We start from the raw sequence: 122,477 nt of genomic DNA, 5'->3' as shown, positions 1-122,477 counted from the left end.
ATATACATATACATATACATATACATATACATATACATATACATATACATATACATATACATATACATATACATATACATATACATATACATATACATATACATATACATATACATATACATATACATATACATATACATATACATATACATATACATATACATATACATATACATATACATATACATATACATATACATATACATATACATATACATATACATATACATATACATATACATATACATATACATATACATATACATATACATATACATATACAATATACATATACATATACATATACATATACATATACATATACATATACATATACATATACATATACATATACATATACATATACATATACATATACATATACATATACATATACATATACATATACATATACATATACATATACATATACATATACATATACATATACATATACATATACATTACATATACATATACATATACATATACATATACATATACATATACATATACATATACATATACATATACATATACATATACATATACATATACATATACATATACATATACATATACATATACATATGCATATATATATATATATATATAAAGTTAAAAAACCGCAAAAAAATACTTCTACAAAATATTTTCTGCACCAAGACAATACAGCTAGCGAAATTTAAAGATTTGTAAATATAACTAGTGATATATATATATATATATATATATATATATATATATATATATATATATATATATATATATATATATATATATATATATATATATATATCGGATTTACCGCGCGGAGAGCTTGCAGCAGAGTTTCTGACATGAATATATAGGGATCATGTTCACAAATTTCTGAGAATTCAATATTCATAGGAATATATGTTTTAAGATGATGTAAGCGCCAAAGATTAAGCCATCGCGATTGGTCTGTTGTGGTAGTCAAGAGAGAAAGTCAACATACGGCCATGACGACATGTAATACTGAATGGGTTTTATTTCTCACGGAGGGGGGGGGGGGGTTGGACGTTTTAAAATGTGCTTCCGATTTTGGTTGTGGAATTTAGTCGCAGTGGTCGTGTCGGTAAAGCTCATGGTTGCTAAACCGAAAAGTCACGAGCTTGAACCCTCGGGCACTAAAATTAAGAACGAAGAAGAAAGTTGTGGGGCGTCAGATTTTGGTTGAGGAGTGTCACATTTTGGTTGTGGAGTGTCAGAATTTGGTTGTGGTTGTCAGATTTTGGTTGTGGGGTGTAGGATTTGGCTGTGGGTTGTCAGATTTTGGTTGTGGGGTGTCAGATTTTGATTGGAGCCAATCTTGTGAAGCAGAGTTATGGTTTTTGTTTTTATGGGAGCTGGAAAATGTGTTTTGGAGTTTGTAGTTTCCTTTTGGTCCGGCTTTGTGAATGTCTTTTGGTTAACGGTTTGCAAAGTCTATGGTGGAAGGGGGCGACACAACGAGAACGTCAAAAACGTGTTTCTCAACTGATGTGTCAACTCTTTAAGACCGCAATGACGCCCCAACGTCCGATTATTTCTCTATTTAATTCATTGGTGTTTTTTTTTTTGTTTTTTTTTAATTACTATTTTTAATCCTAAATCTAAGCCATGATATGGCTAGAGCGGCCATTTTTCATTGTATTTACTTCTTATAGTTTAACTGTTGGGTTGATTTCATAATTCATAGAATTTTATTTTGTAAAACCACCCGCATTTGTTTTTTACTTTGTTTTTAGCTAATGAACGTCTCAGGACAGAGCAACAAAATGTAGTGGGCGATTATTCAGATGTGGAACTTATATTTTTTAAAAGTACATTTAAGATCTGAACTTCTTTTAAAGGTTGTAATTGTATTTTAATACATTTGCGACTTCGTTATATATAATGTAATCGTAATGCATATAAGTACACACTCACACACACACGCACATATATATATATATATATATATATATATATATATATATATATATATATATATATATATATATATATATATATATATATATATATATATATATATATAAAGCTCATAGTTGATCAATTCGAACAAAGTCTCGAGTTTAACCCACTGGCAGATAAATCTCGATCCCCTTCAACACTAAAAATTAAGAACGAAGAAGAAGAAGAAGAAGATATATATATATATATATACATATATATATGTAACTGGGGTAGGCCTAACTACCAGTTACAAATGATAACGAACGAGAGGCCGAGACGCGGTGTTGGTCTGATGCAACCGATAACAGGTGGCTTATTGGGTCGGGCTGATAACAACCTCAAAGCCAACGCGTGCTATTTTGGGAAACGGTATTCAGACGGCCTGTCAACTTTGATGGATAGGACGCAGATGTTATTTTACGGTCTGTACGTTTGAACTACGCAACTGGTGGTCGGAGATCGAGTACAAGTATCGATTACGGAGGAATACAAGTACGGAGACGAGTACGGATACAAGGCATAAATAGGAGGGCACGGCAGGACTCGTGCTCTCTCTTCCCGTTTCAGCGAGCTCTCTTCCATCTTCATCGCTCGCTTAGATCAGTCAGTCTGTGTGACTATGTCAAGTCGGTTATAGAACGGGTTAGCCGTATTGTGTTAAGGAGGATTATAGACATGTGGATTCAGTTATATAAAGCCTAGTGAAGGACTGTTAGGGGTCAGTTGATTCAGACTATTATTGAGAAGCATTCCTGTTGATTTATTGTGTTATTATGAAGCATTTCTTGATTCATGTAATAAAGGATCAATAGCGAACCTGCATCTTGAGTATCTATACTGTGGTCAATGTTGTCTAGAATGAGTGGTTAAACTCGTTAACACGTGGCACTACAGGCAATTAGGTCTCATTACATGTGGCGTTGCGAGCATGGTAACTGTTGGCTCGTTACAATTGGCGTTGTCGGCAGGATAAATGTTCGCTCGTCACAATTGGCGCTGCGATCAGGATGAATTCAACTAGACTTGCCGTTTAAGGCACCTATAGTCAACCTTGTGCATAACTGTGTTTAGTGTGTGTGTGAATTCGGACATTCAGGAACTGTGAAAATTGAGGAACGAGGAAAAATTTTTCATACACACACGGTAAGAAAGAACTCTCTTTTTTTTAGTACTTAAGGAAGAAAATGTCTACTCTGGACGAGAAGCAGACCCATATAGTGGTCCTACCCAGAGAGTCCCATATTAACAAATTTTACGGGGACGGAGATCCAACTTTAACCAACAGGTTCAGTGAAGAGGTCAAAGCGGCCTGGGCCTCGAGACATATGTCACCAGAGGAAAGATTAAGACTGCTGATGGGAAGTATAGGAGAGACGGTCAGGGCAGAGGTAAAATGCCACGATAGGACCGTCCAATCAGATCCAGATAAGGTGCTAGATCTGATTATGGAGACCTTTGGGGAGAGACGGTCGGGAGTGCAACTGCTATCGGGATTCGTGGGCTTAAAGCAGAGAATGGCGGAGAGTGTGATGGAGTACTCACACAGGATGAACAGGGCCTTTGATTTGGTAAAGGGCAAATCACCGGACATTGATGTACGCCTACTGAGGGACCATTTCATCGAGGGGCTAGCAACCCCGATCTTAAGGAGAGAGTTGAAAGAGGAGGTCCACAGAGACCAGCAGTTGACCTTCCTTCAGGTCAGGAACTCAGCGATCCGCAGGTCCGAGGATGAGGACCAATCGAACTGTTCGGTGGACAAAGTCTCTGTGCCTGAACAGAGACAATCCCCACCCACAGGGGCCGACACGATGGAGACCATGATGGCTCAACTGTTGGCCCACCTAGAGAAGGTTGACCAACGTTTGGAGAGGTTGGAAAGCAGGTCAACAGCTGAGAATCAGGAAAAGAACGGGACAAAACAGGGACGGGTTGGACGGCCGCGTCCTGCCAAGCCATCACTCCAATGGACGGCAGACGGTCGACCAATTTGTTTGTCTTGTTCACAACCCGGACATATGGCACGGTACTGTCCGGTGAAACGATCGCCCTCTGTACGGCAGGTCAAGGCTACAGAGCGGCGAGGTAATGACTTAGTAAACAAAATGACAAAGAAACACAGTAAGGAGAAAAAGAAAGGCAAAACACAACTAATGAAAAAAATGAACTGTGAAATGAACTTGAATGTTGAAACGTTTCAAGTGAACAATTTGTTGGCTGAGAAAAATGATGGTAAGAAGAAAAGTGGTAGACTTAATAAAGGAATTCAAAGTCTAACCAGGAAACTGGATAGGAAAAGTTCATGCAAATTAAAAGCACAGGAGAAATGTTCATCTTTAGAGTGTCTGTTATCGGAAGAAGTAAATAACAATAGTAGACAACTGAACAGTGTTGGCAAACTAGAAACATTATCAGATATTGAAAAAGAACTTCAAATTACAGCAAGGCTGGGATCCATCGAACAGCGATGGGCAGCAGAATTGGCACTCTTTGACCTGGAGAGAAAACATCGCCCGGGGTGGTCCAATGGCAATGCGGACGCCTTGTCAAGGAATCCTTACGAGAGACCGGGTGATGAGGAAGAAACACTGACAGGAATATGTGAGGTCAGAGCGTCAACAGATATCCCTCATGGGGTACAAGTGATGCAGAACGGGCAGACCGGGGTGGAGCACATATCCACGGAACCCGAACATATGGACAATAGTGATTTTAATTGCCTTAATCACCAAAAGATAAGAGATGCCCAGAGAACGGATAGTGGCTTACAACCGCTATTGAAATACGTCCAGGAACAAAAATTCCCAGGAAGAAGGGAAAGAGAACAATTTGGTCGAGAAACAAAGAAAATACTGAGTCAGTGGGACCGTCTCAGTATAAAGGATGGTGTTCTCATGCGGAGAATTCATGACCAAATTGATGGCACAATACACCAGGTGGTGGTGCCGGGACAATTACGAGGAGAAGTGCTAAGGTTGGCACATGACAGGGCAGGACACCAGGGTCAGGACAGAACCCACAAAATATTACGACGGAGGTGTTACTGGCCCAATATGGAAATGGAGGTCAAACGCCATTGTGAGGCTTGTGTGAGGTGTCAGCATGCGAAAATGCCAGTTGTCAAAATGAGACAGCCATCAGGACACCTACTAGCGACAAAACCACTAGAGATTGTGGCTATGGACTTTACGTCGTTGGAGCAATCATCGGATGGGACGGAACATGTGTTGGTAATGACTGATGTATTCACCAAATGGACTGTGGCGGTGCCCACACGAGATCAGACTGCCAAAACAGTGGCAAAGGTCTTATTACAACATTGGTTCATCAAATATGGCATACCAAGACAATTACACTCTGACCAAGGAAGGGCTTTCGAGTCAGAAGTAATTAACCAACTGTGCAACCACTACGGGATCAACAAATCTAGAACAACCACATTTAATCCGAAAGGAAACGGACAGTGTGAACGGTTCAACCGCAGCATGCATGATTTGCTGCGTACGCTAGAACCTGAACAGAAAAAACGTTGGCCTGATTTTCTCCCAGAGTTGGTATATCTATACAACTGCACACCACATGCCACAACCGGCTTTTCGCCATACATGTTGCTGTTCGGACGAGAGGCTCGACTCCCTCTTGATTTGTTCCTAGGAAAAAGGGAGAGTATGACTGGCTCATACACCGCACTGGAATATGTGAATGAACATATGAGACGAATTAGAGAAATGTACAGGGTAGTACAGGAAAGACTAGAACATGAAGCACGGCGAAGGGAACCGCCGGTACAGACAAAGGACCCGCCACTCAAACTGAACGACAGGGTATTACTGCGTAGCCACCCGTTAGGCAGAAACAAAATCCACGATCTCTGGGGACAGGAGATATGGCAAGTCGTGGAGATGCCTAAAGTAGCAGGTGGCCCCTTTAAGATAAGACCCATCGATCACGCCAAACCGGATCGGTGGGCGAATATTGCTCAATTAAAGAAATATTGGAATAGGCAAGAAGAGCAGTTACACACAGAGAAACCCAAGACAATTAGGGAACCGGAAGTTACAACGGAAATTCACATACCCATTCCGGAACCATATCACCATCAACAGAACAACAGCGATACGCAAGGGGAGGATACCGGCAACAATGAGGATCCCGGTCCCTCCAGAAGCAGAGAGACAGTAGACCATCAGATAAGTGGTCCGCGGAGAAGTTTAAGGAACAGAAGGAATACGAAATTTTTTGTCAGCAACCATCAATTCTTTCATGGTCGCGCTGGTATGAAAACAGACTGTTCAAAGAGCTATAGAAGTGAACTGGTGAAGGCACCAAATGGAAAGGGTGGATGTGAATTCTAGAACTGTTTTGTGTCTCAGGAAGATGATGTAGACACAGTTGATATGTGAAATAGGTATAACTGTCAATCGTATACGAATGGAACGTCGTGGACAGTGAGTGGAACAATAAATTTTTTTTTACGACTGTGCGATTGACTTTGGAGGAGTGCACCTGCCAGGCGTTGTTTGTGGTTGAAAACACACAAAAAAAGCAGGGGTGGATGTAACTGGGGTAGGCCTAACTACCAGTTACAAATGATAACGAACGAGAGGCCGAGACGCGGTGTTGGTCTGATGCAACCGATAACAGGTGGCTTATTGGGTCGGGCTGATAACAACCTCAAAGCCAACGCGTGCTATTTTGGGAAACGGTATTCAGACGGCCTGTCAACTTTGATGGATAGGACGCAGATGTTATTTTACGGTCTGTACGTTTGAACTACGCAACTGGTGGTCGGAGATCGAGTACAAGTATCGATTACGGAGGAATACAAGTACGGAGACGAGTACGGATACAAGGCATAAATAGGAGGGCACGGCAGGACTCGTGCTCTCTCTTCCCGTTTCAGCGAGCTCTCTTCCATCTTCATCGCTCGCTTAGATCAGTCAGTCTGTGTGACTATGTCAAGTCGGTTATAGAACGGGTTAGCCGTATTGTGTTAAGGAGGATTATAGACATGTGGATTCAGTTATATAAAGCCTAGTGAAGGACTGTTAGGGGTCAGTTGATTCAGACTATTATTGAGAAGCATTCCTGTTGATTTATTGTGTTATTATGAAGCATTTCTTGATTCATGTAATAAAGGATCAATAGCGAACCTGCATCTTGAGTATCTATACTGTGGTCAATGTTGTCTAGAATGAGTGGTTAAACTCGTTAACACGTGGCACTACAGGCAATTAGGTCTCATTACATGTGGCGTTGCGAGCATGGTAACTGTTGGCTCGTTACAATTGGCGTTGTCGGCAGGATAAATGTTCGCTCGTCACATATATATATGGGGTGATCCATAAATGACGTCACACTTTTTTGACGATTTTTACCTCCCCCCCCCCCTCCACTCCGTCACACATGGTCACAAAAAGCCACCCCCCCCTAACATGACGTCACACCTCAGCCTACAACCCCCCCTCAAAATTGCATATGAATTTTTTTTAAAACATCGATATTTTTCCAAAATCTTTTCTGAACTCTGTAAAAATAGAGTATTTTAATAAATTCCTTTTACAATTTATTAAAACAGCTTTCTAAAACGCGAAATTACGTTTAAAATTCATTTTCTAACATTGCTTTTTTATGATGCAAAAGTGTGATGTCGCACAATCTGAACCCCCCCCCTCCCCCTCATCACACACCGTCACAAAATTCCAGACCCTCCCCCTCCCCCCTACGAGTGTGAAGTCATTTACGGACGACCCCTATATGATTATTTTAATACTTTTTTCAAGCTACCAACAGTGAAAACAACATTATATTTTTTCTTTCAATAAAAAAGGGTGGGTAGATCTATTTTCTTCAAAAAAAAACGTAATTTTTTCAAGAAAATCTTACTATTCTTAACGTCAGCCTATCAATTAGATCAGTTCGATAAGTACTAGATATATTGTCTGTGGGTTATTTTTGTCCTTAAATTCCTTAGAAAGTTTTAGCTAGTGTGTTTAAAATCCGTGGATCTATTTTCAATTTGTCTTAAGGAGCCATTTAAATTTCACGCATGCCTTTATCAGCTGAAGAGATCAACGTATGTAATGGTGTCTTTACTGGCACCCAGTGGCGTAGGCAGGGGGGGTTAGGGGGGTCATAACCCCCCCCCCATAGACCCCTCGGTATATATAAAGTATGTGGGGGTGCAAATCGAAAGTTTGAGGGGGGGGGGTGCAATTCGAAAGTCTGAGGGGGGGGGGGGGGGGGTGTGCAAATCGAAAGCTTGTCCCCGGGTAAAAATTGGAAACCCCCCCCCTTGAGACGATTCTGGCTACGCCACTGTTGGCACCTGCTTCATTTTATCTTTTCTCTTTCAATTATATTTATAATGTGATTCGGCATTCAATCACCGGCTAAATTCAACTAGATGTACACATTCATGGGCACGGGTAGTAATTAGGTATAAACATTCATGGGCACAGGTAGTAACTAGATATACACTTTGATGGGCACATGTAGTATGCACATTAAAGGGCACGGGTATTAAGTAGATGTGCACATTAAGGAGTACGGGTAGAAACTAAATAAGAACCTATGCTTTACCCTTTGCAATAACTCTGTTCTAACTCTGGATCCGAAGAGAAAATCACAAAGTCATCAGATATTAAATGAGCATGTTTATAATAGGCACGTAGCGTGAAGTAGAATTCAGTCGACAAAGCTTTACATTCTGCCAGTGCTGTTAAGAGTCAATTAATTTAATTAATAAAATTTTATTGTGGTAATGTGGCACTTTTCATTACGGTTTTACTTCCACAGTCTTTGGACATCCAAGAAAAAACTACAAGGCAGCAGATGTTTCATTTTGGAGTTGTCTCTCCGAGATAGGTTGCTGTCGCCAGCTATCGAGCCTCACCTACCTAAGGTTTCCAACTCGGGACTTTACGGTTTAACATAAACTTCACCCACCCGACCATGCCTATTAATTTTTTTTAAATGGTAGGTTGTATCTTGATGTTAAAATTAGGATGTATGCGCTGACTGTAAAAAGAAGCTATAAATCTAAACTGTGACTGATTAAAGAAGAGACCGTTCTGAAAGTATTTTTTCAGGGAAAATATTTCTAGAGTTTAATTACACAAATCTTGTAAATGGCATTTGAAACCTTTTTAAGACGATTCTTTTCTAGATGCCCCCACATACCCGGGTAGCATTACTTACAATACAACGAACTTGAATAGCTGCCACAAATCAAGAGGGATTAAAATGACTTTCCAATAAAACTGAATCAAAGGTAAATACGATTGATTTAACTCAAAGTTTATCGATGACATTGGTCGTTTATGGCGGCCAATGTGTACGGTTCGATGCTATCGGTACAGGAGAGATCGATATTTCCAGGAAAAATCTATTTTTATTCATGACAAATGGCTGTGTTTCTTCCAGACTTTTTTCTCCGGGGGGGGGGGGGGTAGACACTGGTAAAAGTATATGTTTTCTATATAAATTCCATTTCGTTCGGGGGGGGGGGGGGGTCCGCCCCCTCGAAGAAATGCCTGGAAGAAACTCTGGATAGAACAAATAGAATGCAACTAGCCGTTGGTACCCGTTACACGTGAATTATCGGGCTATATATTTTTAATGGTATACATTTTTTAGAAGAATATTTTATAAATTAGTAATTGGTCAAAACGCAAGGTTTAACGATATTACTGACAAAGCAAAGAGATAACTAAATAGCTAAAAGTCCGACACATTTAAAATAACATAGGCTACTAATACCTATTAGAAAAAATAAAACCAATATCTATACATAATTTGTCAACAATATGCCATATTAAATGCATACATTGATTAAAAGACTTAAATGACTCCGTTAAAAATCCGGCTTTTCAAAGGTATTTATGTTGTTTTTTAAGTAATTTGTATTAGTTTTGGCCGAGGAAATTGTATAAATTTCATAAATTACGCCTATAGATCTGAATCAAATTTTAATGAAATAGTTCATTTCTTCGTATTCTAAAATTGGAAGATGACGACATTGGTTTTGTGTACTTTCCGTACTTCAAACATATGACATGTGACGTCATAGATGTCGGTGTTCTTGTCCCAACTATAAACACTTTTCCTGTTGCATAATTAAAACTGTTTTTCTAAAATAAAATTGTATACATTTAAAACATCAACCATATTATTTTCAACAAAAGTCCGTATCAAGTTCCCCATGATATATCGCTAAGATTCTGATGTGATATCCTGCGAAAAAATTTTCGGACAGAGAGAGAGAGAGAAGTGCGCACATGGGCTTTTATATATTAGGATCATTGGCGTCGCTAGGTCGGGTGCCCCCCCCCCCTCCAAAGGAGAAAAACTATACAATATATATATATATATATATATATTTATACTAGCGGTGACAGCGGCTGTGACCTTTGGTTTTATATGTCCGACAGATAACGGTAGGCCTATAGCAACTTTCTCAACGGTGGAGAGTGGTCTTTTTCTTACAAGTCTCATAGAAAGTTGTTGCCCATCAATCGCCTCTCATCGTCACAGTATCATTTCATTATGCAATACTTAATACACAGCGCGTTCAAAGAAGACATTTCTACAGAGTGCATCTGAATTACACACCACAAAAAAAAAAAAAAAAACAAGAAAGACATTTCAACAAAACATCATCTTAAATTTCTTTATTTTTTTTTTTGTTGACATAGTGGAAAAGAAAAAAGTAATCAATAATGTAAGACTAAAGTAGTGCATGATGGCAGTTAAAACTACACTACAGCACAGACCAGACTTGTCCCATGTTAGTTACACAATTTAGTGTTCAACCCAAACATGAACTGTACTGAGAGCTACATCAATCTTTTAACCTTTTTAAATATAAACAACTTTAATAAAGCAGGTAGATCTATGATGTTATAAGATTGACAATAAATACAGAAACTTCATGTTCAGAAACTTGCTGTCCCTAATACCTGTTTTAAAATAAATGCTTGCAGTAATGAGAGAAAAAAGTCATAGGTTGGAAGTTCAGAGGTCATGTGAATCTTAAATTTATAAAAAACAAAACAGTATTACAATTTATTGTTACTATCTATATAACAAAACAATAGATTACAGTTGTACACATGTTAAAATATTGTTCATTAATTTCAAGAAAAAAAATTCACATCATCAGACACAGCAATCGTCAGGCAGTCATCATCTAGCTAAAGAGCAGACATCAATCACAAGTAAACAAAACAATAACAGACACATCTTCATAAAGCCATTCACAATACCAGACATCAATCACAGGTAAACAAAACAATAACAGACACATCTTCATTAAGCCATTCACAATACCAGACATCAATCACAGGTAAACAAAACAATAACAGACACATCTTCATAAAGCCATTCACAATACCAGACAACTGACAGGACAATGACCCATGCATCCACACTGCCCAAAGACATCAGGCAGAACAAAGACCTATTTGGACACTGCCTTACCCGTGTTGCACCCAGAGACCACATTAACAACAGCTTGTTCAACTTCAACATGTTCAACCTCAACACATCAACCTTATTCTATCAGAAATGCTCCAAGTGTAAAAATGCTGTCTTCTAATAAGATCTAAACAAGCACAGTAAAATGGAATCAATAAACACTGTTCAGAGCTAAACACAGCTTTGACCACTCTTACACAAAAAATATGGACTAAATGTGCCAGAACAAGTTGAGTGTAAAAATGCCAAAATAGAATTATCTACTAAAAAGTACATAAATATAAATAGAACACAAAATTAATGAATTACCAATTGAGAGAATTTAAATCATGGCTTTCTTTGATGCACCCTCTTCTCAAATAAAGTTTTAAAAAGTATGCAACTCTAAAATAAAAAGACATGAACAGAGATTGAATGGTGTAAAAGTTGCTTTTGCTAGCTCCCACCAGCAACATGATCAATGATTGACTGAGCTTCAGCATCTAACATCTGACATCTACACTTTTGGTGACCAACAAAAAAAAAAGCATTGTAAACTCGTATAATAAATGCATGCACATACATCAGTTGAACATTACATTCCCATGTTTGTTTGTCAAAATTTTAAAAATCTTTTTAATTAACTTTACAGTTTTGTTAATACATACAATTTCTTTGTCAGCTAAAAGATCTCACAACCTTGCTTTGTTTCTTATCTTTTAAAAAAAATTTTTAATGAACTAAAATAATCTGAGATCTAAAATTAAAGATTGAGATGGACATTTACACACTTAAAGTGGCCAGGAATGTTACACAAAAAATAAGATTAACTAAAAGAAAATGTACACGGATTTGTAAAAATAATGTATTAAACTTAATAAAAAAAATTCATGAAACAAAGCTATAAATGTTTATAAAATAATTGCTTTAATCCAATTGCACAAAAACTAATGCAGCTGACCTCAGAATAACAGATATCAAATAGTCTCCCCTGGTAAACAAGGAGTGAGTATTGGGCCTTGACATCTTGGTGAATGTGTGATAGAGATTTGCTGATGTCATCTCACAGCTACTTAATACAGCCGCTTTTCATAACTGAAAATTAAGAAAGCCAGCATCATAAAACCATACTTTGATACTTTTAAGTAAGTTCACAGTTAAAATCAAAACAAGTGATTTTTAGAATTATTTTGTTAAAATACAACTTTTCTGGTAAAGGTGTAAAATATTAAAAAACTGATGTAGTAGATATTGTAAAAACATGTGTTTAATGGTTTTTGAAAGGATGTCAAATTGCTGTACATAATCTTTAGTGAATGACAAGAAATTTGCAGGACAGTTCCTCTCATCAGCTCATTTTGTTTAAAACAGGTGTGTGTGTGGGGGAGAATGTGTCATGAAGAGGGAGATAACATGGAGATTATTTTGGTTTAGACTTGTTTTTGTGGGGTTGACTGTTCATGTGATGAGACTAATGATAGATTAAGGCAGACAATAAATTAAGAATGTCTTAGAGCTAGTTCATATTGACAGTAGATGCTATGGTTATGGGTAGTTGGTACTGTCTCATGAATATTTGTTGTGTATGGGGCTGCAATAAAACAACGAAGTAGATAAGAAAAAGTATGAGGTCAGTAGGAATGGATACAATAGGAGGCTTTAGTTATATGTTGATATAGTTGTGGATTAGATCAATCAATATTTTGTATTGAATTAAATTTCTTCATGCAACTTTATTGAATGCATAGAGATTTTGTGATACATATCCCATTGAGCAAGATAGACCAGTTACAGGAATTATGTTTTAGCTAGAACAAGATTAGAGAAAGAAGATAATTACAGACCAACCATCAGAGATTTAGCAGACCTTGACTAGGGGACATGAATAGATAGAGAATATAGGTACATAAAGCTGGAAAAAAAACAACTTACGAATGGAGTCCGTGTACCCCCCCTTCTATCTGAGCGGAGGTTGTTCTTCTCTCGAACTTCAGTTCTCCGCCATACATCATAGATCTAGAAGAAAAAGTATCTTAGATAAGGGTCAAGTTAAACCAGACTGCCAACACAGCGTAAGTAACTTTTTTTTAAAATCAAATTATTTTGTAAGTCGTAAAAGATTGGGCGCTATAATATTAATTATATATAATTATATAAGGGAATAATTTTAAAAAACACTAAGGCTTGTGTTGCAATACAAAAAAAAAAATATCAGGTTGAACAATCTAAACAATCTGTTGGTATAATCATAAACTAAGATGAAGTTTTTTTTTATATGTATGTATGTAAGGAAAAAAGAACCAACTTAAAGTTCTACAAACTAACAACAATGAACTTAAAAATGTGTTTATTTTTAAAAGCTGCGTGAAAACAGCAAAAAAATGTTCTGTAATCTGTAAATGGCTCAAATTTCTTACAAGTCTTAAGGTAGAAAATGTAACCATACAGTTATGTACAACAACAATCATACAATGTTAGATGTGCATAGCCCATGTCTGACATTACTCAGTCAACTATTTACACTGGTGGGAATCAGATTAGCAGTGATAATCAGCATCAATGTTTAGATTTACTATAGTATACTGGACTGTTGATTTTCTTTTAAACAAATTAAGTCTGTACAAGGATTGCATTATCTAATTTAAAGATCTAATTTAAAGAAACTGAACAAATTAAGAAAGAAACTATTTGAGTTAGGTTAGATTCTTCAAGCAAATTAACTTTAACATGCTATTAAACTGTTTTTTAAAAAGTAATGAATTAGAAAAAAAGGCAACAAGACAGATACTTGAAAATGATTTACAACAGTTTGTATTAAACATCAAGACTGTGAAGAGAAAGAGCTAGAATGGTTCAGTTTAAAATTAAAAAAATAAAAAAAAGCCAAAGAGAAGATATTGCACGGTGTTCATATAAAACTTGAGACCTAGACTTGGTGGTATCCCACTGAATCAAGAAAACCAAAGCCCAAGTTTTGATAAGTCGCTGAGACTGAGGGATTAAACTCTTCAAGCTTTTTCTCTGAGCACAGTTTTGCCAGCACTAGGAAAGAGTAATGAAAAACCCCACCTCACAGGAAACATCTTCAACCCTGCATTTGGTAGCATGCACTTTATCCTGGTTGATTCTGAGACCAGTGATAAGAAACAGTGCCTTTTATTAGTAAGGTTTTAACAACTCAAAACCTCAACCAGATATTAGAAATGTCATCAACAGTTTTTAATTTGTAAGATTTTTTTATTTTTAAGGTTTTAATAACTCAAAACCTCAACCTGATATTAGAAATGTCATGAACAGTTTTTTATTTGTAAGATGTTATATTTTTAAGGTTTTAACAACTCAAAACCTCAAACGATCATTAGTAATGTAATTAACTGTTTAATTAGTAGGATTCTAAAAATTCAAACCGCAAATGATAAATGTCGTTAACTGTAGTTAGATTAGCTATAGGAGCTACAACTACAAATGTAATTTCGTAGAATGCAAGCTAATAAAAATGGTATGACTGGTATGGAGACTCATGTCTTGCTGAAATATAGCTGTTGTACTTGCCTTAGAATGGATAAGCTCTTGGCTCCGATATCTTGACAGCCATGTTGGATGCCAGCAATGAGATAAGGCATGAACTTGTGGATTGAACCTTTGTCAACAATGGATCCTGACACACCTTGAGCCACTTTGATCTTTTCGCTCTCACTGGACACAAGAGATGGAAACAATCTAGTTACTTCATTCACACCGTTGCGCTAATGTGGTGGCAAATACTAAATCTAATCAAGTAAACTACAAAAATGACTTTTTTCCTCCAGACATTTTTTTTTTTTACATATATTACATAATGATTAATTGTGAAAAATGAAATGCAGCTAACCTAAAGTATCAAGCCTGTAAAAAAATGCCACCAACCTGAAGTATCGTGACTGTGAAGCTTTGTGTTGTTCCATGGCATCCAGTGACCCCATGCCCCGATATTTTTTCAGCCTGACACCATCAGCAAAGAAATATTCTCCCGGAGCTTCTGATGTTCCAGCCAACATGGAGCCCATCATCACTGGAGGGAAATTACAAAAACATTTGTGTTTTTTTTTTCTGACTAGACTTCTTACCATACAATAACAGGTCACTCAACATGACCATAATAAAACAACCTCACCACTTGATCCAGGCAAAAAAATACAACCATACCAAGGTAACAATCACAAACGGACACATACAAGACAAAGCTCACCAGTTGAAGCCCCTAGAGCAAGAGCTTTAATGATGTGACCAACAGAGGAGATGCCACCATCAGCTATGACTGGCACACCAAACCTGCGGGCGTACTCAGCCACTTTATAAACAGCTGTGCCTTGTGGTCGACCAACAGCCATCACTGGTACACACAAAAATATGCATACGATTATAAGTAACTTTAGGTAAATAATCATAATAATAATTATCATACAACAAAAAAAAATATTAATCCCTAGTTGACTGCATAGTCTAAAAAAATAGTATTAGTACACCATACCTAAAACATACAACAATGTAATTCTGTAAAACCACAATCTACAGAAATGCTAAAATATAGAAGTTGAAGAAACAAACTGAAAGTCAACCTTACCTTCTTGTGTGATACAAATAGATCCACTGCCCATCCCCACCCTCAAACCATCAACTCCAGCATCTATCAAGTTTTTAGCTTGAGCTGCAGTCACAACTGTAAATAAGAGGAGACTGACATCAATACATTTACTATTACTTAATGTACATTTTATTGTTAAATAAAGATCATCCTTGAATCAGTTTTATCAGATATATTTTATTGTTTAAATACAAAAAAATTTATCACAAAGTTGATATTGCTTTATATTTATCAATTAAATACCTATCACATATATGTATTCATATGCTATTAAATTCTTACAGTCCAGGCTAAGAAGCTTTTTTACTACCAGTACATCCCATTTTAAAGCATCTACATATATTACAAAACCCAGCACAAAAAAATATTAGCTATTAAAGGTGTGCCAAATAGCTTAATAATTCACAAGCAATAAAACTATATCAAACCTTCAAAATCATTTTTAAATACCTTTACAATCATTTTAATACAAAAATCATTCTAAATAATAAAAAATAGGAAAAAAATAAATTAACTTTAAATTTTTTTTAGGAAATCAAATAGAAATTGTAGGAATGAGAAAAAAGTTTAAAAAATAAAAAATAATGCAATTCCACCCAGTCACTATCTTAAATTTTACTTTAATTTGATGGCCTACATTTTCTAAGGGGATATGAATGTAATATACTTATTTCAGTAGTATTTTGGGTGCACTGGACAATACCCCATTATAAAAATATACTGCGCGCGTAGAATAGTTTGAAGACTAAAGGATAGACGTACCATTTCCACCAACAATCTGTAACTGAGGATAGTTCTGCTTGATGTATCTTATCAGATTGATTTGGTACACTGAATTTCCTTGAGATGAATCCTGAAAATAAAAATATTTCATTTATACACAACTGATATGTTAGCAAAATTTTATTTCATCAAAAACATGAATTTTATTTTTTTATTTATTCAATTATGGTAACAATTGAATTAAAATATGTGTGACTTAAGATTTATCAGGCATTTCATTAGCGCTAATACATATATTGTATCCTACATATTGTATTACTACATATAATTTATTGCTATCCAATTTTAAATGTAACTTTTAAAATGTGCAATTGGTTTATTTAGAACTCTAAAATAAAAAGACATGGTTACAGCAGATAATAAAACTAGTAATGAACTAAAGTACAAAAACTGACCAGGACAAGAAAATCTACACCAGCATTAACCAGATGTTCTATCCTCTCTCTGTCATCATCATGTGTACCAACAGCTGCACCAACGATCAACTGTTTTCTGAAAAAAAATACAAGCGGCACACATTTTTATATATTTTAAATAACTAATAGGAGATGCAATTATAAATATTAGCCAAAATAAAATCAATTTGTTTACTTTTCATCTTTTGATGCTAAAGGGAATTCTCTATTTTTCTTCATGTCTGTGCGGGCTATCAACGAAACTAATTCTCCTTTATCATTAATAATCGGCAGCTTTCCTATAAAAATAAAAAAACAAATTAACACAAATTCAACACTTTTACTTAAAATGAATTTTAATGTTGCTGAAAATGAGAACAAAAGTTATCCTCAAACCTTTTTTGCTTTTCTGTAAAATGAGATTAGCTTCTTTCAGCGTTACATTAGCCTCTGCTACAACCAGCTCTTCAAAAGGTGTCATTACCTGATGAACAATACATTTGTTATTCAAGCCTTGCAGTTTAAAAACTACCCACTAAAACTATTTCAGCTTTAAAAGAGTGCTACATACATCAGCCAGACATGTAGAATGTTCACTGTGTGCCAGGAAGTCAATGTCTCTCTGTGTCACAAGGCCAACCAGTTTCTCACCCATGTGGCCGTTAACAGTGATTGGTATGCCAGAAAATCCATACAATTTTTTGGCAGAAACAACGTCACCCACTGTGTGTTTTGGGGACATGACAATAGGGTCCAAAATAAAACCTTGTTCATATTTCTAGATCAAAAGTGGGTAAAATTAAAGACAATTCTTAGTCTTACAAAATTGTTATCTATAACAAAATGAAACATGCTCAACAGTTTATTGTCGTAAACATTTTATGACATAATATTATTTAGAAACAATATTTTATATAATTTATAAATGATTTTCATGAATGTAAGCTGTACATACCTTGACCTTTCTGACCTCATTAGCCTGGAACTCAGGTTTACAGTTGTGATGAATGACACCAACACCACCACACAACTAAGATAAACAAAATTGCAGACCATTTTTATTTGTTAAATGTATGATGGGAGGGGAGGGGCCACACAGCTGAGATAAGATTGCAGGCCACTTTAATTTTTTTACTTAGTCTATGGTGGGTTGGCACACAGCTATGATAAACACATTTTTATTATCTTATTTTAGTCTATGAGGAGGAGGGGGGTGTTAAACATTCATACTTGTTTTTTCAATTTCATCTGCAAGTATCACTATTTGATTTGGTATGCAACCAACATGCATAATTGTAGTCTTAAAGTGTATAAATTCATCAGTGTAAGCATAAAATCAATTATTTATACAAAATTATTCACTCGACTAATAGCCAAGCATGACATAAACCACATATGGGCATAATATTTATTGACCTTGCTTACAGCCCCAATGTTTTATTAATGAACAGATTCATAATGTGGACTAATACAATAACAACGTGTGGCTCAACTCAAGTCAAATATTTTACAGCAGTGTAACAGCAGCCTGATACATAAATTCTTATTTTTCGGCATCAGCAAAGACTAGCTGACATGTCCATGTAGACTCCACTTTAGTAGAAATATATTTAACCAGTCCATATACATTATTTAATTCTCACAACAACATGAACCAGCTAAAACAAATTACGGGATGGGTATATATCTTCTAAATGCTGCCTTAATAGTTGTATTGTCAAACAGAATGTATATAAATTTATAATATACTGTAAGTTTTTAATGGTTATTGTGCAAGGCTGATAGGATAAATATTTAGGCATACATGAGAAAAAAAAGGTTGGATATATGCTTAATTCCTGATTACCTGTTTACTTAGATCAAACTATAACACAAAGTTATCCTTAAAAATAAGAAAATAAATTCTTACAGCCATGCCAATAGCCATTTGGGACTCAGTTACTGTGTCCATAGGTGAAGAAACTAAAGGAGCTTTTAGGCTAATATTTTTGGTCAATGCTGATGTCAAGTCCTACAAAAAAAAAAATAGTAACGATAAGCAACATTTATTTCAAGTCAAATGCATGAAATAAAAATCAATACTTATATTTAAAGAACTTTTTAAAATAAAACAAATGTTCATACCACATCTTTTGCAGCAAAGTCTATGAAACCAGGAAGTATGAGGAAGTCACTGAAAAAAAAAATGTGTGGTAAATTATTTACCAACTCAATGCAACTCTATCCTAGTGAGGGATAAATACTAAATGATATTCTAATTATTTCTCCTTATCCCACACCAACAAAAATACTTGATTCTAGATAAGTTGCATTAAATAAAAAAAAATGTTAGAAAGGCAGTATATATGGTAAATAATGTTTTTAAAATACTTTGACAAAAACAAGTAGTACACAATAATTGTCAAAAAATAATTCAATTGAATTTTTACATCTTGTCATTTAGCAAATTACATGTAACCGAATGCCAATGTTAAAAATTACCAAAAACATTTTAATTTAAAATAAGAAATGGTGTTGGACTAATATGTTTTAAAGACAAACAACGATGAATTGATTCTTTCAATTAGCCCCTTCTCAATTAGTTCATACAGATTGTAAAGGATAACTAAAGAATTACTAGATCTATATAGAATTAAAGTTATCAAGATAAATGCAATTAAGATAAAATGTTGAGCTGCATACATAATGAAGCATTACAAAAACTAATGACCATCATTAACGCTAATGGAATGCCTGATACAGACTACCGGACAGCCTGTTGAACTTACTTATAAGTGAGGCCATCACCTGATCCAAATAGCTGAGACCCTGACATGCCATCATCTGGTACATAGCCTGTGCCTCCAGTAATTAAGTAATCAGCCATACTGAAACAAAGAAGCACTTGTGTCATTTTTTTAACAACTTTACAATTCTTAAATATTCCTATACTTTTTTAAAACAGAGGCGGTCAATGATTTTTTGTTGTTTTCACAAGCCTCCCCTTGTCAGCCAAAAGTAGGAACAGTCATACCTAAAAAGAGGAATTTGGAGCCAAAAAAAGGAACATGCGTGGACGCTACTTTACTAATTCAAAAATAAAAATAATTAATTAAAAATTAGTCTAATGACATTAGTAGGCTTCTAGCCATATATAACAAGTCTCTAGGCTACATTTAAATACTACTTAATGTCAGCTTACATTAAAATAAAGTTAACCAGTAACCTGAGACCCCCACCCCAAATAAAAACCATAGCTTTGACACTAGTCACTTCTTACTAATTACTTACTTTAACTATTTTTAAAGTTCTTCATAATAATAATAGTAGTTACTAGAGTTAAGTTACAACTTTCAAGATATGTCATGATTTTATTATATTTTTCCTCCTACATGTTATTTAAGGCATAATTAAAATCTACAATTTAATTGCAAATACTAAAAAGAACGTTCAGTGGCTAGATTGTCCACATTATCTATTAGTCTAGTCTATATATATAATTCTCTTCTGGGATCAGTTAGAAAACAAGCTGCAAGCGCCTCCTTGCAGTCCCTTCTCTTTCTCTCTATCACTATCACCCCCCCCCACACCACCCCAACATTGTCTGGTGAGCGGTGTTCACTCTAAATTTTTACAAAGCTAAATGTTTACAAATCGAAGAGCCGTAGAGTCGGGTTTCTATTAGGGGCAGATAATTTAGTTCGATTTTAAACTTACAGGAGGTAACTAAGAAATAACTAAGAGGAGGCTGCTTTCACGGGGGGGGGGGGGGGGTGTAGGGTTGGGGTTAGGGGAAAGTGGGGGTGTTAGTGTTTTAAAGCAAATATTTTCAGTGGCAGCATTGGTACTGTCGAATTTACAAATTATGAATTACTGAAAAGTAGAAAATAAAACAACTAAATAGCGGCGTATGATACGCTGCGGGTCGGCTTGTTGTAAATAATAATCATTAAAAAAGTTTTTAAAAACCCACGTTTTCTGATTGAACTAAAAAGTAGAAAATAAATGCTATAGGCCCTACATCACAATAATGCAAGCGATCACTCTACTATAAGCGATCAAAAACGTGGGGCGCCGAAGTAAAAGTTATATTACTATTGATTAGATAATACTATTGACTTTTATTAGGGAGCTTGTAGAGAGTCAACAGTATTAGAAACTGTAAGAAAATCACGGCGCCCCACGTTTTTGCTCGCTTATAGTAGAGTGATCGCTTGCATTATTGTGATGTAGGGCCTATAGCATTTATTTTCTACTTTTTAGTTCAATCAGAAAACGTGGGTTTTTAAAAACTTTTTTAATGATTATTATTTTCTACTTTTTAGTCTTTGTCTGTTTGTTTGCATTAAAATCTTGCTATCGATTTTATCTTTTCACTTTTTTTGGGTAAACGAAGACAACTCGTAAAAAGACAACTCGTAAAAAGACAACTCGTAAAAAGACAACTCGTAAAAAACACGTTGTTTGAATACGTTACTGACTAGAACACATAGATTTGAACCCGTGTCGAGTGGGATAGCAATCGTGTGCCCAACCACTCGACCATATCGTCTCCCCCTAACTGGCCTACCTCCTGTAAGTTTAAACTCGGTTCAAGCTAAATTCTCTGCCCCTAAGCCTGTGGCGACATGTGATCGTTCGCTTCACTGCGCGCGAGGTACGCGTCGCTGGTTTTTTTTTGTAATGGCTAGCAGAGGAGAATTATATATATAGATTATATAGCGGTCTAAAATGCTCAATAAAATGTTTCCATTGATCAATTTAGTAATAATAACAATTGAATATTCAATGGTCATCCAAAAGAAAGCTTCCCTGAAAATTTCAGCGCGCTAGCTAACTGGGAAGTGCCAGAAATTTCGATCGCAAGATTGGATTGGAAAGACAAACAAATAAATAAACACACAGAGAAAGCAAGTTAAAGAAAACGTGGTAATATTGTAAGTAAGTAAACTACAAAATGGAAATGTGCCAAAGGGAGATAATCGCTTCTCCCTGCCTTTTTGTCAATTTAATTTATTACTTTGCTTTAAGAATTTTTTTTTTCAAAAAAAACTTTAAAACTGAGTCAAAATCGGGATGACGGAACAATTTACTTTTTTAGGTGAAAAGCGGAACGATTCCGAACGGTAGGCATGTCTGCTAGCCTTATCCCTTGCAGCTATACTGTCAGAAAAAACCATAATCTAATACAGTGAAAGGCTGTTTTTAAAACCTGGTTGATGACACTAAATAGAAAAGTGATTCTTTAAAAAACAAGATGGTGTATAAAATGCAAATCAGGCACTGTGAAATCATTCTGTATTATGAGTATTTTAACACAAGCTACTTATGTCACATACTTGAAAAGTACCAAGATAGAGAACACTGTAGGATCTACTTTATGATCTAACAAATAAAGGTAAACATTATCTACTACTGAACTACTGTAAAAATATGGACTTATTTTTACCCTTATCCATGGATGACTAGTTTGCCCCCCCCCCCCTCCCCACCAATGTGAAGAGCCACAAAAAACAATTCACAAAACTCTGTTATGTATGTATGGAAGGAAACTCTTTAATATGACATTTTCTGTAGTTGTACACATCAGTTTTTTTTGTACACATCAGTATGGATAGGCCCTATATATATATATTTATAGGCCTATATTTTGTAGACCTATGCGGTATAAAGATTATTTTTTTTTTGTTTTTATAGCTTATTGAAGAATAAGAGCAGATTGATATATATGGGGCTTCCATGTCCATTCTGAGATAACTCCAATCAGCAATATACACAAAGAAATATTAGGAATAGTACAACAGACCTAGCCTAGATCAACATTTTTACCAATTTTATAGATCTGCATGTATCAAGTGTTTATTTGGTGGGGGAGTGGGGGGGTTGTATCTGTGAACCCCTTAAAACAAGTCGCTTTACCATAAAATAGAAAAATATATAGGCCTATTTCATTGATAGGGGTATGTATAGGTATAGAAAATGTATAGATATACTTTAATTTTTAAACCAGTGTTGTCCTACTGACCTTCTAAGTTTTATGTGCCCCCCCCCCCCCCCACTCCCACTTGGAAAAAATATCTGAGAGTCTATGTCCTATACCAGTTGATTGTCTAGTAATACCACAATAATCTTCTTAGGTGTTGGATTGCTAGTAGATCTAGTATTCTAGAATCTAGTCTTGTAGTAGATCTATATCTAGTAGTAAAATGTAAAACATGTTGGACATAGGCTAGGATTTTATTCTAAAATTGGCATAGGCCCCTATATGGCCCTATATTAAATTATTAATATGACAGAGGGCCTAATGTCAATAATCAGTATTCAATGAATATTGTGTCAACATCAACACTACTCAACACTAACTACATTTAGAATAATTTAGAATTTAGATCTAGATCTATTCTGATTCTAGCTATACCTCACATTTGCCAATCCAGACCTTTTTATTTAAGATTTTAGTTTATCAATATGAGTGGGGCCTGCTCCGCTTGAGCCCTACTCCCTCTGAATAATCAAGTAGAACTAGATCTAGAGATAGATCTAGTACATAGTAGATCTAGGCCTAGGCTAATTGTATTTTTAAAATAATTTTGACATTTTGATAAAGAAATTAAAAATCTATCGTCCAGAAATCTGGCCTATTTAGAATCTAGATCTAGTCTAGCTTACCAGATCTAGATCTAGATCTAGAATCTAGTTCTAAGTCTTAGTCTCGATCTAATAATTTTAGTAAATCTAGCCCACAAGCCTTTATGATTATAAAAAAACAAACAAAAAACAACGGCATACAATAGAAATATAGATCTAGAATCTAGTTAAAAATTGTAAGATTTGTCAGTCAGTATTTCTTGTTTCGTTTCATTGTCTGGTCACACGTGTTTTCATCGCTGCACCACAAGTGCAAAGACACGATTTAAAATATAGAAATCTAAGCATGGAATTAAAAACATTAATAGAAATCTAGATTTACACTAAAATCCTAGAGTACTTTTTAGTTTTATTTAGAAAACGTATTTGAAAACATAACACACAGAATAGATTGTATTTTAAAACGAAGTAAACAATGTAGATCTACCTCATCTGCTCGTTTCCGTTAACTAAAACTACCAGCTTGGCTTACAGTGCTCTGAATGAGGTTCACTCGTGGTAGGCCTAGGCCTACAGTACTGTTATCAACAGGGCAGCGCGATTGGCTGATTTTTTTTTTATTCAATGGCCTAGGCTTGGCGCATTCAACTTGAAATAAAACGCAAAAAGTAATAAAATTATTTATAGGCTTACATCGTCTATTTCACCTGCTAGTATAAGATCTGGAGCACTGAACGTTTTACTGCAGTAGCAAAACTAATGCCGGGATAACGGCATTTGATATAGATCTAGCAGCCTAAAAAAATGTTAAAAACACAAGGGGAAATAACCAATGAATTATTAGGCCTAACAAAGAGTATGACACAGATTGAGGTAAACAACACTGGTCGCCGAGACAGTAAAGTAAACAAATTTGGTCAATTAATTAAACATAATCTGTCAACAGGCGAGCATTATATTCGTCTCTGCAATAATTATATTTTTTTTAAAAGCATTCAGTATTTTATGTAAGGGTTGAGAGCTGTTTTTAATGTTTGATTTCTAGGTAAGAACCAGTGATACGTAAGGACAATTGTGAGGTGTGCATATTTATCAGTGAGCTGTAAGGACCAGAGTTACGTAAGGACCAGTGAGATGTAAGCACCGGTGAGATGTGTAAGGACCAATAGATGTAAGGACCAGAGATACGTAAGGACGAGTGAGGTGTAAGGATCAGTGATTTGTAAGGACCAAGAGATGTAAGTAAGGGGATTCACAGATCAAATTCGGGTTCAAGTCACATAATTCATATATGGGCCCTATATATATATATATATATATATATATATATATATATATATATATATATATATATATATATATATATATATATATATATATATATATATATATATATAATGTACTAGTCTGCTTACAGGGTAAATCATATACCTATTTTAGTTAGAAATCTACTCTTTGCGCGTAGTCTACTAGGCCCTACCTACCATTGGCATCAACGCTAGCTTGACCCAGTGGCGTAGCTATAGGGGGTGGGTGGGGCAACCCGGTCGCCAATCCCAAATTTAAAAAGCTCATTTTTAGTTGGGTATTGAAATACACACGGTCAACTAAGAAAAACGGCTACAAGGCTTTACCGCTTCTTTACACACCAACTTAACTGTTTTCAACTTCAATTGTGTGGTACCACAATAAAAACCTTTACGGGATAAGGACTGGTAAAAAGTGCCACTAACTTTTCCAGCTGTGGGGGGGGGGGGGAATAACTATATATATATATATATAGTTATTGCGCCGCAAAATTGATAGTTAGCCCCGGGAGTCGAAATGGGCGCTAGGCCTCTGCCTTGACCTTGATGCTATCATTCAACACGAGGCTATAACCCTTGACCTCGAGGCTACCACACTCCTACATGAGGCTATCATCTTCGACCTTGAGACTGCACGAAGGTTAGCACCCTGTACTTTTTATGTTCATGTTCATGTTTGCCTGTCGTCCCTACGGCCTACTGGGACATAGGCCGCTGACAAGAGCTTTCCAGACGTCTCTGTCCAGGGCTAGTCTCTCCAACTGTCCCCAGGTGTATCCAATCTTCTTGGTGTCTTCTTCCAGGTCACGTCTCCAGGTCTTTCTTGGTCTGCCTCTCTTCCTCCTGCCTTGTGGATTCCAGGTGAGGGCCTGTCTTGTTATGCTGGATACAGGCTTCCTGAGTGTGTGGCCAATCCATTTCCATTTTCTCTGGAGGATCTCTACTTCAACTGGCAGTTGATTTGTCCGTTGCCATAGAACATAATTGCTGATGGTTTTAGGCCAGCGAATTCGCAGGATCTTTCTGAGGCATGCGTTTATAAATGATTGTATTTTCTTCTTATTTATAGCAGTTATTCTCCATGTCTCGGCTCCATAGAGTAAAACAGGTTTTACTAGTGTGTTGAAGATCCTGATTTTTATTCCAAGGGTTAAATCTCCCGAACCCCAAACATTTTTTAGTTGGTTGAAGACTGCTCTTGCCTTACCCGTCCTTATTTTTATGTCTGCTTCTGTCCCACCCTGCTTATCAACAATACTTCCAAGGTAGGTGAATCTATCCACTTCTTCTAGGGTTTCTTCTGCCAGTGTTATAGGGTTGTTGTTGTTTGATGCATTGACTTTGAGAACTTTACTTTTCCCTCTGTGGATGTTCAGGCGCAGGCATGTAGAAAAATTTGCAACCCTGTTGGTTTTATCCTGCATTTGCTGTTGTGTGTGAGAAAGAAGGGCCAGGTCGTCAGCAAAGTCCAGGTCATCCAGCTGGCTCCACAGTGTCCACTGTATACCGTTTCGCGTTTTCTCTGTTGACATCTTCATAACCCAGTCTATGGCCAGTAGGAACAGGAATGGTGAAAGTAGGCAACCCTGCCTTACTCCGGTCCGTACTGGGAAGGCCTCTGTAGTCTGTTGGCCATGCACTACTCTACACTTGAGACCTTCATATGAAGACATAATAATGTTGACTATTTTCTGTGGCACCCCGTAGTGTCTCAACAATTTCCACATTGACTGCCTATCCAGGCTATCAAAGGCCTTCTCATAGTCTATGAAATTAATATAGAGAGATGAGTTCCACTCTTGGGTCCGTTAAATGATGATGCGCAGGGTAGCAATTTGGTCTATGCATGACCTTTCCTTCCTAAAGCCCGCCTGTTGATCTCGAAGCTGGGGATCTATCACTTCCTTCATTCTGTTTAATAATATTCTGTTGAAGACTTTGCCTGGGATGGACAAAAGTGTTATCCCTCTATAGTTAGAGCATGCACTAAGATCGCCTTTCTTTGGAAGCTTTATGAGTAGTCCCTCCTTCCACTCCTCTGGTATTTGTTCATCTTCCCAGATTTTCTTGAAGAGTGTGTATAGTAGTGTGGTGCTAGTTTCTATATCTGCTGTCAGTGCTTCTGCCGGTATACCATCTATTCCTGGAACCTTCCAATTTTTCAGCTGCTTTATAGCTTTATGTATCTCTTCTTTTGAAGGTGGGTTGCAGTCTATAGGGAGGTCACTTTCAGCTGGTGGTATGTCTTGCGTGCACTCTAGTGTTGGTCTATTCAGTAGTTCTTCAAAATGTTCTACCCATCTCTTCATCTGTCCTTCCGCATCAGGTATTGTCTTTCCATCTTTGGTTTTCACTGGCCTCTCTGGCTTACTGTACTTACCAGATATCTTCTTAATTGTATTGTACACGTCCCTAATATTACCATGGGACAGTGCTTCTTCCGCTTCTCTTGCCAGCAGTTCCAAATAATTCCGTTTGTCTTTCCTTATGTGTTTCTTGACATTTTTTTTACTTTTTACTTTTGACACCCACAGCTGTACAAGATACAGTTTAAAAGACGCTAAATCAACAATTGGTGTACTTGTGACAGCCAGTGGCGTCGCTAGGTTGGGTGCCACCCAGTGCGGCACTTCGTGGTGCCACCCCCCCCCCAAGAAAAAAGTATATATATATATATATATATATATATATATATATATATATATATATATATATATATATATATATATATATATATATATATATAAATCTAAAGTTTGTGGGGGGGGGGTGCAAATCGAAAATTGAAAGTTTGCCCCCGGGAAAGGGCTACGCGTCTGAGGGGTGACACCATTAAGTGCCGCACCGGGTGACACCCAACCTCGCTACGCCACTGACTGTAGGTATCTCAAGTATAGGGGAGATAACAAAAGTAGTAAATATACTAAATGCACTTAATTTATCACAGACAAATTAAGCTGATTGAATATTTTCGATAAAAAAAACTTTTTCTTAATTAAAGGCTGCGGGTTTTCCCCATTTCCCCCAGCGAGCCTATTGTTGTACGCTTGAGTGGGGTACACAGCACGCTTGGTTGAGCAAGTTTTAATTGAAGACAGTCTGGGGGCTCGCCCGGCCCATGGGGGAAAAGGATGAAAAGCACATTAAACGGATCCGGAACAAGAGGTCGGCGAAAATGTCATCACATCACGTCACCACGGCAACGCACAGCAACCGGTAGTTCCACGGGGAAGGAGACGGACGCGTTGTCATGACAACCGTTTTTTTTCTAAAAAATGCGGTATTACGCGGCGGTGTTGCGGCCATGACAGGTCCCTAATATCGCCACCAGCTGCTGCGATTGATCGTCTTGGTCGTGTCGGTGAACTTGGTCGTGTCGGTGGACTTTGTCGTGTCGCACTGGTCGTGTCGGTGGACTTGGTCGTGTCGGTGGACTTGGTCGTGTCGGTGGACTAAGGACGTCACAAACTGCTAACAAATTAATTGTCACTGATGTTTAGCTTTCAAGTGTTTTATTTTTCTGTCATGTAACTTTGTATTTGAATGATAAACACGAAGTATTTGTGTGTCAGTAAAGTCACGATGTCAGTTACATCATGATGTTAGTAACATTACGGTGTAACATCACGGTGTAAGTAACATGACGGTGGCATTAACATAATTGTGTCGGTAACATCAAAGCCAGCAATATCGCGCTGGCTGTAACATCACAATCTCACTGAGGCTAGATCTGCTGATCACACTGTTCTATTATTATAAGCCAAGGTTACAGAGAAAGATAAACACTACTTCATCTGCAGTATAGACTGTGTCTACTTTGTTTCTAAATCTGTTGTGTCTGTTATTGTTTGTACGTATATTTTGTTTGCTCTAGACCCTAAATCTATACTTTCAATCTATTAATATCAGGTCTAAGGTAGTTCCTAAATCTAACAAGTCTACTCTATTTCTTAAATTCATTATAGTTTATTTTCATAAAATATTGTATCTAATCTAGTTCCTAAATTAAATCTATCACGCCTACTGTAATTCTAAAATCTATAGTATCGACTCCATATCCTAAATTTATTGTGTCTACTCTAGTTCCTAAATCTATCTTGTCTACTTTCTAAATCTATCATGTCTACTCTTTATTCTAAATATATCTTGTCTAGTTCCGAAATCTATTGTGTCTACTCTATATCATAAATCTATTGTGTCTACTCTATATCCTAAATCTATCTTGTCTAGGCCCTAAATCTATCTTGTCTACTTTATATCCTAAATCTATCTTGTCTAGTTCCTAAATCTATCTACTCTAGGTGCTAAACCTATCTACTCTAGGTCCTAAATATATCTACTCTCCTAAATCTATCTACTCCCCTAAATCTATCTACTCTCCTAAATCTATCTACTCTCCTAAACCTATCTACTCTCCTAAACCTATCTACTTTCCTAAATCTATCTACTCTCCTAAATCTATCTACTCTCCTAAATCTATCTACTCTCCTAAATCTATCTACTCTCCTAAATCTATCTACTCTCCTAAATCTATCTACTCTCCTAAATCTATCTACTCTCCTAAATCTATCTACTCTCCTAAATCTATCTACTCTCCTAAATCTACTCTCCTAAATCTATCTACTCTCCTAAATCTATCTACTCTCCTAAATCTATCTACTCTCCTAAATCTATCTACTCTCCTAAATCTATCTACTCTCCTAAATCTATCTACTCTCCTAAATCTATCTACTCTCCTAAATCTACTCTCCTAAATCTATCTACTCTCCTAAATCTATCTACTCTCCTAAATCTATCTACTCTCCTAAATCTATCTACTCTCCTAAATCTATCTACTCTCCTAAATCTATCTACTCTCCTAAATCTATCTACTCTCCTAAATCTATCTACTCTCCTAAATCTATCTACTCTCCTAAATCTATCTACTCTCCTAAATCTATCTACTCTCCTAAATCTATCTACTCTCCTAAATCTATCTACTCTCCTAAATCTATCTACTCTCCTAAATCTACTCTCCTAAATCTATCTACTCTCCTAAATCTATCTACTCTCCTAAATCTATCTACTCTCCTAAATCTATCTACTCTCCTAAATCTATCTACTCTCCTAAATCTATCTACTCTCCTAAATCTATCTACTCTCCTAAATCTATCTACTCTCCTAAATCTATCTACTCTCCTAAATCTATCTACTCTCCTAAATCTATCTACTCTCCTAAATCTACTCTCCTAAATCTACTCTCCTAAATCTATCTACTCTCCTAGATCTATCTACTCTAGCTCCTAAACCTATCTACTCTCCTAAACCTATCTACTCTCCTAAATCTATCTACTCTCCTAAATCTACTTTCCTAAATCTATCTACTCTCCTAAATCTATCTACTCTCCTAAATCTATCTACTCTCCTAAATCTATCTACTCTCCTAAATCTATCTACTCTCCTAAATCTATCTACTCTCCTAAATCTATCTACTCTCCTAAATCTATCTACTCTCCTAAATCTATCTATTCTCCTAAATCTACTCTCCTAAATCTATCTACTCTCCTAAATCTATCTACTCTCCTAAATCTATCTACTCTCCTAAATCTATCTACTCTCCTAAATCTATCTACTCTCCTAAATCTATCTACTCTCCTAAATCTATCTACTCTCCTAAATCTACTCTCCTAAATCTATCTACTCTCCTAAATCTATCTACTCTCCTAAATCTATCTACTCTCCTAAATCTATCTACTCTCCTAAATCTATCTACTCTCCTAAATCTACTCTCCTAAATCTATCTACTCTCCTAAACCTATCTACTCTCCTAAATCTGTCTACTCTCCTAAATCTATCTACTCTCCTAAATCTATCTACTCTCCTAAATCTATCTACTCTCCTAAATCTATCTACTCTCCTAAATCTATCTACTCTCCTAAATCTATCTACTCTCCTAAATCTATCTACTCTCCTAAATCTATCTACTCTCCTAAATCTACTCTCCTAAATCTACTCTCCTAAATCTATCTACTCTCCTAAATCTATCTACTCTAGCTCCTAAACCTATCTACTCTCCTAAACCTATCTACTCTCCTAAATCTATCTACTCTCCTAAATCTATCTACTCTCCTAAATCTACTCTCCTAAATCTATCTACTCTCCTAAATCTATCTACTCTCCTAAATCTATCTACTCTCCTAAATCTATCTACTCTCCTAAATCTACTCTCCTAAATCTACTCTCCTAAATCTATCTACTCTCCTAAACCTATCCACTCTCCTAAATCTATCTACTCTCCTAAATCTATCTACTCTCCTAAATCTATCTACTCTCCTAAATCTACTCTCCTAAATCTATCTACTCTCCTAAATCTATCTACTCTCCTAAATCTATCTACTCTCCTAAATCTATCTACTCTCCTAAATCTATCTACTCTCCTAAATCTATCTACTCTCCTAAATCTACTCTCCTAAATCTACTCTCCTAAATCTATCTACTCTCCTAAACCTATCTACTCTCCTAAATCTATCTACTCTCCTAAATCTATCTACTCTCCTAAATCTATCTACTCTCCTAAATCTATCTACTCTCCTAAACCTATCTACTCTAGCTCCTAAACCTATCTACTCTCCTAAATCTATCTACTCTCCTAAATCTATCTACTCTCCTAAATCTATCTACTCTCCTAAATCTATCTACTCTCCTAAATCTATCTACTCTAGCTCCTAAACCTATCTACTCTCCTAAATCTATCTACTCTCCTAAACCTATCTCATGTACTCACCTTCTATTCTGCTGCCAAGCCATTTGTGAAGTTCCAGCGTCAGGCGGGCAACAACGTCAAAATACGGACGTGTTATGATGTGGCTTACAGCAACAACACAATACCTAGCTAAAGTCACACTTTTTTACACAGACCACCATTGTCAGTTCTCTTTCAAACAGACTTGTCACTACGTCTCTTGCTAAACAAAGGCCATTTTAAAAAATAAAAACTAAAAGATATTTTGTTGGGGAGAACATAAAACCTAGCAAAAATTAACACCGCTACGCTGCGCGAGGAAAATAATTCACGTTTTGAATTATTGAACAATATCCTCCTTTACAAACATTTATTGATTGATTCATTGCTGTGCAGCTAATATCAAAATCTCTAATAATGTAAGGAGACAGAAACCGTGTATATGTTTTCTAGGGGTATCTCCATAGTTGGACCCATTCTTGCACATGACGCTATTAACTTTTTTTAAGAGGGGGGAACATTCCGGATCAATTGGTTGCTAGCGAAATAAAAAATCAACACATTTAATAGCCTTGGCCAAACCATATTTTAAAACGTTTAGAGGAGAGGTGAAAAAAAAGATATATTTTCTGTCTTACGAATAAAATATGTATCTTTCAATTATCCTAAAATAACAATGTTTCTAAAATAATTGGAGATCCTTTGGTACACCAAATAAACGATAAGGATAGCATAGACTTAGATGTATTACGCAATAGAAACTGAACCACACCACTGGTAGGCGAGGGGGGGGAGGGAGGAGTTGTAGGAGTGGGCGAAAGGTGGTGGGGGGGGGGGGTGAGATTACGAACGCGGTGTCACAATTCAAGAGTTCAAGTGAATCAACTGAATGAAATCTTGAACTGAGTTTTTAAAAAAACGTATCAACAACCTCTTCACCCCTTCCTGCCCTACTTAAATCCTGTTTTAAAACCCCGTTCAACCTTTCTAGTTATTTAAAACTCCATTCAACCCTTCTACTACTTCTAGCTTAAATCTTCTATCCAAAACAACTTCCACTCCCCACTCTTAAATTCCACTCCGGCAAATAATACTAAACTACGAATCCATTCGCTGTTGTGTTTGCTGTTGTAGTCTTATAGTGCTGTCGTACGCTGTTCCTATTCGTTGTCTTTTCCCTAGTGTTATCAGGGAATCGAACTCGCGACCTTTAGAATAGGAGTCACTCGAGAACGTCAAACTTGTGTATATTTTGATTATCCCGCAAATAATATCCATTTTAACCGAACGATGAGCTATTACATCGTTCCAGTTTTTGCCCCAAGAATGCTACTCAATAGAAAAGCTACCAAAAATGTCCGAAGTTTTTTTTTTTATTTTCTAATGAGAATTTATTTTTTCTAGCCAGCTACAAGATGAAGAAAAAAATTAAAAGATCCTTCATGGTCAAACTGCGTTGTTAGCGTCTGGCTAATTAATTGACAGCCAACCTCATGTCTTGTGTAAGATCTTATCATGCATCAAGACAATCTACGACACCACCAAAGACATCACTACCGCATGTTTCACCACCACAGACAGCACCACCACGTGTGTCACCATAAAAAACGGTAACACGTGTGTCACCACATGTGTCACCACCACAGACACCATCACCACATGTGTCACCACCACAGACAACACCATCAAATGTATCAACACCACCGACAGCACCACCACCATCAAAAACAGAAACACCACAGACGCCATTACATGTGTCACCACCACTGACAACACCATAAAATGTGTCACCATCACATGTGTCACCATCACATGTGTCACCACCACAGACATCATTACCTGTGTCACCACCACTGACAACACCATAAAATGTGTCACCACCACATGTGTCACCACCACCGACAGCTTCACCACGGGTGTCACCACCACATGTGTCACCATCACATGTGTCACCACCACAGACATCATTACCTGTGTCACCACCACTGACAACACCATAAAATGTGTCACCACCACATGTGTCACCACCACCGACAGCTTCACCACGTGTGTCACCACCACATGTGTAACCACTACATATAGCTCCGCCCCGTGTGTCACCACCACTGACATCACCAGTACAGAAGAGGATCAACAGAGGTCTATAACCCCCGCCCACACCCTTTTCGTCGACACTAATTCCCCATTTCATGCCCAGTTGGTTTTCCATTGATAAACCGGTGACCGATTGATTTCTTCAGATCAATATCATGTAGGCAAATCAATCACGGGGAAACGACACCAGTATTCGTTTCTCTATCTTTGATCTTCAATAGATTAAAAAAAAATTGTACGATATAACACAGCTGACAGAGGGGGGGGGGGGAGTGTGAATAGATAAGAAACCGTACACACAATTTCTCGTCAACAAGAACAGAAAGACACATGTTGACGTGAAATCTTCTGCGTATGTCCCCGCCCACTGCACCTAACGTGCACTGACACAAGCCATGAACACAACGCTTGACTGACAGTCCCAGAATTCCAGACCGATAAACTAGGGTCGCCCGGTACTAGTTAGGGCTGCGTGGGCTCACTAGCTCAAAGCACCCATGTACATTTTTGCTGTTTTTTTTAATGCGTAACTTATAAGAAAGTACGTTCTTTCAAAATGACATCAAAGTAAACTCGCTAGACAGGTCCAACAAAAAGCATTTAAGAAAAATTATTCAAGCATCCTAGATTCAAGCTTATACATTTGAGATTAATTTTTTTAGATAGTTTCAAATTAGGATTTAGACTATCCAAAAAAAACGCATTTAATATTTTAACTTTAAAAATATTGTAAATTCGGCAATATTTTTTTCAGATACATCTAAGTTCTACGATGTCTATTACTACCTACCACAAATTGAAATTTGAAATAACTGTGGAAGGAGGGGGGGGGGGATTTAGAACACAGGCAAATTGAAACCTGGCGGTGGTGGTAGCTGTCAGCAAGTTTCGTGAAAATTATTTCCCAAGTGGTTGGGTCATGAGCGCACCATCACGCACCGGTACTTAATCCGTTCTATTTATAGACACGTCTTGCCACGTGTGACTTCCACTATAATCTGAACTGGGAAGAATTATTTTTAGTTAAGATTCATGCGAACTCAATGAATTATATATTTTCTCAAAATTTTGAGGATCGCACATTTTTTATTGTTTGACTACCTCATTGAATTTTTTTTTTCTCGCCTGAACATACTGTTTTTTGAAAGCACAGTCTGTAAACAAAATAAATTAACACCTATATTTAAATTTTAAATTAACTAAAACAACTTTATAACAATGATTACACCTCAAATTATTTCGCTAAATTCTTTCGTTAATTTTAAAGTTAACAAACCAGGCAATGAGTTTTCTACACGTGATTTATAATTAGACACAGAAATTTCCGACTCGATATTTTAGTTAACTCAGTAAACACAAAAAAATGTTGAGACGTCACTTGATGAAGTGAAAACTCTCCCAACTATCAACACGCAATAAACAAATTAAATTCTCCAAGCGTGGTGTAAGGAGCCTTACCACGTACACGCAATCAATTAGACTTAATTATCTGCATCGCTGGAAGCCCACCAATACAGGACTGGATTGCATGAAATTACATGTTTCAGCTGAAGTTAAATCCATACATAACATGCACGCGACAAATGGATATATGTTTTTACTAGGGGAACAACTTGAAAAAAAATAACAGGAAAGCGTTTTGTTTTGAAATAGACAAAGACTGTTTGAACTATAGGATAAAATCTTAACATTGTTAAAAAAAAGATCAATTACACGGAGTAGAATTGTTTGCGGTGTTGCTTTTATGCAACTCTCAACAAGCGAAAAGGACGGTGGGGGGGGGGGGGGCACTTTTTCCCCTCACTCGACAGAAAACCTGTTTGTCGGTACAGAACAAACATCAACTAGACGGAGAGATAGTGTCTGTTGATATAAACATGCACACATCTACTCCGACAAGATTTATCCTCTGATATTCCCAACATTTGCTGCACAACGTCACTTATCAATGTCCGGCATAACAACGTCACTTTTAAATTACCATCACGACAACGTCACTATCAACTGGCAATGAATTTCTATCACGTTCTATAAAGCTGATTAGTTATGTTGTTAAATCAACTAGATGACACCGCAACAACTTATAATTAGAATTAGTACACCACTTTTAATTAGAACCTTCAGTTGAATAGAATTAGTAAAACACGTCTAATTATAACGTTCGGCTGGATTAAACGAATTAGTACAGTAATTTTAATTAGAACCTTTAGTTGAATTAAACAAATTAGTACACCAATTTTAATCAAAATCTTCAGTTGAATCAAACAAATTAGTCCAACACTTTTAATTAGAACTTCCAGTAGAAAAAAAACAAATTAGAACACTTAAAAAGCAAAACAAGGAATTTCCGTTATGACAATTTTTTTTTTAAATCTTAAAATTGTTTCTTAGTTATTCCCGCGGTCACAGTTTTGGAATTCCATATTAAAATAAAGTCATGCATGAAGCTAATGAAGAGTGAGCACTTGGTATTCCCAGTCAGGCGGCGTCGCATCAGTCAGATGGTGAGTACACCGTGGCACGCTCATCCCTCGATATCCCAACTGTCTGGAAGTCTGGTGGCTCTGACCTATCGGTTGGTGCTAGATCGGGAAAACCACGAGATGTTCGCTGCTGTAGCGTGTCATTGCCTGGTATAAATGATTTTTTTTGTTGAATGATTTCCCTGAAGTTTTTTTCACTGTCACAGGCATTGGTTGAAACGACATGATGGTATGGGGGTGGGGGGCGAGCAATGAACTAATGGGCACAGGTAGGGTTTTATAAACCTATTGGGGGAAAAAAATGAGGTAAAGTATTTGAAAATGTTTACAGTAATTCTGTCACGTGCAGTAGGAGGGGGAGGGGGTTGTGGGAGGGATCAATAAAGGCTGGGAGTAACAGTGCTTATAAAATTGCTGTTTTATCGAATCGGATGATACGGAGGGAAAACGTTTTGCAGTGTGTGGTGTGTATGTCAGAATGTGTGTTTGATACGTGTAGTTGTACATACAGCACTCACCTCTCTCACATAGCAGGTGGGTTAAACATTTTATGAGAGCAGGGATACGGGCGCCCGCAGGAGTCGTACACAAGAGAATATCAATATTTACTCAAGTGTGTAGGTGTGTGTGTAGGTGTGTGTTAGCAGGTGTATGTATGTGTGTGTGTCAACTAAGTTTGGATTCGTTGTGTCTTATGCATAATAATATGCATGTGTACAATAACCGTCTCTTTCATGAGCCATTGAGAATGGAAGTGTTCTACAAATAAACAACTTGACAAACAGGCCACATAACTGGGTAAACTCAGCTTTAATCCAAAGTGTTTAAGTATCAAAATCAAAGGGATCCTACAGGTTGAAGAGAGCCGACTGTGAGACAGAGACACTAAGGGATCCTATAGAGACAGCTGTGAGACAGAGACACTAAGGGATCCTATAGAGACAGCTGTGAGACAGAGACACTAAGGGATCCTATAGAGACAGCTGTAAGACAGAGACATTAAGGGATCCTATAGAGACAGCTGTGAGACAGAGACACTAAGGGATCCTATAGAGACAGCTGTAAGACAGAGACACTTAGGGATCCTATAGAGACAGCTGTAAGACAGAGACACTAAGGGATCCTATAGAGACAGCTGTAAGACAGAGACATTAAGGGATCCTATAGAGACAGCTGTAAGACAGAGACACTAAGGGATCCTACACAGACGGTATGGGATACAAAAAGAGAGGGTAGGGACTACAGGAAAGTTGGAGACAACTTATTAGGCTATTGACTCAGTGTACAGTTAAGATGCTACAAAAGTAAAGTACTACTTCAAGGTCTATAAGACAGGTGGAGTAGAGTTCGTTTGATATTTGAACTATGCAGGGATTGTGTGGAAAGAATCGGTCGAGTCACAAGGCGGGGTTCAGGGGGCGGCGACACCATTTTGTGTGTGTGTGTGTGGGGGGGGGGGGGGGGTTCAGGGTGACACCATTTCAGGGATGACACCAAATCAAAAACTCGTAACATTTACTGAAATAAAACAATGTTGCATTCAGTAGGAATAATGAAATATATGTTAGGGGTGACACCAAACTAAAAATGTTAAATTGTTGGAGGAGGGTGGGGTGAAACCCTCCGTTACCACACCTGGAGACACCCGAGCTAGTGACGCCACTAGACAGAATCAAGCCTAGCAAATGTACACAGACTAGAGCTGGGTAGACATGGACTTCGGGTACAGAACCCAAACTAGGGACAAGTACAAGCATTAGCTATACCATTCGACCACACAATCCCCCAATCTGGCCAAACACCAATCAATGTAACACTAAAGTTCATGTCTAGATGTGTATTCCGTACGCAGCAAACTACTTATAAAGCGATGGCTACAGTTTGCCAAAACCCTAACCACGGGTCCAGCTTTACTACCCCGCATCACAACGTTCATCGAATTCAACAAAGTATAACTCATCCAATACCTGTAAAACCACACCGTGTTCATAAACAGCCCCCTAATCGTTTATCTCAACCGTTTTACCCCGCCCCGGGGTGATAGTTCCGGAACGGATCAATGCAGGTACGGTGAGCAGTGCGGGACAGATGGAGACAGCTCACCAGCTTACCTGGATGAGGGGTTAGGACCGGATAAATCATTCCGTGCACGGAAAATGTCAATAGCGTGATACAAAAAAAATAAGGGAGGTAATACGTGAGGTATCTTACTTAGAGAAAGTTGTCAAAGCTGTTGATTTAACTATTTGATGGTGTTTGTGTATTACACGATCACAAGTTTAGGAGTTAAATGGTGTCCACGCTTACAGATTACTTAGACACCAGGTGACCGGACTGGGTAGTGGTTGTTACACAAGAAGGGGGAGGGGTTGGGGGCGCTAGTTGGTTGACTGGCAAGCTGGTTGTCAGTGTGGTTGTCTACGTTTTTTTTTGTCTTGCTGTTTGGTTGTTACATAGTTTTGTGGTTAAGTTGTTTTGTGGTCACGTTGTTTTGTTCTGGTCTCTTCATTTTGTTGTGGTAACGTCGTTTTGTAGTCACGTCATTTTGATGTCACGTCGTATTGTTGTTAGGTTGTTTGGTTGTCACGTCGTTTTGTTGTCACGTCGTTTTGTGGTAACGTCCTGTTGTGGTCACGTCGTTTTGTTGTCACGTCGTTTTGTGGTAACGTCCTGTTGTGGTCACGTCGTTTGGTTGTCACGTCGTGTTGTGGTCACGTCGTGTTGTTGTCACGTAGTTTGGTCTGAAAGTTTAGTTCTTTTAACCCAGTAGCACTCATCTTTCCGAATCTTGAGACCATCGTACATAATTTAAACACGTCATTAATTTTTATGTTGATCTAAATCCATAAAAAAAACATATCACACTTTCCCAACAAAAAACAAAGGTATGTTGATTTAGTTCACTACTTGTTTACATTCCCGAAGACGCGGAGTAATCTCTAGAGGGCGTGAATAGAAGTAGGTTAGCCCTGGTCGTCCAACTCCGCGGTGCTAATGAGTTCTCAGGTTTCTGGGTTCTCCTTCATTATTGACCGCTACGGCTCGCCTCCTAATGATTATTTACACACCAGAAACTCGTTAATGACATTGCGGAAGAGACTGGTCTGGAATTATTTAATGAATGTCAGTCTGTAAGAAATGATATAATTCCGTTTTTTTAGACTAGCTAAAGATGACAAAAAAGCGATATTAAATTGAATTATGGTGATGTAAGCTAAATCAATAGTTCTCAATCAATCCTAATGTACCCAATCACTCATTGAGATTGTCTGGTACAATAAAAAAATAAATTTATACCGTATATATATATATATATATATATATATATATATATATATATATATATATATATATATATATATATATATATATATATATATATATATATATATATATATATATATATATATATATATATATATATATATATATATATATATATATATATATATATATATATATATATACGGTATAAATACGGCGGGGGTGGTGGTGACACCATTAGGCGCCACTGATATATATATATATATATATATATATATATATATATATATATATATATATATATATATATATATATATATATAATATATATATATATATATATATATATATATATATATATATATATATATATATATATATATATATATAAATACACACACACATACATACACACACACACATATATATATATATATATACATATATATATATATATATATATATTTATATATATATATTTATATATATATATATATATATATATATATATATATATATATATATATATTATATAGAACCTTTAACCATCAGTACCGAAGATATTACCCCATCGAATAGCCTTACAGATTTTGAACAAAAAATTCTATTAATTTCTATTAACATGATTGCACAGTGCACGACTTGTCTGTTCATTCTTCCAGTTCATCAACAACCTCAGCACCCATGAGTGGTGTGGTTTTGTCCAAAATCGATACGTCGATTTCGCATAATGTTAACTAGCTTTTAGCGATGTTCAGAAAACGTGATGCTCGTAATCCGCATAAGCCAAACCGTTGGTTGTCAATTTTAACTGGCCAAATTTATTCCGAAATATGTGTGCTTTCTACGGAACGCCGTGGCATATCGACTGGGGAGGGGGGGGGGGAGACGACACACGCTCATGGGCGTGCACTGTGTCGGTACGCAGTGGCTGGGTGGTAGACTACACGAGCCCTAACCCGAAAGTCTCGAGTTCGCAACCCAGACTCGAATCCGTAGGACTTTCTTGAATAAACATTGCTCTGATGGATAATTGACTCACGTGAGGGAAAGAAACGGCGGCTTGGCTTGGATCTGACCAGACTTCAAATACATTGGCCACAGAAACAGGTAAACTTTATTTCATCTACACCATTGGTCGTGGGTTCGAAAGGGAAACTTTTTTTTTGGGAATATATATCTCTCTAAACATTATCCGAGGAAGGATTTGTTTATTTACTGCCCTTAACCTTTCCAAGCCAGTAATTTTCATCCACAGATGGATATAGAAAATTGGATTTCCCCAATATTTGTTGTGTTGGTGTGCCCAGTAATTCTTTCATCCACTGATGGATATAGAAAATTGGATTTTCCCAATATTTGTTGTGTGGGTGTGCCCAGTATTTCTTTCATCAACTGATGGATATAGAAAATTGGATTTTCCCAATATTTGTTGTGTTGGTGTGCCCAGTAATTCTTTCATCCACTGATGGATATAGAAAATTGGATTTTCCCAATATTTGTTGGGTTGGTGTGCAAACACGTAGTGCGTTATTGATGTTGGTCGTCAGCTCTAGTGTTTGTCTATCGTGTGGTCACCCTAGGGGATGTGGGCGTGGTTCTATTCCAACCCAGGTCATTGCTGCCTTTCCGACAGTCGCAGAAGTTTCTAGACCTGAACTCGTGTGTTTATGTCGTCAGTTATATATATATATATATATATATATATATATATATATATATATATATATATATATATATATATATATATATATATATATATATTGAGACAGCTTTTATAAATTATATTTATTACAATAAACATTCTCAAATTGAACACAACGATCTAATCAAATTTTGGTCATTACTTAGAAGCTTAACTATCACACACTAAACTCGTGTGTTTAGAGCCACACTCACTTTATCACTCACACATTGAATACTTTCTTCAAAGCTCATTCGAAATGTAAAAATAAATAAATAAATAAATAAACATTTACTCGTGCAAGACATTACTAAACCAAACAGCTGTGAAAGGCACTAATTGGGATTTTTTTTTGTATTATTGCAGATCGTCACTCAATGAAAATAATTGAAATATTTTAATTTAATAATTATTTTTTTATCTCCCTTTAAAATAACACATCGATAGTTGCGTCCCCTTAGATTATCTGCTAAAGTAACCATGGGTGTATCTTTTGCCAAGTATAATCATGATTTTAATGACAATTTAATATTTACATTTTTATTTTCGAATTGGATTTAAAAGATCAGCAAACAAACCTGGGGAAATCAAAATTGTGACACAACGATAGAGTAGACAATATGGATATGGTGTGGGCATGTGGTGAGTAACAGGGTGGGTATGTGGTGACACTAAGTGGGAATTTGGTGACAGGGTGGATATATGGTGACACAGGATCAGCGTTGGCATATGGTGTGTGCATATGGTTACAGGGTGGACATGTGGTGATACAGTTATAGGGTATGCAAATGGTGATACAGTAACAGGGTGGGTATGTGGTGACACAGTAACAGGGTAGACGTGTGGTGACACAGTAACAGGGTGGTATGTGGTGAGGCAGTAACAGGGTGGTATGTGGTGACACAGTAACAGGGTGGTATGTGGTGACACAGTAACAAGGTGGGTATGTGGTGACACAGTAACAGTGTGGGTATGTGGTGACACAGTAACAGGGTGGTATGTGGTGAGGCAGTAACAGGGTGGGCATGTGGTGACACAGTAACAGGGTGGGTATGTGGTGACACAGTAACAAGGTGGTATGTGGTGACACAGTAACAGGGTGGGCATGTGGTGACACAGTAACAGGGTGGGTATGTGGTGACACAGTAACAGTGTGGGTATGTGGTGACACAGTAACAGGGTGGGTATGTGGTGAGACAGTAACAGGGTGGGGATGTGGTGAGACAGTAACAGGGTGGGTATGTGGTGACACAGTAACAGGGTGGGTATGTGGTGAGACAGTAACAGGGTGGGTATGTGGTGACACAGTCACAGTGTGGGCATGTGGTGACACAGTCACAGTGTGGGCATGTGGTGACACAGTCACAGTGTGGGCATGTGGTGACACAGTCACAGTGTGGGCATGTGGTGACACAGTCACAGTGTAGGCATGTGGTGACACAGTCACAGTGTGGGCATGTGGTGACACAGTAACAGTGTAGACAAGTGGTGACACAGTAACAGTGTATGCATGTGGTGACACGGGACTAGGTGTACCTACCTGAGGTGTGAATTAGTGTAGGTACTGCCGTGGGGTCGACCCGCCTGTCTTCTAGAAGCCTCCGAGCCTGCTGACGACGACGACGATAATTCGTCGAGAGTCGATGCCATGAGACGACCGGAAGTTGGAATAAAGTTCCAGCAGTTTTAAGTTCCGTGAGATCTCAGAATCACTACTCACACACACGTGCACGCCCAACCAGGTAGAAAACACAGGTATATCTCAAGCTTAGGTCAGGTCAGCCTGACAGTTAATTGGTCAATTAACTGTTAACGTCATTGGATACGTGTATTTTCTGGAACTAGCCTGGTAATGAAAGCAAATATAACACTGATACATTCCTTACATTTAGTCTTGAAATAAAAGATCGTTACAGTTACATTTCTTAAGAAAAACTGAACCTCCTACAAATTATAATTTAAGAACATTAAAAATATTAGTTGAATAATTGATGGGTCTCTAATTTGTATAATAACTTGGCACAAAACTATCATCTAACAACCATAAACAATTAAGAACTGGATTAGACTAATCGCTTATTTGTGCTAACGAAACTCCGGAATACTAAAAAACAACAATTGGATATCCTTTACTCGTATCAACATTAGTTGAAGCAAAACGTTGTTATCAACACATACAGGAAGATTACTGACATCATCACCTGTTAGAAAAACTACTATATCAACACCTTTAAAAAACTTATATATGAACACCTGTTTAAAAAAAATCTACTGCTACAAACACCTATTAAAAACTAGCATAACAACACCTGTAGGAATAGTTACTAGTGCGAATATCAACAACAAAGAACGATGTTCACCGCTCTCTACAATATTCAGCCACAGAACACCCCACTCAACTTTACCATCCCTCCCCCTCCTCTTGTTCAATGAACTATGAACTGTACACACGCTCTATAAAAAGTTGTAATAACACTATGCCTTGACTAGCCCGAGAAACCGGTTTGTTTCATGTACTCATTACCTACATTCATGGTTACATTTGGTGCCTGACGGAGACAAAATTAAGTGCTGCGGGTTGATAAAGTTTTTTTTAAAAAATGAACAGTGTTTCCTTCCTTCCTCCTCCTCCTCCCCCCCCCCCCAATGTTGAGCCTCTTAAACTTCTGTTGCCATGCCTATGTACAAGGCAAATGTGTCAACATAGTCGATCTTGCGATAAAACTGTTAACATCAATTTTCACTTACTTTATATATCATCAGCAGCACGAATGTTTTAATACTGTTCATTTCTGGATTAACTTAAGATTGGTAGAATCATAATATCAGATGCAACACAGAATTTAAGCAAAATAGTGTCGATATAATTTAATTACGAGTACGGTAATAGGAATAAATATTTCTGCAAGTTTTTTCTTAAATATGTACACAAACATAGAGGCATACTCAATTACTAGTTATTTGGAACTAAGTTTTATCTCTTCTCATGGTTCAATAAATAAAATGTAAAAAATTACATATATATATATATATATATATATATATATATATATATATATATATATATATATATATATATATATATATATATATATATATATATATATATATATATAATATCTACAATGTAGCCGAACTAAAAATAATCGAATGCGTATTTAAAAGTATAAACAGGCAATTTTCAACACAGACGTTGAAAACTGTAAATCGGAAAAACAACAGACATTAAATAAACATAGATGATCATACCTTTCGTTGTCTGCAGTCCTAAAAAATTCATCAAGCGCTTGCAACTCGGGTGTTATAACGTAAAACTGGGTAAGGATTAGATCAGGTCTAAAGATATATTAGATATGCATCTACATATATATATATATTCCATCGAAAGTTATTTCAAATGTTGTACCCGCGGCCGGGCCAGGGGCCATCCACCCACCTTCTCCCAGCTGCGAGGCCAACTTACAGAAAATATGGGCTTGGAAAACTCAGTGACCCGAGTCAACAAGCGAATGAAATCCACGTTCCAGGGCCACGGACATACTTCATGTCATCTCTCGCGGCATTGAAGTTATTTTTACATATTCAGACTTGGCCTAGTTCTCTAGCTATTATGGCTGGCTTGCTGGGGACTAATGCCGTTATAGAAAGCAATGTAGACCTATATATATTTCTGAGGAGGGGGAGCTTTAAATAGACTTGTTAGAGTTATTGTTCCCTTGGTTGTCTTTCTTCTGGAACCCAACAAGTTAAACAAGCTTGTCTAACAAAGGGAACAGCAAATAGATGTTTTACTAAAGGTCTGCGGGTGTTCAGTGTTGCTGACCTTTGAAGCATGACAGAAGCTTTGACAGAAGCTTTGACAGTTGGCAGTGTCAGAATACAAAAGTCGTCCAAAAATATAAATAAATTATTTTTAGTTGTCTGGCGTTTCGCAAAACAAACTGTGAATCGTAGACTAGGCATATGAAATCGCCGACAAAATGTGTGTCAAAATATGACTTCGAGTCCGCCCGTGTACCTTCAATAAAAGACTCAACGAAATTAGTCTATGCTACATCCGCCTAAGGGACTTAGCAATAAGACGGTATCTTTTCATCTAACCACCGTCTTTTTTTTTTGTAAACTAATCCTATGCTATTGATTTTATTTTCTTCTTTCTTAGTGCATAGAAAATCTTATATATATATATATATATATATATATATATATATATATATATATATATATATATATATATATATATATATATATATATATATATTTCAAATTATTTAATTTTCAGAATAAAGTAAACCAAATGAACGCATTGAATGCTTGTGTTTAAAAACGCAACCCCATTAGTAATTTATATAATAATCATTATTAGCTTTTAATGACTAATTAAACGTCTAATTAATTCAATGTCCTCGTATCAAGTTTTGAACAAATTGGTTCGACAGTAGTGGGTAAAATTTCGTTCGCATGTTTCCACGCACTACGGCGACATGACATGTTGGATGAATCAGGTTCGATAACAGCTGGTAAAGATTGTCAAGTCAAATTAAGTTTAAGCTGGGTTATGCCATCGGTGGGGGGGGGGGGGGGGGCACTGTGGTGTGGAAACCCAAAGGTAAGACGTCAAATGCAGCTATTCATCTATACAATTATTCCATTCAATGAAACATTAACGGTAGAATAACTGTAAAAACACCAATTAACAGTTGAATTATTTTGAGACATTTTAAAAAAAAGAACACAGGCCCAACCTTACAAATTTTTTGAAAACAAATTTCGCTGTGCAGTCTATTTTTAACTTTGATACCTCCGTCCATTCAAAACGTCGACTCTTCTTCAGCTGAATGGGGCAAAGCTTAACACAGTAAGGCGAGAAGCTGGCACTGCATAACTCGTATGGTAACTAAACATACACATATATGGCAGGGGGATGGGGTGTTAGGGCAGGGGGTGGCATTTACTATATTTTAGACCCTACAGAAGCAATATTTCCGCTTTTACGTTGTTCGAATCTAACACGTCTAAAAAGAGAAGGTGGGGGGTTATAACCAGGAGAATGTTGACAATTTTCACACTATTTTAATACATGATTACAAAAATATGTTAATTTTTTTTGTGTCGTAATATCAGCATTACTTTCTTTTTAAGAATTACCAAAAAATTGTTAAAGAATTGATTAAAAATACTGATCGTCCCCACTCCTATCCTTTATCCCCCCCCCCCCCCCACCCTAATATTCTTTCCTCGCCTGGGGTTTAAAATAAATTAAAACAGCGGTTTTTGTTTGCCTTTTCAAAAAATGATTTGTTTATTTGTGTGTGTACCTTAATCAAAATGTCATTATTTTTAAAAAATCAACATTAAACGAAACAAAACACATTAGGCCGTAAATCAGTATTCAACTAGACAAATTTATTTCTAGCCACCATTACCCGACCGACTAGGCGAATTATGACGTCACAATCAATAACATTGAGATGACGCTATCGTCCGTCTGGTGTGTTTACGTAATTGTGTCAGGGTGGTTTTCACAGGGCAAGTAGTTCTCAGTCTGTGTACATAACGGTGTTCCTTTCACAGGGCCAGTATTTCTCAATCTGTGTACATAACGGTGTTCCTTTCACAGGGCCATTAGTCCTCAATCTGTTTAGCCAAGCATACTATTAATAATCTTTTTAGCTTATGCATATTCACCAAATGTATTGTGTGTAATGATGTATTTTACATTTTAATATCAACCACCCACCGCCATTTCTTGTTACGAAATCTTAATGTTTTGCCAAACGTTAAAAACTCTATAGAGACTAGCTCTAAACCAATATCACAATGTTTTCAACCCATGGGCGGAACTAGCAGAGGTCTTTTTTCTAGTTCCGCCTCTGTTTAAACCCAGACCAAATTTCACTGTATTTTAACAAAGACTAAATCTTCCTATAGACCAAATGAAACAAAAATTGTATTTATTTATAGACCTTTGATCTCACATAAAACGTTTTAAATTAAAGTGTTACTAAAAGTTAAATCACAATGTATCAATACAGCCCTTGATTTTGTACAGCTATTTTAATGTGAACAAAAGTGATGCGATTTTTGTAAGTGTAGAATGTGCTATGAAAATATTGAATGAATCAATATTTTAGAGGAAGAATAAAAAGCAAAATAATGAGAATTACAGCCCAGGGGACATAACAAAGGAAAAAAAGTTAAGTTTGCATTTTTGTTTTAAATCTAAAAAAAAAAATGTTAACTAATTTCGGAGAAAATACAAGCCCATTGAGATGTATAAAAATTTCTAAACGTAGTTAATACATTAAAATTTATACTGCACTAAAACAGTAAGATGAAATTTGTAAAGGGCGATCAATGCACCAGGCATCGAAGTAAAACTGTTTACCTCCCTTGATTTTCCTTTTTAGGACTACTTGAGCCAGACGATAATCAAAAGTGATTGAGATTTGTTTTTTTTTTTGGTGCGCATTCCTTTTTTACTTTCTCGTATATACGAAGTATAGAGAAAGTATTGTATTCGTGCAAAAAAAAATCGAGATTTTTACAAATCTCGACGTTTTACACCTCACTGATACGGAAAAACATAATTTTGCAATCCTGTCCGTATGTCAGTGTGTCTGTGTGTGTGTCTGTATGTGTGTGTCTGTGTGTCTGTGTGTAAACACGATTACTTGAGTACCGTTACAGCTAGGTTGATGAAATTTCATATATAAGTATTTTATCAAAATCGTAGATCCGTATCAACTTTTGAGCGATTTCCAATAACCGGAAGTGGTACTTTTTCTACTTTGAATTTTTCAAAAGCCTATAACTTGAGTACTATTTCAGATAGATAAATGAAATTTCACATGTAAGTAAAAGATCTAATTCTCTACCTTCTGTCAAATTGTGAATAATTTCCGTTGACCTGAAGTACTAATTTACGCTATTTCCGATTTCTCAAAAAACGCACGTACATTTATAAAGTACTAATAATATTGCGCACTATTATGCACATTTTATTAGGCGTTCACTTAGTGTGCAATTCTTTTTTTTTACAAGATTCCATTCTATTATAAAAAGTTTAAGTAATTAAAAATGGATTACAAATATTGTCTATGTCCTGAGTTGCCATCCCTCGTAGTTTTATATTAGAATATCCGAGAAAGTTTAGGGGAGATCACTCCCGGTTTATTTGTTATTGGAATATAAAATCATATATTGGCAAACATACCATTAAGTTTAAACTAAGACCTACACACATTCCCACCATTTAAACTCAATCTTTAATTAAGGCATACAAACAATACCACACAATAAACACTCTCCCACAATATGCAAACACGGTTCTTTCAAAACCTCTTTTAGACATCATTTACGCGGTGGGGTGGAGGGGGTGGGGGGTCTAGAAATTTCTAAAATGCTCTCCCCTAGCCAGAGGCGTAGCGACCCTTCCGGGCGCCCGGGGACAAACTTTTCGATTTGCACCCCCCCCCCTTAAACTTTTGATTTGCACCCCCCCCCTCAACCTTTCAATTTATTTTTCCAACCCATTTTGGCGCCCTCTAAGGTCGGCGCCCGGGGACGTATGTCCCCCCCCCCCCCCCCGCCCCCCCCCCCCCCCCCCCCGCTACGCTACTGCTCCTAGCCATAAATCCCAACCTTCTGTATCTAATGCATTTAGTATCAGATTTGAGCTAAGGTGCTTACAGTGGCTGCTGGTGCGAAGTTTAGGTTTGGATAAGGTATTGGTACCAGTTGTTTCAAAATATCACAGAGCTTTTCGACTGTGTTATACCGTCACAATTTTTGTATAGATCTAGCATAACACACAATCCGCGATAACTAGCATCGCGAAATCTAAGACTTAAATTTAGCGCCCTGTGTTGCAATATTTTATCGATTATTTTCTTCTGCCTGTTGGCTAAAAATAGCCAGTCAGCTGTTCAGCGCTGCAGACTCAAGACTAATCCAACGCATTGTGATTTTGTTGTCAACTGTCTTACTGTCACTGAACACGTTTTGTTAATTAATTGATTAACAACACAGCAAAAAATGTCCGCTAAGTGTTTTATATGTTGCACGTTGATTATGTGTAAAATAATTACAGCATAACGTTTTTAAAGAAAGTATGAAGCACCTTTTTAGGGCACGTAGGTTGCTAGAGTTATAACATATTTAGAACGCTTTCAAAACATGCCAATCACATGGACGTGAGTAGACACAGTGTCGATGTTTATATCCTAAAGAATACAAGGTGCTGAAACTCAATTATCATCATTTAGATTTGCATGGTCGCAACAAAAAACATTGGAGAAAGGGGTTGTTAAAAATGGTATCACCCAGTAGCTCATTCTAGCAGTATCCGATTGTTTGAGTGGGGATTTTTCGTGTAAATATGAACTCCACCCCCACCCCCCTCCCGCCTGTACAAGAAACAACAGACCTACTTACTCAGTGACGAGGGAATAAAACGACCACACGAGAAAGTGTTCACCAACTCCTGAGCTGATGTTTACACAAGCACAGCAACACAACGGAGGACAGCGGCCCCAAAGATAGAAACCAATGCCATCTCCCACGACCACAATAATGGTCAGCGACGCTCGCCAATCGAAGAGAACCGTAAATAGATTCGCCGACGGCCTTGAACTTGATGTAACGAGAAGGGGATAAAAATCGATTTCCAGCGCAGCTTGTCTTGCGCATGACACACTGTCAGGATGGGAGTCTGGGGGTGGGAGAGGGGTGGGGGTGGGGGTCTTTATCATGATACTGTGACACGATTCTTTGGAGTGGAGGGGGTGACTTAGAACGAACGAGCTCAGTTATATTTTCTAAATCAAAATCGGAAATTAAAGTGTTTTGCCTATCGGACATCTCTCTATGCCAGTGTTTCTTCCAGACTTTTTTCTTCGGGGGGGGGGGGGGGGGGCATTTGAAATTTTTTGGGGGGGGGGGGGAGGGGGCGGTAGACTTTCTTCGGGGGGGGGGGGGCGGACACTGTTAAAAGTATATATTTTCTATATAAATTCATTTCGTTCGGGGGGGGGGGGGGGCGGTAGCCGGGTAGACCGCCCCCCCCCCCCCCCCCGGAGAGATGCCTGGAAAAAACTCTGCTCTATGCATCAATTCGTGCAAGCATTAAAGCATTACCAACCATCCTTACCATGTAACAGGCTGGAAAATAGGATTGCCCACAATAAGTAAATCAGATATTCCGATCAAAATAAGTAATTGCTTATAATACGTAGATTCCTCCTTTATGTGTAATGTAAGAGTGGCGTATATATCGTAAGGTAGGGGGGGGGGGGCGTTTTAACAGTTAGTTAAAGGAGTCAAATATAAATAATATCACGCCGTTGTAGGGTAGTCTACAACACCCAGCTGAGTTGATTGCAATTTCGTCACACGCCGTCACATAAACAGACCCACTCACGTATATAACAAAGTCGTCCCCTCCCCTTCACACATTTAACTCCCCATCCAGCCGGCTTTACTTTCTCTAACGTGAGTCGGGTACCCAGAGCTGGACGGACGCCTACGTATTCGAGCCTGGGATCTGAACTCGAGACATTCGGGTCAGCAATCGAACAGTCTACCCTTCGACCACGCCATGGGAGATAACCTTGGTACATACCACATCCCAGGATTAGACATCTCCCCCCCCCCCTCATGGTACCTACGGTTTACAAGGATTAGACATCCCATGAACTAAAGACTATGGTACCTATCTCAGCGGTTTACAAGGATTAGACTTCCCATGACCTAAAGACTAAGGTACTATCTCAGCGGTTTAAAACATTTAGTCACTGTACATAAAAAAATAATTGAAAATCCAAACAAAATTATCTCTTCCGCACAAATTATAATTATTTTTAAAATCCAAATGTCAGCACAATTATACATTGCAGACGACAGTTTGAGTGTTTCTGGAAACGAAACTTATATTGAGGCCACCGCATTTACTGTTTGTTTTTAAAGTTACGTATTTATTTACTTATTTTATGGGAGGTGTTTAAAGAAATGATATTTAACGTTATAGGCCTATGTGATGAGACTGAGAAATAGGCCAGAATGTTACATGTTTTGCATAAAAACAGAAGAAAAAAAAACATAACAGACTGCATGGTGAATATTTTTTATAGACAAGCCGGTGGTTGAGAGTGTTTGAATCACAGGTTGTTTGTCAGGGGAGACTACTCGGGACATTTGTTAGGGGATATCACTGTTTATTAGGGGAGATCACTCTTGCAAACCATGTAATCACAGTACAGATACATTTTTTCACTCATTTAATAGGATTTCAAACGTCTAGGTTATAACGAGGCACATATAAAGTCTATCTTCAATGTTGGATCAAAAACAATTTATACTCCTGCTCTTATACCAAACCATCTCCCTTGCAGGTAGACCCTACCTATACAACAGTCCACAGAGATAGCACAAACAGAGATACTGTTATTATTCAAATCAACTGCTTGGTAAAAAGTATAGATTTATTTCTTATGCTCTTTGCTATTTAAAACAGCATAATAGAAAAAAATAATTAATACTAGACTATTTGATTTACACAGTTGTCTTTCCATTCAAATAAATTATTCACTCAATGGGAGGTAATCAATTTTTAATAATACAGTATTTATAAAATATAATAATAATTGTTATTATACAATATTAAGTATCAAAATACATATTCAAAACATAGTACACTCCTTAAAAACGTCTCGGAAACTACAAGTATAATGTAGATAGGTTTAAAAATTTCTGCTGTATAATTTAAAAAACAGAGCTTATAAATAATTCAAAAATTTAAAAATAAACACATTTTTTTTTCTAAAAATTTCATTTTAAAAAAGTTAGAAATCTTTTAACCAAAGCCTGTCACACTTTTTTTTACTCTACATACAAAACATAAGTAAACGGTCAAGTTTTAAAAAAATTAATACAAACTTTAAACTTAGTGATATTAAAAAAATTATTCAAATTACCAACAATTTCATCTTTAGGATTTTGATCATTTTTAAGAGTGCAACAACATTGCTTGGATTTTAATGTTATGGACTCATTAAATCTGTTTTTTTAACAATGATTCAAACACAGATAGGCTATGAACAAGTTAAAATCCAACATATTATCTCTTTAGAATAATTCACAGTCAAGAAGATATTAAAAATGGAAAAAATTTCAGTAAAGTAAAAATCCCATCCTATTTTAAGTTATTGATATCATGCACACAATCAACATATGCTTTAAATTTGAATGTTGTGGCCTAAACAACACAAATCATTGTGTCAGAAATACTGTGAGAAAAATGCTTAAACATACCAGAAACATAAGAAAACATTGTTATTAATCTGAAAATGTATCACAATTTTTAAACTACCCCAACTAAACAGAAGAGGTTATCGTGTGGTGGTGTTAAACTGCATGAAGTAAGCTGCTGTGGGGGGGTTGGTGTACACCTCCCTGTTCATGAAGTCTATATGAGCTTTTTGTTCCTGAGCCAAACGGCGGTTCTCATCTGCTTGGGCCTTCTCTAGCTCTCTGCGCTTTCTTTCCATTTCTCTTTCAATTAATAAAGCTGCTCTAGCATTGGCTGAAGCCTGGCGCTCAAACTCCTTGTTACGAAGTTCCTCCTCTTGGCGAAGGCGCTAAAAGAAATCAATCTAATGTCAACTTATAGTCATGAACAAATTTTTTTTTTTAATTTTGTTGCTTTGATTCATACTTATCATATCCAATATGGTAAACTTAGGGTAAGATTTTATGAAGTAAGGGACAGTGATGGATGGTAGAGTGCTCAATTGCTAATCCAAAAGTCTTGAATTTTGATTTCAGTCTATAGGATGTCCCTGAATCCAACCAACTATGATAGGTACCAAACTCAAGATAGAAAATCAAAGGTGGATGAGCATAGTGCTGACCCTACTATTCCCACTGTATACCCAGATAAGTCAAACAGATGAACTCTGCTTCATCTGCCCATGTGTCTTGTGTACAAATGGAAAAAAAATAAAGAGATGATGATAGTTATAATTATGCTACTATTAAGACAAATCAGCTGATTCCACTTGTATAAAGCCCCACCCTGCTCACCTCAGCCTCTGCCTTCTGTCTCTCCTGTTCCTTTCTAATCTCTGCCAGCTGCTGTGGCGACATGCCCTTCCATCTGTCAGGAATCACACGGTGAGGCCCAAATGCGCTCTGTGCCACTGCAGGGTTTTCTGTGAGAAAATCTCCAAACACACAGTTGGCGATCTCTGTCATTTTGTCATCCTCTTCCTGTTGTCTCTTCAGACGCTCACGCTCCCTTTGTTCATTGTTCTACAAGAAAATATTTTCATCCGTATTGACAAATTAATTCTACAGTTAGATAACACTTTCTCTCTTTTATTAAATTAAATAATTAATGTTCCTAACCACTATAAAAGGTTTTTAAAAATCAGTATTGAAATAAAAATTGATATATTGTGGAAAGCTAACTCAGAAATTAAAACCATAATTTGGCAAAGTTCACAGCTTAAATCTAGGACACAACAAATTTTGAAACTTTTTTATCTCACCATAAAATAACTAGTTCAAGCTTATTAATTCAATCTTATATTTTGACCTTAAAGAAGAATAAAGACGTGTATAAATAGAGTAAACTACTATAGCACTCACAAGAGCACTGTTGTAAGAGGCTGTCGCCATATTGATTGCTTTCCTGCAGTTTTCTTCAGCTTCCTGCAGCTCCATGGCCCTCTGGTCTAGCTCTCGTTGTTTTAATTCGTACAGACGATCAGCCTCAGATTGGTTCATTTTGGCCTTCTCTTTTTCTCTCATCTGTGCTTCATGCCATTTGCGAGCTTGTTCATTTTGAAGCTTCTTACGAGCCTGTAATTAAAATATGACTATTCATATTTAAAAAGCTTTCAATATAGTTTATCGTCCCAGAATTAATAAGGAATGAGTGAAAACGTAATACTTAAAAAAGTAATAAAAACCCATCTAAAATCTGCAAAGTGTTTATTAAAATAATTAGCCACCCTAAGATGTAATCTTAGATAAATATAAATGTTTTGGTATTCACCTTGCTATTTAAATCCTCTCCATCAAATTTCTGTAAACTGGCAATCCCACAGCGAGGATCATCATCATGGACTCGTGCGGGTTTGTCTTTTTTTAAGGCATCTGGATCATACAGGTCCCATTCTCTTCTCTGATTGGGTTGCTGGTGGAGGGCACGGAATTCATTAATGGCCTCATTTAGAGCACGAATATCATGTTCCTGGCGTTTCTCCAACATAGTCGCAATCCTATCATTCCTGAGAGCATCAGCCGCTGTTAAAAATCAGTGCAAATTATTTAAATAACCAGTAAATATTATCTTATTCTCATGCACAATGCTAATTTATGCCTGGTTTGAAGTTGTATTTCTTCAAGTTACAAAAAGTATAGTTAAACTATTATTTATGCAAGCATTATTATTTGAATTTAATGTGCATGTTGAGGTTACTTCTTCTTCATTCTTAATTTTAATATTGGTTTCATAGGCTTTGTCCACCAAAAACAATCTGCAAGACAGCCTTTGTTTAATTTTTGCATTCTTTCTCCTAGATGGGTTCCAGTTCTCTAACTAACAAGCCTCAAATGTGCAGGTGTCTGAACTCGGGACTTTTGGAATTAGCAACTATATACTCTCCCACTTAACCATGCCATCCCCTGAAAATTTAATGTACACTCTAAGATTTTATGTTGACCAAAATATATCGCTCTTCACAATTGTCTTTAGATACATATACGGTGGCATTTCCATAACCTAGTGAGGATCACATTGACAATTATAATGCTATTAAGACTTTATTATTCTCAAGCTGGCCAAGAGCTAAAGACATTTTCCACAGGATAAAAAAAACTTTACCAAAAGCTTCATGTCTTTTTCTTTCATACTCTTCCATTTGTTTTTTGTCAAAAACTTGCTGCTCAATGGCTTGTTTATCAATCTGAAAAGTATTTATGTACAATTTTTACAAATAAATGAAAGGCTAAATTTTTTCTACATAAATTATCATTTAAATATCTAACATTAAAGTATAATCTAAATAATACAAAAATAACAATAATTAAATCCACAATAAAAAATATTGTGGATTTAATTACTTAAATTTTAGCCATTTTTAGCTAATCTATTTCAAAAACTATTAAAAAAAAAAAAGAACCCCAATATCACCCAACTTATACATTGTATTTGTTTCTAGTAGCAGAAAACACTTTACATAATGTATTTAAAAAAACAAATTATTGCTGTTAAAAATTTAATATTATAACTAATTAAAATTATCTATGTGTAATGAGTGATTTTAGTTGCCAGAAAATTCTGAGAGAATTTCTAAAATGTATGAAGTTTTTCTGCCAGGGTAACTGTTAATAAAGTAAGGGAATAATTTATAAGGTACTATCAGGGCTGGCTTAAGAAGTTAAGACGCAAGCAAAAGTTATAGTGGTCTGTATATGCAAACTAATTACAAAATTATATCATGATTATTTAATGCATTTTTAGAACATAAAAATAATGAACCATTAATTTTAAACATTTTAGGATCACGACCTAAATCGTCTTCACTTGTCAGGTTCGAAAGGGTACTTAACTAGATTCTACCTAGATCTAGTTTTACTTACAAACCTAAAATGCCTAAATCACTGTGTATAGCATGGTCTCAAAATTTAATGTGCACTCTAAGTTGTATTTCTAGAGTTGGTTTGTTAATTATAATAATTACTTTTGGTACTAAAATTATCTGGCCTATAATATATTAGATGACATACATCTAGGCCTATTTCTGTTTTATTACTAAATACATTTTACATATGATTTGGCTAGAGTAGATAAAGCTCCACTATTAATGCAGGTACTAGATCTAGATCTCGTAACTAGTTTAACTAGAGTTTAATTACTAATAATTAGACACCTAGGCCAAATTGTTTATTTAGCCCCTCCCCCTAATAATAGTATTATTATTTAGTAAAACTAATAATATTTTATTTTTATTTCGTACTGTTGAGTGTTGAGAAAGGAAATTAGTAAAATTATAGTGATAAAACATAGGCCTATTATTAAATAAATTTTAATAATTAAAATACAGTTAAGAAATCTAAATGCAAAACATAATTTTTATTTTCTTACCCCTATCTGCCTGGTTTTTGCGTTAAAAATTCTTGTTTTTCTCTCTTCTTCCATCGCACGACGGCGCTCAATTGCCGCGGCTTGTTTATAGTCTACAGGTAAATCTAGTTTATACATTTTCAGATTCTATTTATTTCACACCACAAAATACAAAAAAAAAACGACAGCCCACTGTACAGTGTATAGTTTAGATTCTATATCTCCTAAGTAAACTTCAAATCTCATGTGTGATTCAATCAGTCTCTAGTATGATGCTGTCTGTTGTCAAGTTTACACTGTCGTCGTTATGCACAAAACTTGCGATTAATCTGGACGCTGATTGGTCATTAGTTAAAAATACACATTATAATGATGAGTTGATACAGATATTTCTTTTTCTAAATGAATTTATTTTTAAAAATAAAATATTAAAACATAATCTAAATAGTAATAAATAATATAATAAAAACACAATTTAACAATATATAAAAATTAAATATTCTCCTCAACATTAGTTTGTCTATTTCAACAATTATTCTTGTAACAAAATGTATACAATGGTACCTTACTTTTCGCTGAAATCCCGTCTATCTATTACTACCAATCATCCCGAAACACAGATTAAATGTTATAATTAAGAAATTAACATAGCTACAAAATATTCCACATTTTAGCTTGATTAAATTGTTAAATACAGTTCATACATCACCAGTGGATGGGTATTGAAGCAGGGGGGGGGGGGGGGTTGCAGCGGATCATGTGTTAAAATATGAACCGTTTCTTAAATAAATTATTTGGCATCCTATTATCAATATTTTCCTTTACCACCATAATATTCTGCAACCTATTTGGACTCTTAAAATTACGAGAAACAACATTACAAATATATGCTTTATAACCCTCTTAGTTGAAAATTGCGTTCAAAATGCTTTTCATTTCACACTAAGTATCTGAACCCCTCCCTTCTCTTTGTCACAAAAGTCAGCCACTTTTACAAATACATCATTTGTAAATTACACACCACACCCCATTTTCTATTTACGATTTTGTGAAATCTTAGCTGGACTCATTTAAGAATTCACAATAATTGTGTAAGATGAGCTTCCGGTAAAATAATAAACACATCAAGTCTTCTTGGCGGGGGTAAAAAATTGATACTGAAATTTAGTGTACACATTAATATATTAATTTTCCAAAACTATTTGCAGATATCAATGTTTGCATTTTTATTTTGGTATATTGATTGACCTTAAATATCTAAAAATGCCTGGAATGTTGAAATATATTGAAGTTGAAAACTTCAAATCTTACAAAGGCAAGCAGAAGATCGGTCCCTTCAAAAAGTTCACCGCAATCATTGGCCCCAATGGATCAGGTAGGTTAACTCGATTTTTACTAGATTTCTAGATCTATTGATCTAGACTCCTTCATTAATTACGCTCTTGGGACCTGATCTACACAGCCATTGATTACTTTTAATAGTAGTTATACATGCGTATCACCTGTATTAAAATTTACGAAGTGACTAGTCGAAAGAAGCTTTTGCCGCCTAGGCTAGGCAGAAGACTCAAAAAAAAAAAAAAAGACATTAAAAAGGCTAAAAATAGGGTGAAATGGGCTCAAATTACCCTTATTGTGATGAATGTTAACTTTGCTAGACTTGTTAAATCTAACCAAAGTCTGTCCTTGTTATTTTTGTTCACAGGAAAATGCAAATGACTCTTGAGTTAATTTAGACACTAGCCAAATCAGTCTAGATCTAATAGACCCAGCATGTTTGATTAGTTGAGTATAAACAAATTAACTTTCTTTTGCAGGAAAATCCAATCTTATGGATGCCATCAGTTTTGTGATGGGAGAAAAAACAACAAACCTCCGTTCCAAAAGACTTGGTGTAAGAAATTTTTTTCAGCTTAAGTGTAGCATTGTACATATATTTTTGTCTTATAAACCTAAAATGGGTATGGTACACAAGAAAAGATGCCACCGATAGAACATTTCAGTATTAATAATTCATTTCATTTTAATTTTATAATGTCTTAATCATTCTTTATTGTGTAGGATCTTATTCATGGTGCACCTATTGGTAAACCGGCTTCAAATCGAGCTACAGTGACAGCAGTTTATGGTGAAGAAGATAGTGATCGTGAGATGCACTTTCAGAGGATAATCAATAATAATACATCTGAGTACAGGATTGATGGACATGTAAGCATAAAATGTAGCTTTACATCAATACATCTGGTGATTCAGGCATAACTTATGTGTTCAATTGGAAAAGAATCTTTATGTTCAGCAACTACAGAATGTAGCCTGTCTGAAAGTGACTAAAATATTTATATAGATTGTAATGTGTTAAAACTAATAAAACTTTTAATATTTTAGACTGTGACATCACAACAGTATAATGAAGCACTGGAAAGAATTGGAATTCTGATCAAAGCAAAAAACTTCCTTGTATTTCAAGGTACAGTAGAGAGTATAGCAATGAAAAATGCAAAGGAAAGGACAGCAATGTTTGAAGATATTTGCAAGTAAGTATATTATCTAAAAAAATATTAATTAAATATTAATTTTGAAGACTTTATAAGTAAACACTAGGAAAAATCATCCTGTTGTTTCTTCAATGTTTATCTTAATAATATTCCTTACATTGAAAACTCACAATTCCGTTTATTTAATATCTTCATTGTGGAATCATTAGTTGACTTTACACCTGTGCTTTATTTAACTTATTACATTCAGAGTTAAGATAAACATGAGCTAATCAACTTGCCAATTTTAAGTTAAACACATTGTCTTCAAATATTTTTATTTCAAACTAATTAAAGTGAATTTTTCTTGTTTAGATCTGGTGAAATGAAAGAAGAGTATGAGAGAGCTAAGGCGGAGATGTTGAAAGCTGAGGAAGACACACAATTCAACTTAAACAAGAAAAAAGGAATTGCAGCCGAAAGGAAGGAGGCTAGGCTGGAGAAGGAGGAGGCGGAACGTTATCAGAGATTAAATGAGCAGCTGGTTGGTTCATTCGTTAATTTATTACTTGCTCGCTTACTTCTTACAACATCAGTTATTTGTTAATTTATTATATCGATTAATTTTTTGAAAATTGTATTCTTTATGCAAGCATAGTAAATGAGATTTTTTTTTCTTGAAATAAATCAGGTTGAAAAACAACTAGAGCTAGCTTTGTTCAAGCTATTTCACAATGAAAAAGACATTGAAGAAATATCTGAAGAACTGGCAAAGAAAACTCGTGTACTTGAAAAGGAAAATAAAAGACGTGAGAAGATTGAAACTGAGATAAAGGAAAAGAAAAAAGAACAGGGCACAATTAGTCGAGATTTGGCTAAGTTGGAGCAGCAAATCAAAGAATCTGTAAGTGAAATGTACAGAATAAAAATTGTTTTGTTGAGTAATAATTTATAAAAAAACTAACAAAACATTTTTAAAAATTTGACAGGAAACCAGTCTCAACAAGAAAAGACCACAGTATATTAAGGCTAAGGAGCAGACCTCTCACATGACCAAAAAGCTGGATGCATCTAAGTAAGGAGATTTTTTTTTCCCCACCTTGTTTGTTTATCTGAATGCCATACAAAGATATATAGATTTTAATACATGATTCTTTTCTTTTCTTTTAGAAAATCACTGAAGCAGGCTATTAAGAAACATGAAAATCACAACCAAACAGTAAGTTGCATTGTTTTAGCAATTCTTTATTTCTAATATACATTTATAAATTTAAATCCAATAAGAACTTGTTTTGTCGTCCCATAAGCCTCTCTCTCTGTATGTAATATGAATATATAGTCTATATTTAACTTGAGTGGTATTCTAGTATGTAAAGTCTAGAAATGTTTTAGTTGTCAGAAATCCAAGAGCAGCTTGATGATGTGATGCACAAACAGAAGGCTTTTGAAGCCGAATTAGAGGAGGAATCTCAGTCGCAGGGGAGGTCACTCCAGCTGGAAGAAAGCCAAGTAAGATACAAACTCATTTGTTTACTAAACGATAGTAACAAATTAAAAAATATATATACTTACATTTTTTTGAAGTTTAAATCTTGACCATAATTTTTTCTTTTCTTGATATCTAATAATTTATTAAAAAAATTGCTGTAAAGATGGGTCAAAAAGGGTCAGCTGGTAAAGTTTGTGTCAAATCTCCACAGGTCCAACAGTACAACAGGTTGAAGGAGGAAGCAGGCAGACGAGCGGCTGAATACATGCAGGAGTTGGACGCCATCATCCGAGATCAGAAAATGGAGCAGGACAGGCTAGACAGCTGCCTGAGAGACATCGCCACCTATGAGTCTAAACTGAAACAGAAACAGCACGAGCTAGAGGAGAACAAGAATCGTGTTTCTAAGCTAGAAGATTACATCACGTAAGATTACAGCTAATTTTGTATCAGTTATAATTTCAGAACCCATCTATATATAGATAAAACAGCTTTCATTTTCTTTTTTTAATGATGTATATTGATTATGCTTTGTTTTTTTAATTAAAATATATATAAGCACTAAAAGATCTCTTGAACAATACACTTCTAATGAAACACTTTTGTTCTGTTTTGTGTAGGACCAGTCGATCAGCACTGGAAGATCAAAAGAAAGTTGAACAAGAGCTAGCCAAAGATGTGAATGAATCCACCTACAGAATTGATGAAATAAACAGAGAGCTTGAGAGTATCACCATGCAATTGGGAGAAGCTAAAGTACTAATGAGATTATAATTTATTTTTACACTCTGTTAAATTTTCACAAATCACTCCCTGCTTTTAATTCTATGATGATATGACTGTATAAGGGAAAAAAACTAATAATCTGCATGTTTAATCTTCTAGCTGTTTAAGTATTTAATTGTTTAATGATACGGCCGTGTTGTAACTAGCTATATTTCAACAGGTGGACAGGCAAGAGTCCTCCCGTGCCACAAGAAAAGCTGAACTCATTGACACCTTGAAGCGCCTATATCCTGGTGTTGTAAGTACTTCAATAACTTTTGTAGAATACCCTTTGTGTTTTAAAGTATTGGTTAAACAATTAGTAATTTCTGGTCCGTTATTTGTGAGAATACACAATTTTCTAGTGTACATTTGTTTTAAACTTTAAAGAGGTAAGAGTTCCTTGTTTTTCTCTCTCTAGCATGGCCGCCTGATTGACCTGTGTGAGCCAAGCCACAAAAAGTACCAGATTGCCATTACAAAAGTGTTAGGCAAGCATATGGACTCAATTGTTTGTGACACTGAGAAAACCGCCAAGGACTGCATTCAGTACATGAAAGAGCAGCGCATTGAGCCGGAGACATTTTTACCTTTGGATTACCTGGAAGTGGGGCAAATCAATGAAAAATTAAGGTAGTTTTTTATAGTATTGGATACATTATACTGTTAATTTAAAGAAATAGAAATACATTTCTACCATTTCTATTTCTTTTTAATTCTTAGTCATTAGTCTCAAAGTAAATATAATTTATTACCCAATGCTGTTATATGTTGAAAGATAAGCCAGAGTTTTTGTTTACTGTTTATGAACACATATTCATGATTGCTCTGGTACATTGTTTCTCTGTAACTGATCACTAGTGTTACATTGTAAAATTGTTAAACTAACCACTTTATTGTGGTTCCGAAATAGTATTGGTATTGTTCTGTTGCTGTTGACTACTGTTAAATTTGGAGGCTATAAGATCTATGCTTTGATGCCACTAGCAGAGCTATTGATGTTTTTGTGCTAATAGTGATTTTTATACCTAGACTAGATGAGGTGCTTCTTGTCCTTTTACTAGCTGTTGTTTTTGTACCAAGACTAGCTGAGATGGTATTTGTCCTGTTACTAGCTCTTGTTTTGTATCAAGACTAGCTGAGATGGTAGTTGTCCTTTTACTAGCTGTTGTTTTTGTACCAGGTCTAGCTGAGCTGGTATTTGTCCTTTTACTAGCTGTTGTTTTTGTACCAAGACTAGCTGAGATGGTATTTGTCCTGTTACTAGCTCTTATTTTTGTACCAGGTCTAGCTGAGCTGGTATTTGTCCTTTTACTAGCTGTTGTTTTTGTACCAAGACTAGCTGAGATGGTATTTATCCTGTTACTAGCTCTTGTTTTTGTACCAGGTCTAGCTGAGCTGGTATTTGTCCTTTTACTAGCTGTTGTTTTTGTACCAAGACTAGCTGAGATGGTATTTATTCTGTTACTAGCTCTTGTTTTTGTACTGTCACCTCCAGAGACATCAGAGACCCAAAGAATGTAAAGCTGGTGATTGACGTCATCCATTATGATCCACCTGTCATTAAAAAGGCCCTGTTGTTTGCCTGTGGTAACGCTCTAGTGTGTGAGACTGTCGAGGATGCTCGGCGTGTTGCATTCGGAGGAGTTGAGAGACAAAGGGTTTGTAGAATAGCACTCTTTCACACATTGTATGCCACTTTTGTTGTACATTATTATCTTTATAAAATAATTTTCCTATTATTTAAAAGGAACTTTTTTCGTAAAATTTAAAGGGAAGAATTTTCCTATAATCTAAAAGGAATATTTTCCTATAATTTAAATTGAAAGGGGTCGGCGTGGTCGAGTCGGTAAAGCTCATGGTTGCTAAACCGAAAAGTCGAGTTCGAACCCTCGGGCAGATGAGGCTCGTTAGCTGGGGACAGCCACTCTCCTAGGAGAGACAACTCCAAAATTAAACAACTGATTCCTTGTAGTTTGTTCTTGGTTGGACAAAGGCTATGGAAGCAAATCCAAAAAGAAAAGCAGGCTGAAATCGGAGTCAATGGCCTCAATGGCGCATTACCAGTTGACACGTAATGCTTAATTGTGTTGGAGGCGTGATCAAGTTGGCAAAAAGCTCATGGTTGATAAATTCAAACAAAGTCTCGAGTTCAAACCCACTGGCAGATAAATCTCGATCCCCTTCAACACTAATAATTAAGAACGAAGAAGAAGAAGAAATTGAATAAAGTTCACTATTTTGTCATAATGTAATTGAACATAATTTTTCTCTTCTCAGTCTGTGGCTCTAGATGGCACAATCTTCAATAAGTCTGGTATCATCTCTGGTGGTGCAAGGTAACTCACAAGTTTCTTTTACATGTCTGCTTAAATCTTACATTAGTCATAACTACTCATTTATCAGCAGTTTTACACACATCAGTTAGTTGCTAGATGCATTGGAGACAGTTTCAACTGTTTTCATTTCTCTTTATAATCTGTTGTAGTCCAAAACTTTTGAATCTACATTGTAGTCTGGTATATGTAAAAACATTTGCTTGTAATATATTATTTATAGTATATTTAGTCTATAATAATCATCAAGCTAGAATTGATAATATGCTGCCATTTTGTTTGTGTACCCAGTGACCTGAAGGCCAAGGCCAGGAGGTGGGATGAGAAGAGCTTGAGCCAGCTGAAGACCAAGAAGGAGAAGCTGATGGAGGAGCTGAAGGAGCAGCAGAAGAAGAAGAGGAAGGAATCTGAGCTGAACACCATCAGGTCACAGATCAAAGGCCTAGAGACACGCCTCAAGTACAGCGTCACAGACTTGGAGAACACGGTCAGTTTATGGACACTTCGTCTGGTCAACTCTGTTTGGTGGCTGTGAAAAATTTTAAACTTAAATTCATCATATTCAAAAGTTAAAATTTGAAAATCTCATTGGAAAGTACTTTCAATAAATAATTAAACATCTTGTTATTATAATAACTTAAATTTGGCAGATGGATAATTGAAAAGTTGCTTAGAACAACGACAATAATTTTTTAAATAGCTTACTTTTAATTTTACCAGTTTTTGTTTTGTTTTCAAGTGGGTACATCAGTGCAAGTGTTTAGTACTTTAAGTTATCTGCTGTTATCTTTATCTGCAGAGGAACAGGACCATAAGACACAATGAGAACCAGATAGCTGAGTGTCAGATGAAGATTGAGAAAGCTATGGTGAGTTATACAGTGCTCAGTGTGGTGCTATCATAAATAGAATAAGGAAACAGAATTGTGAGTGGTACAGGTTGGGTTGAATATGGTGCTCTCCCTTGCTACTAGCGCTGGCTGGTGCTTCACATTATGTCGACTAGAACAGCACCAGTTTATGAAATAGAAACAAGACATTGCTTGTATACAATGTTGATTCTTTCTATTGGCAGCCTGACCAACAGAAGCTTGAGAGAAGCATTGATGCCAGGGAAGTGGACATCAAGCAGTTAAGAGATGAAATGAATCGTGTTGAAGATGCGGTTTTCAAAGATTTTTGTGCTGTTATAGGTGTTCTTAATATCAGGTGATTGCACAACACATTCTTTTGTTTTATTATATTAAAATTGTCACCTCTCAATAAGATAATTTTCATTTAACTAATTTAGATTTTTTTAGGAATTTCACTAGTATTTGTAGGCCCTACTTATATCTTCTGGCTCGTGAAAATAAACACTTCTTTAGATAAATTATTAGGGTTGTAATTTAATGTATTTGGTTTTTATTGTCATAAAAGTACTGGGTGATGTTACATTTTAAAACATCATTTTGAATAAAATAAATGAAAATTTTTAACCCAGGCATTATGAAGAGAGAGAACTGAGAGCACAGCAAGAGAGAGCCAGGAGGCGGATGGAGTTTGAGAACCTGCGCCACAAACTTGAGAACCAGCTGGAGTGTGAGAAATCCCAGGACACAGAAGGTGGGCAGAAACTTTCACTTTAAACATGTTGGCTTGAGCACCAGGTTTTTAACTCTTCTGTGTAGGCTATTGCCTTGGTATCTATTTTGGTTAAAGAAATTTTTTGTTTACATGCAGTTTCTTCAGTGTACCACCAATATATTATTGTCTTTTTTTTTTTTTGATGACAGAAATTGTGAAGAAGTGGCAAGAGACAGTTCACCATAACGAACAGGAAGTTGAAACTGTTAAAGAAGAGGAGGCTCGTCAAATGCAGGTGAGTCAAATTATTCAGACCTAATTCTACTTACCTTGTAAGTAACGAACCTAAAAAATGGATGGTCAGTTACCTGGTCCACTTTTGTCCGTCAGATCATAGAAGAGGAGATGCAGCGGCAAGAGAGGCTGAAGCAGAACAAGCTGACCTACAAGTCCCAAGTGGACGACATGGAGGCTGAGATCAATGAGGTGCGCAAGAGACTGACCGTCCAGCAGAAGGAAATCGCTGGAGTGCAAAAAAACATCAACCAGATGGAGGTCAAGCTGGAGCAGAGGAGGGCAGACAGGCACAGTTTGCTGAAAAGTTGTAAGGTGAGGCTAGGTTTGCTGCTTCATTCAATCCATTAGTGAAGTAGAGGGCAGACAGACAAAGTTTAGTGAAAAGTTGTAATATGAGGCTAGGTTTGCTGCTTCATTCAATCCATTAGTGAAGTAGAGGGCAGACAAAGTTTAGTGAAAAGTTGTAATATGAGGCTAGGTTTGCTGCTTCATTCAATCCATTAGTGAAGTAGAGGGCAGACAGACAAAGTTTAGTGAAAAGTTGTAATATGAGGCTAGGTTTGCTGCTTCATTCAATCCATTAGTGAAGTAGAGGGCAGACAGACAAAGTTTAGTGAAAAGTTGTAATATGAGGCTAGGTTTGCTGCTTCATTCAATCCATTAGTGAAGTAGAGGGCAGACAGACAAAGTTTAGTGAAAAGTTGTAATATGAGGCTAGGTTTGCTGCTTCATTCAATCCATTAGTGAAGTAGAGGGCAGACAGACAAAGTTTAGTGAAAAGTTGTAATATGAGGCTAGGTTTGCTGCTTCATTCAATCCATTAGTGAAGTAGAGGGCAGACAAAGTTTAGTGAAAAGTTGTAATATGAGGCTAGGTTTGCTGCTTCATTCAATCCATTAGTGAAGTAGAGGGCAGACAGACAAAGTTTAGTGAAAAGTTGTAATATGAGGCTAGGTTTGCTGCTTCATTTAATCCATTAGTTAAAAATTTATAATTTTTTTAATACTGAATTGTCACAGGACAGTTAGAAAAGTTTATTGATTTGTTTGTGTTATGCTGAACTGTTTAGATGGAGGATATCAGGGTCCCCATGAGACAAGGCTCTATAGATGACATAACAGAAGGAGATGCTGTTGATGGGAGCCAGGACACGCCCATGGACTCTATGAACAGTCAGGGAGCTAAAGCAATCTATGAGAGGGAGGCTGCTCTAGAGATAGACTACTCATTGTTGAGTGAGGAGTATAAAGAGGTGAGTTGGGGTCATTTTGTGGGAGGTGGTCATTTTGTTGATTGGTTTTTTGCATTAAGTGGACACAGACATGAGTCGTAGTCGTCTTGTGGGCTGTGGTCATTTTGTTGACTGTGGTCATCTTGTGGGTTCTTCTTCTTCGTTCTTAATTATTAGTGTTGAAGGGGATCGAGATTTATCTGCCAGAGGGTTTGAACTCGAGACTTTGTTCGAATTTATCAACCATGAGCTTTTTGCCGACTCGACCACGCCTCCAACACAATTAAGCGTTACGTGTCAACTGATTATGCGCCATTGAGGTCATTGACTCCGATTTCAGCCTGCTTTTCTTTTTGGGTTTGCTTCCATAGCCTTTGTCCAACCAAGAACAAACTACAAGGCAGCAGTTGTTTAATTTTGGAGTTATCTCTCCTAGAAGAGTGGCTGTCCCCAGCTGACGAGCCTCATCTGCCCGAGGGTTTGAACTCGAGACTTTTCGGTTTAGCAACCATGAGCTTTTACCGACTCGACCACGCCGAACCCTATCTTGTGGGTTGGAAGCTTGCTTTAAGTGGACACATTGTTTAAAGAACTGCTTCCATTTGGACTAATACTAAAAACCAATACCATCTCATAGGAAAATCATTACATTTGTAAGTTTTTTTAGGACAACTACAATACACACATTACAAAAATGTTGATGATTTGTTTCCCCTAGCTTGACTCTGGAGAAGAAGAGAGAGCAGCTCAGCAAACCATGTCCAAAGCAATATCAGATCTGCAGACCACTTTACAGAAAATTAATGCTCCCAATATGAAAGCTATGGAGAAGTAAGGCAAACATTGTGCTGGAGTCAGATGTTGTTTTTGTGTTTAAATTAGATGTTGTTTTTGTGTTTAAATTAGATGTTATTTTTGTGTTTAAATTAGATGTTATTTTTGTGTTTAAATTAGATGTTGTCTTTGTGTTTAAATTCGATGTTGTATTTCTTGTGCTGTATAGAGTTGTCAGAGATTGTTATTTTGTAACATAAAACAATGAAAATATATTTAATTTCAGGCTAGATGGAGTCAAAGAGAGATTTCAAGAAACCTCGGAAGAGTTTGAGAATGCAAGGCGAAGAGCAAAATCTGCTAAAACAGCATTTGAGAGGATCAGGAAAAAACGCTATGACACTTTCATGCATTGTTTTGATCATGTCTCCATTAAAATTGATGAAATCTACAAAGTAAGGATAATTTTTATACTTTTAACATTGCTTACAATTACAATCTTGTATGAAATTTTCTTTTTGCAAATATTTTGGCCACACAACACTTAGCTGATATTTACAAGTGTCACACATTTTACAAATGTCACAACATTAAGGTAATGTTAACAATGTCATACAGCACTAGGCTGTTTACAAATGTCACACAACATTAAGCTAATGTTTACAAATGTCACACATTAAGCTAATGTTTACAAATGTCACACAACATTAAGCTAATGTTTACAAATGTCACACAACATTAAGCTAATGTTTACAAATGTCACACAACATTAAGCTAATGTTTACAAATGTCACACAACATTAAGCTAATGTTTACAAATATCACACAACATTAACTCTTTAAGACCGTAACGACGCTCCCAGCGGTCGGTCCGCCGGCCTGCCATACCGTAACGACGCTCCCAGCGTCCGATAAAATTTTCTCTATTTAATTCGTTGTTTTTCGGAATCAAAGTTTTTAATCGTAAATCTAGGTCATGATAACGCTAGAGCGGCCATTTTTCGTTGTATTTACTTCTTGTAGTTTTCTCGTTAGACTGATTTTGTATTTTATAGAATTTTTTTTGTAAAACAACTCGAAAAACAGCATTTTTTAACACTGCGGAATGCCGTTCAGCGGCCGCGTCTAAACGTTTACATCGCCGCATTATAAAATTAACGAAAATTAAAGTATTTATACTAAGACTAATCCGATCCATGATTTTTGTAGATAAATGGACGTACTTTCGTTTTCTATAAACAAGAACTCATGAAAAGTTTTTCTTATTATTAATTTTCCTGTCAGAAGCGTAATTTTTGCACGAAAAAATCAACTCTTTATTTTTTCTTCTTTAAAACTAAGTAATTATCTTTCTTCAATAAATTAATAGTTCCTTAAAATTTATATCAGTGTGTAGGGTATTCAATTACGATTAATTTTTATCAATAATGTGTGGGGTTTAAATTAACGGGTAAAAAGATATGGGTCATTTAGCCGCAGGGGTACTGAAAAAAAATGAGGGAAAAAAATAATTCCGGTAAAACGTGAAAATAATTACGGGCTTAAAGAGTTAAGCTAATGTTTACAAATGTTTTGGTTACCAGTCTCTAGCCAGGAACCAGTCGGCCCAGGCATTTTTGAACCCAGAGAACACAGAAGAGCCGTACTTGGACGGCATCAACTACAACTGTGTGGCCCCGGGCAAGAGGTTCCGACAGATGGACAACTTGTCTGGAGGGGAGAAAACTGTGGCAGCTCTGGCACTGCTCTTCTCAATCAACAGGTGTTGTACACTTTCACTCTGGTAGCTGTCATAGTTGGTCTATTACATTATAGCTTGTCTGTCCTGTTGTAGCTGTCATAGTTGGTCTATTACATCATAGCTTGTCTGTCCCATTGTAGCTGGTCTGTCCCCAGTTATAGTTGCTCCATTACCAATTACACCTGGCACTTTTTCCTATTGAAGCCGATCCATTCCCTGTTGTAGATGGTCCATTCCCATTTTTAACACACGCAACTAGACTTAGTAGGCACTTAGCCATTCATTTGACCCTTCATTTGCCCAGACAAAGAAATGTATGAGCTAGCAAGTGACAAAATCTGAAAACTATTTTATGGAACCAGAGGCTGAAAGCCAAATTAAAAGTTGGATGAAAGAACTCTTTTATTTAAACACTGTCCACTCAGAAACATAACACAAAATTATTGTTTCATACTTTCACTGCAGTGGTGGGGTCGGCGTGGTCGAGTCGGTAAAGCTCATGGTTGCTAAACCAAAAAGTCTCGAGTTCAAACCCTCGGGCAGATGAGGCTCGTTAGCTGGGGACAGCCACTCTTCTAGGAGAGACAACTCCAAAATCAAACAACTGCTGCCTTGTAGTTTGTTCTTGGTTGGACAAAGGCTATGGAAGCAGATCCAAAAAGAAAAGCAGGCTGAAATCGAAGTCAATGGCCTCAATGGCGCATAACCAGTTGACACGTATCCTTAATTGTGTTGGAGGCGTGGTCGAGTTTGGCAAAAGCTCATGGTTGATAAATTACAAAAAAAGTCTCGAGTTCAAACCCTCTGGCAGATAAGGCTCGATCCCTCGCAACACTAAAAATTAAGAACGAAGAAGAAGAAGACTGCAGTGGTATAATTACGATTGATTGAAAAATCTATATTGATATAATTATACTTAGCCATGTAAAACAATATGTAGTGTAACCAAAATGTAAGTTCTAGTTTTGTTATTTCTACAGCTACCAACAGTCACCTTTCTTTGTACTGGATGAGATTGATGCAGCCTTGGACAATACAAACATTGGAAAGGTATTTTGTTGATGTTAACATTGTTTAGTGAATCAGTGTACATGAGTTAGTGTAAAGGATTTAATGACACATCTACTGTGTTCTTCTATACATTGTCCAGTGAATGAATTAGTGTACATGAGTTAGTGTAGATGATTTAATAACACATGTACTGTGTTCCCCTAGGTGGCAGCCTACATCAGAGAGCAGTCTGGGAAAAGTTTCCAGTGTATTGTAATCTCACTGAAAGAAGAGTTCTACAACAGAGCTGATGCTCTCATTGGTATTTATCCTGAGGTCAGTCACCACAAAATCTTCAACATTTCTACTGGAGAATTTTTTATTTTTATAGTTTTAAATATTTTTTTTTGCTGTCTTAGTGATGTAAATAACTCTAAGTTGTCTTTGATTTTTTTTTTTTTTAATATTTATTTTCTCCAGTGATGGTAAATATATAAGTTTTTATTTCCATTTCCAGCAAGGTGATTGTGTTATCAGTAAAAGCATGACCCTAGACCTGACAGAGTACCCTGACCCACATGCACATGAACATGATGAGAATTATTTCCCTCGATAGTTCATTTTTGTCATCATATTAACATGTCATTATCATGCATTTTCATCAAAACTTGTTCTTTTTATCATCAAAGATATTTTGTCACCAAATTGTCATAAAAAATAGCCCAACTTTCCATGAGCATGTCATTATTAAAATCACAAATTTTCATGTCATAATATGTCAACACTTGTCATTGTTGCCATCATTGTCATCTGCATGTCATAAAATTCATAACTTGTCATGTCATGAATTTTATAACTTGACATTACAACTTTCATTAACCTCATCATATCATAAACAACATTCTGTCAACTTGTCATCAGGTCACCTATTCTCACCATTATAGTCACTCATCTTTCAATGTCAGCATAGTTATTATCAGTGTCATCTTATCAATGTCATCTTATGTTTACATGTTTTAACAGCAGCAAACCCATATAATGTGAAATACATTTTAATAATGAAATTTTAAATGTTAAAAAAAATATCCCTGCTGTTCAGATTATTTGTTGTTGTTGGTGAAGTAGCAGTACAAAATAAATGACTGGAATGAATGTTAGTTTAGAGGGCAAATGAAACTATTTAACTACTTTGTTGACTTCTGTTTTCCTGCTTGCTCTTCTGTTGTAGTCGTCCTAACCAATAGCCATAGGGGACATTACCCATATGTATGGTATGTAGCTGTTGTCTTCAAACTCCTATATTGGAAGTTAAGAAGATTTGGTTTTCTCCTATTTATTCATTGTGTCAGAATTTTTCATTTGATGTAAATATAGATTTTAAATTTAATGGTTAATGTTAGCATTTCTATTTTGTTCATATTTAGTTCATTTTAATATGTAACTCAATACATTTTACTGTAAACAAAACTGGTTATGTTGTGTTTGTTTATTTAATATTTAGTTTGGTTGGATATTTAAATTAGAAACAAATGTAGAATACAATTGAGGGATTATCATTGTTTTATTTGAATATAAATTAAAATAATTCAAATGTTATCCTGATTTATCTTTCTATCCTAGAAGCAAACATTACGTAATATTACATTATGATCAAATAAACATGATTACAAGGAAGTTATGGTTTAAAGGTCGAGGCAACCTTTTACAAATTTTGATGGGAGGGTATACAAATGATGCTAGCATTCTGCTGTTGTGGTAAACCAATGACCTTGGCATTCAGCACATGTACAACTTGTTGAACTGTTCTCATACACAATGTGTAAAATAGGAAGTCAGCTACGAGACGATGCCAAGGGACCTAACTCTCATTGTTATTAACCAGTCCGGACATAAGTTATGTTCACATTGAATGGTTGGGAACTGTATAAATCACTTTTTACGTTCTACACTAGTCACAATAAAAATATTGTGGCAACATAGTTGGTATAGTCTCTGTTTTGTTCTTGGCACATTTATCATTAGGACTCAATCGTTAGCACGGTAGTACAAGTAACATCTATATATATAATTCTCCTCTTCGAGCCGTTAGAAAACAAGCTGCAAACGCTCTCCCTACCTCCCCACCCCTACATGGTTTTAGTGAGCTGTGTTCACTCTAAATGTTTACAAGCAGAGCCAACGATTTTAAACGTAGGGGGGGGGGGGGGGGGGGGGGGAAAGGGGGGGGGGTTATGGTCCTTAACGAGCTACTTATAGTGTTTTAAAGAAATATTTTCAGTGTCAGCGTTGGTACTGTCGAATTCACAAATTATGAATTATTGAAAATTAGAAACAACTAAATAGCGGCGTATGTTATGCCGCGGGCCGGCTCGTAATATATATTTGTATACATGCATATCATATTCATATATATATATATATATATATATATATATATATATATATATATATATATATATATATATATATATAAATGCATTTATATATATATATATATATATATATATATATATATATATATATATATATATATACATGTGTGTCATGAGTGTATGTCCGTCAGCGTATATGTAGACTATATGAATTCCCATAATGAAGTAATGAATAAATACCAACGTATTTATTGAGTTGATGAGCCAGACACACTAATTATACATTGAGCTACCTCTAATGTAGGCCTACTGTACCAGTTTATGCCCTGTGTCACACGCACAGTATACACGTTTATTGCACCTTCCCGCCCCGTCTCCCAGCGAAAATTTCATGGGGAGGTCTATGAGTCCACATGGAAATGTGTGAGAACCGTTGTCCATATCGACGCCCGTTCCCGGGGTGTCAGTTTTTATAGCAAGTCGATTTTCAATCAGAGCTAGTGGCTCTAGATTGTGGAGCCAAGTTCGTGAAGGGTGGGTGGGGGGGGGGGGGGGGGGGGTAAAGTGTTGAGGGGGTAACTTCCTACTTCTGGTTGAGTAAGACCCGGTAACTCTGTTAGAGTTAACAAATTAAAATCTTTTGTTTTTATTGACATTTATGATTATTTTTTTTTGGTTGGAAAAATAGCTGAATTATTCTTTTAAAGTCTGACCCTATTCCCATCCGTCATTCGCCCTGGCAACAATAAATTACTGTAACTGAAAACAAAAGAATTGCATATGAGATTCTGCTACGTGGAATCACCGCTCGCCTCCCCGTTCACTTGTTCGCCCCAATATTTGCGATGTAAATAACAGTTCGAGATCGAGGTTAATTAAAAGGTTGAATCGGAAAATAGACGTTTTTGGAACTATTTCCGTGCGTAACGAATCTTTGCATGCTGATTTCTGCCTCGCTTTCGCTCCATCAAGAATGGCAGAACGGGAGATAATCTATAACTAGGCAAAAGCATACACTACAGGGGAGAGCAATCGCATGTTGACATTGTAGGAAACAAATGCGCAATATGGAGTTAGTTAATATCTATATTGTTAAATCTTTTGATATCGTCGTATTTATAGCCTATTATGAGAAATTAGAAAAAGCTTTCCAAGAGTAAAACAAAAGGATTATTTATTTTTTTAAAAGTTAAACGTTAATGAATTTTTTTTGTATAAATTGAAATACCCATGAACGTAGCCTATTTGGCAAAACAACTTGGTATTATAAAATATTATTTAGCTAATGAAAATTTCTAATCGAGCGGAGAATAAAAGGCGAAATGACGGCGAGGCAAGCTCGCAGCGCGGGAGAAGATATTTGTGACCGGATGTTTGGGTGCTGAGGTTTTTTTTTAAACTCCACCAGTTATTTCATGTTTATGTGTCGAGACAACAAGACGGATTAGTTCCCTTGCTGTATCTACGAAGGAAATTAATAAATGGAACGTTAATTAGTGTAATTAAATAAAACCGATAGGAAAAGACAGGATATTAATCTTTTGTGGTGAGTACCGCCAATTTCTTTACTTTGAAATTAATTTTAATCATGAAAACAATATACATATTTACAGTTGTAGATTAAAACTTAGATTTTGTTAAATTGATCTGCGGTATAATTTAAGTCATAAGTCTACGTTTCTAGTGAGTAGTGGTCAGCAAATGACGTCACACAGATGGGGTGGGGGTTCGGGCATGTGAAAAGGGTTGGGGGGTGGTTAAAATGGGCGTTATGTTTATTTTTTAATTGTTTAAAGGTCAAAACATTCTGGAGTACGTTTTGATGTGTAGTAGATTCGTAGTAGATTTGTAGTAGATTTGTAGTAGATTTGTAGTAGACTTGTAGTAGATTTGTAGTAGATTTGTAGTAGATTTGTAGTAGATTTGTAGTAGATTTGTAGTAAATTTGTAGTAGACTTGTAGAAGATTTGTAGTAGATTTATAGTAGGTTTGTAGTCAATTTGTAGTAGACTTGTGGTAGATTTGTAGCAGACTTGTAGTAGATTTGTAGTAGATTTGTAGTAGATTTGTAGTAGATTTGTAGTAGATTTGTAGTAGATTTGTAGTAGATTTGTAGTAGATTTGTAGTAGATTTGTAGTAGACTTGTAGTAGATTTGTACAGAGGCGTAGCGGGGGGGGGGGGGGGCGGACCGCACCGGGTGACACCATTTAGGAGGGTGACACCAAGGCAAAAAATAGCAAAATATGTAGAGAAAAACTTGAGGGGGGGGGGTGCAAATCAAAATTTGAGGGGGAGGGGGGTGCAAATCGAAAGTTTGAGGTGGGGGGATGGTGCAAATCGAAAATTTGAAAGTTTGTCCCCGGGAAGGGTCACTACGCCTCTGGGGGGTGACACCATTAAGTGCCGCACCGGGTGACACCCGACCTCGCTACGCCACTGGATTTGTAGTAGATTTGTAGTAGATTTGTAGTTTTTGGTTGTGAGGGTGGGGACAGCTATTTTGTTTGTATTGGGGGGGGGGGTGTAAGAAACACCGAGCAGGTGTATAAATCTGGATGTGGTTGATGTTTACATTGTGGGTGGACGTTCTGCATTATTGACGGAATGGAATAAAATAATTCATTAAAAAAACAACACAATTATGAGACGGTCTGTGTCAGATTTCAGGGTTGTGCTGAAATTCACGGTAGAATCAGTAAGTTTGTGGCATTGAAAAACGTATGACTATGATAGAAAATCAATAAACCAACGACCCCTCCCTTCCCTCCATCCCCCCCCCCCCCCGGGGAGAACAGCCTGTCCCCTTCCCCTTCAATGACACACGCGCATGTTTAATGCGCATCACTAGATCAGCACGACAAAAACAAGAGAATTAGCAGTTCAATAGTCGAGATCAATATCTTATCGGGTGCTATCAAGGGGACCATCAATCCGCTCGTGACGTCATAATCATCTAATCTGCTAATCAATGCCTCGGATTTCGTTTCAACTAATGAGGCCTTGTTTACAGTTTTTTAAGTTAGTGAGTTAACTTATTCCTCGAAGAGCCACAACAGTGCTAAATAATACATTTACATTGTGCGCTATAAAGTAACCTCATATGTTTCTATCTATGCAGGATATTTAGGATATATATTTGAAACAATGCTCAAAACTCTTATATGTGTTGCCTTGTTCGTTATACTAGAATAAACCACAGGAGAGTGAATCGTGAACCTTTAGAGTTAACAAAAATGAAGACAAAAAAACAACAACTATGTCCTTTAAGAAAAATGGTTAAGCACTTTAATTACACGATTTTAATTAGGTTTACATCCAATTAAATAAAAACTGGACTACTTTGACGTGGACCGGAGAAAGTTGATGACTTTCTAATTGAAAACAAACACGGGCATCTCTCTGTGAGGGGTTATATAAGGCGGGCAGTGACAGGTTGTGGCGTGTAATGTGACAGGTTGTGTCACAATGTGACAAGCTGACAACTAAACAATTGATCAGCTCATGGTGATGGATGGCGCAGTCCAATGTTGGCGTAATACAGCGCTTAGATTAAAACAGGTTCTAAGCTGTGTTTTGTGTGATGACGTTGAGTCAACCCAGGTCAAATTGTAAACTGGCAAAGCTCGGGAAAATATTTTTTTTTTTCAAGGCTGCGGAGAAATTACCCCAAACAACTTCATCTTGAGCTAGGCTCCCTAGCTGTCTCTCTGAGAAAATGTCCCTAGACTAGATCTTGACAAAGACTGTCTGGCTGTCTTTGGCCTCAGTTCTCGCCCCACTATCCCGAGTCAACTTCCACAAGCAGGCGAGCAGCATATTTAGCCAGATCCACATCTGGAATCACTGTGATAAAGTAAGGAGAGTCAGATCAAGAAAACATGGAGCTCAGACTTCAAGAGAGACACAAGAAAAGTGGATTATCCCCGGGGACAGTTGGAGAAACTAGACCAGTAACCAGTTGATCGAGAAGTTCATGGAGTTGATAAGAAGTATCTTGGAGTTGACCGGGAGGTTTTTGAGATTGACAGGGAGGTTGTTGGTGTTGACAGGGAGGTTGTTGGGGTCGACTGGGAGGTTGTTGGAGTTGGGATTTGAACGGGAGGTTGTTGGAGTTGGGATTTAAACGGGAGGTTGTTGGAGTTGGGATTTGAACGGGAGGTTGTTGGAGTTGGGATTTGAACGGGAGGTTGTTGGAGTTGGGATTTGAACGGGAGGTTGTTGGAGTTGGGATTTGAACGGGAGGTTGTTGGAGTTGGGATTTGAACGGGAGGTTGTTGGAGTTGACCGGGAGGTTGTGGGGGTCGACTGGGAGGTTGTTGGAGTTGGGATTTGAACGGATAGGTTATTGGAGTTGTCAAGGAGGTTGTTGGAGTTGAGGGGGAGGTTCTTGTCTGCGGCCCAGGTCCTAATAGGAAGGCATGATGTCAATGTCTTTGTGTTACTACAGGCGATACTACAAAACTACACAAAGTTCTGGACAAAAAACGGCGTCATTTGGACAAAAAAAAAGAAAGTGTTCTTTGACATTGATAATACAATTGAAGATATATTCGGCAACTATTTATTTATAAAACAATTTCAACTGTGTGTTCAAGCCTGACGCAAATGTCAGCTGTTGTTAAATCTATTTGTTCAGCCATCATGGCGACATCCACACGTACTACATACGGTGTGTAACCACGTATCAAAGCTCCACGGTGCTCATAATATTCCTAATTACCACTACCACGTCAATACGTTCCCAGTATGCTCCGTCGATCGAGCGACGGTTTTAGTGCTCCGTCGATCGAACGACGGTTTTAGTGCTCCGTCGATCGAACGACGGTTTTAGTGCTCCGTCGATCGAACGACGGTTTTAGTGCTCCGTCGATCGAACGACGGTTTTAGTGCTCCGTCGATCGACCGACGGGAGTAGTGCTCCGTTGATCGTTCGGCGGTTGTCGTTCGCTGAATAAATGTCACATCAAGTTGTCTTCACCTGCCTGTTAGGAAATACGAGCTGAAGTATTCTCCCCTGCATCCCCCGCGCTCACCCTACCGTCTATATCGACATATTGTATGTGTTGCTCAGAAATATTCTACATGCCCCCCCCCCCCCCCCCCCCCCCCCCCAGCTTCACATTCCCCTACTGTTTAAATCTACATATTGTATGTGTTGCTGGCTCGAGAATATAATTAACTAAAATACACATATCTACACCAGGTTATACACGAGTTGTCTAATTTAAACCCGGGTTGTCTTCTCCTCAGGGTACAAGAGTTATTTCCCTGACTACATGAGTTCTCCAAATAGCGCAGTTTTAAAGGAGAAAACCTTTATGGTTAATTAAGGACAACGATTTGGAGATTTGTTTGATGCAATCGAACTGCGATTCTCTATTTGTTTCGTTAAATTAAACACACATATTTTTTAATTTAGTTAAAAAAAGTTTTAACAAGTTATACACAATTTTCAGCATAGCCAGTTAAATGCAGAGGCGTAGCTAGGGGGGGTGGGGGCGGGGGGGGGGGGGGCGCCGCCCCGGGCGCCAACCCTATGGGGGCGCCAAAAGGGGTGGGAAATTTTTTTTAAAGCTGATTTTATGCTGCAGTTTTGAATTATAAACTGTCTAAGTTAAGAAATGTAATGGCTACACGCATTTACATACTGATTTAACTGTTTTCTATCTTGATTTCTTAATGTAAAACATATACTCTTAAGAAACAGTGACCGGCAAAACCGCTTTGAAGCTTTTCCTAGATGGGGGGGGGGGGGGCGCTTTTTCGAGACTTAAAACGGAAGAATTTACACTAGATTGTTGAGTCGATAAACGTTACCACTATTAAAAGAAACCAATTGTATTAAAACGTATTGTACGATTGTTGAACTGTAAAATACGTTAGTGACTTTTATCAAGATGGTGCAGGGGGGCGCTTTTAGGCTAAATAAAATAGCAAAATTACACAGGATTCTGAGTAAACAACCTTTAGCTCTCAGAAAGAAACGAATTGTACTGTGCATTGTATAATTGTGTAACATTTAAAAAAAAAAAAGTTAGTTACGTTAAAAACCGCTCTACAAACTTTGTCCAAGATGGTTGTGATGAGTGTGTGTGGGGGTGGGCGCTTTTTTCGCTAACAAAAATCGCAAGTATTTGTACTGGATTGGTGAGTAGATAACTCTCTTAACACTTAGTAAAGAAACCAAGTGTATTAACGCGTAATGTACAATTTCAATAGCCAGTTTTGTTAAAAAAAAAGACGCGACTAGTTCTTTGTAAGATTCTTACGATTCTCTCAACTTCAACGTGAGAGATCAGATACTTTTGATCAGTGTTTCTTCCAGACTTTTTTCTCCGGGGGGGCACTTGAAATCTTCGGGGGGAGGGGGGGAGGCGGTAAACTTTCTTCGGGGGGGGGGGGCGGACACTGTTAAAAGTATATATTTTCTATATATAAATTATATAAATTTCATTTCGTTCGGGGGGGGGGGGGGGGGGGCGTAAAAATTTTTCCGGGGGGTTTCGCCCCCCCCCCCCCCCGAAAAGATGCCTGGAAGAAACTGTGTGCGAGAAGGCAGGGCAAATCTGCGAAATCCAAGACTACGAGCTGTTAACATCCGTTGGATTCCAGTTTGTTTTCTCTAGCTTGTTTTGTCATACCATCAACCAATCAACGAAATACCCATGTCGTATTCCAATGTGAACAATAAATATTTCTGATAACTTCTTCTTGTATGTCACTTGTGTGTCCTTACTGTAACAAACTTCGAATCCAACTATGTACTATATCACAACAGAGATCGTTCAAAACTAGAACATAAAAGGCTGGTCTAAACATATTAGCGTTAGCTACAAACTACCCTCTAACACAGATCAGGCTTATTTTTTTTTACTGACATTACTAATCTTTCGCAAAAAAAGTTAAACGCATCTTAATGGGAATTAAATTGTCGTAAAGTTTTAAGGAATGAAAATCATACAATGTAATTATTAAACCTTGTCCGGACTGTAGCATACACGCTTACACACACAAATACACACACAAATACACTCTTACCCACACACAAGCTTATATATAAACACACTATCACACACACATAATTATATACACACACACACACACACACATATATATATATATATATATATATATATATATATATATATATATATATATATATATATATATATATATATATATATATATATAAGCGGGGGGGGGGCGCCAAATTGAAAGTTCGCCCCGGGCGCCGGGAAGGGTCGCTACGCCTCTGGTTAAATGATCGAATTTATGTTTTACTTCCTGGGTTGCCGCATTGGCAGTTTTATAACCAGGAATTGTTGAAACATGTTTTATATGCCCTGATCTCAGTAAGCTTTTATGGCGGTTAAATACAGGCTTGTTTTAGACCGTACGACTTCAGATCGATTTATTTGGCATTTTATGTCCCAAATAAATGTTCGATCGCTTTGAAAAGCAAGTTGTGTTTTGCCGTCTTGTGGTGTTTTAGTGGTGTTCTGGTGGCAAGCTGGCGGTGTCCATCTTGTGATCGTGTTCACGTGGATAAGCAGCGAGCAGCACTAACTCAGGGGGAACAACCACGTGTGGGTACACTGTTTAGGCAGACTTGTGGATAGAGTTATCTCAAAATTAAACTCCCCTTTTTCTTTATTTAACTATTGTTTATATTTTCTATGGTTACCGGCGCGTGAAAATATTTATATTTATTTTGATTGTATTTTTTTAAATACAAAAAGTCTAACCATAAACAAAACGGTATAAACAATTTTACCTGGTTGAACATTAATTGAAATCTTTTCCAATGCAAATCACACACTACAAAGATAAACGTTTAGCAAATCACTCATGCGATACACATTTATCCACACATTTATTAGAAGTTAGTCGACCGACCCACGATTGATAGAACATCCTACATATTTTTATTACATGTCAACTAGACCTAGGGCCTACCCGGAAACACGTTTTTAATAACATATAGACCTGGTTTATATTAGTTAGTGGCGCGTATATGTTAACTTTTTGGGTTATAATCAAGGGCCAGGATTTTGCATGATGTTTAAGTTTGGGGTTGATGTAGAGTTTCTATGCAATATAATATTTGCACCAACATGTGTTCTAAAAGCGGATTGCAAGAAACGTATCTTGGAATTAAATTGGCAATTTGATAGTTTATAAGCCATCTCACAAAACAGCAAGGCGCCCAGAAAAACATACAATCTCGCAACAGCATGCTGATTTCTGTCAACATATTAGAAATAATGGGGCAGATTTTTTGACCAACAAGTGGTCACTCCTGCTGCGAGTCAACATTGTGCAGACACCGCCGGGAAATTAAAAAACTAGAACCAGACGGAGGCTGGCGTGTAGAACTGAAACAAACAACACATAAAACAATGCAGGTGCTTCATTTGTTAAAAACAACATACACAAGGAAAACCTTCTTCATACGTATAAAAAAAAAAACAAGTAAAAAAAAAGTATTTTTATTTTTAACAAAATGACCTAGGCCTAACCATCAGACAGAAAAATAACTTTTAATAAGATACCCCGAAATAGATTTTAATAACCTATTGCAATTATTTTGGACCTGAAACTTTGAAGGCTTTGATTAAAATATTTGTAGATAATGTGGGGTGGCGAGGGTCGTGTGAAAAGAAAAGAACACAACATTTTCAGATAATCGTTGGTAAAAAGTAGTCGACTCGTCGCTGCTAAAAGACGGGCAGCGAAGAAGTTAATGGTAATCGATTACTGTCCTAATCGAACTAATGGTGAAGATTTGGAGATTAAACAACAGACTCAAGGTCGATGTGACGTCAGACAAAGGTTAAAGTTCACGTAAATCCAGAGGAAGCTGACGTAACAGTTACTCACGTTTTGTAGTGTGAGATGTACGTCTGCTGTTTTAGAGCCTCGTGGGGAGGGAAACATCCGAGGGGAGGGGGGGCGACACTTAGGGGGTGGGGGTGGAGGGGGGTGTAGGGTGGGCTGTTACTTGAAGTCTCCCGGGGACAGGTGGAACAATATATTTTCTATAGACATTAGTATTTTTTGAGATGCCTGAAAGAAACCGTTGACAGCATCTTAAGTCATGGCACCATCTTATGCGGTGACACCATCTTAAGCGTTGACACCATTCTATCCGGTGTCACCATCTTTTAAGCGATGACACCATCTTAAGCGTTGACACCATCTTAAGCAATGACACCATTCTATCCGGTGTCACCATCTTTTAAGCGATGACACCATCTTAAGCGTTGACACCATCTTAAGCGTTGACACCATTCTATCCGGTGACACCATCTTTTAAGCGATGACACCATTCTATCCGGTGTCACCATCTTTTAAGCGATGACACCATCTTAAGCGATGACACCATCTTAAGCGTTGACACCATCTTAAGCAATGACACCATTCTATCCGGTGACACCATCTTTTAAGCGATGACACCATCTTAAGCGATGACACCATCTTTTAAGCGTTGACACCATCTTAAGCAATGACACCATTCTATCCGGTGACACCAAAATATTTTAAAAAAGGAAAAAAAAAATTCACGGTTACTGGCATAGTAAAATGTTGAACTAAAATGATGAACCAAACACAGGAAAACCACAACTAGAGGGTAGGTAGATAGCACATTATAACTGACATGATTCACAAAATTGAACCAATGTTTACTCTGTTAAATAGTTGACACGTACACATGAACGGTCACATAATGAAACGGTAGTGATAGAGCTGAATTGAAAACTTAACGATAGAAGGAGATTGTGTATATTTTGATCCAAGTTTAATTTGATTTGAATCAGTTGGAAATAATAAAAATATTGGTGACGAGATTCCAATTTTTTAGAGGCATTGACCCCATTGGCGGCTTCCATTCAGCTTCACACAATGATACATCTTGATACAATGTAGTCCCACAGCTCTTGGAGCTGTTGATACGAGGTAGTGACTTTTGTAGTCGCACAGCTCTTGGAGCTGTAACAACTACAGCTCCACACTATGACACATCTAGATACGATGTAGTGACTTGTGTAGTCCCACAGCTCTTGGAGCTGTAACAACTACAGCTCCACACTATGACACATCTAGATACGATGTTGTGACTTTTGTAGTCGTACGGCTGTTGGAGCTGTAACAGCTACAGCTCCACACTATGACACATCTAGATACGATGTTGTGACTTTTGTAGTCCCACATCTGTTGCCACTAGATTTACAGAGTGATGTTTTAACTGGCTCATTTATTGCTTGTTCAGATGTTACAGAAGGTCTGTGTACACTAAGCCTAACCAGACAATGCTGAATCACAGACAAAATGTATGAACTAGACCACCATATGTTGGAGATGGTACAGGTATATGGCTGGATGTTACTATCATTTATATATGCTTTGTAGTTTTGTATGCACACAATGTCGCCTCGAATTATGATAGTAAAATAATGAATGCTATCAGCCGTGCGCGCTAAAAGTCGTTCACGCAGATGAGAAACTTGGTGGGGTGATGTAGTTGTAAAGGTGTGTTGGCTGTGTGTGTGTGGGGGGGGGGATGGGGTGGTGTCGGTTGGATATACTGCCAATTGACAAACCCCCAACAATCTTACTGTATTCCTTGTGACTGATTCCTACTAGACTTAGTCTATTAATGTATTGTATGTTTGCAGACCTAGTCTGTTAGTGTATTAGTCTGTCAGTGTCTGCCTTAGTCTGTCAGCTTAAAGTCTGCATAAGACTTAGTCTGCCTGGCGGAATGTCTGTAGTAATGAACCCCGGGCGTCGCGAGACCGACCCTCGGGATTAAACAACCCCCGCCCCCGGCACACTGCTGACGTCATCAGCTGGGCAGCCACTGAAGCACACGACGGCTGGAACCTGCCAGAGCATCCTGGAATCCTTACTGTCAGACACAAAGACCGGAGCGTACAGGGAGATATGTTCACCAACATGTCTACCGGAAGTCTATTAATAGAAAGTGTCGACCAATCGCCGTGAGAAGATTGTCAAACAGCGAGAAGAAACTGGCATCTGGGGCTTTAGGTGGAAAAAATAATTCCAGTCCTCGTGGGCGCGGCCTGACGTCACAAGACTTCCGGTCTGTCTTTAAGTGTATGAATAATGCATGGTGGGAGTTTAAGGAATGACTGGTCAATATAATCTACAGTTTTTTTTTAAAACTTTACATCCATTCATATTTCTTGATTCGTGTATTCGCGTTGTGGAGTGTGGGTGGGGTTGTGTGGTAGGGATGGGGGTTGTGGAGTGGGGATGGGGTTGGCATGCGGGCTATTACGCAATGTCAGAGTGTGTGACGGTGGATGATGATTAAAAATGGTTGTAGTAGGAGATGTGTTACATTACACTATTACATTTAAATACTCATTAGGTCATCGCATGTATTCATATTGACTTCTTTATAACAACAGCTGCTATGGTTAAATTCAGCTAGGGTAGCATATTGACTTGTCTCAACACGAATAGAGTAGCATATTATAGCAGCATATTGTAGCAGCATATTGTAGCAGCATATTGTTGCAGCATATTGTAGCAGCATATTATAGTAGCATATTATAGCAGCATATTGTTGCAGCATATTGTAGCAGCATATTGTAGCAGCATATTATAGTAGCATATTATAGCAGCATATTGTTGCAGCATATTGTAGCAGCATATTGTAGCAGCATATTGTAGCAGCATATTGTAGCAGCATATTATAGCAGCATATCATAGTAGCATATTATAGCAGCATATTGTTTCAGCATATTGTTGCAGCATATTGTAGCAGCATATACCTTGGCGTACATAACACCAACACGTTTACTTGCCGACCATTCAATTGGTCTTGTTTATATTTCAAATGTTGAGATGATACAGGTTTATCTGTTAGCTTACATGTAGTTATAATGCCCTGCAAACGATGTTCACATAGGGAAGATTTTTAGTTTTTGAGAATTTAAATTATTCTCAAAAATTAATTTAAAAAAAAATCTAATTTGACGAGTCAACCAAGAAAAAGAATTAAAAAAAAAAAAGAATCATCTGGGTTAGCCGACAAGATCTCCACACCACACCATACACGATAGATTCATCCCTCCCCCCCCCCATGTTAGTTTAGTTCGTTGTGTTGGTCCAGACGCCGAGATCTTGACCTCCCTGCTGTTGTTGACATTTTACCTCTCTTCACTGACCGCCACTGACCTCCACATGGGGCATCGGATCATAGTCATGCCCCCCCCCCTTACCGTTAGAAAAAAAAATTCAACTCGTGATCTACAAATGCCAGAGATGTTCCCTCTGTAACAAGTTCATTGACGGCGGAAGCTTCAAGTCTAACAACTCCACTAACACAGTATTCACACGTTCATTGACGGCGGAAGCTTCAAGTCTAACAACTCCACTAACACAGTATTCACACGTTCATTGACGGCGGAAGCTTCAAGTCTAACAACTCCACTAACACAGTATTCACACGTTCATTGACGGCGGAAGCTTCAAGTCTAACAACTCCACTAACACAGTATTCACACGTTCATTGACGGCGGAAGCTTCAAGTCTAACAACTCCACTAACACAGTATTCACACGTTCATTGACGGCGGAAGCTTCAAGTCTAACAACTCCACTAACACAGTATTCACACGTTCATTGACGGCGGAAGCTTCAAGTCTAACAACTCCACTAACACAGTATTCACACGTTCATTGACGGCGGAAGCTTCAAGTCTAACAACTCCACTAACACAGTATTCACACGTTCATTGACGGCGGAAGCTTCAAGTCTAACAACTCCACTAACACAGTATTCACACGTTCATTGACGGCGGAAGCTTCAAGTGTAACAACTCCACTAACACAGTATTCACACGTTCATTGACGGCGGAAGCTTCAAGTCTAACAACTCCACTAACACAGTATTCACACGCTCGACTATATCGACACGAGAGTGGAAATTGATGGAGATTGGGAGAGAATTTTGGAGATGTCCGACAATCATCGAGGGAGAGATGTACTAGGGATATACGGAGAGACGTGGGATAGGTAGCGAGATTTGTGGGGTAGGCGTATAGGGGATACTAATAGGTAGAGACTCATGGGATAGGTAGAGACTCATGGGATAGGTAGAGACTCATGGGATAGGTAGAGAGACTTTTGGGATAGGTAGAGACGCTTGTGGGATTGACAGACTCAATGGATATTTGGACTTGTTGGATAGTCAGAGAGAGAGAGAGAGAGTAATGGGATAGGTAGAGAGAATATTGGTATAGGCATAGAGAGTTTTGGGATAGGCGGAGAGACTTGTGCGATAGGTAGAGAGACATGTTGGAGAGTAGTCACCAGTGAAACAGATTCTTATCATCGGGTTAGGGCTAGGTTTAGACCTCTAGCGTGGACACTAAACTTCTTTAACCGGCCAGTTTTTTTCATTCGTGGGCTTTAAAATTAGCAAAAAATAAATTCCAAAAATTAAAAGCTAAACGTAAATCATGTGTTTCAATTGCATGTTTTAAATTACTGTAATGAGCTTTTAAATAGGAGCTTGGATTGTTTTCCGTCTACACGACAAACTCGATTCCTTCCCTTGGTTTAGCGTCTTCCCTCCCTTGTCTGCTCTATATCGTGTCATTGAATGAGAACTCGTGATTTCCCCAATTATTAGTGATGGCTACAGTGATCGGAAAACTAGACATGGCCCCTAGACTGGCCATTCGACACTGGGGAGGATGGGGTAGCAGTAGCGTAGCGAGGGGGGGGGGGGCGGGGGGGGGGGGGACATATGTCCCCGGGCGCCGACCTTAGGGGGGGCGCCAAATTGAAAGTTTGAGGGGGGGTGCAAATGAAAAGTTCGAGGGGGGGGGTGCAAATCGAAAATTTGCTCTCGAGGGGGCGCCAAATTGGAAGTATGTCCCCGGGCGCCGGGAAGGGTCGCTACACCTCTGTGGGGTAGGGAGGGAGGGAGGGACAGCCCATGACAGGGAGGGAGGGAGAGAAGATGCGAACCCACAAATCACGTGATTCCCGTAGATGACCAACTTGAACAGAAGGGTAAAAATAAATGGGACAATAATAGAGGGATATTGTGTGGAAGTGTGGATATATTGTGTGGGAATGTGGAGATATTGTGTGGGAGTGTGGAGATATTGTGTGTGAGTGTGGAGATATTGTGTTTGAGTGTGGAGATATTGTGTGTGAGTGTGGAGATATTGTGTGTGAGTGTGGAGATATTGTGTGTGAGTGTGGAGATATTGTGTTTGAGTGTGGAGATATTGTGTGTGAGTGTGGAGATATTGTGTGGAAGTGTAGATATTGTGTGGTAGTGTGTAGATATTGTGTGGGAATGTGAATATATTGTGGGGGAGTGTGGAGATATTGTGTGGGAGTGTGCAGATATTGTGGGGGAGTGTGGAGATATTGTGGGGGAGTGTGGAGATATTGTGGGGGAGTGTGGAGATATTGTGGGGGAGTGTGGAGATATTGTGGGGGAGTGTGGAGATATTGTGGGGGAGTGTGGAGATATTGTGGGGGAGTGTGGAGATATTGTGGGGGAGTGTGGAGATATTGTGTGTGAGTGTGTAGATATTGTGTGATAGTGTGTAGATATTGTGTGGGAATGTGGAGATATTGTGTGGGAGTGTGGAGATATTGTGTGTGAGTGTGGAGATATTGTGTGTGAGTGTGGAGATATTGTGTGGGACTGTGGGGACAATAGCTAGAGTAGGGGTGTGAGGATTGTGCAATAAAGTAACGTGCACACACATGACAGTTTACGATACTGAAAGGTGAGTGACCCATAGGTTATTGACTTGAAAAGGTGAACATCTTTTAAGGACACAGTGGTGATCTACACACATACACAGGCACATACACAGACAGGCACACACACACACACACGAATACACATACGCATAGGCACACGCACTCAAAAATCACACACACACACACACATATATATATATGTATATATATATATATATATATATATATATATATATATATATATATATATATATATATATATATATATATATATATATATATATGAGTGTATCTTTTAGTTTCCTCTGTCCATCTAGATGGACCCCTCCAGATTCACCTTAAGAAAGAGTTATGAATCCTGACAAAATGTGTCGTAATCCTAGCACTAATTAAATCATGTTCGATTTTGTCAAAGATGAAATCACTACGAAACAAAACTAGACCACAGTGACTTCGAGAGTTGCGCAACTGCTCTATTTATATCTCCGGGAATTCATGTAGTCTGTATGATTTTGAAATACGTCAAGAAATTTCATCCACGACTTCCGGGGTTAGAGCAATTGTATGACAGTGTGGCGTGAATGGGACTTTAAGTTTAATAAACGTACGTCGTGATGGTCACGTGATCAGGCTTGTGTCTGTCTCGAACGTTGAGAGGTTGATGCCAGGTTGTATTCTAGCTTAAACTCCAGATTGTAGGGTGGGTCCGTTCCTTCATTTGAGGTAAAAGGTGAAGGTAATGAACTCTCCTTCATCTTCGTTTTGAGGGTATTGTTAATGAGTTTTCCATGTCAAAAGTTTCCGTAGAAAGGATCCAAATGATGATGTAGAAATCTGTTGATGTTGTCAGATAGTGTTATACAGAGGCGTAGCGACCCTTCCCGGCGCCCGGGGACAAACTTTTCGATTTGCACCCCCCCCCCCCTCGAGATTTTGATTTGCACCCCCCCCCCTCAAACTTTCGATTTACACACCCCCCTCGAGATTTTGATTTGCACCCCCCTCAACCTTTCAATTTATTTTTCCAACCCATTTTGGCGTCCCCTAAGCTCGGCGCCCGGGGACATATGTCCCCCCCCCGCCCCCCCCCCCCTCGCTACGCTACTGGTGTTATAGACCTGTTATAGTGGTGCGACACCCGGCTAGCCTGCCAGTGTAGAGAACTGTCTGACAGCCCCGGGGTTTGGGGGAGTGGACACGTGACCTGGACAAGTGTTAGCTCCCCCCCCCCACTCTGCACCCTCTACTCTACTACTGGAATAACTCTACAGTTCTAAAACAGATACTTTGTCCTTCAGCAACGTACTAATTAGTACCGTGCTAATAATTAAGAACATATTTCTACTCTCCATCTTTTTCAGACTTGAATCCTCGCGCCATAGCCGGTCGTTGTTTACATTTCAGTCGCGTGAATCCTTGTAGATTTACTGATCTGTATAACAAACTTACATCTATCGTAGTTAGAATCAGAATGATACGACGAACTATTTTATGCACGGGTAGAGCCCATCTATTTGAAATGCGAAACCTTGCTAGACAATAGTTGCATAAAAAAGTTGGACTGGATACGAGAAGTAACAAAATTAAATATTGGACTGGACACAGTGAAATGTTTGACTGGACAAGATAAAATATTGGACTGGACACGACAATTAACACAATAAAATATTGGACTGGACACGACAAGTTGCACAAAAAAAGTTGGATTGGACAAGATAAAATATTGGACTGGACACGAGCAAGTGTTACCAGAACAGATTCAACGGGCAGGGTTTGTGTTCTCTCTGATTGCTGGGGTATAGTCACGTGACCGTAGACAACCGAGGGTGGTATGGCTGAATTCTACAACAATATATTGGATGGATTCTTTGGATGGTATTGCAATTATAGTCGAGTAATAGCTGAACACACACCCACATTATAACACCCCATACTCCCCACATTACAAACCCTACATGTAGCTCCCTCACCAACAGTATTAATCCCCCATCCATCACCCCGCACTCCTCACATAAACCCCACATCTAACACCACACACTCCCCACATTATAAACCCCACAGCAAGCTCCCCGCAACTAATACCTCACACCTCCGTTATAAACCACCACATCTAACACTCCTCACCACAACACATTACACTCCGCTACTAGCAACCAGCAACACCACATATCAAACACCTCACTCCCCACCCCACTCCCCACATACCACTTCCCATATTTTACCGGCTTAATATTCAGTCTAGACATACAGCTTCATAAAACAGTGATTATAAAAAAATATATCCTATATTCTTTCCCTTATATCTCGGAATGCTCCTATTTATCCCCCTTTTTTGTGATGTATTATCTTCCCTTGTCTGGTTGCCTTTGTGACGTCACGGCTATCACTGGCCAATCGACTACAATCGTTCTATTACTCGGGTAAGTGGTACAGGGGGAGATAATTAATGGGAAAAAAAATCTTGCATGCTGATACATCATGCTAGATTTGACGTGAATGAAAGCACTTGATGTTCTAGCGAGAGAGTCGGTGTCTTGGAGGAATGCATTTTAAGAACGGAACTTTCCCGCATCTTTGCGAACTTTCACAACCACATCTTTCTGCCACATCTACCTACCACATCTACCTATCACATCTACCTACCACATCTACCTATCACATCTACATACCACATCTAACGACCACATCTACCACATCTACTTACTACATCTACCTACCACATCTACCTACCACATCTACCTACCACATCTACATACCACATCTACCTACTACATCTAACTACCACATCTACCACATCTACTTACTACATCTACCTACCACATCTACCTACTACATCTAACTACCACATCTACCACATCTACCTACTACATCTACCTACCACATCTACCTACCACATCTACCTATCACATCTACCTAGCACATCTACCTACCACATATACCTACCACATCTATCCACATCTACCTACCACATCTACCTACCACATCTACCTACCACATCTACCTACTACATCTACCTGCAACATCTACCTACTACATCTAACTAACACATGTACCTACCACATCTACCTACTACATCTAACTACCACATCTACCACATCTACTTACTACATCTACCTACCACATCTACCTACTACATCTAACTACCACATCTACCACATCTACTTACTACATCTACCTACCACATCTACCTACTACATCTAACTACCACATCTACCACATCTACCTACTACATCTACCTACCACATCTACCTACCACATCTACCTACCACATCTACCTACCACATCTACCTACCACATCTACCTACCACATCTACCTACCACATCTAACTACCACATCTACCACATCTACTTACTACATCTACCTACCACATCTACCTACCACATCTACCTACCACATCTACCTACCACATCTACCTACTACATCTGCCTACCACATCTACCTACCACATCTACCTACCACATCTACCTACATCTACCTACCACATCTACCTACTACATCTACCTACTACATCTACCAACCACATCTACCTACATCTACCTACCACATCTACCTACCACATCTATCTACATCTACCTACCACATCTACTTACCACATCTAACTACCACATCTACCACATCTACTTACTACATCTTCCTACCACATCTACCTACCACATCTACCTGCCACATCTACCTACCACATCTACCTACCACATCTACCTACCACATCTACCTATCACATCTACCTACCACATCTACCTACCACATCTACCTACCACATCTACCTACCACATCTACCTACCACATCTACCTACTACATCTGCCTACCACATCTACCTACCACATCTACCTACCACATCTACCTACCACATCTACCTACATCTACCTACCACATCTACCTACTACATCTACCTACTACATCTACCAACCACATCTACCTACATCTACCTACCACATCTACCTACCACATCTATCTACATCTACCTACCACATCTACTTACCACATCTAACTACCACATCTACCACATCTACTTACTACATCTTCCTACCACATCTACCTACCACAGCTACCTGCCACATCTACCTACCACATCTACCTACCACATCTACCTACCACATCTACCTATCACATCTACCTACCACATCTACCTACCACATCTACCTACCACATCTACCTACCACATCTACCTACCACATCTACCTACCACATCTACCTACCACATCTACATCTACCTATCACATCTACCTACCACATCTACCTACCATATCTACCTACCACATCTACCTACCACATCTACATCTACCTACCACATCTACCTACCATATCTACCTACCACATCTACCTACCACATCTACCTACCACATCTACCTACCACATCTACCTACCACATCTACCTACCACATCTAACTACCACATCTACCACATCTACTTACTACATCTACCTACCACATCTACCTACTACATCTGCCTACCACATCTACCTACCACATCTACCTACCACATCTACCTACATCTACCTACCACATCTACCTACTACATCTACCTACTCATCTACCTACCACATCTACCTACATCTACCTACCACATCTACCTACCACATCTATCTACATCTACCTACCACATCTACCTACCACATCTAACTACCACATCTACCTACCACATCACTCTACTACCACATCTTACCTCTACCACATCTACTTACCACATCTATCTACCGACATCTACCACATCTACGTACCTACAGTCTTCCTACCTCTTCTACCTACCACATCTACCTACCCAATTACTACCACATCTACCTACTCTACCACATCTACCTACCACATCTCCTACCACATCTTACTACCACATCTACCTACCACAGCTACCACATCTACCTACCACATCTACCCTACCACATCTACCTACCTCACATCTATCCGACCACATCTACCTACCACATCGACCTACCACTTCTACCTACCACATCTAACTACCACATCTACCATCTACCTATCACATCTACCTACCACATCTACCTACCATATCTACCTACCACATCTACCTACCACATCTACCTACCACTGCCTACCACATCTACCACATCTACCTACCACATCTACCTACCACATCTACCTACCACATCTACCTACCACATCTACCTACCACATCTACCTACCACATCTACATCTACCTATCACATCTACCTACCACATCTACCTACCATATCTACCTACCACATCTACCTACCACATCTACATCTACCTACCACATCTACCTACCATATCTACCTACCACATCTACCTACCACATCTACCTACCACATCTACCTACCATATCTACCTACCACATCTACCTACCACATCTACCTACCACATCTACCTACCACATCTACCTACCACATCTACCTACCACATCTACCTACTACATCTGCCTACCACATCTACCTACCACATCTACCTACCACATCTACCTACATCTACCTACCACATCTACCTACCACATCTACCTACCATATCTACCTACCACATCTACCTACCACATCTACCTACCACATCTACCTACTACATCTGCCTACCACATCTACCTACCACATCTACCTACCACATCTACCTACATCTACCTACCACATCTACCTACTACATCTACCTACTACATCTACCAACCACATCTACCTACATCTACCTACCACATCTACCTACCACATCTATCTACATCTACCTACCACATCTACTTACCACATCTAACTACCACATCTACCACATCTACTTACTACATCTTCCTACCACATCTACCTACCACAGCTACCTGCCACATCTACCTACCACATCTACCTACCACATCTACCTACCACATCTACCTATCACATCTACCTACCACATCTACCTATCACATCTACCTACCACATCTACCTACCACATCTACCTACCACATCTACCTACCACATCTACCTACCACATCTACCTACCACATCTACCTACCACATCTACCTACCACATCTACCTACCACATCTACCTACCACATCTACCTACTACATCTGCCTACCACATCTACCTACCACATCTACCTACCACATCTACCTACATCTACCTACCACATCTACCTACCACATCTACCTACCATATCTACCTACCACATCTACCTACCACATCTACCTACCACATCTACCTACTACATCTGCCTACCACATCTACCTACCACATCTACCTACCACATCTACCTACATCAACCTACCACATCTACCTACTACATCTACCTACTACATCTACCAACCACATCTACCTACATCTACCTACCACATCTACCTACCACATCTATCTACATCTACCTACCACATCTACTTACCACATCTAACTACCACATCTACCACATCTACTTACTACATCTTCCTACCACATCTACCTACCACATCTACCTACCATATCTACCTACCACATCTACCTACCACATCTACCTACCACATCTACCTACCACATCTACCTACCACATCTACCTACCACATCTAACTACCACATCTACCACATCTACTTACTACATCTACCTACCACATCTACCTACCACATCTACCTACAACATCTACCTACCACATCTACCTACTACATCTGCCTACCACATCTACCTACCACATCTACCTACCACATCTACCTACATCTACCTACCACATCTACCTACTACATCTACCTACTACATCTACCAACCACATCTACCTACATCTACCTACCACATCTACCTACCACATCTATCTACATCTACCTACCACATCTACCTACCACATCTAACTACCACATCTACCTACCACATCTACTTACCACATCTACCTACCACATCTACTTACCACATCTAACTACCACATCTACCACATCTACTTACTACATCTTCCTACCACATCTACCTACCACATCTACCTACCACATCTACCTACCACATCTACCTATCACATCTACCTACCACATCTACCTACCACATCTACCTACCACATCTACCTACCACATCTACCTACCACATCTACCTACCACATCTACCTACCACATCTACCTACCACATCTACCTACCACATCTACATCTACCTATCACATCTACCTACCACATCTACCTACCATATCTACCTACCACATCTACCTACCACATCTAACTACCACATCTACCTACCATATCTACCTACCACATCTACCTACCACATCTAACACATCTACCTACCACATCTACCTACCACATCTACCACATCTACCTACCACATCTACCTACCACATCTACCTACCACATCTACCTACCACATCTACCTACCACATCTACATCTACCTATCACATCTACCTACCACATCTACCTACCATATCTACCTACCACATCTACCTACCACATCTACATCTACCTACCACATCTACCTACCATATCTACCTACCACATCTACCTACCACATCTACCTACCACATCTACCTACCATATCTACCTACCACATCTACCTACCACATCTACCTACCACATCTACCTACCACATCTACCTACCACATCTACCTACCACATCTACCTACTACATCTGCCTACCACATCTACCTACCACATCTACCTACCACATCTACCTACATCTACCTACCACATCTACCTACCACATCTACCTACCATATCTACCTACCACATCTACCTACCACATCTACCTACCACATCTACCTACTACATCTGCCTACCACATCTACCTACCACATCTACCTACCACATCTACCTACATCTACCTACCACATCTACCTACTACATCTACCTACTACATCTACCAACCACATCTACCTACATCTACCTACCACATCTACCTACCACATCTATCTACATCTACCTACCACATCTACTTACCACATCTAACTACCACATCTACCACATCTACTTACTACATCTTCCTACCACATCTACCTACCACAGCTACCTGCCACATCTACCTACCACATCTACCTACCACATCTACCTACCACATCTACCTATCACATCTACCTACCACATCTACCTATCACATCTACCTACCACATCTACCTACCACATCTACCTACCACATCTACCTACCACATCTACCTACCACATCTACCTACCACATCTACCTACCACATCTACCTACCACATCTACCTACCACATCTACCTACCACATCTACCTACTACATCTGCCTACCACATCTACCTACCACATCTACCTACCACATCTACCTACATCTACCTACCACATCTACCTACCACATCTACCTACCATATCTACCTACCACATCTACCTACCACATCTACCTACCACATCTACCTACTACATCTGCCTACCACATCTACCTACCACATCTACCTACCACATCTACCTACATCTACCTACCACATCTACCTACTACATCTGCCTACTACATCTACCAACCACATCTACCTACATCTACCTACCACATCTACCTACCACATCTATCTACATCTACCTACCACATCTACTTACCACATCTAACTACCACATCTACCACATCTACTTACTACATCTTCCTACCACATCTACCTACCACAGCTACCTGCCACATCTACCTACCACATCTACCTACCACATCTACCTACCACATCTACCTATCACATCTACCTACCACATCTACCTATCACATCTACCTACCACATCTACCTACCACATCTACCTACCACATCTACCTACCACATCTACCTACCACATCTACCTACCACATCTACCTACCACATCTACATACCATATCTACCTACCACATCTACCTACCACATCTACATCTACCTACCACATCTACCTACCATATCTACCTACCACATCTACCTACCACATCTACCTACCACATCTACCTACCACATCTACCTACCACATCTACCTACCACATCTAACTACCACATCTACCACATCTACTTACTACATCTACCTACCACATCTACCTACCACATCTACCTACCACATCTACCTACCACATCTACCTACTACATCTGCCTACCACATCTACCTACCACATCTACCTACCACATCTACCTACATCTACCTACCACATCTACCTACTACATCTACCTACTACATCTACCAACCACATCTACCTACATCTACCTACCACATCTACCTACCACATCTATCTACATCTACCTACCACATCTACCTACCACATCTAACTACCACATCTACCTACCACATCTACTTACCACATCTACCTACCACATCTACTTACCACATCTAACTACCACATCTACCACATCTACTTACTACATCTTCCTACCACATCTACCTACCACATCTACCTGCCACATCTACCTACCACATCTACCTACCACATCTACCTACCACATCTACCTATCACATCTACCTACCACATCTACCTACCACATCTACCTACCACATCTACCTACCACATCTACCTACCACATCTACCTACCACATCTACCTACCACATCTACCTACCACATCTACCTACCACATCTACATCTACCTATCACATCTACCTACCACATCTACCTACCATATCTACCTACCACATCTACCTACCACATCTAACTACCACATCTACCTACCATATCTACCTACCACATCTACCTACCACATCTAACACATCTACCTACCACATCTACCTACCACATCTACCACATCTACCTACCACATCTACCTACCACATCTACCTACCACATCTACCTACCACATCTACCTACCACATCTACCTACCACACCTACATCTACCTATCACATCTACCTACCACATCTACCTACCATATCTACCTACCACATCTACCTACCACATCTACATCTACCTACCACATCTACCTACCATATCTACCTACCACATCTACCTACCACATCTAACTACCACATCTACCTACCATATCTACCTACCACATCTACCTGCAACATCTTTAAATGAACCGTAGAGTGCACTACCCCCCCCCCTGCCCCCGCTCCAATTGACGCACAAGAACACAAGAAATTGATGAAACTGAAATTGTCGTTAAAATTTCAATGAGAATAGAAAAATTAAACGCTGTTCATTTAGAAGTTTGAAATCATTAGAGAAAAACTGCAGAAAAACACAAATTAATCGTAAAAAGACAAGAATATCGGAATGATTTGAAATACATTAGGACAGTTTTTAGGCCAGGCAAGGGTATAAAAATTAAATCTCTAATTAAAGAAAAATGTTAAAATCAATGAAACACTCGATCTTTAATGAAGTTCAAACGGGAGAGGAATAACAAACAGGACCGTTTAGAGGGTGTACATTGACACAATGTGTTTAGGTGGGTGAACATTGACACAATGTGTTTAGGTGGGTGAACATTGACATAATGTGTTTAGGGGGGTGAACATTGACATCATGTGTTTAGGGGGGTGAACATTGACAGAATGTGTTTAGGGGGTGAACATTGACATCATGTGTTTAGGTGGGTGAACATTGACACAATGTGTTTAGGTGGGTGAACATTGACATCATGTGTTTAGGGGGGTGAACATTGACAGAATGTGTTTAGGTGGTTGAACATTGACAGAATGTGTTTAGGTGGGTGAACATTGACACAATGTGTTTAGGTGGGTGAACATTGACAGAATGTGTTTAGGGGGGTGAACATTGACATCATGTGTTTAGGGGGGTGAACATTGACAGAATGTGTTTAGGGGGGTGAACATTGACATCATGTGTTTAGGTGGGTGAACATTGACAGAATGTGTTTAGGGGGGTGAACATTGACATCATGTGTTTAGGGGGGTGAACATTGACAGAATGTGTTTAGGGGGGTGAACATTGACAGAATGTGTTTAGGGGGGTGAACATTGACATCATGTGTTTAGGTGAACATTGACATCATGTGTTTAGATGAGTGAATATAGGCAACATGTGTTTAGGTGCGTGTACATTGATAGAACATGCAAAAAACTGCTCACATTCAACACACCCATCTCACAAGACCCACACTCACTCAATAACCCCCCCCCCCCCCAACTCACACACCAGTCTCAACCAACCCATCCCCTCCCATCATCCCTTATCATTTAGTTGACCTTTGTGTTTTAGTGACCCTTTGTGCTTCGTTAACACTTTGTGTTTTTAACTGGCGCTTCGTGGTTTACTGACGCTGTTTAATGTAATAATCCTTCAAATTCCCGAGCCATACACCGACATTTCTGTTACATAATTTTCATCCCTATGTATCGCCAGTTCCCACACAGATTGAAGCCTGTTGAATGCATGGTGATCTACAACTTGCCAGTATGCTCTAAACACGTCAGCATCAACCTAGCACTCCACCCCACCCCACCCAGCTACACCCCCCATCCCACCCCCACCCTACCAGGCTACACCCCCCATTCCCCCCTCCCTCACACACATAGTGAAGCTAATCATTTGAAGCACACATTAACACTTGATCCTCTACCTGATTATAATTAATTAACCACATCTCATACAACATTAATTGTTTAATAATTAAGTAATTAAATTATATTTACCTTGTAACTAATTAAATAATTAGCTAAATTGGAAGCAACAGATCCTGTACATTAGCTCGATGAATTTGATTATTTAATTTACGATTTTTTTTTTGTGATTGAATGCAGTCATGCCCGGCTTAAAATTTGATCATAATTCGCGACGTCAGACTGATAACATAGCTAAAATCTAATTAGGCTAATTAACAACAGTCAAATACAGTGTCCTGGTGTGATTTTAAACGTGCTGCAGTTCTGTTTGTGTGGTTTCTTTATGTTAGGTTTTAATTTATTTTCAGGAACCCATTGATTTTTCTGTGCGGAAGTGCGTGTGTGCATTTGTGAGTGTGTAGGTGCCTGCACGCGAGTTTAAGTAGATCTCTATGTGATCTGAATGTCAGTCTTATGTAGATCTGTATGTGGCCTGCATATGTATTATGTTGACTTGTATGTGGCCGGCAAGCTGTACACAGCCTGCTAAGAAAGCACGTGATAAATCTAATTCCCTAAACGTGAGCACATTCATCTTGTGTCATATTCATACTTTTACTCGCAAGTAAGGTCAAGGCTGTGTCTATTTTTAGCTCCAGCTTCTAATGCACTTAGTTGGTCTAACGAGACCTAATTATGTCACCACCCTGTGAGAAGCTATTTTTAGAAACAACAGTTTTTTTTTAGTTCTGTACGTGAAGAGACCCAGAACTCAGCGAGAAAGTTTTTTTATACACGTGGCTATATCAGATGAAGGTCGGTAGTTCAATGGGACGATCCGTGTTTTGTTAGACGTGTTAAGGTTAGGCTGGTTACCCCATTGATGTACAACACCAACACGTAGGTTTTGAATCGCCATCCCCATGGTCACCAGTCCCATGGTCACCAGTCCCATGGTCACCAGTCCCATGGTCACCAGTCAGATAGTCACCAGTCCCATGGTCACCAGTCAGATAGTCACCAGTCCCATGGTCACCAGTTCCGTGGTCACCAGTCCCATGGTCACCAGTCCCATGGTCACCAGTCCCATGGTCACCAGTCCCATGGTCACCAGTCCCGTGGTCACCAGTCTCCACCAGTCCCATGGTCACCAGTTCCGTGGTCACCAGTCCCATGGTCACCAGTCCCATGGTCACCAGTCCCATGGTCACCAGTCCCATGGTCACCAGTCCCATGGTCACCAGTCCCGTGGTCACCAGTCCCATGGTCACCAGTCCCATGGTCACCAGTCCCATGGTCACCAGTCAGATAGTCACCAGTCCCATGGTCACCAGTCCCCGACAGTCCCATGTTCACCAGTCCCATGGTCACCAGTCCCATGGTCACCAGTCCCCACCAGTCCCATGGTCACCAGTAACATGGTCACCAGTCCCATGTTCACCAGTCCCATGGTCACCAGTCCCATGGTCACCAGTCCCCGACAGTCCCATGGTCACCAATCCCCACCAGTCCCATGGTCACCAGTCACCAGTAGTCCCATGGTCACCAGTCCCATGGTCACCAGTCCCATGGTCACCAGTCCCGTGGTCACCAGTAGTCCCATGGTCACCAGTCCCATGATCACCAGTCCCGTGGTCCCCCATGGTCACCAGTCCCCGACAGTCCCATGGTCACCAGTCCCCGACAGTCCCATGGTCACCAGTCCCCACCAGTCCCATGGTCACCAGTCCCCGACAGTCCCATGGTCACCAGTCCCCACCAGCCCCATGGTCACCAGTCCCATGGTCACCAGTCCCATGGTCACCAGTCCCATGGTCACCAGTCCCCACCAGTCCCATGGTCACCAGTCCCATGGTCACCAGTCCCATGGTCACCAGTCCCCACCAGCCCCATGGTCACCAGCCCCCACCAGTCCCATGGTCACGAGTCTCAAGGTCACCAGTCCCATGGTCACGTCCAAAGGTCACCATGACCTGGTCACCTATGAAATCTACTGCCCTACAGTCAGGTTATGCCCACTTATTTGATGAGAGCCTGGCGTTTCCTCTGAGGATAAAAGTATCGGACAAGTCGATATTTCATCACTTGAGTCAGGTCTACGAGAACCCCGTGTAAAACTGTCCCAAGTCCCCAAACTCTCAGAACTTTAACGGTTAAGACCAGCAGTGGCGGGTTAACTCATGCCAGGATATCTTCTAAAAAATATTCTATTCAGAATTTTAAAATTAGACAAGATTACTAGTTCAAACAAGACGTATCGCTGAAGTATCTAAAAAAAGTTTTAAAAATGATTATCGTTGCCTTAATGAAATCACATAATCCCTCCCCCTTCTCCAACCAACACAACTAACACCCTAGAGCAACCCCTCCCCTCCCGCACTCCATCAATGTAGTGTCAAGTTCTGACTGGATGGCCGTGACAAGATTTAGCCACATTCAGTGCAGTCAGTCCTGGAGATCTTGTAGTACCGGTATAGAGAACAACTCCACATATGGCTGACTGATCATGGCGCTCTTGTAGTTGAGAGTTATCTGCCCCTGGTCGGATGGTGTTCGAAGTGATTCTAGTACGCTAGAGTAAGTTTCTCATTCGATCAAAGACACTTTCAAAACGTAGAGTTTAAGAATGAAATGACACCCCCTCCAACTGAGCTAAGATCTGTGTTCCCTACAGTATGTTCTTGACACCCCTTCTAACTGAGCTAAGATAAGTATTCCCTGTAGTATTGTATCGCAATCTGTAAACATGTGAGGAGAACACGAGTCTAGAAAAGACAAACACTTCTTACAAAATCTAAAAATATCCTCAATACCAGTAGCAACCAACAGCCCCACTAACCTAACCTTAACTCTAACATTAACAACCACACTAACCTAAACTCTAACATTAACAGCCACACTAACCTAAGCTTAACTCTAACATCAATAACCCCAATAACCTAACCTTAACTCTAACATTAACAGCCACACTAACCTAACCTTAGCTCTAACACCAACAGCCCCACTAACCTAACCTTAACTCTAACATCAACAGCCACACTAACCTAACCTAACTCTAACATCAACAGCCACACTAACCTAACCTTAACTCTAACATCAACAGCCACACTAACCTAACCTTAACTCTAACATTAAAAACCACACTAACCTAACCTTAACTCTAACATTAACAGCCACACTAACCTAACCTTAACTCTAACATTAAAAACCACACTAACCTAACCTTAACTCTAACATTAAAAACCACACTAACCTAACCTTAACTCTAACATCAACAGCCACACTAACCTAACCTTAGCTCTAACATCAACAGCCACACTAACCTAACCTTAACTCTAACATCAACAGCCACACTAACCTAACCTTAACTCTAACATTAAAAACCACATTAACCTAACCTTAACTCTAACATTAACAGCCACACTAACCTAACCTTAACTCTAACATCAACAGCCACACTAACCTAACCTTAACTCTAACATCAACAGCCACACTAACCTAACCTTCACTCTAACATCAACAGCCACACTAACCTACCCTTAACTGCATCACCAAACACAGGAACAAGCTATTACCTGAACATAAGCAGCCTATTCTTATTTAGCTATTCTATAGAATCAAAGCTTATAAAAAGTAGTGTAGCACTTCACGTGTTTTTACCCACATTTGTTACACTATAAAACATCCTCACTGCCCTATCTGCCCTCGTTATGCTCAGTGCCCGACCTTGACATTACAAACATTATCCCACGGTCTCTCGCGTCATAACTACCGTACAGGTTGTCACGTGGTCTCTTGTTATGTAACCATTTTACGGAGTTTAAAGGTCAAGTTTGTAAAAAAAAAAAACAATAACCTTCAATACTTTCACCCTCCTACCCTCCACACTTCCTCTCATCAACACATTCCATCCTCCATCCTCCAACCTTCTCACCAACACTCTACAACCCTCTCACCAGACCATTTCATCCTCCAATCCCTCAACAACACAACTCACCAACACCCTCTAACCCCTCACCAACACATTCCAACACATTCCAACCACCAACCCCACCAAACAATCTCATCACTCCCCCATCACCATCATTCAACCCATCATAACTCCTCCCATAATCACCCACAACCCCTTACCAACCCTATCATCCCTTTAACCATCATGTCTCCCCCCACCAACACCCTCCTACCCTCCTACCCCTCATCTCACCTCCTCATACCCCCCCTCCAACCTACCATTCTAAAATTGCCTTTTCTGTACTTGTACGGTAACGTCGACTTTCTACTAGCTCTGGAGCCCCTAGTCGGCTGGGATGGTTCGCCCCTGGGTACTACACTCTTAACAGCCCGGGGGTGAGACGTGCTAGCTAATTACGTCACATCCTGTTTTACATCACCCAGCGCAGAGCTGTTTTCTGCCAAAACAGACTTTAACCTTTGACCTTTTCCCCTCAAACCACCAAGGTGACCTTTGTTGAAAATTCCAGTCAGTTTATTGAAAACATTGAAAACAACAACAGTAAAACAGCCAAATAAATCACAGCTACTACTACTACCTCAGCAACGATAACAATTAATACACCTAAGACAACAGCTATAACCATTATATCATCAACTTAAGCAACAACTGCCATTTTTACTGCACAACTAGAGTTCTCAAAATACAGAGAAAAAAAAATTCCTCGTTATCGGTGAAACGAGATTCGATCGTGGTCTGTCTCATACCAAATCCTTCCCATCACGCTATAAAATCATCAACCATCATCACGTGATTCCCGGACACGATCTCGTGTTATCCAAACATTAGTTTCACGCCGTAATTTGCCCGTTAGGTTTTTACCAGCAGACAGGTGTTGTAACGATTTACACGCTCGTAATGGCTTACCTAAACTCCGCCATGGTATCGTCTTAGTTTCAGCTTGATACTTATCTTCGATCCTTATGGTATCGTCTATAACAATTTAAGTAGGTTTAAGTATCGATCCCGTATCGTCGTACTAAAACCTCCGTGCCGTCCTACTTTTGGTATCTCTATTACCCGTGGGTCCTCCTTCAAGCAATTCACGGAAGGTGCTTAACATGTGCTTAAAATGTGCTTTCCATGTGCTTACAAAATTTAAAATCACTTTTCCTTGCGGAACTAGAAATTAATTTTGACACTGCATGTAAACAAACCCACGTGACTCGATCTACGCTGTTTTGTTGGACTAGTTATTTTAAGTCATAGGTTCATTAAATGCTCGTACTTGGGCTCTAGATAATCTTAGATTAACGTTTCCCGTTAATCCCGGGTTCAAACCCACACTGTTTAAGATATTTTATTTACGTATTTCTTCACTTTTACCATCTGTTCCTGGTGCATCTTCTGCTTTGAGTTTTGGTACAGCTGTCTACACTTCTGTTATGTGTGTGGGTTTCAGTTTTGATGTCCAGTTCTTTTGGCTTGGTGGTCTAGCAATGTCTTGAGAAAGATGCGAACCGAAAATCTGCGCACAAAGATGCGCAAGAGAATTTATTTTAAATCGATCATCTGTAGACGTCATCAAAGAATGACTACGTGTACATAGCAGCACAATAAAACATTTTTCTAAGAAGTATGACAGAATTAAAGTGTAGTAGTATAGTTTGTATTTGCGCAATTTTCCGTTTGCGCATTTTTCTGTTGCGCAATCTTACGTTTGCGCATTTTCCCTGTAAAATATTCATTCCATCGACTTTATTTTTCGCATTTAATATCCTGCTCATTTTACGTTGTTAGTTATAACTAATAGGATCAATGGCATAAAAAAATACAATAGCAATTTCTGCAACTAAAAACAAAGCTTTCTAAAGACCTGAGTATAATAATTTGGTTTTGGTGCAAAGCTGCAATCGTTGAAAAATGTGACGTAACAGTGACGTCGATTGATCACATGACTGAGCCTCGATGTCGGCACGTGTTTATAAGACTACTGACCGGAAGTGTATGATCGTCTGCTCCACTCACGCACCAACGCCATCAGGCGTTAGCTCACCACGCGCACACGTGAGTTCGGTAAGCCAACCAGGCAAGCCGCTAATTTCCATACGGCAACGAAAAACCCGACCACCGATCTCAGACTACGCCGGGCTTGTAGCAGACGTGAAATCTCCTAATGGCTCTCAAATCCGCGGCCCGGTTTATCTAGGGCCGGACGGGCTATTTCTGGACACAGTGGCCAGATTTTTGAAACATTGTCAATCAAGGCTGGGAGAATTATGATCATTGTGGCTAAATTCAGCTTTCATAAGGGCGGTGCATTTGATTGGATTGAAGGAATCAGATCCATTAGGTACAACGTAAACAGCAATTGATAATTGAAGTGGCCGTCAGTGCAAATGGCCGTCCGTTGAAGTGGCCATGACTACAAGAGACCTTCAGTTGAAGTGGCCACCCATACACCTCTGTAATTTAGACTGGCGTGTATATATATTGCATATATCGATCCGGATTTGTGCTAGGGGGAGAAGGGGGTGAAGGGGAGTGTGTTGGACATGTGACCTGTTGATGTTGGCGTGTGAAACATGGTGGAGAGTATGGTGGAGAGTATGGTGGAGTGTATGGTGGAGTGTATGGTGGAGAGTATGGTGGAGTGTATGGTGGAGAGTATGGTGGAGTGTATGGTGGAGTGTATTGTGGAGAGTATGGTGGAGTGTATGGTGGAGTGTATGGTGGAGTGTATGGTGGAGTGTATGGTGGAGTGTATGGTGGAGTGTATGGTGGGGAGTATGGTAGAGTGTATGGTGGAGAGTATGGTGGAGTGTATGGTGGAGTGTATGGTGGAGAGTATGGTGGAGTGTATGGTGGAGTATGGTGGAATGTATGGTGGAGTGTATGGTGGAGTGTATGGTGGAGAGTATGGTTGGTATTTAAGATGTGAACTCGTTATTTTTGTGCTGAAAACATGTATCATCCAATTAAACCTACATCAACAACTGGATGTCAAGTATTGATGACGTGAAGTGAAGTACATTACTTATGATATCAGTACAGTGCACATATATAAAGTGAGATGTGAAGTACAGTAGCTATGATATCAGTGCAGTGTATAGATATTAGGTGAGAAATTGGCCAATGATTGAGAAATATACGGAGTGAAATAAGAAATAGTCGATAAATACAGCCAGTGAGAATACGGTTAAGATAATCTGGTAAGTTATCAAAGTATCACATAAAAAACAACCTTTTTTGCACAATGAAGATTCTTGTTTTTCTTTACTTTTTTTCATTTTCACGCTCGAAGATTTTTTAGCAACCTTTTTTTTAAAAAAAAAAAAAAAACCCAACTCAACGACAGTTTTTATCTTGTCTGATACGCGCAATGAATTATTTCCCTTTTGGATTACTGAATTCCTATAAAAGGAAGCAAGCGGAAACAGGTGAAAAATCACTCGCCGTCCCCGATATGGTTCAAGTTCTGATAGTGGTTAATTGATTTCTCGCAACTAGTTACTATAAATAGCACATGGTCATTAGCATCTGTGTAAGTTGGGAAACTGGGTCACATGTGTCGGTGTGTTTTATCTTTGAGTGTTTGTATGTTAGTATGTATGTATGTATGTGTGTATGTATGTATGCGTGTGTGTATGTGTGTATGAAAAAAGGGAGGGGGTAGCTGTGACCTGAAACGTGTTTAAATCAACATAAATAGTTGGAGATGATAGTTGTGCTGACACTTCAAAACGCATTATCTAACAACCTTAGTTGACCCTTAGGTGCTGGTGGGTAGGGCCCATAGGGGTAGTTGTGACGGTGGTGGGGGGGGGGGGGGTCAGGGGGAGAGGTCGAGAGAGATAGTCGCTATACATACAGAGCCAGTGTACACCAGTTTTAATGTTGTACAAAATTCAATCAAAATGCAGCTATCCAATGTTTTAAATTAAACTGTTTCTTCTCTTGATTAAAAATACACGTAGGACCAATTCACTGCCGTTTCAGCTTTGATAACACAAAATGTACACAAAATGTACACCAAATGTACACACAATGTACACCAAACAATAAACTATAGGCCTTGTTGTGTCGCGATTGCTACACAATTAATTAAGCTAATTTGAATAATTCTCTCATACAGTGCATACAGTAAGACAAACACAATTTGGTGATTTTAGTGTCTCAAAATATCAAAGCTTTTTTTTCGGCTTTATTTTAAAAGTAAGAAACATAAAAATAAAAGTAACATCTTGAATGATATCCAAGTACTGTTTTTGACTGTATGAGGTAGGATGTAAGACAGCTCTGTGTTTAGCTATTATATGAATTTCCAGCTTGTTTATTGTGTGAATTCCCAGCGTGTAAATTGTATAAATTCCTGTTTTGTTTATTTATTGTGTTTTTCCCTGTTTATTTATTGTGTGAATTCCCATGTTGCTTACTTATTGTGTAAATCTCTATCTTGTTTATGTGTTGTGTGCAATCCCATCTTGTTTATAGCCTGGGTCTGAGTTTAGAATGGAAGCACGAGCGGGGTAGTGTGAAGACTGCTGGGTCAACTTGGGTCACCGGGTTGTAAAAGATGATGACCGCTAGGGGGCTTCCACTTCCGGTACCTGCCAAGGTCAATGAATGTTGTATTAATAATGTACAGCGCTGTTTTATAATTCACATCAAATATGTTCCGCAATACCAATCAAGATTGTTTAAAAATATTCGTTACATTGTCAGGAATTATTTCTTGGTGTTATTACTTGCATTAATGCAGTAACCCATTAATTCTCAAAATTTATTGATTCATGTGTTGTCCTGTTGGCATTTTTATATTAATCCTATAAATGAATTTTGAAAGATCGACTATGTTTCTTGTCCAATTGAATTTAGTTAAGCATTGAACGATCTTTTGGCTTTTTTATACTTAACAGTAGATCAGTGATTCTCAAACAGTGGGTGACAGCTGTCTGGTATCGTATTAGCTGTCTTATATCGTATGAGCTGTCTAATTGTTGTCTGGTATTTTATTAGCTGTCTAATTGCTGTCTGATATCGTATTAGCTGTCTAATTGCTGTCTGATATCTTATTAGCTGTCTAATTGCTGTCTGATATCGAATTAGCTGTCTAATTGCTGTCTGGTATTTTATTAGCTGTCTAATTGCTGTCTGATATCGTATTAGCTGTCTAATTGCTGTATGGTATCTTATTAGCTGTCTAATTGCTGTCTGTTATCGTATTAGCTGTCAAATTGCTATCTGATATCCCATTAGCTTTCTAATTGTTGTCTGATATCGAATTAGCTGTCTAATTGCTGTCTGATATCGTATTAGCTGTCTAATTGCTGTCTGATATCGAATTAGCTGTCTAATTGCTATCTGATATCGTATTAGCTGTCTAATTGCTGTCTTATATCGTATTAGCTGTCTAATTGCTGTCTTATATCGTATTAGCTGTCTAATTGCTGTCTGATATCGTATTAGCTGTCTAATTGCTGTCTAGTATCGTATTAGCTGTCTAATTGCTGTCTGGTATCGTATTAGCTGTCTAATTGCTGTCTGATATTGTATTAGCTGTCTAATTGCTGTCTGATATTGTATTAGCTGTCAAATTGCTATCTGATATCCCATTAGCTGTGTAATTGTTGTCTGATATCGTATTAGCCGTCTAATTGCTGTCTGACATCGTATTAGCTGTCTAATTGCTGTCTGATATCGTATTAGCTGTCTAATTGCTGTCTGATATCGTATTAGCTGTCTAATTGCTGTCTGATATCGTATTAGCTGTCTAATTGCTGTCTGATATCGTATTAGCTGTCTAATTGCTGTCTGATATCGTATTAGCTGTCTAATTGCTGTCTGATATCGTATTAGCTGTCTAATTGCTGTCTGATATCGTATTAGCTGTCTAATTGCTGTCTGATATCGTATTAGCTGTCTAATTGCTGCCTAATATCGCGCGAGATACCACTGTGATCTAATTTAGACGTTTCGGTCACTATGACCCGTAGAGGTCAAGGACTCACGTTTGATGTGACGGACCAATGGGAGGCGTGGGCTGCCAAGCGTGAAGGCCAGCCTCATGGTCGTGTCCTGGCCAAGGTCAAGCTCCCATGTCTGCACGTCAAGGACGTCAGCGCCACCACCCAGATGGGTGCCATTAGGGCTAATGACGTAGGCTGTAGCTGGAAATAGAATTACGTCATAACCTGCTTGCTTCATTTCTTATTAAATACATGATTGTAGGATTCCCGCCAAAATATTTTTGTTTTGTTTTTCTTTCTAAGACTTCGAAAATAGTGGAAATTGATTAAATGTTTAATTGAATAGAGCGATCAGACTTATTAAAAAAAGACATAGCCCCTACAACTACTGACTTCATAAACTTTATTGCAGTTTCTGTCTGACTTTTTCTCCGGGGAGGAGGGTAGGTGAGAGCACTTGAAATATTATTAGGGGGGGGGGGACTTGAAAAAAAATTTTGAAGGTGGAGGGGGGGGGAGAGGCGATAGACGTGCATTGGGGGGGGGGGTGGGACTACCATCCCCGAAGAGATGCCGGAAAGAAACTCTCCTTTATTGGAATAGAGCGAAGACAAACGTAAACTTACGCGGCAAACACTGAAAGATCGCTTCTGAGCTGTCCATCCTGTACACAGTGCAGTTGTCGTCCTTGGTTATGTTGTAGGCCAAAAACTGTGAGAAATATTTTTTTAATCATAAAAATGTTCTAAATTATAAGCTTTCATGTAATTATGCACTAAAAAGGAGAAAATAAATGATTTTCTTTAAATATATAATAATACATTACTATTTAAATACAATAAAGAAAAGCGTGGACCACTTGATTATCTATTGGATAACTTTACAAATATTTAAAAAGAGACCCACGCTTATCTTTATAGTTATTTAAATAGTAAGGTCTCAGGACACAAAAGAAAACAAATCCTTTAAACAAATTTTGTTTTACCGTTCTAAGATCAAAGACTGTCCTGGGGTCGTCATTGGCCCCAAACTTTGCCGCCTGACCCCTACTGAAGTCTGCCGCGTAGCTGCCATAACTCTGAAACAAACATGGCCGCGGGTCACGTGATTGGGTGGATGTTTAATTCAGCGTAGTCGTAACTAACTCTGGCCGATGGATTGGGATATTTACAACATATTTTGAGTGCGTGTTAATGAAGTTAGGACGTAGAAGAGCTGTCAACAGATGGAGCAAGTTTTGAAGGTTCACGTAGAGTACCAATGATGTAACAACCCCTTTCACGCGGTTACTCACTCAAAAAATATGAACTCTACTTACATGAATACACTGTTTACATGAGTACGTACACAGCAAATGTGAATTTCGCTTACGCTTACATGATTACACTTACATGATAACTTCAAATAGAAAACAAGGTAATTAAAAAGTCTAGTGACAATTTTAGCGCAATTTTCTTATGTTATCTAAAAGTAGCTCTGTCGTAGCGTAAATCAAGAGCATGGTTAGTAAAACCATTGGTTAGTTATTAAAACGTTTTTTATTAATTTTTTTCAGTATTTTACATGTTTTATTTACAATAGAGTTACATGAGTAAAAACCATTGCGCGCCTACTGAACGTGATGGCGCAGCCATGGAACGCGATGGCGCAGCTATTGAACGTGATGACGCGTGTGGTGTGGTTGGAAAAAATGCCTACTAATTCGGTCCAAATTTTAATTAATTAAAAAATTTTTTTGTGACCGAACGAAAGGATATTTTTGAAAACTTTCTTCGGCAATATTGTTCTAAATTATGGCAGGAATCGATTGGTACATGTTTCAAGTCGCTTAGTGGTCTGGTTGCCGAGATATGGGCCAAAAACTGCATTTTTTCGAGGTTTTTTTGGCTTTTCCGGGAAATCCATGAAAGAAACCCGTAATTTTTATGGCCTATGTTCATCCTCGTAACTTGCTTAACATAATTGCTTTTGGAACTAGTCATCGATATTGCTTCGTTGAAGAGGAGATACGACTTAAAGCCCGGACACACATTCATCCATACATTCATACATTCATCCATCCATTCATCCATCCATTCCCAGAAATGACGAGTTAATAAACGCAATTCTCCAGAATGGAAATTGCGCTAAAAATATGCCTGAAATAAGTTGTAGGCTCGAAAGAGAGTGTCACAACGTATTTAATGTATAGTAAAAGATTCAGTCGATAATAATTGATAGTCTATTTGTGAAGCTTACATCGTCTTGAAGATACAAATCCGGTTAACAGTTACAATTGTTTACCTTGTGGGTAAAATTAATATGTTGTAGATACAAGTTTAAAAATTTAAAAAAAAAAGTTTTTGACATTGGCGTCATTAGGTCGGGTGTCACCTGGTGTGGTAATTGAGGATGTTATCCCCCCTTCCTCCAACAATTTTGGATTTTCGATTACACCTTCCCTTATTAATTTCTTATTTTATCTGGATAAAGCACACTGGTTGCCGATCATGTTGAAATGTAAACTTATAAACGTTGTTGATGAAGTTAAATTATAAACTTATTTAGGATGTCCAAAAAATTGAAACGTAAAGTTATTTACGTTGCGGATCAAGTTAAAATGTAAACATTTACGTTGCAGATAAGAGTAAAATGTAAACTTATTTAGACTGGACAAAGTTAAAATATAAACGTATTTACGTTGTCGATGAAGTTGAAGAAGCCAGCTTGTATCTGTGGGGGGAGGCAGACGGTGGTCGGGTCCTGTCCACTCACTATTGTGATCGCCACGAAAACAAACACGACCTTCATCTTCTGCTTGATTTCCCCGGAACTCTGCTCACGTGACTGTTTGTTGTCGGCACGTGACCACTTTACACACCACTGATTGGTCCAGCGTTCTGGGGTCTACATGACGTCACAGCACTAGTCTGTACTGGCTGACTCCAGATGACGCCAGGCTGACTCAAGAGTGCTGTCGACTCTCCTTCAAGAACGGAGTTATCTCACTTGAGCAGGGAACTTGATCCGCCCATTGAGATTATTGATAACTACTTTCAAACTTTCAATAGGGTTAAAGAATACAGTGTTTTTTTAGGTTATCACCGACTTCTTCAGTAAGAAGACTGGAAGGTCAGCAGAAGGCCAATCTAATGAAGGTCCTAAACAGTGAGAGGACTAGAAGGACATGATCTCAGCGATACGAGGACAAGTAGGTCTAGTTTTATTGCGTCCTACAGGATGTCCTACAATGTGTCCTCTCTATTCCAGGGTCTAGTTTTAAATAATCACCTTCTAATATTTTATCCTTATTGTTAATCTTAAAACATAAATTCCAACTTCTTAACTAGTTCTACTATGAATAGGCTGACTTACAAGCAGTGGCGGAACTAGAAAAAAAAGGCTCCCCCGCAAAAAAAAATTTTTTGGGCCCCCCCTATATGTATATATATATATATATATATATATATATATATATATATATATATATATATATATATATATATATATATATATATATATATATATATATATATATATATATATATATATATATATATATATATATATATATATATATATATATATATATATATATATATATATATATATATATATCCGAACTCGAGAACTTCGGGCAAGCTATCAAAAGCTATATTATATATATATCTAAATTTCAAATAGTCTATTACCTGAGTATTTTTATCTATTTCATTGCAATGTATAACCACTCTGAGATAACGAACCAGACAACAATAAGTCCGAACTCATTTCGGGCCCGCAATAATCATTTTTTACAAATTTTTGTATTTTTTTTTTTTTTTTTTTTTCAATATGTTGAATTCTTTTAATCATGGTTACAGTACAGCAACTCACAACTTGGAAAAGTCAAAATTTGAAAATGTCAAAGGGATAAGGAAAAGATAACATATGACATAAAGGATAACAGGAGCAGATTAATTCATTGGAGTCATAGTCAACTTTTCTTTAGACTCCCTTTAAAAGACAATCTTGCCATTATCATGGTATAAAAATACTTAGCCTATCTCTACAACTTTTTAATTACTACATTATAATAATTATATACAAGAAGGTTTCAGGTACAAGTGTCAACAACAGTTGAGGCAGAGTAAAAGTAAATGGTAGAGGGGAGAGGAAATGTGGTAAATATTGAAGTGTAGATGGATATAAAAGTTTTAACACAACAGATTAACAGCAAAAACGTGTATAGAAGTGTGTTATAATGGTTAAATGATACCTACAAACAGTTTAATGTAATGTATAATTGGTATATTTAAAAAAAATCACTAGCTGATTGTAAAGTTCACAATAAAAATGTCTTGTTAGATGAACAGACAGCATTTTAAAATTTACAGTCCACATATTTCAGTGAGTTTACCATGTATATTGTATTATTTTAAATGTATTTTACCTTGCTACTTAAATAGTTCCTTAATTCCAGTTGCATTATTTTCTTTTACATATTAAACAGTAATTAAGAAAAAAATAAAGAAACTAAAACAAGTTGAGATTTAGATCTTCTAGTTAACATAAACTACAACTAGTTTTAATAAAATTGTAATAAAAAATGTGATAAAATGTACTAAATAAATATTTTACAAAAACTAGCTTGTACATCAGTGCCAATATCACAATTATGCAGATATTTCAGGAAACAATATGAAAATCTAGGTATGATTATGAGCACAACCAGGCCATTTAATCATCATCGTCATCATCAGGTACAAACAATTCATGTTCTTCCAACCAGGCAGCAAACTCTCTACTCAGTGTTGCTCCACCAAGCAGAAAGGGGGTGATGATTAAAGCAGACTTAATAAGGCCAAATCTGACTTGACCTGGTTTGGGAAGAATAGCACCACTGTCATTTTTTACAAGATTTCTAGTGGGTGGATTGAAACTTGCTAAATTAGCTCGATTTGAATCTATTAACAATCTACGAGTTGTATTTGCTAGAATTCTTAAGCTGCTAGCAGCCATGTTTTTTTTTCAAGCTGTGTATTATATTTTCATGCTTACCGAGAATTGTGAAAATATTTGCTTTAAAATTGACATGATGGTCAAAATTATATAAACACGTAAGCTTGATTTGTGCAATGGTTTCTCGCGTTATGTTTATTTTTATGATTTTTCGTATGTATATTATCAGTTTTTAATACATTCATTTTTATAGCTATATGATTCTTTAGTATGCCTTATTTAAATAATAATTAAGAGATTAAATCGCTCTCTAAAACAAAACTATTTAAATGAGCTTTATGGGCACCCCTATTTTAAAGGAGGGCAGTAAATCATGGAAGTAGTCTGAACGTTTGCCTATCTTTCAAAGTACAGCTCTTGTGGATTTTATATTTTTCTACGCAACAGTGTGTGTTAGTTACTGTAGAACAATCACTGCTATAGTAGACCTGTTTGTTTTTTACAAAACCGCTATCAAGATGCACGAAAAAGATTATTTATGAAAAGAAAATTTATTGTTTTTTTTGGTCGGAATTGGGCCCCTAAAAGTCGTGGGCCCCCCCCGCATTGCGGGGTCTGGCGGCACTGTAGTTCCGCCCCTGCTTACAAGCTACGTGTTACTTTAAATCTGTAGACTTACAACCTTGTACTACTATTGTTTAATTAATCTCTAAATTCATGAATTCCGCGCAAGAATTGAGTAAAGATTAAACGAAAACCCCATGTATAGCATTCTTCTTCCTAGATCCTGGAGAATCAAGTGACGTTTATTTGGTGTCAGCTGTCATGTTTATGTGTTGTTTTGTTGGTTGTGTGAATATATTTGGACATTATACCCCACACCCCATAAATTAAACAGTTTGGGTACTGCTTTATAATGGAATATCTTAATCCTAATTATAGATAGCGGACATTGATAGCAAGACAATGAATGTACAAACAAAACAGAACAAAGTCATTTTCTTGTAAGAAATTTATTCGAAATGTACAAAGTCAAAATTTTCACGTGTATGCTACATAACTTGTGCATTTAGGACGGGGGGTGGGGGGGGGGGCATGGCAAAGAGTTAGTGAGGGCAAGAGGGCAAAGATCTAGTGAGGACAGGAGGGGGGGGCAATGATCTAGTGAGGACAGGAGGGGAAGGGGCAAAGATCTAGTGAGGACAGGAGGGGGGGGGGGGGGGGGCAATGATCTAGTGAGGACAGGAGGGGAAGGGGCAAAGATCTAGTGAGGACAGGAGGGAGGGATGTCGAAGAGAACAGGATCAACTGACTCGGCTGAGTTGAAATAAAGAAACGACTGAGTTTCCTTGCCAGCCTCTGTAAATGAAACAAAGATTGAAACAATCAGCACTGTAAATAGTACGAGAATAGCATAAAAAAAGATTGACAAAATCAACGATATAATAGTACGAGAATAGCCAGATGAATATAAGCTTTAAGCCAAACACACTAAACCTCAAACTGTTACTTATCGAAAGTATTTTGTAATCAACCGTCTAGTTATAATGCCACACGACTATCTGTTCAAAAAGACAATTAGACACCTGTCTATTAATGACGTCACCGAGACAGCTGTCTTCTGTCCAGCACGACTTACCAAAGAGTTGAGACATGACGGGTACAGCAGGCGATGACGTGGTGAAGGCCACCCTGGTCAGGTCACCCCCGGGCAGGTCCACCTCCCACACGTCCATGTCTAGAGAGGTCAGACCGTAGCCGATGTAGCTGTTGTTTGGGCTAAACAGTCGTGCGTCTTCTGAACATAGACACAAATATTTGGGCTAAATATAGACATAAATATTTGGGTTGAACATAGACACAAATATTTGGGTTGAACATAGACACAAACATTTGGGCTGAACATAGACACAAATATTTGGGCTGAACATAGACACAAATATTTGGGCTGAACATAGACACAAATATTTGGGTTGAACATAGACACAAATATTTGGGTTGAACATAGACACAAACATTTGGGCTGAACATAGACACAAATATTTGGGCTGAACATAGACACAAATATTTGGGTTGAACATAGACACAAACATTTGGGCTGAACATAGACACAAACATTTGGGCTGAACATAGACACAAATATTTGGGCTGAACATAGACACAAATAAGTGGCTGAACATAGACACAAATAATTGGGCTGAACATAGACATAAATATTTGGGCTAAACAGTCATGCGTCTTCTGAACATAGAAGTAAATATTTGGGCTGAACATAGCCACATATTGGGGCTGAAAATACACACAAATTTGTGGACTAAACATAGACACATAATCGGGCTGAACATAGACATAAGTAATTGGGCTGAACATAGACACAAATATTTGAACTGAACATAGACACATATATTTGGACTAAACATAGACACACATATTTGGACTGAACATAGACGCAAATATTTGGGCTAAACATAGACACACATATTTGGGCTAATCACCCGTGCGTCCTCTTAACATAGACACAAATATTAGGGCTAAACATAGACACAAATATTTGGGCTAAATATAGACACAAATATTAAGGCTTACAATAGACATATTTGCGCTAAACAGTTAGATCTTTATCGCTCTACACTGACAGATTCAAACCAGCTAACTTGAAAGTCGAGCAGCTCTAGATATCGACCACGGGAAAACGTCAACAAAGACAAACAAGAACCCGTAAGAGCTTTATAGTGATCCAATTTAACATTTGCAATTCGTAAATAAAATTTTAGCAGAGTTCAAGGACTGATTTAAAGAGTCCAGCATCATATTATTACAGTTACACAAGTTGTGATGTTGTTGCTATTCTTACTTACTTGACAGACATCGTTACTTACTTGGCAGACATTGCTCGTAAACTTGGCTGTCGTTCATCTTGAACTTGATGCAGTTGTCGTTTGGTATCTGGATGTTGTAGCCGACTCTCTGATAAGAAAGGTCAAGGTTACATTAGTTATATAAACACTGTATGGAATTCTAGTACCAGCTGAACTCACAGCGGAGTTATGAAATATTATTTTGGAGATGAGTGGTTGGGTGGTCAACCGTTTGATGTGTATTTTTAGAAAACATTGTCCCAAGATACGTATCGTGAAGTCTGGGATGGACAAGACACCCCACCCCCACCCCACCCCACCCAACAACCCACACACATTTTAACACAGATATGTCACACATCAGACCATGAATACGCTTCTACCAGCATGTTCACATATCAAACCTTTTCTCCGACGGTAACAAAATCTTATTGAACCAACTGTTTCCTAGCATGTCCGCATTTCCAAATTTTTCATCACCATTAAACAAACTGACAGAAAGGGATCAACCTAGATACAAAATGACGTCAGCACACGAAAGAACCAATCATCATGATCTTTCGGACCTGTCACGTGACACAAAAGGGCCTACGAGAAAGCACTGTTCACTACTTAAGTCCCCTATCAGTCTTTTATAGCATAGTGTCGACATTTAAAAAAAAGTAGATTTATATATTTATTTAAGAAACGGGATTAACTGTCGAAAAATTCACTTAATAAAACATGTCAATTTAAACATGACACTTTCATGAATAAATTATTACTTAAATTTTACAGAATATTTTTTTGAGATAATTATTTGTTGTGAAATAAAAAGTACCCATTATTTGGAAACATATTTACTTCTATGTTTCTGTTCATTTAAAAAAATAAACTAAAACAATTCGAAATAAGGGTTTAGTTGAGCCTGAATACAATGCAGACTTTAAAGATGGGGATAATGGTTGGAGATTAGAGGGGAGAAAACATGGGATACCGTCTGGTTATGGGTGGGTGGTGGGGGAGAAAACATGGGATGTCGTCTGGCTAGAGAAAACATGGGATGTCGTCTGGTAATGGGTGGAGGAGAGAAAACATGGGATGTCGTCTGGACCAGAGAAAACATGGGATGTCGTCTGGGCCAGAGAAAACATGGGATGTCGTCTGGTAATGGGTGGAGGGGAGAAAACATGGGATGTCGTCTGGGCCAGAGAAAACATGGGATGTCGTCTGGACCAGAGAAAACATGGGATGTCGTCTGGCCAGAGAAAACATGGGATGTCGTCTGGGCCAGAGAAAACATGGGATGTCGTCTGGTAATGGGTGGAGGGGAGAAAACATGGGATGTCGTCTGGTAATGGGTGGAGGGGAGAAAACATGGGATGTCGTCTGGACCAGAGAAAACATGGGATGTCGTCTGGTAATGGGTGGAGGGGAGAAAACATGGGATGTCGTCTGGTAATGGGTGGAGGGGAGAAAACATGGGATGTCGTCTGGTAATGGGTGGAGGGGAGAAAACATGGGATGTCGTCTGGGCCAGAGAAAACATGGGATGTCGTCTGGCCAGAGAAAACATGGGATGTCGTCTGGCCAGAGAAAACATGGGATGTCGTCTGGTAATGGGTGGAGGGGAGAAAACATGGGATGTCGTCTGGACCAGAGAAAACATGGGATGTCGTCTGGCCAGAGAAAACATGGGATGTCGTCTGGTAATGGGTGGAGGGGAGAAAACATGGGATGTCGTCTGGACCAGAGAAAACATGGGATGTCGTCTGGTAATGGGTGGAGGGGAGAAAACATGGGATGTCGTCTGGACCAGAGAAAACATGGGATGTCGTCTGGCCAGAGAAAACATGGGATGTCGTCTGGTAATGGGTGGAGGGGAGAAAACATGGGATGTCGTCTGGACCAGAGAAAACATGGGATGTCGTCTGGCCAGAGAAAACATGGGATGTCGTCTGGTAATGGGTGGAGGGGAGAAAACATGGGATGTCGTCTGGACCAGAGAAAACATGGGATGTCGTCTGGGCCAGAGAAAACATGGGATGTCGTCTGGGCCAGAGAAAACATGGGATGTCGTCTGGGCCAGAGAAAACATGGGATGTCGTCTGGTAATGGGTGGAGGGGAGAAAACATGGGATGTCTTCTGGTAATGGGTGGAGGGGAGAAAACATGGGATGTCGTCTGGGCCAGCTGATCTCTGAGGTTCCTGTAAGACAATCGGTTGCCGGGCACCGTCAGGGACTGTCGCGGAATGTCCAAACATTTCATTAACAACCGGCATCCCGCATGATTAAATGTTGGACTAACACGGTGTCTGGGATCACCGTGATAGATGTTTGACAGACCACATGACAGACAGAAATTTGACATATCACATGACAGACAGATGTTTGACAGATCACAAGACAGACAGATATTTGACAGACAAAATGACAGACAGAATTTTGACAGGTCACATGACAGGCAGATGTTTGACAGATCACAAGAATAAAGAAGTACCATTACTTCTGTAAGATTGTAGACTAAAGAACTATCATTTCTTCTGTAAGATTGTACACTTAAGAACAACCATACCTTTGTAAGATTGTACACTTAAGAACAACCATACCTTTATAAGATTGTACACTTAAGAACAATCATTACCTCTGTAAGATTGTAGACTTAAGAACAATCATTACTTCTGTCAGATGATAGATATAAGAACAATCATTACCTCTGTAAGATTGTAAACTTAATAACAATCATTACCTCTGTAAGATTGTAAACTTAGTAACAATCATTACCTCTGTCAGATTGTAGACTATCTTGAAGTTCCGACTCTGCCAAAGTTGTGCAACCAATCTCCTACTGAAGTCAAGTCCAGTAACTCCGAAATCCTAGAAAATAAAACAATTTTTTTTTCTCTGAAACAGATGCTGTGTCATCTCATTCACCCAGACGGTTTAAACAACACAAAAATGTACAAATGTAGAACATTTCCTCATGATTATACATTCTAAACCATACTAGATCGTCTTGTTTTTGTGTGTTAATTGCTCACAGGCTATATATATCTCCAAAATTCGTAAACGGAATAAAGTTATTTGGTTCAAATATTTGCTATTTATATACCTGTATTTAATTGGACCATTTTGTCGATGGCCCACGTCCCTTTGATGTCTGCCTGGGTGCTTTGTTAAATAGCTGTCTTCATACCATCTTCTAAATGTCGTCATACCATCTTCTAAATGTTTTCATACCATCTTCTAAATGTCTTCATACCATCTTCTAAATGTCTTCATACCATCTTCTAAATGTCTTCATACCATCTTCTAAATGTCTTCAAACCATCTTCTAAATGTCGCCATACCATCTTCTTAATATCTTGTTCTAAATGTCGTCATACCATCTTCTAAATGTCTTCATACCTTGTTTTAAATATTCGTCATATCATCTTCTAAATGTCTTCATACCTTGTTCTAAATGTCGTCATACCATCTTCTAAATGTCTTCATTCAGTGTTCTAAATGTTGTCATACCATCTTCTAAATGTCTTCATACCATCTTCTAAATGTCTTCATACCATCTTCTAAATGTCTTCATGCAATCTTCTAAATATCTTCATACCATCTTCTAAATGTCTTCATACCATCTTCTAAATGTCTTCATGCCATCTTCTTAATTTCTTCATACCATCTTCTAAATGTCTTCATCTCTTGTTCTAAATGTCGTCATACCATCTTCTAAATGTCTTCATACCTTGTTCTAAATGTCGTCATATCATCTTCTAAATGTCTTCATACCTTGTTCTAAATGTCGTCATACAATCTTCTAAATGTCTTCATTCAGTGTTCTAAATGTTGTCATACCATCTTCTAAATGTCTTCATACCATCTTCTAAATGTCTTCATACCATCTTCTAAATGTCTTCATACCATCTTCTAAATGTCTTCATACCATCTTCTAAATGTCTTCATACCATCTTCTAAATGTCGTCATACCATCTTCTAAATGTCGTCATACCATCTGCTAAATGTCTTCATACCATCTTCTAAATGTCTTCATACCATCTTCTAAATGTCTTCATACCATCTTCTAAATGTCTTCATACCATCTTCTAAATGTCTTCATACCATCTTCTAAATGTCGTCATAACATCTTCTAAATGTCGTCATACCATCTTCTAAATGTCGTCAGACCATCTTCTGAATGTCTTCATACCATCTTCTAAATGTCTTCATACCATCTTCTAAATGTCTTCATACCATCTTCTAAATGTCTTCATACCATCTTCTAAATGTCTTCATACCATCTTCTAAATGTCTTCATACCATCTTCTAAATGTCTTCATACCATCTTCTAAATGTCTTCATACCATCTTATAAATGTCTTCATACCATCTTCTAAATGTCTTTATACCATCTTCTAAATGTCTTTATACCATTTTCTAAATGTCTTTATACCATCTTCTAAATATCTTCATACCATCTTCTAAATTTCTTCATACCATCTTCTAAATATCTTTATACCATCTTCTAAATATCTTTATACCATCTTCTAAATGTCTTTATACCATTTTCTAAATGTCTTTATACCATCTTCTAAATGTCTTCATACCATCTTCTAAATTTCTTCATACCATCTTCTAAATATCTTTATACCATCTTCTAAATATCTTTATACCATCTTCTAAATGTCTTTATACCATCTACTGAACACAATCGTTCCGTCTTATGAACATTTTGTTTTTACTGAACCCAATATATACCGGTTTCTGCACCGTATAACATTCGTATAACACAAACTCCAAACTCCAGATTTTATATTTACACAACATTCGTACAATAAAAACTCCACAAATTTTATAATTACACTACACAAAAATTCCATAACATTCGTACAATACAGACTCCAGATTTTATAACTACACAACATTCGTACAATACAAACTCCAGATTTTATAACTACACAACATTCGTACAATACAGACTCCAGATTTTATAATTACACAACATTCGTACAATACAGACTCCAGATTTTATAATTACATAACATTCGTACAATACAGACTCCAGATTTTATAACTACACAACATTCGTACAATACAGATTCCAGATTTTATAATTGCACAACATTCGTACAATACAAACTCCAGATTTTATAATTACACAACATTCGTACAATACAGACTCCAGATTTTATAATTACACAACATTCGTACAATAAAAAACTCCAGATTTTATAACTACACAACATTCTTACAATACAGACTCCAGATTTTATAACTACACAACATTCGTACAATACAGACTCCAGATTTTATAATTACACAACATTCGTACAATACAGACTCCAGATTTTATAACTACACAACATTCGTACAATGCAGACTCCAGATTTTATAATTACACAACATTCGTACAATACAAACTCCAGATTTTATAATTACACAACATTCGTACAATACAAACTCCAGATTTTATAATTACAAAACATTCGTACAATACAGACTCCAGATTTTAAAAAATTACATAACATTCGTACAATACAAACTCCAGATTTTATAATTACACAACATTCGTACAATGCAAACTCCAGATTTTATAATTACACAACATTCGTACAATACAAACTCCAGATTTTATAATTACACAACATTCGTACAATACAGACTCCAGATTTTATAATTACACAACATTCGTACAATAAAAAACTCCAGATTTTATAACTACACAACATTCTTACAATACAGACTCCAGATTTTATAACTACACAACATTCGTACAATAAAAAACTCCAGATTTTATAATTACACAACATTCTTACAATACAGACTCCAAATTTTATAACTACACAACATTCGTACAATACAGACTCCAGATTTTATAATTACACAACATTCGTACAATACAGACTCCAGATTTTATAATTACACAACATTCGTACAATACAGACTCCAGATTTTATAATTACACAACATTCGTACAATACAAACTCCAGATTTTATAATTACACAACATTCGTACAATTCAAACTCCAGATTTTATAATTACACAACATTTGTACAATACAAACTCCAGATTTTAAAAATTACACAACATTCGTACAATACAAACTCCAGATTTTATAATTACACAACATTAGTACAATACCAACTCCAGATTTTATAATTACACAACATTCGTACAATTCAAACTCCAGATTTTATAATTACACAACATTCGTACAATACAAACT

The 122,477-nt window shown here is 38.0% G+C and overlaps 5 protein-coding genes across 10 annotated transcripts in view; 1 reads left to right on the top strand and 4 right to left on the bottom strand.

Annotated features, from left to right (window-relative positions):
- Nucleotides 1-10,618: 10,618 nt before the first annotated feature.
- LOC131958435 (inosine-5'-monophosphate dehydrogenase 1) lies at nucleotides 10,619-49,902 on the bottom strand. 5 transcript variants are annotated; one of them, XM_059323468.1, is made up of 18 exons: nucleotides 49,774-49,902; nucleotides 42,878-43,183; nucleotides 19,986-20,084; nucleotides 19,342-19,390; nucleotides 19,127-19,228; nucleotides 18,173-18,247; nucleotides 17,789-17,995; nucleotides 17,614-17,701; nucleotides 17,414-17,516; nucleotides 17,218-17,314; nucleotides 16,802-16,892; nucleotides 16,019-16,114; nucleotides 15,644-15,787; nucleotides 15,322-15,466; nucleotides 14,968-15,111; nucleotides 14,485-14,542; nucleotides 13,348-13,431; nucleotides 10,619-12,510 (listed from the first exon to the last, which is right to left on the bottom strand). In XM_059323468.1, exons 2-18 carry the CDS (start codon nucleotides 42,985-42,987, stop codon nucleotides 12,505-12,507), a joined length of 1,698 nt encoding a protein of 565 aa, XP_059179451.1. In that variant the 5' UTR covers nucleotides 42,988-43,183; nucleotides 49,774-49,902; the 3' UTR covers nucleotides 10,619-12,504. The 5 variants fall into 5 exon arrangements, with proteins under 5 accessions (XP_059179451.1, XP_059179452.1, XP_059179453.1 ...); XM_059323469.1 differs by lacking the exon at nucleotides 14,485-14,542 and having other exon boundaries at nucleotides 49,774-49,900; XM_059323470.1 differs by lacking the exons at nucleotides 42,878-43,183; nucleotides 49,774-49,902 and adding an exon at nucleotides 31,855-31,980.
- A 1,897-nt stretch (nucleotides 49,903-51,799) lies between these two features.
- Nucleotides 51,800-56,792, bottom strand: LOC131958465 (RIB43A-like with coiled-coils protein 2). The gene is made up of 6 exons (XM_059323527.1): nucleotides 56,489-56,792; nucleotides 55,226-55,307; nucleotides 54,395-54,645; nucleotides 53,986-54,198; nucleotides 53,419-53,646; nucleotides 51,800-52,973 (listed from the first exon to the last, which is right to left on the bottom strand). Exons 1-6 carry the CDS (start codon nucleotides 56,603-56,605, stop codon nucleotides 52,725-52,727), a joined length of 1,140 nt encoding a protein of 379 aa, XP_059179510.1. The 5' UTR covers nucleotides 56,606-56,792; the 3' UTR covers nucleotides 51,800-52,724.
- A 779-nt stretch (nucleotides 56,793-57,571) lies between these two features.
- Nucleotides 57,572-71,601, top strand: LOC131958452 (structural maintenance of chromosomes protein 1A). Its single transcript, XM_059323510.1, has 28 exons — nucleotides 57,572-57,842; nucleotides 58,285-58,361; nucleotides 58,529-58,675; nucleotides 58,853-59,001; nucleotides 59,317-59,485; nucleotides 59,633-59,845; nucleotides 59,931-60,016; nucleotides 60,112-60,160; nucleotides 60,334-60,450; nucleotides 60,642-60,856; nucleotides 61,051-61,186; nucleotides 61,377-61,454; nucleotides 61,617-61,828; nucleotides 62,694-62,856; nucleotides 63,476-63,534; nucleotides 63,823-64,018; nucleotides 64,331-64,399; nucleotides 64,606-64,739; nucleotides 65,014-65,135; nucleotides 65,306-65,391; nucleotides 65,487-65,705; nucleotides 66,463-66,645; nucleotides 67,343-67,455; nucleotides 67,685-67,853; nucleotides 68,982-69,160; nucleotides 70,120-70,189; nucleotides 70,355-70,465; nucleotides 70,647-71,601. Exons 1-28 carry the CDS (start codon nucleotides 57,731-57,733, stop codon nucleotides 70,743-70,745), a joined length of 3,732 nt encoding a protein of 1,243 aa, XP_059179493.1. The 5' UTR covers nucleotides 57,572-57,730; the 3' UTR covers nucleotides 70,746-71,601.
- Nucleotides 71,602-106,690: 35,089 nt separating this feature from the next.
- On the bottom strand, nucleotides 106,691-111,359 carry LOC131958451 (uncharacterized). Its single transcript, XM_059323508.1, has 5 exons — nucleotides 111,181-111,359; nucleotides 109,487-109,579; nucleotides 109,128-109,212; nucleotides 108,544-108,702; nucleotides 106,691-107,142 (listed from the first exon to the last, which is right to left on the bottom strand). Exons 1-5 carry the CDS (start codon nucleotides 111,289-111,291, stop codon nucleotides 107,021-107,023), a joined length of 570 nt encoding a protein of 189 aa, XP_059179491.1. The 5' UTR covers nucleotides 111,292-111,359; the 3' UTR covers nucleotides 106,691-107,020.
- Nucleotides 111,360-114,651: 3,292 nt separating this feature from the next.
- The window catches only part of LOC131958450 (uncharacterized), a 10,145-nt gene continuing 2,319 nt past the window's right edge, over nucleotides 114,652-122,477 (bottom strand). For both annotated transcript variants that reach the window (XM_059323507.1, XM_059323506.1), the window contains exons 2-5: nucleotides 119,045-119,137; nucleotides 116,301-116,388; nucleotides 115,061-115,219; nucleotides 114,652-114,780 (exon numbers count right to left, since the gene is read on the bottom strand). In XM_059323507.1, the coding sequence (XP_059179490.1) occupies nucleotides 114,686-114,780; nucleotides 115,061-115,219; nucleotides 116,301-116,388; nucleotides 119,045-119,137 (435 nt within the window). In that variant the 3' untranslated portion in view covers nucleotides 114,652-114,685. The remainder of the gene's footprint in view (nucleotides 114,781-115,060; nucleotides 115,220-116,300; nucleotides 116,389-119,044; nucleotides 119,138-122,477) is intronic.

This window comes from Physella acuta, unplaced genomic scaffold, assembly GCF_028476545.2.
Source record: "Physella acuta isolate Inbredline_101_S28 unplaced genomic scaffold, ASM2847654v3 ptg001328l, whole genome shotgun sequence".
NCBI classification, from domain to species: Eukaryota; Metazoa; Mollusca; class Gastropoda; family Physidae; genus Physella; species Physella acuta.
Note: the sequence above shows the minus strand (reverse complement) of the source record. Positions and strands in the feature narration are given on the sequence as shown.

Coding starts and splice junctions, on each gene's coding strand:
- LOC131958465 (XM_059323527.1), bottom strand. CDS start 56,605: ATGTATAAACTAGATTTACCTGTAGACTATAAACAAGCCGCGGCAATT. Junction 54,199..54,394: donor GAGAGGATTTAAATAGCAAG/GTGAATACCAAA, acceptor TTTTAATTACAG/GCTCGTAAGAAGCTTCAAAA. Junction 53,647..53,985: donor CCTCTTACAACAGTGCTCTT/GTGAGTGCTATA, acceptor ATTTTCTTGTAG/AACAATGAACAAAGGGAGCG.
- LOC131958452 (XM_059323510.1), top strand. CDS start 57,731: ATGCCTGGAATGTTGAAATATATTGAAGTTGAAAACTTCAAATCTTAC. Junction 63,535..63,822: donor ATCATCTCTGGTGGTGCAAG/GTAACTCACAAG, acceptor TTGTGTACCCAG/TGACCTGAAGGCCAAGGCCA. Junction 66,646..67,342: donor TGAGTGAGGAGTATAAAGAG/GTGAGTTGGGGT, acceptor TGTTTCCCCTAG/CTTGACTCTGGAGAAGAAGA.
- LOC131958451 (XM_059323508.1), bottom strand. CDS start 111,291: ATGAAGGTCGTGTTTGTTTTCGTGGCGATCACAATAGTGAGTGGACAG. Junction 109,213..109,486: donor CAGTCTTTGATCTTAGAACG/GTAAAACAAAAT, acceptor TATTTCTCACAG/TTTTTGGCCTACAACATAAC. Junction 108,703..109,127: donor GATCTTTCAGTGTTTGCCGC/GTAAGTTTACGT, acceptor TTCTATTTCCAG/CTACAGCCTACGTCATTAGC.
- LOC131958435 (XM_059323468.1), bottom strand. CDS start 42,987: ATGGCATCGACTCTCGACGAATTATCGTCGTCGTCGTCAGCAGGCTCG. Junction 17,702..17,788: donor ATTCTACATGTCTGGCTGAT/GTATGTAGCACT, acceptor ATTGTTCATCAG/GTAATGACACCTTTTGAAGA. Junction 13,432..14,484: donor TTGAAGATGTTTCCTGTGAG/GTGGGGTTTTTC, acceptor TTTTTCTTCTAG/ATCTATGATGTATGGCGGAG.